Below are 144,179 nucleotides of genomic sequence, written 5' to 3' on the forward strand. Positions count from 1 at the left end.
GGCCTAAAGAATTTAACAACATTTTTACCTATTAGCTTTTATGTTTTTATTGTTACTATTTGTTGTTAAAAACATACTGTCTGCCTTGTAGCATTGCCATGTTACAGCAGCATGGGGCGGTACAAAATTGTTAAAAATCAAAAAAGGTGCAAATAATGACTCTTTATAAAAAATGAACTTTATGTTGATTGAAGTAATTAAAGGCCTGGCGCTAATTTTAAAACATATCTACTTGCTTGGGGGGGTTGGGAGAAACCTCCTGTGGTGCAGCATGGGGGCATATCAGCAGCTGATTGTCAGCTATTGTTTTAAACCGTGGAACAACTGCTGACCCATTTTCTGTCTGTCAGAGAAGAATGCTTATAAATTGTCTCTCCCATAATCCCATTTTTTAGATATTGTGGAAAAAGCTCCTGGAACAACAAAATGCATTAACCATCAAAGAAGTGTATGTCTCATCTATAAAAAAAAAAATCAGTGTGTATAAAGCCCAAACTACATGTGCTCACTACATTTTAGGCCAAGTGAAAACTATATGAGTATGTACTGTATTGAGTCATGATTGATTAACCGAGCCAGGAATAGTGAGAAACATGAACCTTGCATGAACCTTGTATGCATTTAAATATTTATATTTTTTAATATAGATTTTATATTTACTTGTATATCTTATGAATAATTCATTAAAAATAATTACTGTTAATAATTATTAAATATATTAAATGAAGAAAAGGTGAAAATTGACACTGAGAGGATCTGCAGTCTAAACACCAAACACCTCATGCCTGTCAAAACTCAATCACTTTTCTAATTATAAACTTCTGCAGCAACCGTCCTAGAATGGAAGTTTAACCAGACCCATCTGTGTCCTAAAATTAGCCCCTCTTGGTGGCCAGGCCACATGGACTCTCTCTGTCAGACTGTCACCTTTGTCTACTTCACCTTCTGTCCGTTGGAACCAGAGCTGCTCAATTAGCTGTGACTCCACAGTGAATGATGGCAAATGTTACATTTTGAAAACTATTTAGAAACCAAGTCTAAGCTACAGTTAACTCTCCTGGAGGTAAGTAAACTATTTATATTTATATTACTGACATCTCGTATATTCATTATATCAGTGAGCACTTGTAATACGGTATAATTTCTATAGTGACAACAAACTCCTAAGTACTTGTATGGATAATGCTCTATATAATCTAAGACTATTTAAATTAGATTAAAATGTCCTGCTATTTAACATGGTAAACATATATGGTAAATATGGTGAGAACACTTTTAGCCTACCTTTAACTAGTGTCTGTAACAGACAGTGGATTTTTGCATCATTTGGTTTCTGTTATTCAAGTGTTATTCAATAAAGAGCAAAAAAATAGACTGTGAGCAAACAATAGTAATGACATGAGCTTGTTTTGCAGATGGTTCGACACAATTCTACCTATAAACTAAAAATAAACAGATTTTTGTTTAAACTAATCTTAAAACCATGACAAAAATGCATTGCAAAAAAAAATACTTTTATTGTACATTGTACATGCTTAAGCTTTTCAGCATGCAATTCAGTGCAAATTTTATAGCTAAGCAAACTTAGCAAATTTAATAGCTAAGTAATAAACACAAAAAAGGTTAAAAAAAATTATTTTTTCCTCCAAAGGTTTGTGCTGCTAAAAGCTATAATGGAGTCCTGACAGTTTTTCCAAAGCATGACGTTGGAAACTTTAATTAAAATGAGCTTAATGGATATTACCAAGATTTTCTCTCTCCTTCAACCCAAAGTTGAGGAAGAAGATGGTTGTCAGCAGTTAAATAAGGCCATTGCTGAGAATAATCACAAACTTCTGGCTGAACTGCTTTCTCAAGAACACTACAGGAGATGTATCAATAGCAGAAGTGGCTGGGGAATACCAAGTACACCACTAAAAACTGCAGCTGCTCATGGTCACCTCCACTGCCTGGACTGCCTCTTAGCCCATGGTGCGGAGGTGGACAGCTTGGATGTAAAAGCCCAGACTCCTCTTTTTACAGCTGTTAGTGGCAAACACCTTGACTGTGTCTCTGCATTGCTCAAAGCTGGTGCTGACCCGAATGGAAGCGAATATAACAACTGTTCTCCAGTGTTAACTGCAGCCAGAGAGGGATATGTAGACATTTTAAAAGAGCTTCTCTGTTATGGTGCTGAGACAAATGTCCGAGTCAAAGTTCCGGACTGGGCTTCCAATGCCACAACATGCCGAGGGCCTCTCTACATTGCTGCCATTTACGGGCACCTGGAATGCTTCAAGCTACTGCTGCTACATGGGGCAGATCCAGACTACAACTGTAAAGATGAAAAAATAATATCAAGGATCAAACAGTCCAACACAGTGCTGGACACGTGTTTTAAATATGGATGCCAATCTGAATATATTCAACTCCTTATAGACTTTGGAGCCAACGTCTACATCTCAATGGCAGTTATGAATAAAACGAGAGAGAAGGGGGAGGCTATAATGCTTCTGCTTAGAGAAAAAGGTAAGCTTACTTGAACAAGATATTTATTTGTCCTTGTAATTTGATTTGATATACTACAATAATATTACTACTGATATACTACCTCTATTTGCAGTCTTTCCCAAATCACTGATGTCTCAGATTCGGCTTGCAATACGGAAGTACCTTTCTGCTGCACACAAATTGGACTCAATTGATATGCTGGATATTCCACAAATCCTGAAAAATTATTTAAAACATACCACTTGACCTGTATGCTCTGTGTTTAAATACTATTAACATTAGTTAAGTTGTGTCCGATATTGTACCTTTATATTTATGTTTAAAACAGTTCACAAGTAATAAAATTAACATTATAGCTTATAATTTATATATTAAGGTATTTGGAGGTAGTTCAAGGGCTTCAGGTTGTTTTTGTATCAAATTATACTTAAAAAAAAGTAAAAGTGCATACAACTTCTCTATCTCTTACAAACATAGTGGTAAGTATGGTGTGATATATCAAGCCAGATCACTCTAGTACAGAATAGAATTAGCTATAAAAAAAGAATCACTTCAAAGAAAAAAAGATAAATAAAAAGAAATAATATTCCATTCAATTATTACTAGCACACATTGGTCCCCTGGTGGTCTAGTGGTTAAGATGCAGCGCTCTCACCGCTGCAACCCGGGTTCGATCCCCGGTCAGGGAACCATCCCCAGCCACTCTTAGTGCCGGTCCCAAGCCCGGATAAATTGGGGAGGGTTGCGTTAGGAAGGGCATCCAGCGTAAAACATGTGCCAAATCAAACGTGCGGAGGATCCGCTGTGGCGACCCCTAACGGGAGAAGCCGAAAGAAAGTTTATTACTAGCACACATTATGCACAAACTATCTAATTGGTTTTCTTTTCTTTTTTTTTTCAGTGTAACCTTTTAAAATCAGCAATCACAATAATTATGAATTAACATTAAACATTATTAATGTTTGAATTCATTTTCATTTTATTTGTATAGCATTTTTAACAATGAACATTGTCTCAAAGCAGCCTTCATACTGTCAGGTTGCTTATTCAGTATAATAGGCTGTTTGACTTATTTATTTTTACTGTGTTTCTCCCAAATTCCCAAACTAGTGTGTATGTTGCAGGGTGGTTTGCATTTTTTACTTTTATTAAATTAAATTTAAATGAATATACACCAAATAATATCTTGGGTCATAATGTGACAATAACTGTTTATTATATCTGTTAAAGACACACATATACACACAGGCACACACACACATACAAACACAAGGATCCAAGACTTAAGTGTATACAGTTCACTACGCAATCACATGCCAATACATTAACTTCCATGAGATTTCAGCAAAGTGAAGTGGTTGAAAATTAACAGTATATTGGAGAGAGAGAGAGAGAGAGAGAGAGAGAGAGAGAGAGAGAGAGAGAGAGAGAGAGAGAGAGAGAGAGACCGAAGTTCTCCAACAAAAACCTAGGATTTTTGGATAGATTTTCATTAATTGGCAAATCTGGGGTTTGTTTGTTTGTTTTTATATACATTTATGTACTGTACATTTCACTTTTAAGAAAAGTGGAAAAATTGGAGTAAAATATATTTCAATATAATATAGTCAGGTCTGACAACTTTTTATTACTTATTTTATTAAACACTGGCCTGGTAATATCAATGTGAATAATACTAAGTGTAACAAAAACCCCCCCAAAAAAAACAATAAATATAAAAAATAGCTAATAATATCTAAAATAAAGAAAATAAACATTTAGTTCATTAGGAATTCATTTCTTAACAAGATACAAATAGATTACAGTGCAATGGCATAAAATAATATTAGGCATTAAGTCTTGATGCTTATCAAGAGATAATATAAATTCATATATTCAGCGGTGGAGCTACCTCTTAATTGAAATGTGCTGTAAACACAGATATCCTCAGTTGACCTGCTCACTTAAGTCCCTTAAACAGATACTGTCAAAACATTAAATTGAAACTGATTAGGTCCATTACAAATCACAGATCTTGAAGAACACTATGTTAGATTGTAGGCAACAGAACAGTTCCAGGCACTCATTCCATTTATAATATTAAACTAGTTTCTTGAGGAAAATCTTTGCCACAAAGCATTTAAGTGATTAAACGTTTCTGTTCTTAAAAGCAAGCTATACTGAAATTCCTAAACAAAAGACCCCATGGCACTTGAAATGCAGTAGACAGTGTTTGATCTTGTCTATAGTGGAAGATACAGGACACATGCCTATGTGACTGTCAAATCACAATTTTACCAGAGTGGGAGACAGAGACAGTCTTTGCAAAGAAGAAAAGAAAGAAAATAAGATAAAAGGAATCTGTTTAATTCACAACTTTAACTTATGATCAGAACAACAATTGCAAACAAAACAAACAAAAAAGCACTTAATTATATATATATATATATATATATATATATATATATATATATATATATATATATATATATATATATATATATATATATATATATATATATATATATATGTGTTTATATTTAAATAAAAACCATCATGCATCATTGTCCTGATGAATGCCCAAGGTGATAGTTTCCATTAGTTTCCTTTCTTGCTGATGAGACCCACAACAGTCATGTTATCAGTGAACTTCATGATGTGGTTTTGACTGTACATTGCTTCACGATCATGAGTCAGCAAAGTGAACAGGTGCTGTGGAGGCAAGGACTCTCAGTCAAAACATCCAGGATCCAGAATTGCTGAGAAATTATAATGTTGAATGGTGGGTGTTCAGGCCTAACAGACTTAACTTCCCAAACAGGTACTGAGAAATGACAGTGCTGAATGCTAAGATGAAGTCTATGAACAGCATTTAAACGATAAAACATTGCTTTATTGTTGTTCACTTTCAAAAGTTGCTGTTTTAAGCACACTGTTTTTTTTTTTTTGCTACCTCTGGGTAAAATTATTTGTAACTATGGAATTGCCTTTATTGTTAGGCTGATGATACACATTTGTATGTTTTAGCAAAGTCAGATGAAAATAACTAGGGCAAATTAATTAAATTCCTTTTTTTTTTTTTTTTTTTAACACTTTCAGCAAGGAACATTGTCCCAAAACAGTCCCAAAAATGCATATTATTTACATTATATAACAATTCAAGTAATCAACAACAAGTAATCTCATATATCTTTAGGTGGTTCATATGGAGCCGCTATGTGAACGCCATCTTAAAGTAGGCCATCTGGAAGGATCAGGTAGGTACAGAAAGAAGAAGAGAACATGTTAACTTTTATCGCAGGAGCAAGGAGAAAGAGAAACATGGATTATTAGGTTTGCTTATTGTCAGGTAATGACACTGTAAACACTGAATGCTTATTAACATCCAGTAATTCTTTATAACAAGGATACATGATTAATCATACACTAGAATCTGACTTAATAGATCAACATGAACATGAACATGAACTGACTTATCAAGAACTAATCCAATGCTAACCCTCGATATAAATGGAATAACGAAGATTGATGCTTTAAAAATAGCACATTTGGTAGTTAAAAAAATAATTTATACCTACAGATAAACGTAATCAAATGGATCTAAAATACTGAACAATAAATTACCAATGTCGATCCAAATAATTTTTTTGTATTTTTTTTGTATTTGGTTTACTAAATGTGAGATAGGAAAATTTGGTTTTTATATATGTGGCAGTATTTATATTGTCAATAAGTCACATATGGTAGTTGATTTGTGTCTCTATTTAACTCTTAAATTTCCATATTTACTTTATTAGGGTAAACCTTTTTTTTGCAAGTCCCTAGTCTTTGTTTAGTACTTTAGATAACCTTAACCAATACTGCTTGACTATCATCAACACAATCTGTCAATGCATCTTTTTATAATTATGCTGTAGCACATTACAAACCTACTATCAATTACACATGCATTACTGTGCATAGTATCCAGACCTAGACAATAGAATATGTAAAGGTAAACACCAGGAACTAGGAGTGTGTTTGGATGAAATAGACAATGAGTGGTAAGATACAGAAAACTAGAACAGGATCAATATTAATAATTTATTGGCAGTTTAATGCATTACTACAAAATTGATAAGCATGAATGGTGTTACTTTTACATACAGTGTTGTAAAAAAGTGTTCCCCTTCCTAATTTATATATTTTTTTGCATGTTTGTCACACTTTCATGTTTCAGATCATTAAAACTAATTTAAATATTAGTAAGAGATAGCACAAGTAAACACAACATGCAGTTTTTAATTATTGAGGGAAAACAAAATCCAAAACTACATGGCCCTGTGTCAAAAAGTGTTTGCCCCCCCCCCTGTTAAAACTGTGATTCATCACACCTGAGTTACATTTTTCTAGCCACACCCAGGCCTTATTAATGCCACACCTGTTCGCATTCAAGAAATCTTTTAAGGACCTGCCTGACAAAGTGAAGTAGACCAAAAGACTTTCAAAAGCTAGACATCATGCCGAGATCCAAAGAAATTTAGAAACAAATTAGAAAGAAAGTAATTGAGATCTATCAGTCTGGAAAAGGTTATAAAGCCATTTCTGAAGCTTTGGGACTCCAGAGAACCACAGTGAGAGCCATTATTCCCAAATGGCAAAAACATGGAACAGTGAAGACCTTCCTAAGACTGGTAGGCCAACCAAAATTACCCTAAGAGCACAGTGACAACTCATCCAAGAGGTCACAAAAGACCCCGCAACAACATCCAAAGAACTGCAGGCCTCACTTGCCTCAGTTAAAAGTCAGTGTTCATGACTCCACCACCATAAGAAAGAGACTGGGCAAAAATTGTTCCAAGACGAAAACCGCTGCTGAGCATGTTTCTTGCATGCATGTTTCTTTTGTTTATTTGCAAGTAGGTCATGGGTCTTCAATCGGAGGTCCACTTATTAATGTTAATAAATTAATTAATCTTATTAACAAATAAAAATAAAAAATAAACATGGGTAAAACATCAAAGATAAAATACATAATTAAAAAAACATTATATTTATTACAATAAAGTTCTATTAACCCTCATGTAAATGTATAATTTTCCAGCTGACAGTAAAATTTAATTATTGAACGATATTCTGGACAATATTCAAAAGGAATTGGAAATTGTATTTGCAATTGTGTTTTCTGTATGTGGACGCATCAATTGTGACATAATCCAAACGTTCAAAAATTGCAAATCTTGCATTACCGCTTGTGAACGCACAGTTTGGCACAGACTGCCAAATTTCAAATTAAAAAGCAAAGTCTATTTGCAACTGTATTTCCCGGCCTGCCAAAACTCAAAGGTAATTGCAATTCTTTTTGCTTTTGAATTTTCATTGCCTTGCACGGAAAACTGTCAAGTGTCAGGAGTGGGACTATATTATTGGCCCTGTTTGTATTGGCAAGTGACGTGACTCACAGTCGACAGCCAAGAGGGGAAATGTTGGTAATAGACAATTTTGTGGAATGTTTTGAACAATGGCCAGTGAAATTATGATGCAAGTTGATTACAGTTCAGAAAAGAAATCCTGGAATGCAAATCTATTTAAATTTTGGCAGGCTACTGTAACATCTCTGCCTATATTAAAATAACTACACACACCTGTGCGTTCACCAAGCACCTTTACTTTTTTTTTTTACTTGCAACATATCTCTTTTCTCTTACATGTTCCAGCACCCTCTAACGACAGATACTGGTAACAACCACAGTAATCCTAATACATGACATCTCCCCTTTTCTTAGAAACAAAATCACATCACTCAACTGAACATGTTTTCAAAACTACATAATAATCCAGTGAAAATATTCTGAACTTCTCCCAATTGGTATTAACATTGTCCTCTTCTGCCTTTCTTTTTTTTTTTTTTTATATATATACATATATATATATATATTTTAGCATTTTTATAATTTGCTGAAAACATATTCATAGTAGCGACTATAATAGTCAACCACAACAAGTATTGAGTGACCAGTCGGGAAAAACAACATCTACGCTCCAAAGTGTGGTGGCCAGGTATAGATAAAGCAGCAGAAAGGTACTGCAAGTCATGTCATGGCTTCCAGGTGGTATCCAGGCCAGATGCATCTGAACCACTAAGACCCACACCACTGCAAGATAGATAGGGTAGCTCTCTCTTACTATGGCACGGTTGGCCTGCCTCATATCCAGGTACAAGCTTATCTCTGAGTTGGCTTTAGGCACGATAACTACAGGATTCACCGATAGTGTGGGACCGTTGACGGGTTCTTTTCAACACAAGACAGTGTAAGACAAATACACAAAACACAAAATAGCGCTCCCAGTAAACCTGTTGTATATTGCACACTGCATAGTAAAGAGTAAAGTAAACATTGTAATTAAACAAAAATCTAAACATAATGTTGTGCAAAAGAGCAAAAGCAGCAGTCGAAAAATATGTGCAAAAACAGTCTGTAGTAATGAGGTGATGTAATATAAATGGTTCCAAAGACATGGATGTGTGAAATGAGTATGTTTGTGTTTGAGTCCGGATTGTACAGATCAGTCACACAGTTGTATGTGTGTGTGTGTGCTTGAGTTTCAGTTCAGTTCTGTGTTGAGAAGCTTGATGGCTTAAGGAAAAAAACTGTTGCACAGTCTGGATGTGACGGCCTGGGAGGGAGATGAGCTTTCCTCAGCCTGCTCAGGAAGTAAAGACGCTGCTGGGCTTTCTTGCTGATGGAGCTGGTGTTAAGTGACCAGGTAAGGTTATCCACCAAATGAACACCAAGGATTTTGGTGCTCTTGACGGTCTCCACGGAGGATCCATCTATGATGTCTATGTCCACTAGCTCCTTTATTTTCCTCTCCTCCACTTCCCTTAGATTAAACGGAATGCGCCTGAGTGGTTGCGCCACTGGTTTTACACTTGGATCTATGTGTAGGGTAACTTGGTTGGTGTTTAAATTGCCAACCCCACCGAACACTTTTGGTTTCTTTTGTTGCTATGCTTGCTTTGTTTCAATCACGGCAAAAATGTCAGCACCAATTTTTAACACACCCAGTTTAGTAATTCTCGTCCAAAGAGAGTTCTCCTTTCCCTCTTATCACAATGAATTCAGCTTGTTCTGTTCTATTGGATATGTTCAGTTCACATTTAAATGCACCATTGAGATCGCATTCTATTGGACAACAAATGCATAATCAGTTTCCTCCACATTGTTTACGCAATTATTTTTTTGTATTTTTTTGTGCGATACATTTTGGAAAAATGATCTTTTCTGCAACTGCAATGCTGCATTGTCCTGGGGCACAAAATAGAAGTTTAAAGCGATCACTGCAGCGTTATAATCAAAACACTCTACTGAATTTTCCAGGGTTGAAAAGATATCTTGTAAGTCAGGTCCTGCAAAATGTAACAATAAAGCTCTCCTCCTCTCTTTAGTCGCATCCTTCGCATCTCCTGTAATGATGAGTCCTTTTCCATCTGCATACAATTCGAAATATTTCAGCCATTGCGTCCATCTCTGCTCTAGCGTGGCTGTATCCGAAAAACATTCAAAGATCTGGATCTCACTTTTCTCCATCATTATTCCCACCCGTGATGTTAAACTCACTTGATTGATAAATTATCCTCGTCACCAATGTTACTACTTGGCCTATATTAAAATAACTACACACACCTGTACGTTCACCAAGCACCTTTACTTATTTTTTTACTTCTTTTATTATAAAAAGCTACATACAGTAGTGAAAAAAGCAAACGTGGTAATTAATGTTGCTATTTAAATATGACATGGTCATAACTCGTAAGACATGGAAAATACTGTTGCAAATAGACTTTGCTTTTCCATTTGAAATTTGGGTAGTTACTGTGCGTTCGTGAAAGCAAAAATACAAACGGTAATGCAAAATTTGCAATTGAATTTGGATTATGTCACAATGCATGCATCCATATATGGAAAACACAATACAAATACAATTTGCAATTCCTTTTGAATATTGTCCAGAATATCCTTCCATATGTAATGTTAATTCTATTAAAATTAAAGCTGATGTTCAGGTAAATGTATAATAGTCCACCTGATATTAAAAGGAAATGTATAAAACTGCACAAAATAAATTTGGATTTTAATTACAAAATATATGTTTGTTATGATGCATAAATCTTTTTGAAAGATTTGAAAATATGCAGACAATAATGCACGTACAACATCAAAATAGTTCTAATTGTCTTGACTCATTTGTATCAGGGGTCCCTGGCCCATGTGTCTATCACCTAGGGGTCCTTGACCTGAAAAGCATTGAAGACCTCTGAAGTAGGTAATTTAACACTATGAAAATTTATTTTGACCAAACAAATATACAAATGTACAGATGTTTAGATCTTAATTTCCGTTGGTAAAACTCTCCTTTAGCAGCTTTACACACTCTTGGCATACAGAGAGTTCAGCTGAAATACATTGCCATATCTCTTGTGAAACTTGCCAAAGATGTTCTTTGCTGGGTGGATATTTCTTCATAATCTCACATTCCTATTTATCCAGTTCTTTTTTTAGGTCTGTAGACTGAGCAGTCCATTCAATGATAGATAACACAACACATGCTTTGGGCCATCTTATTGTATGGTGAAATTGCTTTCAATCAGCTGTAGTCAAGTTGCAATTGCCTGGTGCTGAAGTTTGGAATGGTAGCATGTTGTTTCATTATTCCTTTCACATGCAACAAGTAGAGTACCCTCTCTGATCCAAAGCAACCTCATAGTTTTTACCTCCATGTTTGACTATGGGTTAGAGGCAGTCTCTCCAATTCTCTGTCTCTGTTCTTCTGTTATAACCGAAAATGTCAAATTTAGACTATCTTTCCACACATTTTTTCAGTCATTCTCCAATTCTAATTTATTGAATATAAACAAAAGTTAACATGCATGTGTCTCAAAAATGACAGGCACTGTATAATTACATAATTACAGCAACTAAAAAGCAAATCTGGCAAATTAATACATAGGATAAAACATGTACCTCATAAGACAATATTGAAATGTAGAAATTGTGTTAAGGCTGTGCATGGATCTAGTGGCAATAGTGGCATCTAGTGGCAATCGAACTACTGTTGTTTTTGCTATACCATGAAAAGATTTAGACAGGAGATCAAACAATAAACAATAAAAAAAATTGAATGAAACAATAGTTTCCAAAAAAAATGTTTAATCAAAAATAATCAAATAAAAACAATTTCTTTATTTTTATTGATCAGAAATACTGGAATAATTGCATTAGAATCTACCTAGAACCTAGATCTTGGTTTTAACTGTAAAGTTAAATTGTAAAGTAGAAGCCAAACTAAGATACAACACAATGGTATATGGGGATCAACAGAGTTATGTACCGTATCTACTATGGTTGTTTGACTAATGACACGTTGTCCCCTTGCTATGTTAATGTGAGAGAAGTTCACTGTATGCAAAATGGATTTGTGCATGTCTTTTTTGATTATTTCCAACTGAACAAGGGGGATTTCTTCAATCCCTGAGGGCTAGTCTTTGCTGCACTTTTTTCCTGAAGCATTGCTAGTTTTTTGGGGAGGGGCTTACTTATAGTTTGATGAACACTTGTTCCCAGGTCCCTGGCTGTGAAAAAAAAAACAACAACTTCCTGCTTTGTCACTGAGGTAGTGTAGATAGAACATGCAGGTGCTGGTGGTGGAATAGAAACATAGAAAAAAAAATAGATGAATGGATGCATAAAGGTTTCATACTGTTTATTATCTTTATCCAGCATTAAAAAAAAACATGCATTGGCTTTTTGTTGAAATCTAATTTATTGTGATTTAATCAAATGGTTTAGACTTTTCTCTGCTTATTAGGATTCCTAAAAAAAAATGCTTCACTTCCTTTGTATCCCAGAAAGAGGATGTATAACCATGTTTATTGTAGCTTGACTTCCTGTTTTCAGATTCTTTCTGATACCATTTGCCTGAAGTCCATTCCTCTCCAAAAATAGTAGAATATTTATATTCCCATCACATTCACATGAACATGAAGTGATTTTAGAATCCTTAATGAAGCCTTATACACATATGTGTCATGTGGGAAAATCTAGATATTTTAGTTTTCTTTTTACCTCAACTGAAATAACTTTCCTTTGGTTCATTTTACAACATTTAACAAGTAACAAGTTTTCCCAAAATGTAAAAAAGGAGAACATTTCAATTAAAAAAATTGTTGGTTCTTGAGTCCTTTACTCCAAATAATTATTAGATTATTTCCGTTGGAAAGGCTTTACAAAGTAAATGTCCTACATATGTAACCTAATCTATTTTATGAAACAATATATTAGTTACACTGAATAAAATTATTGTATGTTTTTAATGGTTGTACAGTTTATGTACAGTGAGGGTAAATGAGTATTTGAACACCTGAACAATCATGTGTGTACATAAAAAAATCCAGATTTTTTTTTCCCTTTGCTGCTCTAAAAGCCTCCTCGCTTCTGGGAAGTCTTTCTATTTTATTTTGGAATGCCTCTATTTAGCCACAAGAGCATTCAGACACTGATGGTGGGTAAGAAGGCATGGTGGGTAGTCTGCTCTGTATATATTGCATATATGGTGTCTCATTTATGGTGTATTACTGCCTTGTATCCAGTGATCCAGGGATAGACTCTAGATCCTCAGTCACTGTGACCAGGATAAAATGGTTACTGAAGATAACTAAATTGATGAATGATTGTAATATGCTAGGGTTAGGCTAAGTAGTGTAGAAGTGGTTGTAGTTTTTACATATTGCTTCAAGCATATTAACTGTATTTACCACCTAATTTGTTGAATTAAATTGGATGCAAATTGCAAGGGAAAACAGAAAAAATACATCAATAAGTACCAATGACAATAAATAACTAAAACAAAAACAAAACCCAAGTATGGAGGATGAAACTATAATAAAATTCCAAATTGTATTTCATATATAGAAAAATGTCATTTAGTGTTAGTGCTGAAGTTGTACTATTTACATATTGCGTAAAAAGTGGATTGATCTCGGAGCAGAAATTATTTGAGAGATACTTTGAAAAACTGGTGGAAATCTTTTATAATAATAGACGCTGGAGTCTGCACTTAGGAATGTAAAAGAGTATGAGAAGTCTGAACTCATTCTGAGAGAATGGCTAGAATGTTAGTGACATTTAGACCCTATACATTGTCACCAGCTTTAACATGAATGTCCTTTACATTTAGATATACAAATTCCATTTTTTGTGAGCTGATTGTTGTTGCAACCAATTTTTGCTTAATCCAAACCATACTTTGTGAAACTGCAACAGGAAGTCAGCCGGACAATGAGTAAGATTGCAGAGTACACACTATGATTTTATCTCAACTAATTTGTGCCTCTCAGACCACATTTCCACACATATATTTGATATAGGTTGTATTATATAGCATTTATAGAGCTACTTTCTGTTTGTGGTCTTTCTTCAGAATTATTAGTAAAACAACTACAGTCATGTTTATACTGAGCTTGTTGTTTTCCCCCCAGGCCTGCTATTGAAGCACACAGTATGGGCCACGTCATCGGAAACAGAGGAAGAAGGCAATTGTTCCAAAATGAAACAAAAAAAGAATGATGACTTCATTTTCGAAGAGGTGTGTTCAACAATATTTTAAAATTAGGACACATTGCAAATTGGAACTAAGTAGAGGTATGTTTGGTCATGAAATAAATAAAAGTTGAGTGTGTGGCCTGTAATCTATACCTTTTTCTTTCTTTCTTTCTTTCTTTCTTTCTTTTCTTTCTTTCTTTCTTTCTTTCTTTATTTATTTATTTATTTATTTATTTTTTTACAAAAATACAATTATTATTCTGTTTTTATTTTTCACATATTTTTATCATACATTATCTCATGGGGAGTACTTTTCTTTGCTGCATTTTGAAATAAATGTGTTTTGTTAATTATGAAGAAAGGAAATAGGCTGAAAATAAGGACAGTTAAGCTGTCCATGATGTGCATTGTGTAGACAGCAGGAAAGCGGCTTTAGGAAGTGGGCTAAATACAATATGCTTGGGAAGTGGGCCTCCCTGTTCTAGACATATATCAAGATGAGAGGACATTTAAACAATTATTACACATTTTATGTATTGACTGCATACACTTTTATTGGGTCATATGTTTTATTCTGCCATCTCTTGTATGTCATTGTAATCACGTCCTACTAATCTCACCAACCACATTAATATATTATTTGTAACTCGATGTGCTATGTAAATTGTGTTTGGTGTCATGAAACATTGGCTATTGTGTCTAATGTGACAAGTGTACGTAGGTAGACAGACAGAAACACAATTGCTGTTTTAGTCACACACAGACAGAGCGGGAAGCATGTATGGCAGAGATATTTACATACAGTCAGCCAGGCTTCCTGCCTTTGTCAAGCAGAGTACATTTTTTAGACCCATTGATGTAAGATCCACTCTTTCCTGTGTATAAGATAGGGGGAGGTGAAGCGTGCGTGAGCGTGTGTGTGTGCGCGTGTGTGTTTAATAGTACCGAGACGGGAGAAAATATTAAAAATATATCAAATATATGGTACATTTATTTAGCCCAAGTGCTTTATAGTTTGTAGAGTGTGACGATAGACAATCCTGGCAAAATGTTTTAAATAAATGGATTGAGTTTTGTTTAAAGGTTATTTATAATAAAAAAAAATAACGTTTACATCTTAATATATTATTTTTTAATATAATGAAGTTTTACGAAATCAAAGAAACGCCAATGATGCTAAAAGAGATCAACAACATGAAGCAACTGATCTGAGAATAAATCTCTGCGCGCGCACGCGTGTGTGTGTGCGCGCGCGCGCTTACCGCATATCTCAGTGTCGGTGTTTGTTCATTGTCTTAAGGGCGAGAGTTCAGAAATTTTACTGCTGACTATTTTTCGGAAAAGCGGACATGTGAAGGACTCAAAGGGGACCGTAAAGATTTAGCCAACCTAGACGCTATATATTGTAAACACAGATAAACACTAAATATGGGCCTTAAGTGCTGCTGACAAAGTGGATCATCTTTCTGCTACTTCTACTAATTCGCAGGTATGATTGACTTCACACATTTGACATCACAATCTTAGGTAAATATTTTCATATATTTGTTTTACTTGGAACTATTACGAGACTCTACTACTAATTAAATGTACAATAGCGACATGCATAATTTCTTTTGAGACCACAAAATATTACACGGATAAATGGCAACCATGGAGTACGATGAGTGTTATTTGTGTGCGTAAAGTTTAGAGAGGCACAAGCCCAAGCCACTATATTTCACTCGGCACCCTGGCAATTAAACAATATAAATGTTAATGTAAAAGAATAAGAATAAGAGAAGACCCGTGAAGACAAACTGTGCTAAAGTATTAGTATTTTAATTTTTATAAGTATTTTGAAATTTACATTTCACTGTCATCACAGCGAGCACATGTAAATTGAATGAAAAGAAATGCTTTAGAAATATAAAAAGCTACAGTGTGTTAATTATATATAAAGCATGCATATGCATACTTATTAACATTCATAAAGAAATCGTTCGAATGTAGAATATGACAACAATATGCGTCCTTGATACCTTCTTGAGAGTGTTATTAGCATGGCTAGAAGTTGTGAGGGGGCTGTATTTTTATTTTTTTATTTTTATTTTTTTATTATTAACAATAACCTCCTTCATTTGAATCTATACCTAGTTGGACCAATGTAAATTCAACACTTGGAATAAACTTCAGACCTCAAATCTTCTTATTTCTTGTAAAAAAAAAAAAAAAAAAAGAGAAAAAAGAACAGCAATAGACTAAGCACCAGAGTAATAGACTGCTTATCAGTCAAGTGTCTAATAATTTTTAAATGTGTAAAAAAGGAGGTTCTATATAAAAATAGCTGTAATTACTGAATGATTATTGCAATTTATTTGTTGAAAACATTTTAGTGGTATACAAAAGCAAAATTCTGACACTGTCCAAATATTTGTGAAATCTTTTTTTTCATACTGCTGAAAAACTGTTGATTTATTGATATGATATGATATTATTTAATATGATAAACTTACTAAAACAACCTTTTTGCAATGATTAGGTGTTAAAGTTTCAGTAATGTTTATTAATGTCTTTTACTCAGATGTATTCTCTAATATCTAATCTTATCTTATATCTTATCTCTTAGATAATCAGGCGGACCAAAGATGACTTGTCTTACAATTGAAAGCTGACATTACACCTTGCAATGTGAGAGGATGGATGACATAGAAAGCTCTGTGCCTGACAGTAATGTTTCCAATGGATATGTCAACAAAGTCTTCACTGTGTCTCTGGACATGGAGAGTGAAACAGGGATTGTGCAAATTCGCAAATCCAAGGATCTTAAGGAGTCATTGGATCTGGCTTCCTTTCAGAATCCAGTCCGAGAGAAACAGGAACTGAACCGGGCATCAAAAACCACAGGCATTTGGAGGATTCTCAACAACCGGAGAACGACATCTTACCATGAGGGACGACCTCACTCTATGATACTTCCAGGAGAAGCATCTCCCTCCAAGCTGCCATTTACTGACAAAGTAAGGGGTTTCAAAAGGTTGAAATCCCCTTCTGTCTTTAGGGGCAAATCTGGCAAGCTTGTGGCAAGTAGCAAGTTACACAGTGCACGTAAGACTGAGACAAATGAAGACACCAGAAATGCTTCTGCTTTGTTAACCTGCCAAAGAAACCTACTCAGGAATAAAGGCAAGAGGCACTCATATGCAGGTTACACTACTGAGTTTGATTGCTCTTTTGAGGATATAGACTTTACTACTACAATTGAGAATGAGCATCACTTACCCAAAAACACATGCACAAAGAAAGCTCAGTCAAACTGCAACTTATTTGTGACAGTCCATGAAGAACACTCTGTGAAAGATAGCCCCAAGGTACCTCTCGGAGGAAGACGGTCAAAAGGAGGTGATGTTTGGAATTACTTAAAAAGAATTTCCTTCATAGGAAAGGGAGGTTCAACTTTGCTGGAGAAGAGCTTTGACTCCATGCAGACTCTGGACAAAACAATTGACTCAGACTATGGATCTGTTGATGTAGAGTGCATTAAAGACTCAATGCCTGTACCTAAACAGACAGGTCCCGATGTCAAAAGTAGCCACTTTAGGGGGCTGTTTAGATTCTTTAACAGCATGGCTGAGACTGCTCGAAAATGGAGGAACTCATCCAGACCCTACTCACCTCCTGATGGTGAATGTCCCAGCAATGGTTCCACAAGAACACAGGAGAATCAAGAATTTCTTTACACTAAGGCTAATGCACTAAAGAGAGAGGATGAGGCTTTAACTAAGCCTGCTATTACCCTCGATGAATGTGAGGTGATCTCACCTACTGAAGATTTAAACAGGTCCCCACATGTGGTTCCGAAATCCTGGAAAGCATGGGCAGATTCATCAAGCATAAATGGATTCTCTGATGGGACAGAATCGCAACACACCTCTGCTCACACCTCTTTAGCCACTATTGAGAACCACCAGAGAAGCGATGGACCAGATGGAAGTTCTCTTTCTGAGCCTGAGCTTCAGTTTGATCTTCATGAACAAAGTGAATCTGAGTCTTCAGGCATTTCAGATAAAACCAAAAAACAGGAAAAAGTTGAAAAAAGTGATATTTGCAATGATATCATTCCACACTGTCCAGATGAAATATTTAAGGTAAGACGTATGGTGGAACGCTTATTTTGGCTTTTGTTTTTCTGTTTCTGCTTTGTTTTCCTGCTTTACATGTTTGTTAGACTGTTGTGTTCTACTAAAATAGTTTCCACAATTATTCATTCAGTCTGTCATGTTATAACTGTGTGCTTTTCATCCCATGACTAACCAGTTTCAAGTTGCATAACAGTTCTTTTTTCCTTTTAAAATAACATAATTTATAAAGAAAATAGTATAGTTATTGCCCATCACATACAGCAGTTTAGTGGAACACAAAAACAGCAGTCAAGAAGCACCATTTAATCTCCCTGGTATATCAAGTTATCCATATGAAATATGCTATTTGCAACATTTGTTTATTAAATAGCATACAAAGTTTATTTACCTTGTATGATCTTAACGAGTGTGCAAAGTTGCCTGAATTATACCTTTGGATCTCAATTTTTTTCTCATAAACTCATATCCTTGAAACTAGGTCTCAGCAGGTGACTGTTGTGTGAGTGAGGGAAGTCCAAGAAGCTTCCAAACCTGTAGAACAATGAGATTGACCCTTATGAAAAAGCCTTGGCACTGGCCTGCTTCAGGCTCTGTGATCAGGCCAAGCTTTCAATGTCCCATCATAAAGGAGGAGGTTGTCAACTCTGGATCGGAGGAGCACTGTGCAACAGTGCTTCGGCCACCAGTTTCATGGATACCTAATCCTCTCAGGAGATTCTGCTCTGTCATAAATGGATATGCACCCATCCAGTTTGACAGAGTGCCAACTCAGCGAGTAAGCCATAGATTTATTCAGATAGTGATTGATTATTTTATAAAAAGCTAATGTTGGCTGGTTAATAAACCATTTACTGCTAGGTAGAATGTCTAAACTAATGTGTAAATTTTTTTTTCTGTTAAAGAAATACCATATCTAAAAAACAAAAACAAAAAAACATCAGATTTCTGTGGAATACTTCAGTTGTTGGTAAAGTAATTCATCTTTAAATTATATAGCTGATTGAAGACAATGAACCTTTTCTATACAATAAATAGAGCAATACAGTAATATATAGTTTGTAATACTGGTGAACAAAAAATGCACATAGAGCACATTAAAACATAGAATTTTATTAAAATATAACACTGCTTTTTATTCGTGTGCTCTTGCTGGACATTTTACTAATTCTCATTTAAGTCATTCTCTCATTTTTCACTTTACTACTTTACCTGAAAATGCATAAGAATCACAGGGTGCTTTCCCATATTTTAGTCTGTTGGTTTATTCTGCAACAGAGTGCATAAAACTATAAAAAAATATAAAAATACATGTAGCCACCCATCATACATTGTATGGAATCAGAGGTGCAGATCATGAAAGTAGAACAAATGCACATCTCTTATAAACAGTGTCAAACTGGCTGTTTAGATTAATACTTGCCTAAGTAGGCTGTTTTAAAAGTTTTAACACAAGTATGTGAAAGCACCTATAATAGATTTTCCAGGTTGACATAGTAAGCCATGCTGAGTAGCTTGATATTCCTGTCTCCAGGTTAGTGTCTAATTAGATTTAGTAAATTTCAGGCCCTTTCTCGCCCTCCTGGCATTTCACCTCAAGACCCTCCTTTTAAAGTGGTCCTGCAGAGGTGCCATTCATTTCCTCTTCCACAGAATGGCATATCTGGATCAAGGGTAGCCAGCTTGCCACTTGACCGATCAGGTACAGTGTTACACTTAATACCAATTGTGCAACAACTGTTTTAACACAAATACAATATACAGGTAATACCCAACTTACAATGGAGATTGCAAGCCTACCAGGTAGCCTAGCCTACCCAGGAGTCATGGTGGTCAGTATGGGGTAATATAATGTTATTTGTTAATGACTGAACAAGTTACAGTGCATAATTTAGCAAAACATTGTCATCGTAAGATCGTAAAACCATCGTAACTCGGGGACTACCTGTATAATTATATATATAGTGTTATGTTTTATATTTTTAATTCTTCAAAATAGCCACCTTCTTTTTTGATGACAGCTTTGCACACTCTTGTCATTCTCCCAGTCAGCCTCACGAGCTGGTCACCTGAAATTGTCTTCCAACAATGTGGTCCAACTTATCCTAAACCAGCTAAGTTGGATTTAGATTGGTGATTGTGTAGGCCAAGTCATCTGATGCAGCACTTAATCACTCAACTTCTTGGACAAATAACTCTTTCTTAACCTAGAGATGTGTTTCAGATTATTGTCCTGTTGGAAAACAAATGATGGTACCACTAAGTACAAACCAGATGGAATGGCATCTCGCTACAAAAAGCTGTGGTAGCCATGCTGGTTAAGTGTTTCCTCACTTTTAACTAAGTGACCAACAATGGTACCAGAAATGTACCACCACACCAACACATTTTATCCTCCATGCTTCACAGGACCCCAAAGTTCACCCTCTCTACGGTTAACAAAGTCACAACAGTTAGAACTAAAAATCTCATATTTAGACTTAGACCACAGGACAGTTTTACACTAATCTGATGTCAGTACCTTGTGTTTCTTGGCCCAGGGAATTCTCTTCTGCTTGTTGTTCTTATGAATGAATGGTTTCTATGCCATAATTCTACAATGAAGCCCTGACTTCTGCCACCTGAACTCAGAGAAGCATTTATGTGGGCTCTAATCTGAGGTTCTACAGAATAATGGTTTCTCAGACTGGTATGAAAAAACTTTCATCACAGTTTTTGATTATTTTGAAGACTGCACTTGGGATACATTTAAAGTTCTTGAGATTGACTGTCATTCATTTACAATGAATTGTCTTTTCTCTTTACTTAACTGACTGTTTCTTGCCACCATATTGGTTTGTACAGTACAGTAGTTGTAGTAGCACTTATAGGGCTATTAACTCTGAACTCACCCTTTACTCTGCACAAGAAAACTGACAGTCTAAAACACATTAAGCGGTAAGAAAATGTCACAAATTAACTCTTAACAATGTCCACCTGTGAATTGAAGCTGGTGAGAGAATGTCATGGGTTTGCCAAGCTGTCATCAAATTTAAATGTAACTAATTTTGACAATCTAAAATATAAAACATATACTGGGTGGTTGTTTAAAAGTTTTTGTTTACTACATAATTTCATGCATTTTTTATATTTTTAAAAAAACACTGAAAAGAAGGGTTGTCCAAACTTTTGACTTGTACTGTATGTATTGTTATTTATTATATGTATTATCTATATTCATGTTTTACAGCAGCACTGAAAGTAAAAAATATACTAAAAGCAATTTAGATTATAGATGAAAGACAACGTATAACTTATATATATATATATATACAGTGAGGAAAATAAGTATTTGAACACCCTGCTATTTCGCAAGTTTTCCCACTTAGAAATCATGGAGGGGTCTGAAATGGTAGGTGCATGTCCACTGTGAGAGACATAATCTAAAAAAAAAAATCCAGAAATCACAATATATGATTTTTAAACTATTTATTTGTATGATACAGCTGCAAATAAGTATTTAAACACCTGTCTATCAGCTAGAATTCTGACCCTCAAAGACCTGTTAGTCTGCCTTTAAAATGTCCACCTCCACTACATTTATTATCCTAAATTAGATGCACCTGTTTGAGGTCGTTAGCTGCATAAAGACACCTGTCCACCCCATACAATCAGTAAGAATCCAACTACTAACATGGCCAAGACCAAAGAGCTGTCCAAAGACACTAGAGACAAAATTGTATACCTCCACAAGGCTGGAAAGGGCTATGAGGAAATTGCCAAGCAGCTTGGTGAAAAAAGGTCCACTGTTGGAGCAATCATTAGAAAATAGAAGAAGCTAAACATGACTGTCAATCGCCCTCGGACTGGGGCTCCATGCAAGATCTCACCTCGTGGGGTCTCAATGATCCTAAGGAAGGTGAGAAATCAGCCCAGAACTACACAGGAGGAGCTGGTCAATGACCTAAAAAGAGCTGGGACCACCGTTTCCAAGGTTACTGTTGGTAATACACTAAGACGTCATGGTTTGAAATCATGCATGGCACGGAAGGTTCCCTGCTTAAACCAGCACATGTCCAGGCACGTCTTAAGTTTGCCAATGACCATTTGGATGATCCAGAGGAGTCATGGGAGAAAGTCATGTGGTCAGATGAGACCAAAATAGAACTTTTGGGTCATAATTCCACTAAACGTGTTTGGAGGAAGAAGAATGATAAGTACCATCCCAAGAACACCATCCCTACTGTGAAGCATGGGGGTGGTAGCATCATGCTTTGGGGGTGTTTTTCTGCACATGGGACAGGGCGACTGCACTGTATTAAGGAGAGGATGACCGGGGCCATGTATTGTGAGATTTTGGGGAACAACCTCCTTCCCTCAGTTAGAGCACTGAATATGGGTCGAGGCTGGGTCTTCCAACATGACAATGACCTGAAGCACACAGCCAGGATAACCAAGGAGTGGCTCTGTAAGAAGTATATCAAGGTTCTGGCGTGGCCTAGCCAGTCTCCAGACATAAACCCAATAGAGAATCTTTGGAGGGAGCTCAAACTCCGTGTTTCTTAGCGACATGCGAGAAACCTGACTGATCTAGAGAAGATCTGTGTGGAGGAGTGGCCCAAAATCCCTCCTGCAGTGTGTGCAAACCTGGTGAAACACTACAGGAAACATTTGACCTCTGTAATTGCAAACAAACGCTACTGTACCAAATATTAACATTGACTTTCTCAGGTGTTCAAATACTTATTTGCAGCTGTATCATACAAATAAATAGTTAAAAAATCATACATTGTGATTTCTGGATTTTTTTTTTTTTTTAGATTATGTCTCTCACAGAGGCCATGCACCTACGATGACAATTTCAGACCCCTCCATGATTTCTAAGTGGGAGAACTTGCAAAATAGCAGGGTGTTCAAATACTTATTTTCCTCACTATATATATATATATATATATATATATATATATATATATATATATATATATATATATATATATATATACACAGTGGTGTGAAAAAGTGTTTGCCCTCTTCCTGATTTCTTATTTTTTTGCATGTTTGTCACACTTTAATGTTTTAGATCATCAAACTAATTTAAATATTAGTAAAAGATAACACAAGTGAACACAACATGCAGTTTTTAAATGAAGGTTTTTATTATTGAGGGAAAACAAAATCCAAAACTACATGGCCCTGTGTGAAAAAATGCTTGCCCCCTGTTAAAACAACAAACCTGAGTTGAATTTCTCTAGCCACACCCAGGCCTGATTATTGCCACACCTGTTCACAATAAAAAAAAAATCCCTTAAATAGGACCTGCCTGACAAAGTGAAGTAGACCAAAATATCCTCAAAAGCTAGACATCATGCTGAGATCCAAAGAAATTCAGAAACAAATGAGAAAGAAAGTAATTGAGATCTATCAGTCTGGAAAAGGTTATAAAGCCATTTCTAAATCTTTGGGACTCCAGTGAACCACAGTGAGAGCCATTATTCACAAATGGCAAAAACATGGAACAGTTAAGAACCTTCCCAGGAGTGGCCGACCAACCAAAATTACCCCAGGAGCACAGCGATAATTCATCCAAGAGGTCACAAAAGACCCCACAACATCAATGATACAAACACATCAGCAAGTTCACCTCTGAATGGCTGAAAAAAAAACAAAATGAAGACTTCAGAGTGGCCTAGTCAAAGTCCTGACCCGAATTTTATTGAGATGCTGTGGCATAACCTTAAAAAGGTGGTTCATGCTCGAAAACCCTCAAATTTGGCTGAATTACAACAATTCTGCATAGATGAGTGGAGCAAAATTTCTCCACAGTGCTGAACCAGACTCACTGCAAGTTATCGCAAACACTTGATTGCAGTTGTTGCTGCTAAGGGTATTAGGTTTAGGGGGCAAACACTTTTTCACACAGGGCCATGTAGTTTTGGATTTAGTTTTCCCTCAATAATAAAAACCTTAATTTAAAAACTGCATGTTGTGTTCACTTGTGTTATCTTTTACTAATATTTAAATTAGTTTGATGATCTGAAACATTAAAGTGTGACAAACATGCAAAAAAATAAGAAATAAAAATGTTTCACACCACTGTGTATGTATGTATATTATGTATATTACACACACACACACACACACACACATATACACATATACACAGTGGTGTGAAACATTTTTATTTCTTATTTTTTTGCATGTTTGTCACACTTTAATGTATATACACACCTGGGCCTTCAGTGGGGGCTTACCAGAGTCCAGACTTAATCCAGCTCTTAATACCACCACTATCATGTCGCAATTATAGAAACCATCAATACTATACAAAAACGCAATATAACAACGTGTGGCATTACAGACAGAGAGGCATTTCGCGTATGGAGGGTGAATACCATTTTACTAAAGCAAGAAACACAGTTAAGACAAACCTCTCCACTACAACCACAACTGTCCCACCTACACCATCTGGAGCAGTTCAGAATCAATATTTGTCTAATAAAATGACAAAAACATAAAAAATGTAAATAAAATACAACCCACTCACTAGAGATGCATACTTCATAATTTCCACCGCTCCTCAGAGGCTGTAAGCTAGTGGTACTCATTACTCAATACGCCAGCAGTACTGACTTTGCAGGCCCTGGGCAAATTAGATTGACATGGCAGCACTTAGAGGCTGAAATCTGATTGGACAGAAAAAATCTAACATTCACATACACGTACTGGAAGCAGTGCAGCCAAAAGAAACGCTACGAAATGAAGAGAATAAACTGTTAGAAATAAATTAATACAATTTCATGGAACAAATACTAGAATTTAGGTTGTAAATGTAGGTCAGTGCTTCTGATAGTGTTTAGGCCAGCAGAGAAGGCTTTGCTGGCCCTGACCACCCGCCACCGATATATACATACATACACACACATACACACACATACACACCCACACACACACACACATGTTATACCCCTCACATTTCAGCAACCATTTCATTATATCTTTTCAAGGGATAATACTATAGAAAAGAAACTTGGATATACTTTAGAGTAGTCAATGGTCACTGTGCAGCTTGAATAGCAGTATTGATTTACTATCCTCTAAACTTTCTTTCGGCTTCTCCCGTTAGGGGTCGCCACAGCGGATTTACTATCCTCTAAAAATAACAATTCACCATGTTGGTGCTTAGAGTACAATTCTAACAGTATTAGTACATTCACTATAATGTATAGTAATGAACAAGTCTGTTCCACAGCTGAGCCTGAAAGACAGTCAACTACTGTACAGAGCAGCAATGGAAACACAGGCCGAAGAAAATTGCTCAGACTTGGTTCTGGACCTCTGCCAGTAAATGTGGTAAGTAATGCATCATAGGAAATCAGAAACTGGATTGTGAAGTTGATTTCATCTTATTCTCAGTTCCCAAAACCAAATAATCAGTTTTTAGTCACACTATCTCTATCTCACTATCTCACACTATCTCATCTGTCTAATAAACTTTAAATGATTTTTAATAGGAATGGAAAAGACAAGTGTTGGTGAGGCAGACATAATCGTCAAACTTTCCATAGATGACATCTGTTTTTCTATTGTATGATTTAAACTGAACTGAATGATCTAGTGTGAAGTCTGGCGAATAAATGCAAAATCTGTGCTGTTAACACAAATTAGACTTTCCAAGAAGCTAAAACTCCTAGAATAGTTCAAATTACAATGATTATGCAGTTTACTGTACATGGCATGTCATTTGCATTCCATTTTGCACTCCTATAACTTAATAATCACTTTTATTTTTTATAGGTTTTTTTTGTGAATCTATTACTTTTCAATGTGCTAATGTAAGGCGTGTGTGTGTGTGTGTGTGTGTGAGTGTGAGTGTGAATGTGAGTGTGAATGTGAGTGTGAGTGTGTGTCATTACATACATTTTCACACTAGCAAACAGCATGTGTTCTCAGATTTTGTTGACATTCATTTGGGACATTTTAGCTTAAGATGCAAAATACTGAGTAGCATTAATATAAATGGTTAAATTTGGCATCAACACAATCAGTACAGCATCAGTGTGCATGCTGTTGGTTCATGGTTATGAGTCAGTGAAAGTGGCTGTGTAACTTATGTGAATGCTCAGGTGTGGTAGGTTCTGTTCCCTATTTTTTCCATGGTGGAGGACATTTGCTATGCTGTTGTTTGTGGATGCTCTTCAATGTTACCCTGCTGGTGTGTTTATGTGTCAAGTGGGTGACAGGGGTAAAAAAAGTTTATCTTAATTTAGAAAAGTGATAAATTGATAAGACCTTTTTAGCAATTACTGATAGTATGAAATCTAATGAAATTGCTTTGTTTATTTCCTAGAAATGTGAAAGTTTGAGCACATTACAGTCTATATTATAACTTTATGATAAAGTTTTTACCCCAGAGTCTGTATTTGTGCATTGTCCTTTTTCTTCCATTCCTAAATGCAAATTTTTCCATCTTTTCCAGTTGATGAAAATCATTTAAAGACAGCAATTTTCAAGTCATGTGACAAATCTAGGGTTAGGGTTAGGGATTTACATTTGGGCTTTGACTTATTTTTTTAAATCATTCAGTTTTATGTTTTGCTTTGTGTTTGGGATCATTGTCCTATTGGGGCATATTCTGGCTGACTGGAACTGGGTCTTCCCAGTTTTGCTTTGGTTTTGTTTTGCTCTATCCTTGTTGTGCTTGAAGGTAACAAGAGTTTCAGTTCACCAGTACTTTCTGTGCTGGAAGGAGTGTTGGGCTATATTTGGTCTATGCCAAAAACAATGTGTTGCTAGCTTAAATGGTTTGAAATTATTTTTAGACTGTCTCTCACCTTATAGCACAGGTGTCCAAAGTCTGGACCCAGGGCCAAAATCAACATTCAAGACCCTTATTGCCATTTTGTCTACACAAAAACAATAGATCTTACTTTTATTTATTTTAATTTTTACTGCTCATTTGAATGGTCGCATCAATTATTATTTCATGTCACACATGTAAGGGGAATCTCCAGTGCAGCTTAAAAGGCTAATTTAAAAGACATATATAATAAGGATATAGATGTTGCAGGAATCTTATGGCTACAGTTAGCCAAGAAGATCTATCGATTTAGGTTCTGAGAGTTGTGACATGTATGACATGTATTTAATTGTGCAATAAATGCATTTAGGTTGATATTTATACATGAAAGTGAGCTCTCAGAAATGTTTTAAAATTTGTGGACTGCTCTGTAAATATTTCTTACTCATCCAGTGATGGTAGCTGAAGCAGAGAGGAGCTTTTCAAAGCTTAAACTAATCAATGGCGGAGACGTTGGGTCATGGCGTGGTTCACCCAGGGCATCATTCAAGCTAAAAGCGCAATTGCTGAAAAAGTTTTGGGCTCATGATAATTAATTGGATATCAATCAGTGTTTGAATTATTAATATAATTGTATTAATAGATTTGTGTGCTAAGAGTAACATTAGAGTCTTTTTATATAAACCGAGTTAATTAGGCAAAGAGTCTTGTGATAATGATAATAGGACATTATACTAATAATAAATCATAGTACTTGGATACTTAAGTACATTTGAAGGCAAATACTTTTGTACTTTTACTCAAGTAAAAGTTTAAAGGGAGCACTTTTACTGGAGTAATATTTTACTTGCTGTATCTTTACTTTTACTCAAGTACATGCTTTGTGTACTTCGTCCACCACTGCTATTCATGTGTAAAATTATAGTAGTTTTTGTGCTAACCTAAATAATTTTTTATTCCACAGACAAAGGGCTCCATTTTGCATTCCAAAACGAAAATACATAATTAAAATTAGAGCTATTATAAGAAGTGCAATGCGCACTCATTTGTGATAATTTTAGTTCTTTCCAGCTTGGTGGCTGACTCCTTTTAGCAGGAAGCAGGAAGTGAGTTTGGCTCACGAAAGGACAGAGGCTGAACAAAAGAAGCAGTTTCTACAGAGGGGAAGTGGGTGAGGTGGTGGTTCCTTGCCATTAGCAAATTATGTAGTACAAATAGTGATTTGCTAATAGGAAGCAGAACTTTTATAATCAGCTCATATGAGAGACCTCAAGAGTAATTAATGGTTGATAAAGAAAGCTTAATGAGTAAAATAAAATAAGAAAATTCATGAAAAAAAATAAGTCAAATGTATGAAGTGATACTTTAGTGATACCTAGTATCACTAGATTTGTTCTATTTTGCCTGGTAGATATAAAGATATACCTTAACCGAGAAAGGACTAGTCACTGTTGGATTTCTGTGGTCTGATCCTTAATAGAGACAAATCAGTGCATAACTTCGGTAATTACTCAAATTAAAGCTAGTGTGTTAAATGTAATAAAACATATATGTTGTTCAGATATGACCAGCAGAATCATGCCACTAAGAGGAGAATAACTGGCCCTGTGGAAGATGCTTTATAATGCCCAGGTAACCGCACATACTTTTTTTAAACAGTACATCTTGAAGTTTGGCTCAAAGGAGGATCTTCTGTAAGTTGTGGGAGCTACCTTTTCAGTCATGTCTCTTTTCAATACAGAATATATGCACTTCTGTAAGTTGTGGGAGCTACCTTTTCAGTCATGTCTCTTTTCAATACAGACCACATTGGATGCAGCTGCCATCAGACCCAGCAGTCTTTAAAACTGCTTCACAGTGAGTAGCTGGCCCTCTCTCACGCTCTTGACAGCGGTGAGGATAGATTCGACTCGTGCAGGAGACCCGCATAATGGTCGAATCCTACCCTACGTCTAGATAGGTGGTTCTTAACCCCAATTCCTTCATATGGGTGAGATTGACATTTTGATGCCAGGATGCCAAGTGCTCTGATACAGCCAATATCAACCAATCATCAATAGAGTTCAATATGCGGATGCCCCAGAGTCTCAGCAGAGCCACACCCTTTGTGAAGTTTGTTGAGAGTGCAAGGCTGAATGGAAGGACCCAATATTGGTAAGCTTCAGCCCCAAAAACAAACTTTAGGAACTTCCTGTGTCAAGAAAGGATGAATACGTGAAAATATGCGTCCTTTAGATTTATTGTCACAAACCAGTCCTTGGACCTGATTTGGAACACAACCTGTTTCAGGGTGAGCATCTTGAACCTGAGTCTCATTAGAGAGCAGTTCAGCTGATGTAGTTCTAAAATGGGACACAGCCCCCATGCTTCTTGGGGGCTATGAATTACCGGCTGTAGAACTGAACTCTCTGTCGAACAGAGGGCCACCTAGATTACTTGCTTGAGCAAGAGAGTTTCTACTTCTTGTTCCATAGCCAGAGCCTTAAGCGCTGAAGCACTACATGTGGCAGGCGATCCCCTTAGGGGACAGAGGAAGGGAGGGCACCATGTACTTAGGTGTACATTGCCCCACCCCGGTGGAGACCCCAAAAACTCCTGGCCTGTTAGGATCTCTTGGTCGAAGCCCTCTTATTAAAGATGATGGTCTTCAGAATTGTCAGTACCTCGGGCCTCGTCCTGGAGCGCAAAGGGTCCCTAGTTTCTGGGAAATGCGATTGGTGACACTCCATCTCTGAATTTCACTATGCCTAGCACTCGTGCTAGGCTGGAGCTGGGGTTGGGGCTCCGCCCGCCGAGCAGCCCCATGAGAGCGGCGAGAGAGGAACCGCTGAAACGCCGCCGACTGTTTCTTGGCCTTTTTTAGACTTTTTAGACAACTGTATTTACGGCTTTACAGGGTACCACAGGGGCATCCAGCAGAAAGGCTCTATCCAGAGGCAAACAAACTTAGCATGTTAGTTGAATATAAAACACTGCAACATTTCAGTGTTTTCAACATATACCCCTTTATAATGTTATTCTTCATTCATTCTAGGTCATCAATATATTAAAACATACCTTAGATTGTACCCATCAACTTTAAATGGGTACATGTTAAATGTAAATTTGTAATGTGGTTTTTATTTTACAAGGGACATTGTGCAGGAGTTGAAAGCATTTCAGTCCATGCCAGAGGTGTCTCTCTGTCTCTGTCACCTTGCCCACCAGAGTCAAGGTAGTCCTCAGAGGCTTGCTGGGTAGGACCGGGGCCTTAAGACACGCACCTGGGAGAGATAGCCAGCCAGCATCTTTTCAACCCAGGGCATCGTTCCATAACTACACTCTTTCAGCCCTACTTCATTATCAAATAAAAAAATTTTGTTCCTGAAGAGGTGGGCCAAATAAGGGCTGTTCCATGACCTCCGTGGGATCACTAGTGTCCATCCCCCTTCCCTTCATCTGAGGAAGAGAGGTGGAGCGGATTGCTCTCACAATACGGCCGAAAGGTGTGCTTCTGAACCTTGAGAGAAAATGCTGGATCTGGCAGGTCTCCTGTCTCCAAACTCTCTACCAGATCCAAATGCGACCCCATGACCTCAGTTGCTGCTTCACCTTTCTCGAAGAGCACAATCTCACACAGTCGCAATATGGGCAGCCAGCTGCCTCGCGAGCCATCCGACCATGTTCCACTCCCAGACAAGCCACACATAAAGAGTCTGAAAGACTGCTTGCCTTTATAATTAATTATTTTTATTTATTCCATACGAAACCGTTCCCAAAGCGTAGTTGACGCAGCTTGAGTTCCTGAAAGGGAAGCACATTTAAGTATAGCACTTTACAATTCCACCCTCTCTTCCATGTTAAAGAGTGATTGTCTTGGCTAGTGTCTGTTAGTGATGAAAAACACAATCCAGGACTGCTATTTAGACATTAATTACACTAGAATTGAGCATATATTTTCAAATATGCTATTCATTTCATTTTTTTCAATTCAGTTCAAGTTAATTTTATTTTTGTAGTAATTTTAACAATATTGCCATCTTCACATAAACAACTAAACAAAAACATATAAACATTTTATATTTATAAACAAGGCCCTGCAGCTTTTAACAGGGGTTAAGGCTCTGGGATACTCATTAGAAGTTTGGGGATTCAAATGCTGCTTTTGTTCTTAGATTTACATACACAAGGGAAAATAAAACCTAAAGGAGAATTACTATTATTTTGACCTAACAAGATGTTTATAGCAACTCAAATAAACACTTTTTACAAGCAGGAAATTATTACAGAAGTCATGACACATCAAAATTAAGGTTTCACAAGCCAGTACACGGATAAATAATAATTGTACTTGTACATGTGTAATGACAATAAAGTTGAATCTAATGAATCTAATCTAATAAATGGGGAGGGTTGAGTTAGGAAGGGCATTCACCATAAAATGTGCCAAATCAATTATGCGGATCACAGAACAGATATCCATAAAGAATTGGTCAAGGCTCGAGTCACCAAACGATTGTTAGCCAACAGGGTACCAGTGGAAATTGGGCTTTTGTTGGCCAGAGGTCATCATAGACAGCAGGGAAAAAAGAAATGTAGGAGAGTGGAGGTTAGGGTGGGCAATTTAAATGTTGCCACAATTCAATTCAATTCATTTTCATTTGTATAGAGCTATAGAGCTCAGAGCTTTTAACAATAGGCATTATCTCAAAGCAGCTTTACAGAGATATTGTGGTAAGAAAGAATTAATAAGATTGTTTTTTATAAGTGTAAGTTTGTCCCTAATGACCAAGCCGGTGACCACTGTGGCAGGGAAAAACTCAGAGATGGCATAAAAAAGAAACCTTGAGAGGAACCAGACTCAAGAGGGAACCCATCTTCATCTGGGTGGCACCGAATATATATTTATTACAGCTAAATAAGGTGTGCAGTAATGGTGATCAAAATGAGCAAACTGTACTCCTGAGTGTAGCAGACTGTTGACATTAAATACAGTCCAAATCCATCCTCAAAGCTCCTGTGTAACTTTGTAATTTCATAGATCCCCAAACAAAATTTTAGAAGGTGAAAGGATGCCTGAGGAATGGAGAAGGAGTGTTCTGGTACCGACTTTTAAGAATAAGGGAGATGTACAGACCTGCAGTAGCTACAGGGGAATACATTTGATCAGTCACACCATGAAGTGATTAGAAAGAGTAGTGGAAGCTAAGCTGAGAGGAGAGTTGACCATCTGTGAGCAACAGTTTAATGCTGAGGAGGAGGAATATGAAAGCAACATTTGCTTTGAGAATGTTGATGAAGAAGTATAGAGAAGGTCAGGAGTTGCATTTTGTTTTTGTGGATCTAGAGAAAGCGTACGACAGGGTGCCAAGAGATGAGTTGTGATATTGCATGAGGAAGTCAGGTGTGTCAGAGAAGTATGTGAGGGTGGTGCAGGACATGTATGAGGACTGTGTGACAGCAATGACATGTGCAGTAGGAACGACAGACTGGTTCAGAGTGGAGGTGGGATTGCATGAAGGATCGGTTTTGAGACTTTTCCTGTTTGCAGTGGAGATGGACAGGTTTACGGACAAGACCAGACAGGAGTCTCCATGGACTATGATGTTTGCAGATGATATTGAGGTTTATGACGAGAGTAGGGAGCAGGTTAAGATGAGTCTGGAGAGGTGGAGGTATGTGCTGGAAAGAAGGGGAATGAAAGTCAGTAGGAATAAGACAGAGTACATGTGTGAATGAGAGGGAGGACACTGGAGTTTGAAACAGGCAGATGTTAAGGACAGGGTGGTATGGAGATGGATGATCCGCTGTGTTGATCCCTAAATGGGGAAGCCATAAGAAGAAGAAGAGGGCTACAGCCAAACAGCACATCAGACTCCACCCCATTTAGCCAAGAAAAAGAATCTGGGCGTATCATGGGAAGAGATTCTAGACAGTTGAAATCTAGAAAAAAGACCAGGAAATCTAGTTTTGGTTATAGCTTTAGATTCATATTCTTGGATCATGGAAGTGGAACCCTTCTTATTTTCTGCTATTGTAGCACATCCACATGACATGTATACTGAGATACTTTGGTTGTAAAGAGTAATCATTTTAGTGGAATCCATTTCTGCCAAATTTTTTCCAATCTTTCTTATCAAGAAGCCATTTCCACCGACTGAATGCTATGTTGTTGTTATTGTTGTTTAGCACCAGTCTGTGCATTAACAGGTCATAGAGGTATTTTTTCTCCAATCTAATGTTTCATGTGAGCATTACCTGAAGATTATTTGCCTGTACGTGACTTGATAGGCTGATTAGATAATTTAATGTGCAAAGTGCATGTATTTATATACGTATGTATGTATGTATGTATGTATGTATGTATGTATGTATGTATGCACATGTACAGTAGGTATTTATAAATGTATGTTTTACAAAAAAAGGTTTATGCTGCAATTAGGTGATAATTGCTGAAGTAGGGAAATTATTCACTTATTTATTTATGTTTGTATTGTTTATATTTATTTAAAAAATAACTTAATACACTAGTTAATTATTTAAATTCCATGACATCAAAATTGCAAACCTCACATGCCTCCCATCATTGCACATAGGGCATAAACAAACTGTGTTAATGATGCCTTATCACTATGGGCGTGCTGAAGAAATCAGCTTTTCAATGCTGAATCTGTTCGTCTCTCACTTGCGTGTTTATAATTTTATCATGCAGAGTGAAGCCACTCTCTCGGTTTCTCCTCGCTGTGCATTCACACCGATGAAGCGCGGCAGTTGTGGGTCTCGTTCAATTTAATGCCATTCTTTTCTAAAGGAGTCAGCGCTCGCCAGAACGACACACACTAACAAGGATGATGACGGTGAGAATGTCTCTTATGCTCGTCCGCCTTTGAGCTAAGGCCGACAGGGCGGCTTTTTTCTAACGCATTTTTACTGCTCTGTGAGCGCAATGATGTATGCATGGACTGTCCGTCGGTCTCTTTGGGGATAATATACCCTCGTGCGTTCCACCGTGACCTTGGAGATGTCTTCTTAATGTTTCTGCCGAGTTCATAATAACGACGTCGTTCCTTTCCTTTTGTTAGACGTTTACCACAAGAGCTTCATCGCAAGAAAAATGTGAAGGGCGCTGGTACATCTATGATGCACCCATTTGGGCCGTTGCTTGGTGTTTTGTCGCTTATGTCGTTTGATCAAAGCATTACAAATGTGTTTATAATATATTGTTTCTGTTTTCCCGTATTTGCTCTCGTGTCGCGGGCATGTGCGCTTTATCTGTGATTATATCCTTTCCATTTACTGCGAATAAACAACGTTTTAACGTTTATGCTATTGTGTAGAATCCGACCAGAGCTGTAAATAGACTGGGAAATAAATTTTAAGCAGATGCTCTAGAAAACATTTGCAGTATTTGCCAAATACGCGGATTATATTTTTTTAGACATCAGTTTTGTCAGAGGAGGTTGTTTGGCTATTCAGAATCATGTTAAAATGGTTTAAAGGTTTAAGTGCTAAAAGAAAAAATCCACAAGACCACATTAACGACAAAATTACATTCAGAAGATACTATCAATTTCCAAAACGTTTCATATATATTTTTGAATATTGCATTTGTATAGTTAACAGAAAATATTTAAATAACCTGATTAAGACAGATCAGACTTGTGATCCATAGGTTTTATAAATAAGATGTTAAGCCTTTTCCTCAACATCAATAGCAAGTTGTTGAAAAGGCATTTTGGTATCCAATAGAATGAGTGCTAACTACAACATATGCAACATATGTGAAAAAACTATGGTATTACATTTAATCTTGTGGTGACATTTAAACATTATGGAATTTTTGAATGTCAAATATTTATTTAGCTTGGACAAACACAAGAAAATGTTATAACCCTGGTGAAGCAATGTGTGATCCACAGGGAGGAGGAATTTTATTTTGTTTTAAATGTAGTGTTTTACTAAAGCTGTGCTTAGAGTATGTTGTGTTGCAAATTACATAGGCTGCTAAATAAAACAAATGTCTTTTTATTCAGGAAAAACGATGAATGCATCATAAATGTCTGAATCTGGAAACTAATACATACTTTTCTGAACATTTGCATATATCAACTATCAACATGCTACGATTTTAAATTCAGTTTTTTCTTGTAATATAAAACCTTCAGGCATTCAATCAAAAATAAAAGTAAGATTTGTGTATAAAAGTTTCATTTACATGGTCTTATAAATATATAAATGGTAACACACACTTAGGCATGGATTGCCCTGCTTATACAATGGATAAATGCCATTACTGACAAGTTAAATATGTGATTAATCTTTGCAGTGCAAAACTGACTGATTAAACAGTTTGCTTTAGTTTGTTTTTTTATATAAGTATCTAGAATTATTTCTGTTGTAAACCATACACAGAAATAAAGTACTGCTATAAAAATGACATTTAAATTTGTTTTAATAAATAATTATAAGAATGACACAGAGTGGATATGTATTAATATCAGTCATCTAAATATATTTTATTTACCATATAAGTTACATGACACTCAAAAATCAGCCATTTATTCTAGTAAAGCTATAAGGAAATGTTTCCAGCAGCTGCCTCACTTTTCAATTCAATGTATGTAATATATATATATATATATATGTGTGTGTGTGTATTTGTGAATGTATTTTAACATTGTTACAGTTGTTTCTAAGGCAGCATATTAGTTTGGAGTGACAGTAAAACTGACATGAACTACCTGTATTTTACACAGTGGTTTTCAGCATAAAGGGATGAGGGGTGTGTGTGTGTGTGTGTGTGTGTGTGTGTGTGTGTGTGTGTGTGTGTGCATGCCTCATCCCTTTATGCTGAAAACCACTGTGTAAAATACAGGTAGTTCATACATTCAATCAGAGTGAGGCAGCTGCTGGAAACGTTTCCTTATAGCTTTACTAGACTAAATGGCTGATTTTTGTGTGTCATGTAACTATATATATATATATATAACAGTGACTCACAAAAGTAGTGCACCCCTCTTGTTTAAGCAATGATTTTAGTTTATCTTCTCAAGGGACAATGCTATGGAAATGAAAAAGATATATTTTAGAGTAGTCAATGTGAAGCTTACATTGCAGAACAGATTACCTGTCCTCTGAAAATAACTCAACATACAGCCATTATGAACACCCAAAGGGAACATGTCAAAACTGTCCAAAGTGTCAATATTTTGTGTAAGCATTATTGTTATCTAGTACAGCCTTAATCCTCCTGGGCATGGAATTCATCAGAGCTGAACAGGTTGTTGCCTCTTCGTGACATACTTGGCCACTCTATCACCTTTACCTTCAGCTTCTTCAGCAAGGCAGTTGTCATTCTGGTGATGTGTTTGGGGTTGTTTTTATGTTGGATACCTGCCATTCGGCCCAGTTTCTAAAAGGAGGTGGTCATGTTCTGCTTTAGAATGTCACAGTGCATGTTGGAATCCAAGTTTCCATTTAGTAAACCATAGCTCCCCATACCAGCAGTACTCATGCAGCCCCAGACCATGATGCTACCACCACCATGCTTGACTGTAGGCAAGGCACAATTTTCTTGGTACTTCTCACCAGGGCATCTGCACACATGCTGGACATAACCTGAGCCAAGATTATCTTATCTTTATCTTAGACCTGGTTCTAGTAATGTATACTCTTAGACAGGTTGTCTATATATATATATATATATATATATATATATATATATATATATATATATATACAGTGAGGAAAATAAGTATTTGAACACCCTGCTATTTTGCAAGTTCTCCCACTAAGAAATCATGGAGGGGTCTGAAATTGTCATCGTAGGTGCATGTCCACTGTGGGAGACATAATATAAAAAAAAAAATCCAGAAATCACAATGTATGATTTTTTTTTACTATTTATTTGTATGATACAGCTGCAAATAAGTATTTGAACACCTGAGAAAGTCAATGTTAATATTTGGTACAGTAGCCTTTGTTTGCAATTACAGAGGTCAAACGTTTCCTGTAGTTTTTCACCAAGTTTGCACACACTGCAGGAGGGATTTTGGCCCACTCCTTCACACAGATCTTCTCTAGTTCAGTCAGGTTTCTGGCCTGTCGCTGAGAAACACAGAGTTTGAGCTCCCTCCAAAGATTCTCAATTGGGTTTAGGTCTGGAGACTGGCTAGGCCATGCCAGAACCTTGATATGCTTCTTACAGAGCCACTCCTTGGTTATACTGGCTGTGTGCTTCGGGTCATTGTCATGTTGGAAGACCCAGCCTCGACCCATCTTCAATGCTCAAACTGAGGGAAGGAGGTTGTTCCCCAAAATCTCGCAATACATGGCCCCGGTCATCCTCTCCTCAATACAGTGCAGTCGCCCTGTTCCATGTGCATAAAAACACCCCCAAAGCATGATGCTACCACCCTCATGCTTCACAGTAGGGATGGTGTTCGTGGGATGGTACTCATCATTCTTCTTCCTCCAAACATGTTTAGTGGCATTATGACCCAAAAGTTCTATTTTGGTCTCATCTGACCACATGACTTTCTCCCATGACTCCTCTGGATCATCCAAATGGTCATTGGCAAACTTAAGACGTGCCTGGACATGTGCTGGTTTAAGCAGGGGAACCTTCCGTGCCATGCATGATTTCAAACCATGACGTCTTAGTGTATTACCAACAGTAACCTTGGAAACGGTGGTCCCAGTTCTTTTCAGGTCATTGACCAGCTCCTCCTGTGTAGTTCTGGGCTGATTTCTCACCATTCTTAGGATCATTGAGACCCCACGAGGTGAGATCTTGCATGGAGCCCCAGTCCGAGGGAGATTGACAGTCATGTTTAGCTTCTTCCATTTTCTAATGATTGCTCCAACAGTGGACCTTTTTTCACCAAGCTGCTTGGCAATTTCCCCGTAGCCCTTTCCAGCCTTGTGGAGGTGTACAATTTTGTCTCTAGTGTCTTTGGACAGCTCCTTGGTCTTGGCCATGTTAGTAGTTGGATTCTTACTGATTTTATGGGGTGGACAGGGGTCTTTATGCAGCTAACGACCTCAAACAGGTGCATCTAATTTAGGATAATAAATGTAGTGGAGGTGGACATTTTAAAGGCAGACTAACAGGTCTTTGAGGGTCAGAATTCTAGCTGATAGACAGGTGTTCAAATACTTATTTGCAGCTGTATCATACAAATAAATTGTTTAAATATCATATATTGTGATTTCTGAATTTTTTTTTTTAGATTATGTCTCTCACAGTGGACATGCACCTACGATGACAATTTCAGACCCCTACATGATTTCTAAGTGGGGGAACTTGCAAAATAGCAGGGTGTTCAAATACTTATTTTCCTCACTGTATATATATATATATATATATATATATATATATATATATATATATATATATATATATATATATATATATATATATATATATATATATAACACAGTGGGATGTTTAACTGGTCTATTAAATTTAATGTGTTTAAATCAACCCTAGTAACTTGAAGACAAGTAGCTCTACATACTTGGAACAAGGAATAAAAAAAAGGGTTGCAATAAATTTACATTATGTTTTTATACACCTTTAAATAACTACACTACAGAAGTATTAGAATACCTGACATTTCCAGCCATTTCTTGTTCTTCTCCAGACTGTTATCACAAAGTTGGTACAGAACTAGGAGGCCCAGATCAGCAAGAAAATTACTCCAACTCATGCATAAAACGACGTTTGCATAAGTTGAAGTGAAAGGTCTTAAGCAGTCTGCTGTAGGGCTTTCTACTCAACCCTATTGAACACTGTTGATAATAATTAGAATGCTAACTGCATCCCAACTTCATTGAATTAATTTTATACATGAGGGGTCCTTGCTTACAAAAAGGTTTGTTCATTTCATATTCATCAAACTTTTCTGTGACCTTTATGGATGTGGGGATTGCCATGCTAGAAATGACCATTCTTATCAAGATTGAAATGTTTATTCATGCAGTGCAACGATGCAGCAGGTTGCCACCCCAGAAACTAACACCTTTATGGTCTCTCTTTTAGTTTACTGTCAGTTCAGTGTTTGTGTGTATGTTCTTTCATGTCAGCCTGGGTTTCCTTTATTTCTTTCTGGTTTTCTACCACCTCACAAAAATATAAGCATTCAAAAGTGTATTGTGTTTGTTGTCATCTCTCTCACATGCACTTGTCAAACATATGCTAAATCATTTTTTATGTAAGTGCCTGGTTTTTGTACCACTGAACTAAGATTTGTGTTTATAAAGATGTCATTTACTACATTTTTAACTATAATATATTTTTCTGTCTATTTGGATGGATTATTTTTACCTGAAGAATGATTCAGGTTAATAGAATTTTAATTTTGTAGCAATTTTAACAATGAGCCCTGTCCCATAGCAGCTTTAAAGAATTTAATAGATTGCAAAAGGTAAATTTCTGTGTCATCTATTTATCCCTATACATTATTATCTCTAACGAACAATCCATTTGCGAAAACAATACATTTGCAGGGAATAATTCCCAGAGATATGAAGTAAAAAACTTAAGAGCTACTTGGTTAGCTACTGATTGTTTAGGTTATCTACTAAAGGACACTTAAATTCAAAACTGTTTAACTGTCACTCTAAGCTATTGTAAGAACTGTTAATTATAGTCCAAATCCATAGTGACCGTGTGGCTCTTGTGATCAATGTGGGACAGAAGATAACACAGACATGAGGGAGGTCTGGGATATTAAGATGGCCTGCCACTCCACTGTCAACAAACCTTAGTGAACACATGAGCACATGATGACAGCATCCAAACATTGCTTTATCTAACACTCTATAACCATGACCCCTCAATATCTGCTCCTTTAACTAAGAAAAAAACTATTCACAAAGGCTAAACAAATATGTTTTTAACCTAGAATTAAACACTGAGACTGTGTCTGAGTCCCAATCCTAAATTGGAAGGTTGCTCTATGACTTGGGGCTTTGTAAGAGAAAGCTCTATCCTTTGCTGTAGTCTTCACTATTCACAGTTACAACAAATAGCCTGCACCTTTTGATTGAAATAGGCATGGTGGATTGTAATAGACAAAAGATTGTTCAGGTACTGTGGTGCAATTTATATGTCAGTAGTAGTTTTATACATTAAATGCAAGATTTGATTTGGGAGTCAGTGTAGAGTGGATAATGATTGCCGATACCCTGTAAATTACACCAATGCATGAACATCATGGTTATTGAATGTGTCCTTTTGAGCACAATCTCATCCTATTTAACAATATAAATCAGTTTAGTCACTGTTCCTATTCATTCTCATTTTTCTCTCTTTTCCTTTAACCTGTCAGATATTTGTATATGGAACATAGAGGTAGCAAAATTCAATTTAATATGTAATATGCAAAATGGCAATGTATATCTGTATTTGAATTGACATTTTCAATGACCATATTTACTGAGTTTGGCATTTCCAACAGTATTTTTAATATTTAAATCAAATAAATTAAAATTAACACTTTATAGGTTGCAAAATTTAAATTAAAATTGTATTACCCAAATTGATTTGATATGTGTAACATGTCCAATCAGAAATGCTAGCAAAATGATCATTTAAAAGTTATTTCACATTAACATACATAAAAACACTCAGGGTTAGGACACTTTGGACTGCATTTACATCATAACACCATGTGATATTTGTAGCACAATTCTGTGTGTATTTTAAAATGCATTCTGAGCCAAAGGTGTAGCAAAATGGTGATTTAAATGTAATTTCTATTGCATATGCTGCATTGACAATTAAGACGTTTGAAAAATGCATTTTCATTTAATACCCAGCAACAAATGTATTTAAGTGTATTTGAAAATGCATTCAGAGCTGACCATGTCCACCCTCCATCATGGCGCAGTCCGTTCCACAGCTTCTCCGAGAAGCTGCCCAACACTGAAGAGGCAAAATGTCCCATTGTATTGTCCACAATAAGCATTTTTCCTAAAGATGATGGTCAACAAATGTGATCCTCAGTAATAGCCCACCTCCCCAGATCCAGATTGAAAGTTAGCAACCGTAGGCCAAACTGACCTATTATGACAGACACTTAGCTCTTTTCTATTAGCTTTGCTTTTTATCTGACAACTTACCTCATGCCCCAGCACTTTGATCCAGAGTCATTACACCAGACAATGGATTTTTCTGAAGGGGCCAGCATTTGCAATTCTCAGAGAAGCTGTGAAACAGACTTCGCTATGATGGAGGGTGGGTGTGGCCAGCTTTGAATGCACCTCCTTGTGCACCAAACTTTACACATTTGGTACTGGTTAATGTAAATTTAAATACAGAAATACATTGCCATTTTTAATATTGCATTGCTATTTTGCATATTAAATATTTCATTTAATTTTGTTACCTCTATGCTTCCATAATTTTTCGTTTTTGCAATGTAACCATTCTAATGGGGATAACTAACAGTTAAGTGCAGTGTGATTTATATAGAATTAGCTAAAGCTTTCATGTTTACTTAGCTTAAAAAAAAAATTAAGGTGAAAGGGCTTGTGTGCTTCACTTATCAAGTTGGATTTGTTGCATATAGTGCCAGCAAGATTTGCAAGGTCATCTCATTGCTTGAATATCTAGGTCAGTGGTTTTTGCACTGGCAAACTTGGATGGTGGTTCATATTTTCTGTATGACTTTTTTTTAACGATTTTTGTGAAGCTTTTTTTTAAGCTATTCTTGTGATTTTAACGTTGTTGTGTACTGAAAGAGTTTCAACAACCTGTCTTCTTATGAATACAGTGTAAAAAAATGCTTGCATTCATGACATTAGTTTGAAACCATTTAAGACACAGCCATAGTTGTAAAGGTGTCAATTTTAAGTATTTTGAGATCCTATTTACAATTGAAGGGGCCTGAGCTTGCATGAAAAAGTGCAACATTTTTAGAATAAGCTTTTTTCTTTATTTTTTCTTTATTCCTGTCCTCAGCAATGGTCATGTAGTGTGTTTAGAATAAGAAGACGGTCGAAGTATAGGATACTAACAGAAATTAGATTAAAAAGGTGGAGCTTCCTCACTGTGATAGGATGAGAAGCTCAGCAATTTAGGAGAGACTTGGAGTAGAGCCACTACTTCTGTGAATTTAGAGTGAAGGCTATAGTACAAACATTATTTAATTAAAAAGGCAGCAGTATTCTCAAATAACATGCTCAGAGGCATATCTCATCAGCCAATCATGTAGCAGCAGCACAATGCATCATTCAGATACCAGTCAAGAGCTTCAGTTAAAGTTCGCAACAAATTTTACAATGAAGAAAAAGTGTTTTCTCTGCGACTGATCATGGTATGGATTCTGGTACCAGATACGCTGGTTTGAGTAAGATCTAATCTATAACAGTTTGTCTAAACTTCAGAAAAAAAAAGCAGAGACAGTCAATATCACAACACTAAGCAGAGTGGTTTTTCACCTGGCAAGGTGCATATGATATTGAAAGTTTTATATATTTCTATTACTACAAGATGACTACTTCAACATGAATAATTTCACATCCTCAACAGGCTTTAAGCATGCTTTGTTCACTACTTAGTACCAAATTGTACTCAAAATCTTTTTTTAGATGTATAAAATAATTTTTAAAAGAGTATTTTATAGGAAATCTTAATGTCACTTGTCAGTAAAGCAGACAATGATTATGAAACAAACACACTAATGTGTGAGTACATGAGTATTGCAATGAGTATTTGATTTGTTTCTTTTTAGCTGATCAGTGGAGGGTCCATCGTCAGCGCTGAAGCAGTATGGGACCATGTGGCTATGGCTGACCGTGAACTGGCTTTTAAGGCAGGAGATGTCATTAAGGTCCTAGATGCCTCCAACAAGGATTGGTGGTGGGGGCAGATAGATGATGAGGAGGGCTGGTTCCCAGCCAGCTTTGTGAGGGTAAGACTGGCATGTAAGAATCAGTTTATTTCTTGAATGTCACTTATAATTCATACTAATCCTTTTGTTGTGTCCTCTGTGACAGTGATGCAATACAATGTTTCTTTATATAAAAAAAAAAATATGTTTTTGTACATGTGTAGGTGATGATAAGAGTGAAAGGCTTTCAGTTTCTCAACCATTTTTGAATGCATCAGTTTGCAAAATATATATATCTGTATACATATATGCAGTTAGGTATTTGGACTGTGGCTCAATTTTAGTACTTTTTCCTTTTTACAGCAACACAATGGCTATGAAATAAAGCAACCAGGAAAAGATTGGTGTACATGAATTTAAGGATTTTACCAAAAATATTGATTTGCCAGTTTAGGAATTAAAGTTTTTTTAGACAGTGTCCACTTTTCACAGCATAAAAAGTAGGTGGGGAAAACTAATTATAAATGTATGGATTGTTTTTAACAAAATATATAATACTTAATCTTATATTTGCAAAATGCTATTGAATTCTTTGTTATTTTTAAAATTTGCACTTAACAAAAGCGCATTTAGCAGGTGCCTTTAAACAGGGGCTCTGTGATGAGATACAGTCTTAGTTAAAAGTTGGATCCTTTGTGTAATGCATGTTGCAGCTGTATCAAATTGCATTTTGTGCCATATCTGTCCTAATATACATTTTTACTTTATCTTTGCAAAGAGATCAAAACTTTTTAATTGACAGTACAGTATTTTCTACCATTAATCATAACCCAGACTCCCAGTACTAGTAAGCTGATGAAAAGTTAAGTTTTGCTTTGAAAGACAATGGAAAAAAGGTGAAGACTGAAGAGGCTCCCAATTCAATTTCATTTCACTTACCCATTTTTATTCTTCGAACAAAATGTATTTTTGTCATTTTTTCCCCAAGGTTGAACCTCACCTTCCTCAACCCCAAACAAAACAGGTTTTCTATATCAACCCAATAGCCACTCGAAGGTTCCAAATCACAACAGCCAAGGTGCGTTTTTATTAAATTTCCTCAAGTGCCAAGAGTTTGTCAAACACGTCATGAGCATCAAACCAAGCCAGATTAGTATCATGCTTTTTAGTGTGCATCATAAGAAAGCTTGTAGGCTTTATTTCAAATAGACTTCACTATTGTTAAACATTTGTAATGTGCCTATTTTGGATGCATCATTTTATATAAGAATGACTTGGAGGCTTTTCCTTTAGTGTTTGTTTGCATTTCCATTTCATTTGTGTGTTTGCATTGTATCTTTGGAATTTGTGGTGCTTTTAGCCAAATTCTGAGCTCTATGTTTAGTGGATGTTTTCTTATTTTATTGAAACAAGTGGGAATGACTTGGTGAATACAAAGTTTCAGCAGTTACTGCTGTGTGTGATTGCTAAATTTCCAAATTCATAAGAAAATACTATATCTCACCCTAATTTTTCAGGTGTTCAAAAATATTGGAACATGTTACTAACAGGTATTTCTTGCTGGCCATTGAAACAATAGCATTTAACAGCAGAAACATTATGAGACCTTAAAAATTTTTTTAAAACAATTATTTGATACATCAACAAGCTCCAGAGGGCAGACATCAATGTATCATAATGCGACACTGTGAAGAAGACTTCAGGAGCAGAGTAGGCCATATTACAATATGCAAATCATTAGTCACAGAAAGAATCACAGGTCCCTTTGGAATTCACAAAGAAATATAGATACAAGCCACAACAGTTCTGGAATTAAGATTGCCTCTACCAAGTGATAGAAAACCAAGATTTAAATCTGCATCTAAATCTCCATAGGATCCAAAATATGCAATTTAATCAGTCTGCAATGGTCTCAATATTCTTTTGTTGACAATATAGCCCATGATGGTAGTAGCAGAATGAATTCAGAAGCATTCAAAGAAATTAATTTAATTAGGAGGCGCAGCAGTACAATAACAAAAAACACACTGGCAATACAAGTAAGGAACTTAACAAGTAAAAAGTGTAACGTTAGGGCTGTTTTAGATCTGTTTACCAACTGAGAATTCCTTTCCTGTCTTGAAGAAGGCTGAAAGTAAAAACCCCTCAACCAACAACAGATAAAAACAGAGAAAAATAAAATTGTATTGATATACAGTAATTGGGTCACTACAAGCAACAGATAGCTAACAAATGTGATTTATTGTAATTAAATTTATTTTCTTACACTTTTGCTTACTTAAAGATTTGGTGGTCTGTTAACAATGGTGGTATGGTCTAAGCTGTTTAACAGATGCAAATGTCAGTTAATATGTGCAAGGAAAGGCACTTTTCTATGAAATGTTTTTGTTTATTCTGAAAACTAATAATTGGATAGTGTTTTTGTGCATCTCCTCCTGACCTAAGGCCAATGGCTATGAGGAGGATTTTACTTGCAGAAGCTGCCCCGGAGGAGGGTCAGGGGCCTGATACTGTCCCTGAGTAACCGATAGGATTATCTTAGTGTTGAAGCACAAGAAAATGAAAGCTGAAGTCATATTCATTCATATTCATCTATTGATCTTAAACCCAAATCTTATTCATTCATATTCATCTATTGATCTCAAACCCCTTTGTCATAATGCTGCATTCACAATTATTAGGCAAGTCACTATGAATTATTATGGGTCTCCAAACACCAGGCCGTGGGTCAGTACCAGGCTGTGGATCATTTGGTATTGGGCCGCACAGGAAGAATAAAAACAATTAAACAATGTTTTTGTTTCATTACCATTTTATTGACTTTTGTGGTCTGCAAAGTGTTTTATTATTCATTTTCATTATGCATAATTTTAAAAATAAGGAATTCATATATGTATATAGTAATATAATATGCACATTATTGCACGTGACAGTATACAAACCGCAACCAACCACCTTTCCGGATTCCTGCTGACCAAGGTACTGCCTCAAAATTTCAGCCGGTCTGGACTTTGACTGAACCATTGCAACACCTTGATTCTGTTCTTATTTAGTCATTCTGGTGTAGATTTGCTGGTGTGCATGGTATCATTGTAATTTTGCATAACCTGTCTGACAGACGGCCTCACATTTAAATTTAGAATACCTTGTTATACAGAGGAGTTATACACAGCCAACTTAATGACTGCAAATTGTACTTGTCCAGTGACTGAAAAACAAGCCCAGTAATGGGCCCTCTACTGGCCTAAACACTATCAGAATTACTGACTTAAGTTTTAATATATTTGTTTTATAAATATGTATTAAGTATTAAATTATTCTCAGTAGTCCATTCTCTACATTTCATAGCTTTTCTTCCAGTAGTTTATGTTAGAATTTCTATCCAATCATATTTTAGGCTTCATGTGTTGCCAGGGTCAAAGAGATCTACCATAAGGCAATAAATCTGCTTCAACTTTTAATTTTAACTGGTCTAAAATTCTTTAACCAATCAGATTTCTAGTCAACACCGGGGCCATCTAACAGGCATACAATAAGGTCGGCCTTTTTATCGGATTGTCAGAGAGTGTACTAGTCAGAGCTAGTAAACTGCATCTGTAGCAAACTTGCCAAGCTAATATATATTTGTGTTAATTTAATAGCTGTTTTTTTTTAAATTCCACAATATATGGCAGAGAAGTGATTTCGTCCCAAATATATTTTCAAGGCCATTTTTAATATGGACTTTTCAAGAAAAGCAGGACATAATAGATAGATAGATAGATAGATAGATAGATAGATAGATAGATAGATAGATAGATAGATAGATAGATAGATAGATAGATAGATAGATAGATAGATAGATAGATAGATAGATAGATAGATAGAACTTTATTGTCATTGCATAGTACAGGTACACAGCAACGAAATGCAGTTTGGCATCTACCAGAAGTGCAAAATGTAGCAGTCGTGCAAAAGTGCAAATAAATATCTAGCATATTTACAGTGCAGATAACTATCTAGCATATTTACAACAAGTGGTATATATGAAAGTATATACAGTGAATAAATATAAAGGCTATTTCAGTGCAGAGATGTGTGGACATTCAGAAGTACAGTAAATAAATATAGAGGCATACAGTAATTAAGAAAATGTGCAGAAATGAAAGGTTACAGATCACAAGATTATGACATTAAGGAGTAGCAAGCTGAATAAACAGTCTACTATATATAAAAAAATATATATATATATAAATATATACTCATACATTATATTTACAAATGAATGTGAAATGTTGGGCAGAATGTACAGTAATGATAAAGATACATACAGATATAAAAAAGTGCAGATGTACTGAGGAGTGAAAAATATATAATATGTAGTATGTACATGTATAGTACAGAGGTTATATACAGTCTTTTGTTTGTGTTTGTTTTGTAGTGATTTGGCGGTGTAGTGTTGAGTTTAGTAATGTGATGGTGGATGGAAAAAAGCTGTCCCTGAACCTGCTGGTTCTGGTGCGCAAGTTTCTGTATCTCCTTCGTGATGGAAGGAGGTTAAACAGTTTATGACTGGGATGTGAAGAGTCCTTGATGATGTTGTGAGCTCTGCGCAGACATCTGCTGTGGTGAAGGTGTTCAATGGCAGGTAGTTGGGTGCCAGTGATGCGTTGGGCGGTTTTGACCACCCTTTGCAGTGCTTTACGTTCGCACACAGTGGAGCCTCCGTACCATACAGTGATGGAGTTGGTCAGGATGCTCTCAATGATGCAGCGGTAGAAACTCGTTAAAATCCCCGGGGACAGATGAGATTTCTTGAGACTTCTCAAGAAGTACAGGCACTGTTGTGCTTTTTTTACCAGAGCTGACGTGTTCTGCTGCCAGGACAGATCCTCAGAGATGTGAACTCCCAGGAACTTAAAGCTGGAGACTCGCTCTACCTCGGTTCCATTGATGTTGACTGGTAGATGTCTCCCGCTGTTGGATTTCCGGAAGTCCACAATGAGCTCTTTGGTCTTTGTGGTGTTGAGAGTCAGGTTGTTGGTGGCACACCATGCTGCCAGATTACGGATCTCTTCCCTGTAGGCCTATTCGTCGTTGTTTTCGATCTGGCCGACCACGGTGGTGTCATCTGCTTACTTGATGAAGATGTTGGAGTTATACAGAGGAGCACAATCGTGGGTGAACAGGGAGTAGAGCAGTGGGCTCAGAACACAGCCCTGCGGTATGCCAGTGTTCAGAATGAGGGTTGAGGATACCTGGTTTCCCAACCTGACAGATTGAGGTCTGTTGGTGAGAAAGTCCAGAATCCATCTGCAAGTGGAGGTGCAGATACCCAGTTCACTGAGCTTAGTGATCAGTACAGTGGGGAGGACTGTATTGAATGCAGAGCTAAAGTGAATGAACAGCATTCTGATGTATGTGTTGCTCTTATCCAGGTGGGTGAGAGCAGAATAAAGAGCTGTGGAAACTGCATCCTCAGTTGACCTGTTCGGGCGATAGGCATACTGGTGTGGGTCCAGTGTAGGTGGTAGGCCCGCAGTGAGGTGATTCAGGACCAGTTCTCAAAGAACTTCATAGCAATGGGGGTGAGTGCAACCGGGCGAAAGTCATTCAGGCATTCAGCAGCTGAGTGCTTAGGCACTGATTTGATAGTAATGGTCTTCAGGCATGTTGGTACCGTGGCTTGGGCCAGTGACAGGTTGAAAATGTCAGTAAAAACCTGTGCCAGTTGTCCAGCGCATGCTCTGAGAACACGTCCTGGTATGCCATCCGGGCCAGCTGCCTTGCGTGCATCCACTCTGCTAAACACTGAATAGAAGTCCGTTGTTGAGAGTGAAAGTGGGCTGTAAGCAGTAGCAGAGTCCGTGGTTGGTGTAAAATGTCCTGTTCGTTGGTCAAAACGAGCAAAAAAGTGATTAAGTTCGTTCGGTTGGAAGGCACTGCTGGTTGGTTGAGCTGTAGGTTTGTAGTCTGTGATTGACTAGATGCCTTTCCACATGCATCTGGGGTCAGAGTTGTGGAAGTGCTCTTCTATGTGGAGTTTGAATGTGAGCTTTGCTTTCCTGATGCCTGATGCTTTCCTGATAATGAGGGAAACAGTTCAAAACAATTGTTAAGCTTTCGCAAGAACCATTTGTACTTTTGCATTTTCATTCCAGTATAATCTGCACAAATTTTATTTTCTTTATTATATTACCGGTTTCTATAGCTGTGACATCATAATAATTGCATTAAGAAGTGGATTGATTCAGGTAGGATAACAATGAAGGCCTATTTGAGAAATTGCATGACTTGCCACTGCTGAATCATGACCCCTCCACCTCCATGCTTGACAGTTGCTACAGTATGAGGTGTTTGTGCTGATATGCTATGTTTGGTTTTTGTGAAACATGGTGTTGTGCATTATGGCCAAATATCTCTACTTTGGACTCATCTGTCCAAAGGACGTTGATCTAGAAGTCTTTTGGTTTGTTCAGCTTCAACTTAGCCACCTTAGGTTTGTCATCCACTTTAACATTTCCACTTGTAATTAATTTTCCTCACTGTAGAAAAAAACTTTAAACTGTTTGAAAATGGCATCATAATTCTTCCCAGGATTATAGCAACAACAATTATTTCTCTTAGATACATACTGATGTTGTTCCTTTTTCACATTGGACGAACCTGAATACACCAAACAAGTACTGCTAAAATTCAGTGGTCACTGTTGCTGATAATCAATGAACCCATATGGAAATCTGATATCTAGCAATATATGCAAAGCACATATATTGCATACATTTTCATGTTTGGATTTCACAGATATAGAAATATATGTCAGATACTTGTGATACATATATTTCAAAATATTACACAAATATATATATATATATATATATATATATATATATATATATATATATATATATATATATACTCACACACACACACACACACACACACAGACACACACACATTTGTCAGGGAACCACCACGACACTCACAGCGCCTCGCCTTAATACTAATCACCTTCACCTGTCTCCAATCTACACCCTCCCTTTTCGCACTCACTCACCCCCCGATCTACGGTTCATTCCGGCGATCATGCCTGGACCTGTGTTTCGGAATATACACGTTTTCCGGTACATGCTGCTTCCTAGCTTCGGTTTGTTTCCCAAGGCTAATAAACGTCCTATTTGTATTCTGGTTTCCGACTCTTGATCAAAGCGTGACAAATTTAGTGATTGTCCCAAACTGGAGCCAAAAAAGCAAAAATGTGGAATGATGTAACACCGATGAGTTCGCTGAAATAGTAAAAATGGATAATAGTTACACTTTTTTTTTTTTTTTTATGAAGTTACAACTCAACATGAAAATGCATGTTTCACTTCATGTACACCATTTGTTTTAACATGAAATCAAACCTTTAAATGTAGATAACATTTATATACAGTTGCCTAAGTGTATTTGTGCAACATTTTGGCATATTTGCAAAGAATATTTCTAACAAAGTAAAATGCTAGATTCTGCTAAATACAAATCATACACATGTAATTTGCTTAAATATGCATAAAGTCGATCTTACAATGATTCAAGTTACAAATATTTGCTAACAGATTTCTTTTAATGAGAAATTCTATAATCGTTTACATTTAAAGAACATTTATGTTTGTTTGAGAGATAGCACATTAGGAAAATGATCATCGAGATGACGAAGCTGGTTAAAAAAAATAAAAACACGTAATCTGTAAAACATGATGCATGTAGTCAGTAGACAGTACATCTTAAAAAGATAAAAGTTACTCTAAAAATATATATATTTAATAAAAGTTAATAGAAATTATAGAAGAAATAGTTAATTTCGCCCATTATTGCAACGACGGCCAAACTAAGATATTTATTAAATGTATGTAATTTGATTAGGTTGGATTTTGATCCATTACATTTATGTTATAAAAGAGTCATTTGGAACAATTATTGTTATTTTATAGCATTTAAAATATATCTTATTTGAATTTTTGTTTTTATAAAAAAAAAAAGCCTGAATAATTTTATTCCCCTATATACATTTATGCATTTCGCAGATCTACATCCAACAGCAGAGATGCGCTAAGATAAGCACAAGACTGACCTATTAAATCACTCTCTAGGAGTTTATTAATATTAAATAGACCCATGAGCAAATTTAACATTCACATAGTAACTAATTCCATAACTCAACATCTTATATATTATGTTGTACTTTAATGTATCATATGTAACACTTTAATGTGTTACACAATATATTAAAGTATATGTATAGAAACTTTAGATAGTAAGTTGAAAAACATGTTTTCTATATGTTTGTACATACACTTTATATTATGTCTTAAGCAACCTATAGAACTACAGATATGTTCACATATATTAACTCATTTTATATATTTATGTTCATATACTATTGCCATATATCAGATTTCCATATAAAAATCAGGAACATTTCATTATGAGTACCTGACTGCTACTTAGCCTCTTTAATCCTATAATGGTGTACTTAATTTATCACCCATAACCTTTTTGTTTTAGCTTTATTTTTGTAAAATATGTAATGGCACAGTGTAATATTTCATTTTTGTTGTTCATTTGAGGTTGTATTTACATAATTTTAAGAACTGCTAAGGACCAGATATCTGTATTATGCCCTGCTATGTAAAACCATATAGTTCCAAGAGGGTATACTTAGATTTTCACATAAATTTAAATTGATTACCTCTTTATATAGAGTGTGCATAATTATAAGGTATGTTCTCTTTATGCATAAAATGGCCCACAAAATAGATTAAAAACAAAAAATGAGTAAAATGTTGCAAGTGTTGAATGTAATGCACGTTTTATAGTTTGCATTACGCTGCATCCCATTTATAGATAAGGGATGCAGCGTAATGCAGACTAAAGAACGTGCCATAAATTAGCCAAGAAGCACGATTAATGATAAACTAGCGCTTTTTCAGGTTGATGAGACTGAGCATTGAACTCCAAAACTAATGTCACTTTCTAGAAGACTTCTTCAAGCAGTGGTATAGAAAATAGCCAGCAACGTCACATACATTAAGGTTATTAATTGTTAAATAGTAAGTCTAAAGAATAAACAAGCAAGTAAAAAAATCTATTTAAAATTAAGTTTTGTATTAGTTTTACACACATCATTGCCTATAATTGTACATAGTAATAGATTCTAATTATTCTATTTCTAATTATTAGCATGTTAAAAATGTTTTTTTTCCTCTGTTAAAATCTCTGTGTTGTGCAATAAACATCTTACCATTATTTTTGTCACAAGTAAATTGTATACAATTTGCCTAATAATTGTACATGTAGTGTTGTGTATAACAAAAACAATATAATTGGGTTTGCCTTTCTACTATTTTCAGATTGGGACTTCTTACTCTTTTAAGCATAATAATAAAGCATTAATAAAGCAATAAAGCATTAATAAAGCAATAAAGCATTGAGGGGTGTCTTATGCAAAACTAATAAAGTAATACTTTAAGCATAATTTATTCCTCTAGCTGTGGGTGAACCAGGAAGATCGAACCATAGAAGCAGCTGAGGGCAGCAGTGATGTCCAGAATGGGCACCTGGATGCAGGCAGTGACTGTCTTTGCCTAGGTCAACCTCTCCAGAACAGAGACCAGATGAGGGCTAACGTCATCAACGAGATTATGAGCACAGAACGACACTACATCAAACACCTGAAAGATATATGTGAGGTACAGCTGATCTTTCATGTGTTCCCTCTTACTTCAAAATGTAATTAATCAGTTATATTATTAATATAGTTATAGGCATACAAATATTTTTGTTAACTGGATAAGCATGACAAAAAGGTTTGAAAGACAGATGTTATTCCGAATGTAGCTCTGTCAAGGATGCTTTTAGAAATTGGAGTTAACTAAACATATTTGCATATATGTTTATACATAGATTTTTTTGTTTGGATATATTTGCCAGGGTGAGACATTGTGTTTTGTTGCAGTGCACAGTCTTGCATGTGACATGAACCTGTCTTCTACAACCTCACCTTAGTAGCAGAGTCAGGCTGTTCCTCACCCAGTTGTATCTCACCCAGCTGTTTCTGTTTCAGTTAATGACTGTGTTTTAACCTACATATGCATTTTTGCTCCTCATCACTTGCATGTTATAATTGATTAATAATACACCTGACTCTGATTGTACAAAATCCAATACTTTGTACAATTCTACAAATTGTGCAAATGTAAGAATTAAAAGCCAAAGGGTGCACACAGCAAATATTGATTAGATCTTTTAAATGTACTTTCCATTTTGTTAATTGATGAAAATAATTTAACATTTACATTTTTAAACCATTCTCACTTTAGAGCATTTTTTCACAACTGCCTAGACAACTTTTACATGTGTGTGTGTGTATATATATATATATATTTTTATTTTATTTTTTTTTTTTCAGGTGTTTAATAGACATGAACAAGTTCTTAGAAAAATGTCTACTATCTTTGAAGCATGTTTATATTCTTTATGCTCTATGTTTAGGGTGGTTTCAGTAATAATAAACATAGGTTTGCAGAAAACCCATATTTGTTCATGGCATATTGATAACATTGTCCATGTTGATCAGAGAAAAGTTTCAAAACTTGAAAAGTATTATTGTAACAGTTAAAACTAAACAGATGGAAAATGTGTGATTAAGCTGAGATAAATCACAAGTTAACTGAAGACAATCGTGATTAATCACAAATAAATGTTTTAATTGGTTGACAGTCCTAATATATATATGTGTGTGTGTGTGTGTGTGTGTGTGTGTGTGTGTGTATATATATATATATATATATATATATATATATATATATATATATATATATATATATATATATATATATTTATATATATATATATATATATATATAGGTCTCTTTTTAAAAGTAATAACATATAACGATTCTCATCTAATCAATCATGCCACTGTTTTACCTAGACAGCTGCAATTTTTCCTTGCACTTCATATAGCCTGACATGTTTATTCAAATGTGAATTTGCTTACATATAAATAACATTATACAGTTAATGCATGTGTCATTTTCTTCTTTTTCTGTAAATGTAAATAGATTTTATTTTATGTAGTCTACATATGACCGACACTAATTGTGTTTTTAGGGTTATCTGCAGCAGTGCAGAAAGAGGATTGACATGTTCAATGATGACCAGGTAAAAGTTATTTTTGGAAACATTGAAGACATCTATAGATTTCAAATGGGATTTGTTCGGGATTTGGAAAAGCAGTATAACACAGAGGAACCCCATCTGAGTGAAATAGGTCCATGCTTCCTGGAACATGTAAGCATTTTAATGCACTCCTTCTCAAATTATTAATTCTATTTCTGTAATTCAGTATAACATTTTTAAAAGTTTTATAATTAGCTTTTAGCCACTGCACATACTGTTCTTTCAAAACAATGTGATGATAGTAGTTAACTACCACAATTTTTTTTTTACTTTTCTAAACCATTAAAAATAAAGACAATAACAAAACAAGTGAATCATATAATGAAAAAGGTTTTATAGATCGTTATCAATATTTATGAATATTGATAACGATCTATAAAACCACTTTTATACAGCAGATAAACAGGTGCATCTAATAAAGTTTATTAGAAAGCACGGAGACTTGACTATACAGATAAGAATTAAAATTATATGGATGGCATGTATGAAGTTCTAATTTTTCTGCACACTTTTGGCTTATAGCAAGATGGGTTCTGGATCTACTCTGAGTACTGTAACAACCATCTGGATGCATGTATGGAGCTATCTAAGCTGATGAAGGATGGACGCTACCAGCATTTCTTTGAAGCATGCCGTCTCCTGCAGCAGATGATTGACATTGCAATCGATGGCTTTCTGCTGACCCCAGTGCAGAAAATCTGTAAATACCCACTACAACTGGCTGAGCTGCTCAAATACACAGCGCAGGAGCACAGGTAACACAAACACAATCATTTAAGGCCACTTTGGATATCAAGATTATATTTCTACACAGAAATATACTAATACACATTTATGACATTTAAAATGAGATCACTCAAACCAGTTCAAGGAAGTTGTAAAGTGTAAAGTTAACTATCTCTCAACATTTGACCAAATTTTACTTAGCCGTCAATAGCTACAAATCACAGAAATCACAGACACTCTCACAATAATGTTCACCTTACTACCGATTGCACTCACCTGGACACTATAAGTCATGCAGTTTTGATAACTTACACTGGACATTAATCTCACACAGCATATGCTTCTGTGTTCCTTTGATTCAGTTATCACCAAACAAAGATATTCTGATATTCAATTTCAATTCAATTCAATTCATTTTTATTTGTATAGCGCTTTTAACAATGAACATTGTCTCAAAGCAGCTTTACACAAATAATGCGGTGATTAAAAATGAATATGTTCTTAATGAGTAAGTTTGTCCCTGATGAGCAAGCCGGTGGCGACTGGCGACTGTGGCAAGGAAAAACTCCCCGAGATGGCATAAGGAAGAAACCTTGAGAGGAACCAGACTCAAGAGGGAACCCATCCTCATCTGGGTTACACCGAATGTCCATTTGTGGCGGGTATACAATGTTGCGGGGTGCAGTGATGATGATCAAAAGCGAAGTGTATTTCTGAGTCAGTGTAGGAGACTGTTGACATCAACTACAGTCCAATCCAGGCAGGCCTGGATGAAGTGGGAAGATCCACGGGGGGGAGAGGGGCAGGAACAGTGGTCACTGGAGCCTTAGGAGCATGTTTAACTCGACCGAGAGAGAGAGAGAGAGAGAGAGAGAGAGAGAGAGAGAAGAGGGTGACAGGAAGAGAAGGATATGGATTATTAAGTGTACCTATTGTTGCATGAGAGTTAAAGTCACTGTGCATTTTGGACTCCGGCAAGTCTCGCTATGGCAGCATAACTAAAAGGGAGAACCAGAAGGCAACACAGACATGAGGGATCTCTGGGATAAGAGACGGCCCACCACACCACCATCAACAAACCTGAGTGAACACGTGAATGTGAGGGGACGACAGCGTACAAATATCCCAGTTCACCAAACACTCTATATCAATGTTTCCTCCAGATCTGAGCCTTTACCTGAGAAAAAATCTACTGATTAAAGGCTTGACTGAATAAATATGTTTTCAACCTCGACTTGAACACTGAGACTGTGTCTGAGTCCCGAACACTGGTTGGAAGGCTGTTCCATAACTGCGGGGCTTTATTAGAGAAAGATCTGCCCCCTGCTGTAATCTTCATTATTGGAGGAACCAACAGATAGCCAGCACCTTTTGATCTAAGTAGGCGTGGAGGATCATACTGGTACAGAAGTTCACTCAGATACGGTGGTGTGAGACCATTAAGTGCTTTATATGTCAGTAGTAGAATTTTATAATCAATGCGAGATTTGATTGGGAGCCAGTGTAGACTGATTAATACAGGGGTGATGTGGTCATATTTCCTAGATCTAGTGAGGACTCTTGCTGCTGCATTCTGAACTAACTGAAGCTTATTTATGCACCTACTCGCACACCCAGACAGTAAAGCGTTACAGTAGTCTAATCTAGAAGTAACAAAAGCATGAACTAGTTTTTCTGCATCCTGTAACGACATCATATTTCTAATTTTAGCAATATTTCTAAGGTGAAAGAAGGCGATCCTGGTAATATTATTCATGTGAGCCTCAAAGGAAAGACTCGAGTCAATAATCACACCAAGGTCTTTGACAGCCGTACACGCTGAAACAGAAACACCATCCAGAGATGTTAGGTAATCGGAAAGTTTGCTTCTAGCTGCATGTGGTCCTAGTAAAAGTACTTCCGTCTTATCTGAGTTTAGCAGAAGAAAGTTATCGAGCATCCACTGTCTAATGTCCTTTACACATTTTTCAACATTGTTAAGCTGATCTCTCTCATCTGGCTTTGCTGAAATATATAGCTGTGTATCATCAGCATAGCAATGGAATCTAATACCATGTTTATGAATAATTTCTCCAAGAGGCAGCATATATAAAGAGAAAAACTTTACCTCAGAGAGTGTGGAGAACTCACCATTAACATCAACAAACTGATAGCGATCAGTCAAATAAGACCTGAGCCAAGAGAGAGCCGTTCCCTTTATTCCAACAACGTTCTCAAGTCTAGCAAGTAGTATAGTGTGATCAATGGTGTCAAAAGCTGCACTAAGGTCGAGCAAAACAAGTAAGGAGACAAAACCCTGATCAGAGGCCAATAACAGGTCATTTACCACCTTAACTAGCGCCGTCTCTGTGCTATGATGAGGCCGAAATCCTGACTGATACATTTCAAAAATATTATTCATAAGTAGGTGTGAGCATAACTGCTGTGCTACAACCTTTTCCAAAATTTTGGCTATGAAGGGGAGATTTGATATTGGTCTGTAGTTGGACAGCTGACATGGGTCAAGGACAGGTTTCTTAATTAGGGGGTGGATAACTGCCAGTTTGAAGGATTTTGGTACAAAACCAGTGCTAATGAAAATACATTGATAAAACATGATATCTATTACGGTTCATGGTATGAGGTTTAATACCTGCCAGCTGACAGAATACTGTGCCACACCAAGGCTAATTTGGCATCCCTGCTTAGCTAAAGGCTAACCCTAGCTGTCTGGCTGTACCATCTCTTCTCCTCCAGTGCTAGTAGTTGCTACAGTGACACTAAATTGTATTTCCTCAGCTTACTACTAAAGTTTACTACCCAGCATAAATCAAGGACTTCTGTGTATTCATTTTTTATTAAAACATGGCCCATCTTCAGCATTTCGAATAGCTAGGCTAACTCAATTCAAGTCAAGAGGCTTTAATTGTCATTTCTACTACACAGTACACAGTAAAAATGAGACAACGTAAACAGACACAATGCAGTGCAAAAAACAGCAGCAGTCAAGAGGTGCAAAAGATAGCATGTAAACAGTATAGTATAATACAGTCAAAGGTGCAAAAAACAGCAGGTAAACAGTGTAATGCGGTCAAGTAAAAATAATAAAAAATAAATGATGGTGGAATGGATTGAGATTAAGATGAGTAATGAGTGTGTAACTTTTGCACAGTCTTGATGTGGCGGCCCGAATGCTTCTGAATCATTTTCCTGATGGCAGGAGACTGAAAAGTGTGTGTGACGGGTGTGTGTGGTTGTCCACAATGCTGTTTGCTTTGCGGATGCAGCGTGTGGTGTAAATGTGCATAATAGAGGGGAGAGAGACTCAGATGATCTTCTCAGCTGTCCTCACTATCCTCTGTAGGGTCTTGCGATCCGAGACGGTGCAGTTCCCAAACCAGGCAGTGATGCAGCTGCTCAAGATGCTCTCAATGGTCCCTCTGGAGAACATGGTCAGGATAGGGGGAAATGGGCTTTCCTCAGCCTTTTCAGGAAGTAGAGACGCTGCTGGGCTTTCTTGGTGATAGAGCTGGTGTTGAGTGACCAGGTGAGGTTGTCCGCCAGATGAACACCAAGGAATTTGGTGCTCTTGACGATCTCCACTGAGGATCTATCGATAATCTGTGGAAAATGGTCGCTCTGTGCTCTCCTGAAGTCCACAACCATCTCTTGGGTTTTGTCAATGTTCAGAGACAGGTTGTTTGCTCCACACCAGGCTGTTAACCGTTGCATCTCCTCTCTGTATGCTGGCTCGTCGTTCTTGCTGATTAGACCCACCACGGTTGTGTCATCGGCAAACTTGACGATGTGGCTCGAGCTGTGCATTGCTACACAGTCGTGAGTTAGCAGAGTGAACAGCAGTGGGCTGAGCACACAGCCCTGAGGGGCCCCAGTGCTTGTGTGGTGGTGCTGGAGATGCTGTTCCCAAACCAGACTGACTGAGGTCTCCAGGATCCAGTTACAGAGGGGGGTGTCCAGGCCCAGTAGGCTCAACTTCTCAATCAGGGATGATTGTGTTGAATGCTGAGCTGAAGTCAATGAACAGCATTTGTGCATATGAGTCCTTGTTGTCCAGGTGGGTGGGGGTCAAATGGAGGGTTGTGGAGATGGCATCGTCCGTGGAACGGTTTGGACGATATGCAAACTGCATGGGGAACTCTGCATGGGGAACTCCAGCAAGACTAGCTGCTTAGACTTGAACACTGAGACTGTGTCTGAGTCTCGAACAGTAATTAGAAGGCTGTAGGGCTTTGTAAGAGAAAAAAAAAAGCTCTGCCCCTTGTTTTAGTCTTGAGAATTTTGAGGTACCAAAAAATAGCCTGCAACTTTTAATCAAAGTGGGCATGGTGAATCATAATGGAAAATAAATTCACTCAGATACTGCACTGTGAGACTATTTAGTGCTTTATATGTCAGTAATATTTTATAATCAATGCAAGATTTAATTGGGAGTCAGTTAAAATGTGATCATATTTTCTGGTTCTCTAAGGACTCTTGCTGCTGTAGTTTAACTGTCTAATGTCCTTTACAAATTCCTCAACATTGTTAATCTGATGTCTCTCATCTGATTTTGCTGAAACGTATCACCAGCATAGCAATGGAAGCTAAAACCATGTTTCCAAATAATTTCACCCAGAGGCAGTGGGTATATATAAAGCAGGGGGGGAAATAGGCAGATGGAGAACTTACCATTTAAATCTACAAACTGATAATGATCAGTCAAATAAGATCTAAGCTAGAAGAAAGCTGTTACCATTATTCCAACAACATTTTCTAGCCGAGCAAGAAGGATATTATGTTCAAAGGTGTTAAAAGCTGCATTAAGATCAGAAGCCAGTAGAAGGTAATTTACCACTTGAACCAGTGCTGACTCTGTGCTATGATGAGGCCTAAATCCTGATTAATACATTTCATGGATGAATTCTAATGTAGGTCTGACCATCACTGCTGTGCTGCAACCTTTTCTAGAATCTTGAAAATAAAGTGGGCTTTTGATAAGGGTCAAGGTCAGGTTTTTTAATTAGGGGGTTGATAACCACCAGAAATATTTAGGTACATAGCCAGTGCTAATGGACAAATTATAATTTTTTAAACAGGTTTAATACTTATGTATGATGGTCGAGATTGTTGTGTTCTAGAGCCTTTATCTGCATGTTTCATAATTTCATAAGTATGGTGGCTGAAAAGTGCAAAACACATTTACAAATCCGAAAACAAAATAACAAATCCGCAAACACATGAACAAATCGGAAAACAAATTAACAAATTAGAAAACACTAACAAATCCAAAAACAAAATAACATGCAAAAACAAATTAACAAATCCAAAAACAAATTAACAAATCCCAAAACAAAATAACAAATCTGAAAACACATTAACAAATACAAAAACCCAAAGACAATTCAGACAAACTGGAAAAGGTAGGTATAGTTTGTGAATGGAACACTTACCGATTATTGGACGAGACACCTGTCATTCAAGATACAACAGTCTTTTTTTTTATAACAAGTACAATAACAAGTACAATTTACATTACAATAAACAGAACAGGTGCATGAAAATACAAATATATACACATATTTAGGGGGAAGAGGGAAAAAATTTATAAATAAATAAAATTTATAATAATAATAAAATTTAATTAAGAAAAAGGATAAACAGGGCTATGGTTTATTCTGTAAATCATATTTTTCTATAAAGGACAAAATATTCATTACATTTTTCTTTTTAATCACTTTAAGGGCTTTTGTGAAAGAAATAAAAAAAAACTCATTATAAAATGTTGGTTTCACTTTCAAGCATTACGATTTTGTGTATAAAAGTTTTCCCATCAGAAGTATTGAATTAACAAGAAAGTCATTTTTGTTATTGTTCATTACAAGTCCAAAGATAATATCCTTCACAGTGAAATTTCTTAGAAGGAAACATTTGGGTACAGCCAGTTATGGATATCAGAATTAAGTACAACAGTCTGCGGCAGGAGAAAGTTGGAACGTATGTGTAAAAGTGTACAAACTAATCTTTATGTCATGATATAGTGCAGCATCTCCAAAATCACTGCATATGAATGTCCTTCCTCAAAGTAGCTTTGAATTAATTCCATTTTCTCCTTGCCTGCTTATGTTTACTTCGGTTATTTTCATATATTTAAAGGTGCACTAATCAAAAAAAAAAAATTAAGTTTAAAGTAAACTGAGAACTTTACACATGTACAAGAAACAAGGTTATAAGATTTCTTGCCTGTATATCTTGAATGACAGGTGTCTCGTCCAATGATACGTACCTTTTCTGGTTTGTCTGACTTGTCGTTGTGTTTTTGGATTTGTTGATTTGTTTTTGGATTTGTTATTTTGTTTTTTAAATTGTTAAATTGTTTCTTCATTTGTTATTTTGTTTTCGGATTTGTTAGTGTTTTCTAATTTGTAAATTTGTTTTCAGATTTGTTAATGTGTTTGCGGATTTGTTATTTTGTTTTCGGATTTGTTAATGTGTTTTGCACTTTTCAGCCACCATACTTATGAAATTATGAAACATGCAGATAAAGGCTCTAGAACACAAGTTGATGATTTTGATGTGGAAATAAATTAAATGATTTATTTTTCTTAAATAGGAGTAAAATTCTTTAACTGATCTGTTATAATTATAGTGCCATCTACAGGGTTATCTATAAAAATAGTTAGATTTTAAATTAATAGCCTAGATGGTCTGTTTTTAGGTGCGCGTATGATATTATACCACAATGCAAATTTTTTATTCTCTAATACTTTTATTTTTATTTAATGGGGAGCTACATAATCTAGAGTGTAGATTGAAGCGTTCATTCTATACATTTAGTGGCCCTCTCGAGCTCTGTGGGGTAGATGGTGATCCAATCAACGTTGATTTTCCAGTAAATTATTGAGAAATATCGCTGCAGAAGCTGACATGAATGTACATTTAACACAGTCACATGTTGAGGCACATATGCTATGACTTAGGCAGATTTTAATGAAGACCATCCATGTACTATGGTTTTTTATGGCTATAATGCCTTATTATAATTTTTATATAGTTGTTTAATCAACTCAGTTTATGTGCAAAGTCTCTAATGTCACTCTTATGTTACTCTTCAGCCTGGGTGAACCACACCATGACCACACCAAGTCTCCCTCATTTATTAGTTTCAGCTTTAAGAAGCTCCTGTCTGCTTCAGCTACCGTCACTGGAAGATTAAGTAATATTTTCAGAGGAGTCCACAATACATTTCTGAAAGCTCCATTTCATATATAAATATCACCTTAAATGCATTTATTGCACAATTGAATACAGGTCATTGTGCACAATTGATCAAACTCTTAGAACCAAGAGCCATACAACTCCTTGGCTAATTGTAACCATAAGATGCATACAACATCTATAGCCTTATAGTATATGTCTTTTGAATTAGCCATTTAAGCTGCACTGGAGATTCCCCTTACTGAACTAAGTTCAGGATCTATTCAGTACAATCACAGAAGACCTTTATGACATCACCTTAATTAAAGGTAACCAAATTTAAAAGTGCTAGTTTAACTACAATCCAATTAGACTAGTTAGGTTGTAATTGTTTTGTTGCTATATACATTATTATGAACTACATACTATAAATTAGCAGGAAACACAGCATATGTGATATACAGTTATTAGCCTATTTCATTAAATGCATTAGTCTATACTATCCTCATTCTCTTTTTTCTGAATTGTACTTCTGAGGCTTTAGACCTTTTTATCCCTAATTTTAATTTGGGTTCAGCTCTCCTTACTGATGTGACATCACTCCAGGTCTTGTCAAATCTCCCACTGAAAACCCTGAAGGCTGTGGTGACATCACAACACTCCCGCCTCTGTTTTTTGAGTGTGTGAGAGTGGGAACTTCTCCAGGCAGTGGGTGCACACTCCAAATACTGACCAGGACATAATATAATAACTGACGCAACCATGCAAATGAGCGATTAAAAAAGTGATAGATTTATTTATTTATTTATTTTTTTTTGTGGCCTTAAGTTTTCAAGGTCCTAAGTTTTTATCCACTCATGAATAAAAAGGAACGACTGATTTCGCAAAATGTAGTTGAGTAAAAAGTAAAATATTTTACCTTAAAATGTAGTGAAGTTAAAATTGAAAGTCTCCCCAAACAGAAATACTTAAGTAAAGTACAGATACGTGAAAAAGCTAATTCATTACAGTAACAAATTAAGGGCTGTTCCAGGGGGAACTTTCGGGACTGTAACCTTCATGGCTGAACGAAGTGGTTTCTTGGTTTACCGCATGGACAGAACGGGGAAGAGTCAGCGAAGTCAAGGGGAGGTGGAGTGTGTCTAAGGTAAACAACCGCTGATTCGACAGCATAAGGATTGTATCTCTCACGCTCTTGCACAACAAATCTGAACTCCTAACCATCAAATGTCACCCCTTACTACCTCAGCACAATCATGCCCACCATTTGGGAAATCAGACCATGCCACCATCTTCCTTATGCCTGTATACAAACAAAGGCTGGAGCAGGAAGCTCCATTTCAGATCGAGGTTGCACACTGGACAAACCAATTGGTGGCCGCTCTGCAGGATGGTTTAGATGACGTAGACTGGCATTTGTTAAGGCACAGCTCTGATGACGTCAACATGTTTACGAAAGTGGTTGTGGGATTTATCGGAAAACTAGTGGATGACACGGTGCAGAAAACCATCATCAGAGCGTTTTTACAACCAAAAGCTGTGGGTGGATAAACTATCTGCAATGCTTTGATATCCCATTCTGCTGCCTACAACATGGGGCTCATCAGCAGGAACATGGATGAGTACAGTGTGCGCAGAGTGGTGAAGAAAGCAAAGCGGGGCTACGGGAGGAAACTAGAGTCACAGTTTCAACATCGTACCTCTGGGAGCCTGTGGCATGGACTGAGAACCATCACAGACTAAAAAGCACCATCCTCCAGAAACGGGAATGCAGACGCTTCTCTGGCAGAGGAGCTAAATACTTTTCCTGTCCTAAAGAAACCCCAGCCCGTTTGCCTCAACGACTACCGTCTTGTAGCCCTGACCTCAGTAGTGATGAAGTTTTTTTTCTGGTCAGAGGCTTCATCACTGCCTCACTACCAGACACAATGAACCCACTATAGTTTGCTTACTGCCAAAACCGCTCTATTAAGGATGCCAATACACATCTTCTCCACACAGCAATGAGTCACCTGGACTACAGTTAAGGGAACTATGTGAAAATGCTGTTTGTCGACTACAGTTCAGTGTTTAACACCATAATTCCCTTCACACACCTCTATGTTGGAAGTCCTGGGACCACAAGCTGTACGAGTGGGCAAACACACCTCATCCCTCCTCACCCTTAGCATTGGAGGTACTCATTGCCACCCAAAACTCCTTTAACGACTCATTGCAGCATAATTATTTCAAACGTCTCTATAGTAGATTTGCCCAACTTGCTGTAACTTCATAACTTGCTTCCATGATGAAATTGCAGACATGACGCACTTGTTCAGTATAGCATCAGTTGAACAGCTACCAATGTACACAGAATGATGTCTTTTGCACACTGACTCATGAAGGTTAGTGCTCCCTGTGACTGTGTGTGCAGCCTTGTGCTGCTATTGGTTGGTGTGTTACAAAACTAGTCTTGAAACTTTTTGATAACACCTCATAACATACAGCAGGTCTAGCTTCATTTAATGAACAGACTGACAAACTTAGCCACTGTGCCGATCTCCCTTATTAACTTGAGTAAGCAGGAGTTCAGCCCACAAAACAAAATCACATGGTGCTTTTATGGCAAGTAAGCTGCTTTGTGGCGGCTAGCACTATGTGCAGACATGTGCTGTGCTCTGCTGCAAATAGAGCAAGGGGGGATTGTTGACAGCTTTTAACCCATTCATCTCACAATACAAAATAGAACAAAGAAAGTATAGGTATAATGGGGGATTTTCTGTACGTTTGTAAAGTATTAGGTTAGAAGCATTATCTGAAGAACACATTATTAGAACCAACTATTGTAATAGTCTAGAAACTTTAAAGTTTCAGTATACAATACGTATCTTTCTTTCAGATTTTTAGATCACAAAACTGGTCTTTTCTGTTTTATATTTTAGTTTAATGCAAGCTTTCCTAGTCAAGACAGGAAGCATAAAGATAAATACTTAAACATTATTATTATTTCTAAATAAAATGATTTCTAATTATTTATTATGTGCTCAATTAGAAATTAAGTTGTCTTTTCATTTAAATGTGTACATTGTTTTGACATCCCTGAATACAATTGTAATCAGAAGCATAACATTGGTTGATCATGTATTAAATTACTTAATTACTCATTTAAAAAGGAAAATGTTCTCAAAATTACACTTTCTTACATAGTGCAGTCAGCCAAGCTCTAGCAGTGCTTGGGTTTGAATTCATAATCACTGGTATTACTTGTTACTTGTTCCAGGTCAAGACTTTTTTGTCAAAGTCAACAGGGTACAGCCAAATCTAAAAATACATAAATGTTGGTTATTTACCAAAATCAGTCAGGCACAAATATCTAGTATCACAAAGACAGTAAATCAGATCACCAAGGCTGATGTGACTGTCTGCTGTTTAACCACTCTTGTGGAAAAGAACAAGCCACAGGGAAAGCCTTGGTCTGGCACACTGGAAAACCTGAAATTGACTAAATGCAACTATGCAATATACAAAAAGAGAATTAAACACACACAAACACAAGAAGCAAAGATGGAGCCATAACATTAAACCATGCATATTAGTTTCTTATAAATCTGATTACCATAATTTCCGGACAATTAAGCACACCCAAATACAAGCCGCACCCACTGAATTTGACAAAGATTTTTATTTTGAACATAAATAAGCCGCACCTGTCTATAAGCCGCAAATCAAATCAAATTTGCAAAATCAAATGAACTTTACACAGGCTTTAATGAAAGACAGTGTTTGTTACACGGCTTGTATCTAAACAGTAGCCTACCAAGAAAGTCATTGTTCACTGTTTTCCTCCTTCCTTTCACAACAATTTCTCTCGAGAGTTTAAGAGATCAAAAAGATCTTTTGGCATCCTCGTGCGTCTAAAAATCACCATCGATTAAGCTTTTCTCCGGATGCCGTGCAGCTCAGAACACAGGTAAAGTGTGTTTTTTCATACCCTGATTTTTTCAGCGTGACGAATGATTCACATTTCCTGTTGACAGTCCGAGTGAGCGGCAGGTCAAACGTCAGAGGAACCTCATCCATATTTATGATGTGGTGCGGCCCGATTCAGTGGGAGCGCATCTGATTTAATTTAAAGAGTTTCATCGGTTCACCTGAACCCGTTCGGCAATTTCATTGGTCTAATGTTATGGGGCTCAGTTTTTTGGCTTGAAGTTTGTGAAACCGGGAAAAACACAGGAAAAATCCATAAATTAGTCGCTTCGTTGTTTAAGCCACGGGGTTCAAAGCGTTGGAAAAAGTAGCGTCTTATAGTCCGGAAAATACGGTAATTGTAATTAATCATTGCTCATGCAATTATAAATTTAATTGAGCTATATCATTTTTTTTTACAGATATGTTTAGTATGCATTTATTGTTTGCTTTAAGTGCAAACATTTGCATTTCTTCAGCTGTTTTATGTATCACATACAAACATAGCTCTAATATATTCATGATGATTATGAATAAAACATTTTTGTCTGGTTTTATTTTCAGTGACTACCGATATGTGGCTGCAGCATTAGCTGTCATGAGAAATGTGACCCAGCAGATCAATGAGCGCAAGAGGAGACTGGAGAACATTGACAAGATTGCACAGTGGCAGGCCTCTGTTCTGGACTGGGAGGTTAGTTTGGACAGTCCGGATTATGTTCAGATTTGTACATTTAGAGGTCTTTTAAAGTCTCTGTAGTCATCAAGATCCCAGATGAAGTCTAACTTGCATATGTGGTGACAAACTGTCTGTTCAATTAAAAGTTGTTTTGAATGCAATTCATTTGATTGATAAAGAACATGGAAATTGAATTTTGAATCGAATTTGAAAATTAATTTAATATATTTCCATTACATTCACATCGCAAAATGTCAATGAAATGAATTAAGGAGCTTTTAAAATGTATATCTTTTAATTAGTTTTAGATATTCACAGCTGAAACATGACATTCACATGTAATTGCGCAGTGCAAAGATTACACGTCTGCTCAGTAGGTGTCTTAATGTGTTAATTGTGTTTATTGAAGATGAGGAGCATAAGGCAGTTCTGCTGTACCATGTTTTGTAACACAGCACATGTTGTGACAATCTGGCACAAATGTTTCTTGTTGGTATAGCAGCTCTCACCTGATGAATCCATGATTTTGCACATTAGTCGTTTTTAACCTAGGGCCAATTAACTACATAGTTACAAGGAAACGGCAGTGGTGACTGGCAATTCAATTCTGCTCATTAGCCAGACAAATGGGAGGGAACTCTTTCTTCTGTCCAAAACACAATTTCACCTTATTGTTTGGGTCGAATGATCTTCTAAAAATGCCATTGTGACACAAATAATAATTCACTAGCCTTATAATATACAAAATAAAATAGACAGACTAGAGAGAGGATAAAATAAAAGTATCTAATAAGAAACAGTCAATGTTTTATTGATGTAAAAAATGTACATACACTAGCAGCTGAAAAAATTGTATGGCCCCACTTCTCTAGCTTTAACACATGGTTAGAAAAAGTGAACTAATGCCAGAACTGAGCAATTTCAGATACCCAATCAGTTTCTTCCATATTAAAACAATCACAAACCTTAAAAGCCAGGATGTTGTTTTTGTCATCCAATGAAACATTTGTGTATTTCATAGATACTAAATTAAGTCAAGCCATTTAGATTCAATAGCTTTTAGAATATCATTGGTTAAATTCAGTGTTGTGCTAGTTACTAAGAAATAGTAACTAGTTACAGTTACTAGTTACTTCATTTAAAAAGTAACTGAATATATCACAAGGATTTCTGAAATAAATAACAAAACAAGCTGAATAATATATTCAGAATCAAAAACTAAAGTGGCTTCTGCATCATAAAAGCTGTTGTGTTGAGCTCTTAAAAATGTTCCTTTCACAGCTTAAGTATGAAAACTATCAACAATGTACAACATAACACCGGGTTAGCTTCTAGCTTCATTGAGGCATGTAGTTTCTGGAGGAGCTTCGACAGATTGGAGTTGCTGCTATCGCAGTAGATACGACCTTCGGCCCGAAAGACACAGCTTACATTTGACTAAAAATTTTTGTCTTTATGCTCAACTAAAGTGAAATAATGAGCAAATTTTTACTTTGTGAAACTCTTCTAGTGCGTCTTCTTCGTGTTTACAGTGGTTGGCATCCACCAATCCTACAATGCGTCTCTGCTGTAAACAGGTTAGGCTGTGGGCTACACTTCAGCCAAAATTAATGAATTTTAAAAAGTAACGGACAACGCACCATACGGTAACGGTAACGGAGTTAATTTATAAAAAAAAATAATAATGCTTTACAGTATTAGTTACTGTCAAAAGTAACTGCATTACAGTGATGCGTTACTAGTAACGCGTTATTGCCCAACACTGGTTGAATTAGTTGTTACCTAGGGTAATTTATAAGGCATTATTAAATGTAATAATGTAGCCAGGAAAGTGCATTTAAAAATTTGGTAGTGAAAACTAAGCTTTGATCGTTCAAAGTAATTAATTACTTTTAAGTGATTATAGATAGATTGCTATCGATAATGTTGATAAATTGATTATCAGCATTTTATAATGTAACTTTTATTCTTTACAAATTATTTAGTAATGGTTATCATAAGGAGATTAGAAAATACAGTTACACATTGTAATCTGGAAAATTTGAATATAATATTTAAGGTTGTAGTATTTTTTTTTTTTTGGGGAAACCATAGAGAAATGTTCAAAGTAATATAAAAATATAATGGTTTAAGTCATTATTCTCAGAACAGGTGTTTTATATTGGAAAAAAAATGAATTCACTCATAAACATCCTAATGATTGTAACAGAGGTTTATGTTTATGGAATTGTAACTGGCCTTTCAAGAAGAATACAATAGTCATCACTATTATATATCATATTTAAGTTTAATAAAGTTTTTCTCAGAAATATCAGCAGTTTGCTTGATACAGAATGTAATATAAAGCTTGGATACAGTCATACTTCCAGACAAAATAGAGTCCTTTAATTTAAAACTTCTATTTAAGAGCATGTGCAATACATGTACAAGTTAACATTTTATCATTAATTTTTAATAATTTTAACTATTTGTTTGGAAATCCTAACAGAAATATTATGTTTTTGCTCTTTGCACATCCTGTATGGAGCACATAAAAAATGTGCACACACCACTATGAACTTGTGAAAGATGCACTCCTTATGAAAAAACAATTCTTAAAACAGTAATTATAACTGATTTAATTTTACGAGATCCTAATTCAGATACATGTTGCTATTTCTTCTGACAAGCTTAAAGCAAAAAACTGCATACGGTATATTATAAAAATACAGTGTAGATATTTGTGTTTATGAGCACTTGAAAAAAAATGTTTCTTCTTTAAATATAAAAAAAAAAATAATTAAAATTTTTTCTTCTTTATTTTCTTCTGATAATTTAGCATTTCCAAATTCTCCATATTTGAAGAACAAAATAAATTTTAGTTATAAATTTGATTCTCTGTACAGGGTGATGACATATTGGACAGAAGCTCTGAACTGATCTACACAGGTGAGCTGTCCTGGATCTTCCAGCCTTATGGAAGGAGTCAGCACCGAGTCTTCTTTCTTTTTGATCACCAGCTGGTGTTGTGTAAAAAGGTACATGATGTATTTTCCTATTTATTATTTAAGAATAAATGGTGGTAAGATGGATTTTTGTATTTAACTAGTCTGAATATATAATCAACACCTTGTGTTTTTACAGTTAATTACTTTATTAGAAGTACCATACTAATTCTGCATAGGAATCTTATGTGGCATGAAGCCAAGTTCCAAGTTAACAAGATTACCTCAAATAATTGCAGCAGATTTGTACCTGCACAGTCATGTTGCAAATATCCAGGTTTAATACCACATCCCAGTGGTAGAGTTATTATCAAGCTGTAAGTGGCCATAATAAAATATAATGGGCAATATAGGCAATTGTGACCATTTATTAGTGCATGTGGTCAGCAATAATATTCATTTGCCCTACGGAACTGTAACATCACTCAAGTTGATGCACTAATAAGGGGCCCCATGAGTGACAGAAAACATTCCCCAAACACCACCCCCAGCCTCAACTGTTCACATAAGGGAAAATTCATGATGATGACGATGGTAATGCCAGATTCTGACCTGCATAATCCAATAAATCTGCATAATCAAGCATAACCAGACTATGTGATTGGCTGACAAAAGGACACTAACTGACAGATGTGGTCTGTTTTTGTAGTCCATCCACTTCAAGGCTTAACACATTTTTACTTCAATTAAATTAAATTCAAGTCATTTTTATTTGTATATCGCTGTTAACAATGGACATTGTCTCAAAGCAACTTTACCCAAATAATGCAGTAATAAAGAATAAATAAGAATGTTCTTCATAATTGTAAGTTTGTCCCTAATGAGCAAACTGGTGGTGACTGTGGGAAGGAAAAACTCCCTGAGATGGCATGAGGAACAAACCTTGAAAGGAACCAGACTCAAGAGGGAACCTTTTGGGTGGCACCAAATTTCCATTTCTTACAGTTAAACTGCTGAGATTCTATTTTATATCTTCTTCACCACAGTAAAACTGAATTAAACACTTCATATCTAACCTTAACCTATATTCATAAATTGTAAGAGAACTGCATAAGCAAAGCTTTTTTTGACTAATTCCACCTTGACATTCTCACAATGTACAGGATCTTATTCGACGTGACATCCTTTACTACAAAGGACGCATAAACATGGACAGGTATGAAGTAAAAGATGCAGTTGATGGACGGGATGATGACTTCAATGTTAGCGTAAAAAATGCATTTAAACTGCACAACAAGGACACAGAGGAGGTCCACATCTTCTTGGCTAAAAAACTGGAGGAAAAGATTCGCTGGCTTAGGGCATTTCATGAAGAGCGGAAAATGGTGTTGGAGGATGAAAAAATAGGTAAATCTGTATTTAATTAAACACTGGCTTCCAGAAAATGGAACTAATGCTTCTGGATTTAGAATACCGTATTTTTCAGACTATAAGCCGCTACTTTTTTCCCACGTTTTGAACCCTGCGGCTTAAACACAGAAGCGGCTTATTTATGAATTTTTCCTGGGTTTTTCCCGGTTTTACAAACTTCAAGCCAAAAAACTGAGCGGCATAACATAAGACCAATGAAATTACCGAATGGACAATTTTTGTATCATTTTGGTGCAGATCATATGTATATCATAATCATATGTAGATCATATATATATATATATATATATATATATATATATATATATATATAAGAATGCTCATTGTTGTGTGTTATTATTGAATTATTGAATTGTCTTCTGCAAAGATTGAAATTTAAGAGAAACCTTTTTTGCACTTATGTTATTTTAGGCTTTGAAATTTCTGAATATCAGAAACGACAAGCTGCCATGACAGTGCGTAAGGTGACCAAACAGAAAGGTGAGGCACCAAAGCGTTACCAGGTGAATTAAATTCTTCCACTTTTTATTGCATGCTATCTTTTTATTGTTGTTTTTTGAACTTGCAGTTGCAAAGGCATGCAAATTTGCTAACATTTCTAACAAAGTCTAAGTACACTAAAATTATCGTGTAACTGCTACTAACAAGAATGTTAAAGAATATAACTGTAGTATTGTCTGTAAATTTATTGTTGTTACAAGTGCTGTAGTTTTCATTATTATTTTGTATTCACTAATGCAGGGGTCTCCAAACTTTTGTACACCACAGACCAGTTGTGTTTTAAAAATGTGTTCCTGAAGGGGTTGTTTTTTTGTTCATATATATATACAGTGAAGAAAATAAGTATTTGAACACCCTCCTATTTTGCAAGTTCTCCCACTTAGAAATCATTGAGGTGTCTGAAATTGTCATCGTAGGTGCATGTCCACTGTGAGAGACATAATCTAAAAAAAAAATTCAGAAATCACAATATATGATTTTTAAACTATTTATTTGCATGATACAGCTTCAAATAAGTATTTGAACACCTGTCTATCAGCTAGAATTCTGACCCTTAAAGACCTGTTAGTCTGCCTTTAAAATGTCCACCTCCACTACATTTATTATCCTAAATTAGATGCACCTGTTTGAGGTTGTAAGCTGCATAAAGACACCTGTCCACCCCATACAATCAGTAAGAATCCAACTACTAACATGGCCAAGACCAAAGAGCTGTCCAAAGACACTAGAGACAAAATTGTACACCTCCACAAGGCTGGAAAGGGCTACGGGGAAATTGCCAAGCAGCTTGGTGAAAAAAGGTCCACTGTTGGAGCAATCATTAGAAAATGGAAGAAGCTAAACATGACTGTCAATCTCCCTCGGACTGGGGCTCCATGCAAGATCTCACCGCGTGGGGTCTCAATGATCTTAAGGAAGGTGAGAAATCAGCCTAGAACTACACAGGAAGAGCTGGTCAATGACCTGAAAAGAGCTGGGACCACCGTTTCCAAGGTTACTGTTGGTAATACACTAAGACGTCATGGTTTGAAATCATGCATGGCACGGAAGGTTCCCCTGCTTAAACCAGCACATGTCCAGGCACGTCTTAAGTTTGCCAATGACCATTTGGATGATCCAGAGGAGTCATGGGAGAAAGTCATGTGGTCAGATGAGACCAAAATAGAACTTTTGGGTCATAATTCCACTAAACGTGTTTGGAGGAAGAAGAATGATGAGTACCATCCCAAGAACACCATCCCTACTGTGAAGCATGGGGGTGGTAGCATCATGCTTTGGGGGTGTTTTTCTGCACATGGGACAGGGCGACTGCACTGTATTAAGGAGAGGATGACCGGAGCCATGTATTGCGAGATTTTGGGGAACAACCTCCTTCCCTCAGTTAGAGCATTGAAGATGGGTCGAGGCTGGGTATTCCAACAAGACAATGACCCGAAGCACACAGCCAGGATAACCAAGGAGTTACTCTGTAAGAAGCATATCAAGGTTCTGGCGTGGCCTAGCCAGTCTCCAGACCTAAACCCAATAGAGAATCTTTGGAGGGAGCTCAAACTCTGTGTTTCTCAGCGACAGGCCAGAAAACTGACTGATCTAGAGAAGATCTGTGTGAAGGAGTGGGCCAAAATCCCTCCTGCAGTGTGTGCAAACCTGGTGAAAAACTACAGGAAACGTTTGACCTCTGTAATTGCAAACAAAGGCTACTGTACCAAATATTAACATTGACTTTCTCAGGTGTTCAAATACTTATTTGCAGCTGTATCATACAAATAAATAGTTAAAAAATCATACATTGTGATTTCTGGATTTTTTTTTTTAGATTATGTCTCTCACAGTGGACATGCACCTACGATGACAATTTCAGACCCCTCCATGATTTCTAAGTGGGAGAACTTGCAAAATAGCAGGGTGTTTAAATACTTATTTTCCTCACTGTATATATATATATATATATATATATATATATATATATATATATATATATATATATATATATATATATATATATATAAATATATATATATATATATACTGTATATACACACACACTGGCGATCAAAATTACAGAACAATTTATAAACAATTGAACAATTCTGAAATAATGTCATCTTCACTGCTCAACAGTTGAAGGAGTTTTTGTCCTGTCTATACCATGCTACCAGAACACCTTTTCCACAAAATAACTAAGGCATTTAAAAAAAAAAAACATTATTTTGCAGAAAACACACTGATCGAAATTAGAGAACAACAATGACTGTAGCATGGAAAAAGATGGGCAGGCCATGTCATTATTTCAATGTTTTCAGTTTCAAGGAACTGCTTTACCCGTTTTGCTGTGTGACATGGAGCGTTGTCCTGCATGAACACTGCGGGCTGATTGGGTGATGAATGCAGGGAAGGAACCATATGTTGTTGAAGAAGGTTCTGATAAACATTTGCATTCACTCTGCCATGTAGCTGTATAAGAGGCCCAACTCCTGCTGCAGAAAACATGCCCCAAACCATGACACTTCCTCCTCCACTTTTCACTGACTTCTTTACACACTTTGGGTTCAGTCTTTCTCCAGTTTGTCGCCGAACATAATGTTTCCCATTGGACCCAAATAAATTAAACTTGCTTTCATCACTGAAGTGAACTTTGGACCAGTTCTCCTCTGTCTACACAACATGCTCCTCAGCAAAGCTTAGTCTAGCTTTTTGATTCTTTCTGCTCATGAGAGGTTTGGTCACTGCAGAGTGGGCTTTCAGTCCAAATGCTCTTAAACGTCGAGACACTGTATGACGAGACAGATCCTTACCCTGTTCTGTGCTGAACTGGTGAGCAATTCCAGCTGCAGTGTGGAAACGATTGCCCATTGAGATCCTCCACAGTATCCTGTCCTCTCTTATATTTGTCTTCCGTGGACGACCAGCCTTCTTGGCGGACTTGAATGAGTTTGTGATGTTGTTAAGATTCAATATTATTGAATTCACAGATTTGGAACGACCAACTTGTCTTGCTATGGCTGATAGGGTCATCCCTTTGGCCTTCATCTGGACAACCTGCTGCCGGAGGCTTTCAGTCACTTTAGAACGGCCCACCATATTGCAGAGTCAGTAAAACTGGAAGTTATATATATATATATATATATATATATATATATATATATATATATATATATATATATATATATATATATATATGAACAAAAAACAACCCCTTCACGAACGATATATATATATATATATATATATATATATATATATATATATATATATATATATATATATATATATATATAAACACAGTTAATTTACTGAATTAACATTCAATTAACATAAAGTCATCGAATCAAAAAAAAATATTACTCTACTTATACCATAACATCTAACATTTAGTCCCAATGAGGAGGGCTGGCTGTATTACACACATTGGGTTTGGAGCATGTAAACTGTAAAAAGTACAGACAAAACCATATTTATGATATGATTAATATTTCGGTTTTTTGGTTAAAGGCTGCTTTTCCCGTTTTCTTGTCATTATCTGTCTCTCCATTAACAACATAATTTTTTTGTTGTTTTTTTAACTGCCTCCATTAAAGACACATTTGACCAATATTCTTTTAACACTCGTTAACAATTAGCTGAATTTTTTGCAAGTATAAAATAATGTTTTCTGAAATTCCCGCATATGTCAATTCGGATCGGGGCTCTTAAAGGGCAAAACACACAATGCATAATACAGTGTAATATCCATAAGTTTTCACCACATTCTTGCAACTCGGTAGCGATTCTCGCATGGCCTGTTACAGAGTTGTGACCTGGTGGATGGGGATCTCTGTACTAATGAATATATATGATGCTGGTCCTGCTGTAATGGTATTAAATATTTCAAGTAAACATCAATAAAAAGACAGATAGATTTTTTTATATACATACATTCTTATTGTCATATTTGCAATTGTTTTTGAAATCCATTGTACTTCACTGACATACGGTGAAGTATTTTCTTGAATTTGCAGATTCATTTATAGATATCATCTTGAGAAAGAGGGCCATATTATATGGACATGGTATGAAAATGATAAAGGTATATTTAAAAGCGTTTTCTGTAGCGTTAACTTTTCTCCAAGATGCCATGGCAACTGTTTTGAATACAGTTCTTAAATTTATAGAGCAAAAATGCTCACCAACACCAAAGCTCTTGTTGATTTAGCAAATGGCAGCAAAACCTTAATACCAGTAAACCTATTATAATGTGTTTATGAAATGATGACTTGACTGAAATTTAAGATCAATCCCTGGAATGCACACATAATTGAGTACAAGGTCTTTTACCATCCTACAAAATTTTTTTTTTAAGATGCCATGGCAACTTCTTACAAAAGTAGCCATATATATCAAATGTACAAATTAGTATTTATTTCAGAAGCAGCATAATTTGGAATATGTAGTATATATGTTTAGCTTTGCATTAAAACTTAAGAGTTATGGAATTTTCTTTAGATCTATCACTAGTTTCGCCACATGTATGTATACATGTATTGTATGTTAAGAAAAACAGTGTGTATTAGTGGGACTGTAGCATTGGTGGTTTGATAGTGTAAGTAATGTAAGTAATTGTTGTCCCCTTTTTTTTATCTGCTCCTTCACTCTTCATCTTTGCTGGTCAGCTCTGAATCTGAACAGGTATGTTTCCCCTTCATCACCTTGCCTCCAGGAACCCATAGCCAAAGGACAGTTTGCATCTACCGATGACTTGGCACAGTCCAACCTATTTGAGATTCACCAACTTAGACAAACTCAATTACCATTCTGGCAAAATTTTGGAAGGTTAGCATTGTTGAAAAAATAGCAGAAATGTTAAAAAAAAGTGACATTTAAAAAAAACAGATGTTGCACTGGATGGTCTCATCTGCTTTGACTGCAGCACAACAGTGAAAAATGATGCAAGCATTTTTAACCTTTTAAGATTGACTGACCCAGTCATTCAATAGTAGCATAGTAGAACCTGTCTGTTTAATTAGTCATATATTATTATTACTTTTTGCAGAAACTTGAGGCAACATTACCTGACTACCTTGTGCAAAATAACCAAAAATAAAAATAAAGAATCATTTAGCAATATACAGCAAAACACAAATTTCAATTTACTCTCAGTACTTTTAACATTTCTGGTTAAAGGTATGCAATTTAATGTGTTGTTGAGAAGAAATTAGGATGCATATATAAAAATGCAGATATTTGATACATATTGACCTACGAGAGATTTGTGCATCAAATGATTGCATGAACTGATGTTTTTTAAAGGTAATTTCTCACCAGATAGAAATGGAATAAGTCATTTGTGAATTTCTTTTGTAATTTATAATCTCAAAACAGGTTGAGGTCTTTGTGCAAAGACATATGTTCATACAGTACATGCTTGCAGTAAGGTAAATCTTTAGCCAAATCTTTAAACTAACCTCGCACAACATTTATGAGAAATTTAACCAGCAAAAGCAGTTCCATTGATTTAGTATAAATTAAGTCATACTGTGTTTTCTAAACAGGGTATTTATTTGCTGTAAATGAGGCTGATTGTTGTATCAGTTGAAAGCTGTAGTTATTAAAAGGGTTCCTTTGCAAAATATTGTAGTTTGTGTGAAAGTCATGTTAAACAACACTGTAAATTTACCGATCAAAAATGCTTTTATACATGTTATCTGAAGCACTTTACCTGAGGTTCGGTTATGGTGTCTTGGTAGCATTGTCACAGATCAATTATATAATTTATATGTTTTTTTCTAAATTATAGTAACACATATAACTGTGGGTGTATAAACCTGAATAACTGTGAGGGACAGTAAAAGCCTGGATACTTTCTTGTGTATGTGCACATACATGCTGAAACATTTCACCAAACTCATGAAATGGTTTATGATGTAGTATTTGCAATAAATAATGCTGTCCTGCAACTCTACATCTTATTCTTCAGCTTACTTTACAGGTTCTCCTGTCTCATTGCATGGTAGTTATCAGGGATAACTGGTAGTTGGCCAGTGGCAATGGAAATTATCTGAAGAATTAGAATCTATTTATTTACAAAATATACAAATAGATGGAATTCTCCATGGCAGGTCTGCACAAGAACACTTAATGGTTAAGCTGGCTAGTAGACAGACGCACAGTGATTGCAAACTACAGTAACACCATAAACTAAAAAAACACTACATGAAACCACATCTATGACATGAAAGTAGTATTTTTATTAATAGGGACCAAACCAACAGGTAGAGGCTGGAACTAATTTGTTTTTATTGCCACCCCTTCACACTTAATTCCGCCTCTTTCACCTCTCATTGCCCATGGTTTGCTAGTCTGCTAGTAAAATGGAGTCTCTATTCGACTATACTGGCTTTGTGATCCTTAAAACTGCACTCTCCTTTGGTGGCACAACCTATAACCCTGGTACATGGGATAGATTATATTGATTTGCATACCTACAGGAGATTGATTTGTACTAAGACAATGCTTAAACCAAGCTAGTAAAGAGTTATGTTCTTGGAATGTATCTTATCCTTGGTGTTCCACCACTAGAAACAAGTATCAATCAGCTCACAGATGGATCTGTTGTTTAAAGGAATTGCTCTACTGCTAATTGTAAGACAGGTAAAAATTTACTAATGTTTGACACACCCAGTAGAAGTCAGTTGATGTTTCGCTAGATGTCATCAGTTCATATTTATTCAGCACTTGGAAACTGTGGCATCAGGAAGTAATGCTTTATTTGGTGAATCTATCAGCAATACCATACCTCTGCTCCTTCATACAAGTACAGTAATCCCCCGCTTTACCGCGGTTCTAATCTCGCACCCCAATTTTATCACAGAATTACATTTGCCACATAACTAATTTGTTGCTCTGATTTTCCCAGTATCTCGTGGATAGCATGATTGACTAAAAAACTTATAGGGAATTGTTTTTATGAAGTCTTATGTTAAAATAATAAAATGTATTAATAAAAATATAATTATTATTTATAAAATGAAGTAAATTGTTGATACAGTACAGTGCTGTATACATAAAATAGCATTTTTGGGGTGGCGTCCGTATGTGCACTACAGTAATCCCCCTTTTATCGTGGTGGTTACGTTCCATAACCACCTGCGGAAAACGAAAACCGCGATAAAAGCGGGATTACTGTAGTGCACTATGGAGTACAAGGGGACCTTTGTCCAAATACCGTAACATTGTTTAGTTGAACTTGGGCTGTAGCCAACCTGATTTTGGACCTATCAAAATCACCTTTAAGCTCAGGTTCAGGAATTGACCCATACTCAATTAGAATTGCTGATGAGGATGTCTTGGGCTAAATAAGGTGGTTTAACATCTATTATTAATAACATAGAAAAATAACTTTAAGTAGCTGTAAACACAAATTATATTTGCTGCTTTAGCAAGCAACAAAGAACACAACAAACATAATTGAACTATGAGTAGGACTTAGCTGAAGAACATTAGTTTCAGAGTTGCATCCATTTCAGCTGGGCAACGTTGTTAAACTATATGGAATGCAGTACAGACTATATTCTGGGCTTCTTCAGATTATCAGTGAATGCTTGACAGTTGATGATTAGCAAGCTTTTGTTTACTTCAGGGCTTAAATCTGCTAGACTCAGATTCAAGGTCTAAATCTGTTAGCACCTTATTGGTATTGCTGCAAAGGTCTTACAGGGTATGTCCATCTGGGACATTTTATCCTTGTGGCAAGGTGATGAGCACCTAGCTTTCAAAGTCCAAAGAATTTGCGGCACCTCTCTTTAAGGTGGAAAAAAGACAATATTAGATGGTGGGAGACAACCTAACTTTTTGGGACTACATAACAACCTAACAGGCACAGCTATAAACAGAGGAAAAATATTTGACTTGACATAACTACTAGCCTCTAGCCAGATAGCTCCCTATTATGCTATTTTTCTAGGAAAATGGAAACAAAGAAGGATGCATAATACATCACTTTTTGACTTTGCTGATTTAAAAGTTTCTGCTGGTACATGCACATGCACAAGTGATGATTTTTACTGCCACTCTTTATGTTCTGAGATGGTGGCACAAATGAAAATTGTAAATTTCATATATTTTCATACGTCTCAATATAGACTGAAGAATTGCCCCTCTCTAAAAACTCAGTTTGTGGGGTATTTTTTGGTTATTTATTGTATATTATTTTGTTTCAGAATGGAATAAAGTATGTTCCATATGTTTCATTTTGGTTAGGTTCAATGTGTATGTAAAAGTTTTATGGGTTTTTCCTTTTTTACTATGTGTAATACATGAACTAACGGAACTCTTCCCTTTCATTGTAAATATTAATTAAAATTGCAATATAATGTACAGATGCAAAATGTATTGAATTAAGTATAGGCAGGTTAAGGATAATTTGATCATCAATCATTATAAATGTTTCTATACATATTTGCCAAGAATATTTTGTGACCCTATGTAATTATGAACATGAACTGAAATATGAATTATGACCACAATTATGACTATGAACATGGACTGAATCTGTCACCTAATGTGTTTTGTGGGCAGTGTTGAAGCCCAAAGAAGTTGCTAGAATATCCCTAGAATCTTATTCTATTACCTTTAGTTTTTTAGAGTTAAATGAAATGCACAATGTAGAAACGTATTCTTTTTGAAGTGATCATTTATTATTTTGTACAACACTGACAAGCATAGATACAAAGTGATAACCTAAAATATAACATAGAAATAATTTTGATGTCTATAGAGCACTATTTTGTTTTATCTTATTTTTCATATTGATAATTATATTGAAATGGTCTGGGTTGTATAGTGTGTCACAATTTATTGTTTGTCCCTTTTGCTGGATATTTGCCTTTCTGTTCTTATTGATTAGTAACATTTTGAAAAAAATAAATCCATAAATTCTAAGAATTCAGACTTGTTTTATTTCATGAGCCAATAAACCTCTATATTTTTGTCACCACATTGTTGAATCATAAGCACTAGTTTTTAGTTCCACCCTGCTTTTCAGTCATTGTCTTGGATTTATTGTTTATGGCTATGTATTTCTCTTGCACCAGCTTCTTTGTTTTTATGTTGATATTTCATGTTTTGCTTTAAGGTTTTTTTTTTTGTGTATTATTCTTCATCAGAATAAAAGCCTGCACCTGCCATCTGTCCTTCTTTTACATGACATAATGGAAAAACTTAGCACAGATACAGCAAACATTGTTTGGTGCATGTGAAATGTTGCAACCTTTTTTTCCAGCGAAGATCAGGAGACTTGGATATCTAAAGCAGATAAAGCAGTAGTCTTTATTGCAGACGAGCCTACACATCAGAGCATACTTACTTCGGCAATGCAATCATCAACTCCAACTTTAAGAACTAAGCATTTGTTTTTATACACTTTTTGGGGGGGTCCCACCGAAGGAAAACAAAGCACTCATGTGATAAGTAAAAACAAAACATGCAAGGGAAGTAGCTGTCCTGGCTCAGATAATGGTCACCAACACAGCAGAAGACAGAGACAAGGCGTTACCTTGTTCCTTAGTTTCGTACAAAGGAGCATTAGGATCTTGCAAACCTCCATCACGCACTTTGTTTTTACATCATCATGGAATTTATGCTGTTACTTCATTTGTCTCCTAAAGATGTATGTATGTATAGTTCACAATACAGAAGAATAAAATAAAACAACTATTTAAAAATTACATTCCTACAGAACCCAAGCAGAAAAGATCCGGGATGCTTGATAGTCCCTGTGACATGACTGGCTGTGCCTATGTTAGTCTTTTTGTTTGGAGCGTTCATCCAGCCTGGAGCCATCTCTTACCCTTCCAAACCCACTTTGGATGCCATTCTATTTACTTGCTCAGCTGAGGGCATCACTCAGTATCCCTACTTCATTAAGGATGGCTCAGTGGTGATTTGCTTCATTACTATCTATGAGCAAAAACTCTGAATGCTATACAGATATTGCTCTGCCTCCCTGCTCCAGTAAGCATTAACTGGCCTATGAATTGTGGCTATACCTTGCTAGTAGAATGGTGTTTTACAAAATAACCAAGGCACTTAAACAAAAACCCTTTATTTTGTGGAAAACATAGTGATGAAAATTAGAAAACATCAATGAACATAGTACAAAGAAATATTACAAATACAATTTCTGAAGGTTACAGCAGTCAAAAATGATTAGGAAGTGCACAGGCCCTTGCTTTGAAAGATTTCAGCACATATGCAGCCACAGGACATCACTAGTCTCTCGCCCTGCTCTAGTGTGATCTTGGTCCACTCTTTTTTCAGTCTCTTCCACAGTTCAGTGACTATAGTGGGTTTCTTAGCCATAAATTTGATATTATAAATGTTCTAAAGATAGTCTGGATTGTATCAGGGCTCAGCTTCAAGGACCTGCTTTAGCCATTTGCTGTGTGACAGGGGTCATTGTTCTGCATGAAAATTGCTGGCTGATTGGACAGTGATCGCAGGGAAAGAACTGCATTTTGCTGCAGGAGGTTCTGATAAATATTTGCTTTCACTCCACCATATAGCTGTATAAGAGGCCTAACTCCTGCTGCTCTTTGGGGTCACTCTTTCTTTCACTGTGTCATCATCAGGCCCAAATAAATTTAACAACTCCTCTCTCCACACAAAATGCTCATCAGCAACGGTTAGTCTAGCCTTTTGATTCTTTCTGCCAATGAGAGGTTTGGTCACTGCAGACTGGGCCTTTAGTCCAAATTCTCTTAAAGATTCTAGACACGGTATGCTGAGACAAACCCTTAGCCTGTTCACTATTATACTGGCAAGAAATTCCAGCTGCATTGTTGAACCGATTGTGTATTGAGATTCTTTGCATTATCCTGTCCTCTTGTGCATTTGTTTGTTAAGGAAAACCATTTTTTTTTGTGGGACTTGAATAAGTTAGACATTTTTAAAGATGTATTATACCAGAAATAATAGATTAGGAACAACCAACCTCTCTTGCTATGTCTGAAAGGGTCATCCCCCTTTGGCCTTCATCTGGACAAACTACATTAAAGCGTTTACCTGGCAACATTTTTATTTTGTTCAGTTTATAGAAAGTTTTTTCCCACCAATCTCAAATCGATTACAATTTCATTCAGTTTGGGCATTTTTATTCCGATTGAGGTGTTAATATGGAGCATTTTCATTCGGATTGGACTTTTAAACCGATTACGATGCTCCATGTAAACAAAAAAAAATTATGTTGTATTTACATAAAAAAAAAGTGTACATCGGAAGTCATGTTTGCCCAAAACAATTAATTTATGTTAATTTAAGGCTTCTAATTTATAACAATTATATTCAATTACTCCATGTTAAAATACCATGACTACTTTGTTAATTAAAAATTATTTATATCACAAATATTCAATTAAACTGTGTTAAACAAACATGACTTTTGTTTGTCAATTTAATTCCATATTTAAGTGTTATACATTTATTTACCCTATGTTGAAACATTAGTATGTTATGCCAAGTACACCAACATTGCCAGCTTAATTAAGTCTCTATTCATTTACAAAGCTTCAGTATACTTTGTAACTGTTACTTACTTTGACCAACCTAAAATGTGAACTCTTGAACCCTCAGTGCAATAACAAGGCATTTTAGTTTTCCATAGCAAAGTGTCAAAGTTTTGGCTTTCCCACACCTACAATGTTTAATACAGTCTTCAAGGCTTTAAAAAAAAAATAATAAATAAAATTACACCTGAAGAATGAGTCCGGGTTCATCTTCTATTAGTAAGAGAAAATCAACAAACCACAAAAACCTTGTCTGAAAACAACAAATACATGAACTATAAAAGCTCACTAAACAAAAAGGGCGTCATTACATATGTGCTGTATATCAAGTAATACTATACATTTTAATGTTAGGTAGTATACAAAATGCAGTGCAAACTGAGTTCATTGAATGTCCAAAAACATTGAAACTCATACATTGAATCCACCAATAGCTCAATGAAAAAGCAACCATGGTCAATAAAGTAAAGGCTTTTAATACTTACACTAAAGGTCAAATCTGAAAATATAACGGAAATTGCATTGTAAATACTGTGTGAAAAAAAAAAAGAAAAATACAAAACTTTGGCTTAGAATGGGTAGTCCTAAAGCATAGCTACCCACTATACAAAGCTTTACTCCATATATGGGATATATCAAAGATAATCACATAGCATGCACAATGTAGTGCAATGGAGTTGTTTTCCAAAGGCTTTTTAATCTATCCAAACACTGAATCCACAACATTTGCAATGAAACGGCAACAAGAGACAAATGTATGAAACTAATTATGTCTGCTTTGCCACAATCTGCCAACAGATGATTGAAGTAGTCTGTTTTTGAGAGTTTGTGCTTTGTTGGACACTGCATTTCTCTCAAGCTCTATGACAACTTTCTGCAATACTTCAAATATATACTTCAGCTCAAATTGGTTTAAGTTCAAAGCATACATTAAAACCGAACGAGATTGCAGCAGCTAATGCAACATTAACAAAGTAACACCATCTGGCCTTCACGGTCAATGCCAATGTCCTCTGGGATATCACAGGCATGCTGTTCGATGACGTAGATTCCAACAGTAGTCTCCTCGATAGACTCTTGAATGACATATTTGTCTTCTGCCTGCACAGTGCAGCCACAAAATTAGATACAATAAAACACACTAAATATATAAATATAGTGATGTCTTTCTGCAGAGACTGTGGAGGAAAGGGCCTACAAACATAAACAGTAAATCCAGACAGACACTCTTAACTCACACTACATTTGTATGTTAAATAATATTATATACTGTATATTTCGGAACCTCTGATTGCTCATTGGTCAGCTGCGATGTGGAGCAAAGAATGAATGGGTCTGGGACAATTCACAATTCACACAAAATGGCTAATTTCTCAATATTGACCAAGGAAGACAAATATTTCATTTCATTGCATTTCATTTCATCTTCTCCCGCTTATCCGTAAATCTTGAAATTAAGTAACATGAGCAAACTGCTGTAGTGATATCTGCAAAAACATTACTTATAAACCCATTACATAATGTAATTGATGCAGAGATTATGAAGTAGTTAAATTCTTGTTAGAATTTGTCGATAGCCAGGCACATGGACTAAATATTCCAACTTCAATTTAGCTGCTGCAAGCTGTTGCTCAATTACACCTGGGAGCTCTTTGGGCTGTCCTTGCTGATCTAGGGATGTACTGAAAAATTCCTCTGCTTCACATTCGCCACCCACGGCTTCAGCAACGGAATGATCTGACGGTGGTAATGCTACTGTAGTTGTTCTCACAATCCCTGGGTTAAAGTCTGTTAATCTGTTAAGGTGTGTTGGCAAGTCTTTTGAGATTTAAAGGTTCCATAAATACAGGTTAAAAAAATTACAATAAACAAACATGCAAGAAACATTTTATATTTCTCTTCAGATGTACATTGAACAAACTAATCTCTTTTATTCAGAGGTGGGAAGTAACGAAGTACAAATACTTCGTTACTGTATTTAAGTAGATTTTTCTGGTATCAGTACTTTACTTCACTATTTATTTTTCGGACAACTTTTTACTTTCACTCATTAAATTTTTACACAAATATCTGTACTCTCTACTTCTTACATATTCAAACCAGTCTCGTTACTTTTAGTATTATTTATTTTCATTGAGCGCTGTTTCCAGCCTGTCATCCCTTCATTGTGCAGCTTTTTCACTATATTACTGGTGTATTATTTCCTGGCTATCAGAAGTAGACGTAGATAAGTGGAGCAAACAATGAGCAAGGCAACAAGAGGAATGGTTAATGTGAATTTAAAGGGGGTCGCCGATGTAAAAATAAATAAAAACAAAGACATTCCTCAACATCCATGGCCATATATAAGGGAGATGTTTGAAATTATCGGTGTAAAAAAGTGCTGGCTTTCAAGAATTTGCATATACAGGTAATCTAACGTTTTATTGTTATATCTTTCTTTTCATAAGCCATTTTAATGGTTAAAATTGTTTTCCCTTTAATTTTGTTCGGCTTTTATATAAGGGATGCTGCCACATGTTGATTTTTTTTTTTAAATAAGGATGTTCTTAAAGTTCGTAATTTCTGTAGTATGTAGCTGTCATTTCAAACCTGAGGTTTAGTCAGATTGTTTCTATGTTGTAGAACTGCTATACAGGTGAAGTATACAGTGAGGAAAATAAGTATTTGAACACCCTGCTATTTTGCAAGTTCTCCCACTTAGAAATCATGGAGGGGTCTGAAATTGTCATCGTAGGTGCATGTCCACTGTGAGAGACATAATCTAAAAAAAAAAATCCAGAAATCACAATATATGATTTTTTAACTATTTATTTGTATGATACAGCTGCAAATAAGTATTTGAACACCTGTCTATCAGCTAGAATTCTGACCCTCAAACACCTGTTAGTCTGCCTTTAAGATGTCCACCTCCACTACATTTATTATCCTAAATTAGATGCACCTGTTTGAGGTCATTAGCTGCATAAAGACACCTGTCCACCCCATACAATCAGTAAGAATCCAACTACTAACATCGCCAAGACCAAAGAGCTGTCCAAAGACACTAGAGACAAAATTGTACACCTCCACAAGGCTGGAAAGGGCTACGGGGAAATTGCCAAGCAGCTTGGTGAAAAAAGGTCCACTGTTGAAGCAATCATTAGAAAATGGAAGAAGCTAAACATGACTGTCAATCTCCCTCGGACTGGGGCTCCATGCAAGAGCTCACCTCGTGGGGTCTCAATGATCCTGAGGAAGGTGAGAAATCAGCCCAGAACTACACGGGAGGAGCTGGTCAATGACCTGAAAAGAGCTGGGACCACCGTTTCCAAGGTTACTGTTGGTAATACACTAAGATGTCATGGTTTGAAATCATGCATGGCACGGAAGGTTCCCCTGCTTAAACCAGCACATGTCCAGGCACGTCTTAAGTTTGCCAATGACCATTTGGATGATCCAGAGGAGTCATGGGAGAAAGTCATGTGGTCAGATGAGACCAAATAGAACTTTTGGGTCATAATTCCACTAAACGTGTTTGGAGGAAGAAAAATTATGAGTACCATCCCAAGAACACCATCCCTACTGTGAAGCATGGGGGTGGTAGCATCATGCTTTGGGGGTGTTTTTCTGCACATGGGACAGGGCGACTGCACTGTATTAAGGAGAGGATGACCGGGGCCATGTATTGCGAGATTTTAGGGAACAACCTCCTTCCCTCAGTTAGAGCATTGAAGGTGGGTCGAGGCTGGGTCTTCCAACATGACAATGACCCGAAGCACACAGCCAGGATAACCAAGGAGTGGCTCTGTAAGAAGCATATCAAGGTTCTGGCATGGCCTAGCCAGTCTCCAGACCTAAACCCAATAGAGAATCTTTGGAGGGAGCTCAAACTCCGTGTTTCTCAGCGACAGGCCAGAAACCTGACTGATCTGGAGAAGATCTGTGTGGAGGAGTGGGCCAAAATCCCTCCTGCAGTGTGTGCAAACCTGGTGAAAAACTACAGGAAACGTTTGACCTCTGTAATTGCAAACAAAGGCTCCTGTACCAAATATTAACATTGACTTTCTCAGGTGTTCATATACTTATTTGAAGCTGTATCATACAAATAAATAGTTAAAAAATCATACATTGTGATTTCTGGATTTTTTTTTTTTAGATTATGTCTCTCACAGTGGACATGCACCTGCGATGACAATTTCAGACCCCTCCATGATTTCTAAGTGGGAGAACTTGCAAAATAGCAGTGTGTAAAAATACTTATTTTCCTCACTGTAAATGATAAACATCCTGTTTGAACTTCAATAAAATGCACAGGATAACTCACCTTGAATTTGTCATTTGTCATAAAACATCATAATTACTTTGAGTTGTTTTCAATGACAGCTGGAATAACCCTACAATCTGGGACATGGCCTGGTAATGGCAAATAAACTTGCCTCCTCTCCTTGAAGATGTGGTTTACATGCTTTGGAGAGGAAGATCTTGAGTGGCCTGCTTTAGAGCTCTGATCTCAACCCCTGCTGAACACCTTTGGGATGAATTGGAACACTGACTGCACCCCAGGCTTCCTCACCTGCCTTTTATAACACCCTTGTGGCCGATGAACACAAATATCCATAAGCACACTCCAAAACACTTTTGTGGTTTGTTGATTTTCTCTTACTAATAGAAGATGAACCCGGACTAAATGTTGAATTCAATGCTCAAAAATTACATACCGTACCTATCACCAGGTGAACCAATACTTTAAAAAATATTATATATATATATATATATATATATATATATATATATATATATATATATATATATATATATATATATATATATAACCCAGCCATTAGGGGGGCACAAGCCAGTGTACTCTTAGTGCCGGTCCCAAGCCCGGGTAAATGGGGAGGGTTGCGTTAGGAAGGGCATCCAGCGTAAAACATGTGCCAAATCAAATATGCGGATCACAAATGAGAATTTCATACCGGATCGGTCGAGGCCCGGGTTAACAACGACCGCCACAGGTATCGTTAGCCGACAGGGTACCGGTGGAAATTGGGCTACTGTTGGCCGAAGGAGGAGAAGGAGTGGAGGAAGGCGTCTACAGAGACGGCAGGAAAAGGAGCAGTGTAGGAGAGTAGAGGTTCGGGTTGGTACTTTAAATGTTGGTACTATGACGGGTAAAGGGAGAGAGATAGCTGATGTGATGGAAAGGAGAAAGGTAGATGTGTTGTGTGTTCAGGAGACCAAGTGGAAAGGGAGTAAGGCCAGGAACATTGGAGGTGGGTTTAAACTGTTTTATCATGGTGTGGATAAGAAGAGAAATGGTGTAGGGGTGATTCTGAAGGAAGAGTACAGTAAGAGTGTAGTGGAGGTGAAGAGAGTTTCTGATAGGGTGATGATCGTGAAGGTGGAAGTTGAAGGGATGATGATAAATGTCATCAGTGCCTATGCTCCACAAGTTGGCTGTGAGATGGAGGAGAAAGAAAGATTCTGGAGTGAATTAGATGAAGTGGTAGATGGTGTACCTAGGAAAGAACGATTGGTGATTGGGGCAGACTTTAATGGGCATGTAGGTGAAGGGAACAGAGGTGATAAGGAGGTGATGGGTAGGTATGGTTTTAAGGAGAGGAATGTGGAAGGGCAGATGGTGGTAGATTTTGCTAAAAGGATGGAAATGGCAGTGGTGAACACGTATTTTAAGAAGAAGGAGGATCATAGGGTGACGTATAAGAGTGGAGGAAGGTGCACACAGGTGGATTATCTTCTGTGTAGGAGATGCAACCTGAAGGAGATTGGAGACTGTAAGATGTTGGCGGGGAACAGTGTAGCTAGACAGCATCGGATGGTGGTCTGTAGGATGGTTTTGGAGGCGAAGAAGAAGAGGAGGAAAGTAAGGTTTGAAAGAACAATAAGATGGTGGAAACTGAAGGAGGAAGAGTGTAGTGTGAGGTTCAGGGAAGAGGTCAGACAGGGGCTTGGTGGTGGTGAAGAGGTGCCGGATGATTGGGCAACTACTGCAGGAGTGATGAGGGAGGCAGCTAGAAAAGTACTTGGTGTGACATCTGGAAATAGAAAGCAAGACAAGGAGACGTGGTGGTGGAATGAGGAAGTGCAGGAAAGCATTAGGGGAAAGAGGTTGGCAAAACAGAAGTGGGATCGACAGAGTGATGAGAAAAGTAGGCAGGAGTACAAGGAGATGCGGCAGCAGGTTAAAAGGGATGTGGCGAAAGCCAAGGAAAAGGCATATGAGGAACTGTATAAGAAGTTGGACACTAAGGAAGGAGAAAAGGATTTATACCAATTGGCCAAGCAGAGGGACCGAGCTGGGAAGGATGTACTGCAAGTTAGAGCAATAAAGGATGGAGAGGGAAATGTGTTGACTAGTGAGGAGAGTGTGTTGAGAAGATGGAGGGAGTATTTTGAGCAGCTGATGAATAAGGAAAATCAGAGAGAGAGAAGGTTGGAGGATGTGGAGTTGGTGAAGCAGGATGTAGATAGGATTAGTAAGGAGGAAGTGAGAGCAGCGATTAAGAGGATGAAGAATGGAAAGTCGGTTGGACCAGATGACATACCGGTAGAAGCGTGGAGATGTTTAGGAGAGATGGCAGTGGAGTTTTTAACCAGATTGTTTAACAGGATTCTGGAAGGGGAGAGGATGCCTGAGGAATGGAGAAGGAGTGTGCTGGTACCGATCTTTAAGCATAAGGGAGATGTGCAGACCTGCAGTAACTACAGGGGAATTAAGTTGATCAGTCACACCATGAAGTTATGGGAAAGAGTAGTGGAAGCCAGGCTGAGAGAAGAGGTGACCATCTGTGAGCAACAGTATGGTTTCATGCCGAGGAAGAGCACCACAGATGCCTTATTTGCTTTGAGGATGTTGATGGAGAAGTATAGAGAAGGACAGAAGGAGCTGCATTGTGTATTTGTGTATTTAGAGAAAGCGTACAACAGGGTGCCGAGGGAGGAGTTGTGGTATTGTATGAGGAAGTCAGGTGTGTCAGAGAAGTATGTGAGGGTGGTGCAGGACATGTATGAGGACAGTGTGATGGCAGTAAAGTGTGCAGTAGGTACGACAGACTGGTTCAGGGTGAAGGTTGGACTGCATCAAGGATCGGCCCTGAGCCCTTTCCTGTTTGCAGTGGTGATGGACAGGTTGACGGACGAGGTCAGACAGGAGTCTCCCTGGACTATGATGTTTGCAGATGATATTGTGATTTGTGGTGAGAGTAGAGAGCAGGTTGAGAAGAGCCTGGAGAGGTGGCGATATGCGCTGGAGAGAAGGCCAATGAAAGTCAGTAGGAGTAAGACAGAGTACATGTGTGTGAATGAGAGGGAGGGCAATGGAGTGATGCGGTTGCAGGGAGAAGAGGTGGAGAAGGTGGAGGAGTTTAGGTACCTGGGGTCAACAGTGCAAAGTAATGGAGAGTGTGTTAGGGAAGTAAAGAAAAGAGTGCAGGCAGGGTGGAGTGGGTGGAGAAGAGTGACAGGAGTGATTTGTGATAGAAGAGTATCTGCAAGAATGAAAGGGAAAGTTTATAGGACTGTGGTGAGACCTGCGATGTTGTATGGATTAGAGACAGTGGCATTGAGTAAAAGACAGGAGGCGGAGCTGGAGGTAGCAGAGCTGAAGATGTTGAGGTTTTCGTTGGGAGTGACGAGGATGGACAAGATTAGAAATGAGTTTATTAGAGGGACAGCCCATGTAGGATGTTTTGGTGACAAGGTGAGGGAGGCGAGATTGAGATGGTTTGGACATGTGCAGAGGAGGGACATGAATTATATTGGTAGAAAAATGCTGAAGATGGAGCCACCAGGTAGGAGGAAAAGAGGAAGGCCAAGGAGGAGGTTCATGGATGTGGTGAGGGAAGACATGCAGGTAGTTGGTGTAAAAGAGGCAGATATAGAGGACAGGGTGGTATGGAGACGGATGATCCGCTGTGGCGACCCCTAATGGGAGCAGCCGAAAGAAGAAGAAGAAGAAGAATATATATATATATATATATATATATATATATATATATATATATATATATATATATATATATATATATATATATTTCTTTCTTTCTTTCTTTCTTTCTTTCTTTCTTTCTTTTTATTTTTGGTCATTTTAGTCTTTTCTCTGCTTGTATTCTATATGGTGGCCAGGATACAATCAGTTTTTTTAGTAATACATTGATATAATATGATGTTCAGTTACCAGCATGACACTAAAACAGGTAGAAGTAATGGCTACTTTTTACTTAAGTACATGTCAAAGCCCAAACTTCTTTACTTTAACTTGAGTAAAAAAGTGTAGTCAGTACTTCAAAAGTCTTTTAAAACGTGAGTATCTGCACTTCTACTTAAGTAAACGATGTGTATACTTTTGCCCCCTCTGCTTTTATTGGCTTTATTCTTACAAGGATATAAGTGGCATCTGAATTTTGCTTACTCCTTCTGTTTTAGTAATCATACCGAAAAAATAGTTTGATTCAAGTATATGATTCTTCTGTTTTCTCACTTTACAGTACAGATTTATTGTCCTCTAGAAATAATATAACATACAGCCATTATTGTCAAAATAGCTTGTAACAAATGTTAGTACATTCTAAGTGATAACAGTTTTACGTTGTGCAACCATGCAATGCCACATTTAATATTCATGTTCATGTTTTTGTCTGCTTGACAGGACCATACAAATTTGTGTATCTTGTATTAGCAGTTACAATTTGGTGCTTTAAGTACAATTATTTTATCTGACCACTGGATGTTCAACACATGCACCTCATGGCAAATAACTCTCTGAAGATTTGAGAATTAGAGTTGTTGCTCTCCATAAAGATGGCCTAGGCTATAAGAAGATCGATAACTAAAACTGAGTTACAGTACAGCGGCCAGGGTTACACATAGGTTAACCAAGATGGTTTCCACTTTGGAACAGGCCTCGCTAAGGACTGATCAAAGAAGTTGAGTCCTCATGCTATGTCTCAGGTACAGAAGCTGGTTTTGAAATAACAGATGCATAAATGCTGCCAGCATTGCTTTAGAGGTTTCAGAAGCAGAAGGTTTATTTGTCAGTGCTCAGACCAAACGCTGCATACTGCAACAAGTGGGTTTGCATGGCAGTCATCCCAGAAGGGAGCCTCTTCTGAAGCTGTCTCACAAGAAAACCTGTTGATAACCATGTTGGTAGCATGTCCAAGAGCATAAATTACTGGAATGTCCTGTTGTCTGATGAGACTAAGATAAACTTGTTTGGCTCAGATGGTGTCTAGCATGTGTGCTTATTCCCTGGTGAGGAGTACCAAGAAAATTGCATACAGTAAAGCATGGTGGTGGTTGCATCATGGTCTGGGGCTGCATGAGTGCTGCTGGTACTAACCCTAGTCAGAACTCTTTATAACTCAAAATAACAGAGACACAGTGGCACAGTGGCAGGGGTGTCATTCATGCTCATGTCAAGGGCAAGTGGCATAGCCTGCTTCCACCACCTGTTCACAACAGAGGCCTGCTCATGCCAATGGGCAATGGCACAGCCTTCTTCCTTGACCTATTCCTGATGATTGTCCATGCTCCTGCTGCTACAGGTTGCAAAAGACATCACATTATGCACTATGTTGGCTGTGCAAAGTGCAAGATGGAATTCTTTCCAGTAGAACATTGTTTTGATATGTCACAGGGCTATGCTCCCTTTTATTTTGTGAGTGGGCAGCACCATCGACTTTGTGATGTTACTACATTACCCAGTGTCTCCACCCATGACATATCCCCCTCTGTGAATTTAAGATAACCTCTTGTGTCTCAGTTCAGTCTTTGACTTTGTTTAGCCCACATGTGTATACATACGGTACATATCTTTGGGGTTTGAACCAGAGTTGACAGCATGAGAGATAATACATTTAACAAAGTGCAAATTAAAAGCCAATAATGAGGTTACATTCTTCAAAAGTCCAGGAACACAAAAAACAAGAATACAAAAACACTTAAAAGAATAAATTAATGCTCTCTGGAAATCTATGTCAAGCTGAACTGTTGGCTATTGGTTTACAGTACATTTATATTATTCTTCTTGGATATTCACATTCACCGTCATGGTTATTGATTACATCCAACTGGCAGCTAACATGGAAGTGGCATGTGACATCATACACTTGATTATTGAGAAATAGAAAACTTGGCATTAAATCTAAATTACACAGACACAAGCTGCCACTCTTGGGCCCTTGAGCAAGGCCCTTAACCCTCTATGCTCCGGGGGTCCCTTACGAGGGAAATATCAAGGTCCGTGACGTCGGAGTGACGTGGGGCCGCCTTCCCGTGGGCTCACCACCTGCAGGAGGGACCGTAAGGGACGGTGCTGTGAGGATTGGGCAGCAGTCGAAGGCGGGGGCCTGCTTAGACTGCTGCCCCCACGACCCGAATTACGGATAAGCGGAAGAAAATGAATGAATGGATGAATGAATGAATACACAGACACATACTGTCAGTTTGTCAACTGTCTTAGTAGAGAGAACTCTGCATGTTTTGTACACATATGGGAAGAGTGTATACACCATTCAGGATCTGCTTTCCTACCACTGGGAAGGTCTAACCACAACCTGCTTCTACTGTCACCCATATACCAGCCTGTTGTCCTACAGCAGTCTGTGACAAAAAAAAGACCATAATAAGATGGTCACATGAAGCAAAGGAAGCTCTGCAGATCTGCTGTAAGACCAGAGACTTTGATGTGTTATGTGGATCAGCTGGGGAAAGCAGTGATATTAACAACATGACTAACTGCATTATGGTCTATGTCAACTTCAGAATGGAGCGTTGTTTCCCTTACAAATGATCTGAAGTACTTCTGAACAAAAATATCAGACTTTTAGACAAAACAAAGAAGAGAACAAATAAGCTTTCTGAAGGAATCTTGAGAGTTGGCTTCAGCAGTGCTAAGGAGGTGTGGGGTGGCATAAAGCAGATAACCGGCTTTGAAGGGAAAAAAAAGCCTGTGGTGGGCAATCTAACAATTGTTAACAAGCTGAATTTGTTCTTCAATAGGTTATAATAGACCCTCACAAACTCCCTCATCAATCACTATTGTTCTCCAACTCCCCAAAAGATGAAAATCCAAACCATATTTCACACCTGAATATCTGCACCAATTCTCACCATTCTACAAGCTTGGAAGTGCTAATTTAAGTATTTCAGGAAGAGGTAGGTGTTCAGTCGTCGCTTGAAGATAGTCAGGGACTCTGCTGTACGGACATTTAGGGGAAGTTCATTCCACCACCTCGGTGCCAGAACAGAGAAGAGCCTTGAAGTGTACTTACCTCTCATTCTGAGAGAAGGAGGTACCAGTCGAGCAGTGCTGGAGGATCTCAGACAGCGTGGTGTAGTGTGATGAGGTCACTGAGATAAGATGGTGCTGGTCCATTTTTGCCCTTGTAGGCAAGCATCAGTGTTTTGAATCTGATACATGCAGCTACTGGAAGCCAGTGAAGGAAGAGCAGCAGTGGGGTGGTGTGGGATAATAAACAGAGCCCCATCCATGAACTACTCATGAAACATTGTAGCTCCTTTAGCAGAAGACTCATTCTGCTTAACTGTAAAATTAGTGCTAAAGGAGGTTGTTTTTTCCAACAGTGATCAAACTGTAGAAACTGTATTGAGCCATTCTTAGGATTTGCTTATTGAACAACATTTGAACTTGACCAGTATCTACTGTTTACAACCATACGCAGTGCCACTTTAATACCATTACACTGCTTACAATGTTGACTTTAATAATGTTTACACTGTCACTTCAATTCACCTCAAGTCTGCTAGTGTATCAGCAAAGTTTACAATGGGTTTACAAACACAACTGTACACACAGTATCGGTACACAACATATCTGTCTTTGCAAAATACTTATATACCTTTATATACTGTATATCCATATACTTATTATCTTATATTTCCTCTACAGTGGCAGGCTGTGCCTTTTACACCTAGGCCTTCAATGGTGTCCTACCTAAATCATTTTTCATCTTAATACCATAAACACTAGACAGGTATCTAATGCAGTGGGAATGAATGCCATTACTAAAGCAAGAAACCCAATTAATACAATTCAACAAGCCTCCTTTCACAGCGACAGCTGCACCATATACATCATCTCTAGCAAAAACATCAATATTAACCTCATGAAATTGTGTGGGTTAGCTAATTCTACAGGAAAGAAAACACAGTACACACAGAAGAATCAAGGTACAGGAATGTACCTAAAAGAGTTCAATTGCTTTGTTGCTCCAGCTGTACCATAGCTGGGTATAGCAATGTACTTCTGAGCATTGGTGTATTTTTGTACCTAATTGTTTGAAGCTCTAAAATAATTTTATGCACCCCTAGAAAAGTGTTCCTTTGTTTCCTTGATATTTTCCATAGCATTTCACTGCGGTTTTGTTGAACTGATTTGTCAAAAAAAAAAAAAAAAACATAATACTTCTGAGTAAAAAAAAATAAAAAGAACACTTGCACGAGTACACTTGCATAAATGTTCTTTTAGAGGCGCAAACAAGAAGATACAAAATTGTACCAATGCTCAGAGGTAAATTGCTGTACCTATCTAGGGTAAAACGCATTTGTACTCTTCTAGGCACATTGCTGTACCTTGATTTTTTCTGTGTATAAATAGTTCAGTATGAAAAAAATATAAATTGTTCATTAAAGTCTTGTAAATGTCCTTGTAATTATACCTGCGACTATATATATATATATATATATATATATATATATAATGTGCAAATATATATGAGCTTGTGCAGTTTGCTATAGATGCGTTTTGCAAGTTCGGACTAGCAGGTGCTCTGACCATCCAATCAAAGGACGTGGAAATGCTGAGGTATTTCTAAGCCTTCTAGCAGGTATCGGAGTAAGTCTGATTGCAATCGCAATCTGATTGGTTAAAATCTTAAAGCAACATGGATTTAAAGCTACCAAGAACCCATGCTGTTAATTTTGGCTGACTTTAGAGCACTACGTGGCTGAAATCTGTATGGACTCCAACATAAAATTACGCTCGGTGACACTGGTGGCAGTGATTCTGATGAGTTTAGGCCAGCAGAGAATGGCCTGTCACTTTTCATCCATAATGTAAAAAAGTAAGTGTTTTAGCATATTTAATACATGAATTTCCCACTAGAATCTCTCTCTCTATCTCTCTCTCTCTCAAGTGGAGACAATGGGCCATCAGGAAAAGACAGAATACAATGGTGACATCTAGTGGGCAAAAGAAAGAAAGACAATGGCAAAAACTAACAAAAACAAATTAGACCATACACACCACAGTCCCCCAAAAAAGTATAATTATTAGAATTTTCCTCCACTTCTCCCAATTTATCCATTATTCAGAGACTTAATGTGCACAATGGAATGGGGCCTACATTGCCATAATTTTCTTTGTTGCTTTTGTTGTTCACAGTCACTAATTCAATCCATACCTTCAGAGAGGGAAGATTTTGAACTTAGTGCTGATGATAATGTGGACGGTCCCGCTTCTGTTTAGTCCAGAGGATGTAAGAAAAAAATTTCACATTTCGATTTGTCTGACAACAGAACAGTTTTCCACTTTGCCACAGTCTATTTTAAATTAACCTTGGCCTAGAGGTCTAGAGTATTTTTGAATAATATTCACATATGGCTTCTTTGCATGATAGAGGTTTAGCCTGCATTTTCTGGATGGCATGGGGACTTGTGGTCATATACAATGATTTCTGGAGAAGTTTCTGAGCCCATGCAGTGATTTCCATTATAAAATCATGTAGGATTTGAATGCTTTGATGACTGAGGGCCTGAAGATCATAGGCATCCAATATTGGCTTTTGGCCTGGCCCCTTCAAAATTATTTCTCCAGATGTTTTGATATAATGTAGATGTAGATTCGAAATCTGAGCAAATTAATGTTAAGGAACATTTATTTAAAATTGTTCCACTATTTGTAAGTGCAGTTTTTTGCTCTATTGTGAATATAATATTGGTGTATTTGTGATTTGCCAATTACATTGTTTTATTTCTATTTTACACAGCATCCCAACATTCTTGAAACTGGTGTTGTAAAATAATAATATAATAGAATTGCTGCTTGAGTGCTACAAGATCTGAAAACAAGTTTTGTGCCACAAGCACTAAATCCCGATAAACCTGAGGAAACCAGTCAAAAAGAAAAAAAAACATAATTGCATGACATTTTATTGAATAGCCTATTTTTGTCAATTAAAATGCACAGTACACCATCTGACAAATATTAAAAATGGAAATATAAAAAACATTAAATGTTTAACACATTTCTGTAACAGTTACTATGTATTTAATCAGGTTTTGTTCATTAAATGAACAAACTATTCACAAATTAATTACTTTAATTTTTTAAAACACTGAACATGCAAGACTAGAACTTTGGCATTATGTATGACTACTACAACTACTCTTTTATCCTAATTTGATCCATTTCAAGTTGTATGTTTCTGCTACCAGAACAAGACAAATACCATTTATGTTTAATAACAACCTACACTATCTATTACTTTTACGTGGTAACACATCTATTACTGAATAGATAAAAATGTAAAAAAAATGAATGAATGCCAGTAGAAACAATAGAGCAGTAGAAATCGTTACACATGGTTTTTAAAGTAATGCTAACAAAATTATTGCATGGATGATTCCAACAAAATCTTATAAAGTTTAATATATTTAAATCAAGTACACAACACAAAAGGTACTACAGGAGGGTTTACAGTAAACAAGGCTCTATAGGGAAACTCTTACATGTAAAAATTAATTCCATTTTATTTACTCATCAGGCTTCCGCTTGGGTTTCTTGGGGTTCCTAGAACGACTCTTTGCTTTACACAGTGGACAAATAGGTGCATTGCGGTGAATTTGCTGGTGACAAGAGAGGCATGCCTGCGTGCACAAGGGTAATAAAAATTAATGATATATTGAATTCTCCCAGTAGCGTGTCCATTCAAATGCCACAGTGTATTATGATTTTTATACAATAAATATTGTACATTATTTCAACATTGCTCATCACAGTGCTGATGCTTCCATATTTTTTACGTAAAAAGGGACACCCATTAGATGGCATGTCAGGAAAAAAAACATCTCAGTTCATTCGGTTTCCAAGTCAAGGTTTACTGTTCAGCAATTTCATAAACAGCAGCATTAAACAAACCAATGAGCTCCATTTCACATCAAAACTTCCTGCCATGGACATGATTGCTGTCAAGATCTGCCCAAATCATACTAGAAGGAAATCCAGATGACTGGTAGTCAAAACAAAACTTCTTAATAGGTTTAAGAGGTTTTTAAAAGTAGCATTTAGTACTTAATAACAATCTAATATAGCAAGTCTAATACATAATCCTAACCCTTAACCCATGTGATGCAAGTCCTCAGAAAGTACAAATCAGTCTTTATTCACAACAAATTGCAACAGAAAGTATACCTGGTGTGCTGAAAGTAGCTTCTGGTGACAAATAATGCAATTTAATTGTCTGTACAGTCAACACAATGACAGCATTTAATAGTGTGGATAAAATTTTAAAGGCATTTTTAGGATTCAAAGATCTTAATTGCTTTTTTTTTTATTAATATTCTACAATAGTCTATACCCACCTTAACTTACTGACTCATTAATGTCCATTAATTCAAAATCAATTACATTCAAAACCCCTTCTTCTCCTGATATTAGCATATCACCTTTTTCAAGTGTTGCTTTAAGTGTTATTTCAAACAAAATGATAAATTTAATTCATTTCCTTAATACACCTTTGAGGTAAATCTACAGAATGGCTGTATTTTGGAACTTGAAGCAAAGTTGCATTTGTAAGATCTGTCAACACATTTAATACAAAGCCAAGTCAAAAAACAATGCACTTGTAAGCAGTGGATTTTTTATTTATTCAAATATCTGTTAAAATAGATTTTATTTATTTGTTATATATAATGTAATATTTCTGCATATTTTTTTAATCACAAGTACATTTAGACTAGTTAGACAAGACTAAGAGGTAACACAGAAAGAATCAGATTTTCAGTTTAGGTTGTTGCATATCAGTGATTTGACCTGAAGTATCTCATCACGGAATAACATACCATACCCTGTAATTCAGTGGTCCCAAACCCCCGGGCCATGGACTGGCACCAGTCTGTGAGCTAATTGGTACCGGGCCGCACAGAAAGAATACATAACTTACATTATTTCTGTTTTATTTATCGGATTCTGAACAATGTTTTATTTTGGAAAATTATATAATTCCAGTCTATGTCACCACAAGAAATTTGCTGATTCATTAAGGAAGGAGAAGATATACAGGAGGTGGAGAGCTTTGTTGGCTAGTTTAAAGAAAAGCAACTTCAGTTAATGGTGTTACTACCTATTTCCATCCTTAGAATGACAAAATGTAAACTCCTGTTAGTTCCTTGGTATGCATGTTCTACAGAGCACAATTTTTCAAGATCAATAAGCGGCATTTTATTTTATATTTGAGTCTGTGCACTGAACTCCTACAGAGGCTCACATAATGCAGAATGGTTGATTGGATGGATTCAATCCACTACACAGTTCAGCGGAACAGTTCAGAAGCACTACAGTCCATAGTGCAATAATTAACCGTTCTGTAACAAGATCCATTTGAATTCACAATGCGAATGTGTAATATACAGTGCATTGCAATAGTATTCATACCCCTTAAATATTTCCACATTTTGTCACGATATAACCACAAACTTAAATGTATTTCATTGGGATTTTGTGTGATAGACAAACACAAAGTATTGCATAATTGTGACATGAAAGAAAAATAAATCATGGTGTTTAAGATTTTTTACAAATAAAGTGTGGCGTGCATATGTATTTAGCACCCCTGAGGCAAATTACAGCTGCAAGACTTTTTGGGTATGTCTCTACCAGCTTCGCACATCTAGTGACAGTAATTTTTGCCCATTCTTCTTTGCAAAACAGCTCCAGATGAATCTGATTGAATAGAGAAAGTCTGTGAACGGCCACTTTTAAGTCTTGCCAAAGATTCTCAAAAGGGTTTAGATCTGGACTTTTACTGGGCCATTCTAACACATGCATATGCCGTGTATTTAGTTCTATCCATTTTCCCCATCAACTCTGACTAGCTTCCCTGTCCCTGCTGAAGAAAAGCATCCCCACAGCATGATGCTGCTACCACCATGTTCGACACAGGGATAGTGTGTTGAGGCTGATGTGCAGTGTTGGTTTCCACCACACATAGTGTTTTGCATGTAGGCCAAAAGTTTACATTTTGGTCTCATCTGACCACAGCACCTTCTCCCACGTTTGCTGTGTCCTGTACATGGCTTGTGTGCAAACGAGACATTGTTTTTTGTCAACAATAGCTTTCTTTTTGCCACTCTTCCATAATAGCCAGTTTGGTGGAGTGCATGACTAATACTTGTCCTGTGGACAGGCTTTCCCACCTGAGCTGTCCCACCTGAGCTCTGCAGCTCCTCCAGAGTTACTTGGATTCCTGGATCAATGATCTTCTTTCTTCGGCCTGTCAGTATAGGTGGAAAGCCATGTCTTGGTAGGTTAGCAGTTGTGCCATACTCTGTCCATTTTCAGATAATGAATTGAACAGTGTTTTGTGAGATGTTTAAAGCTTGGGATATTTATTTATAACCTAACCCTGCTTTAGACTTCTCAATTTCATCCCTGACCTGTCTGGTGTGTTCTTTAGTCTTCATCATGCAGTTTGCTCACTAATGTTCACAAACAAACCTCTGAGGCTTTCACAGAACAGCTATAATTATACTGGGATTTAAGTATAAAAAGGTACAAACCCGATTCCAAAAAAGTTGGGACACTGTACAAATTGTAAATAAAAAAGGAATGCAAGGATTTTATTCAGAATTCAACATAGATGACATATCAAATGTTTAAACTAAGAAAAAATTTATCATTTTAAGGGAAAAATAAGTTGATTTTCAATTTCATGGCATCAACTTTTTATAACAGTCTGAAAACGTCTAGGGACCGAGGAGACAAGTTGCTCAAGTTTAGGAATAGGAATGTTGTCCCATTCTTGTCTAATACAGGCTTCCAGTTGCTCAACTGTCTTAGGTCTTCTTTGTCGCATCTTCCTCTTTATGATGCGCCACATGTTTTCTATAGGTGAAAGTTCTGGACTGCAGGCTGGTCATTTCAGTACACGGATATTTCTTCTACGCAGCCATGATGTTGTAATTTATGCAGTTTGTGGTCTGGCATTGTCATGTTTGAAAATGCAAGGTCTTCCCTGAAAGAGACGACGTCTGGATGGGAGCATATGTTGTTCTAGAACTTGGATATACCTTTCAGCATTGATGGTGCCTTTCCAGATGTGTAAGCTTCCCATGCCACACGCACTCATGCAACCCCATACCATCAGAGATTGGGCTGTCCTTATCCACTTTAGTCCGGATGACATGGCGTCCCAGTTTTCCAACAAGAACTTAAAATTTTGATTCGTCTGACCACAGAACAGTTTTCCACTTTGCCACATTAATTTCCATTACAGTAGCATTCCTGTATGTGATGCAGTGCCGTCTAAGGGCCCAAAGATCACGGGCATCCAGTATGGTTTACCAGCCTTGACCCTTACGCACAGATTGTTCCAGATTCTCTGAATCTTTGGATGATATTATGCACTATAGATGATGATAACTTCAAACTCTTTGCAATTTTTCTCTAAGAAACTCCTTCCTGATATTGCTCCACTATTCTATGCCGCAGCATTGGGGGAATTGGTGATCCTCTGACCATCTTGACTTCTGAGAGACACTGCCACTCTGAGAGGCTCTTTTTATTCCCAATCATGTTGCCAATTGACCTAATAAGTTGCAAATTGGTCCTCCAGCTGTTGCTCACATGTACATTTAACTTTTCCGGCCTCTTATTGCTACCTGTTCCAACTTTTTTGGAATGTGTAGCTCTCATGAAATCCAAAAGGAGCCAATATTTGGCATGACATTTTAAAATGTCTCACTTTCAACATTTGATATGTTATCTATATTCTATTGTGAATAAAATATAAGTTTATGAGATTTGTAAATTATTGCATTCCTGTTATATTTACAATTTGTACAGTGTCCGAACTTTTTTTGGAATCGCGTTTGTAGACTCTAATTACTAAATAGGTGACTTCTGAAGGCAGTTGATCACACTGGATTTTATTTGCGGGGCATCAGAGTAAAGGTGGCTGAATACATATGCATGCCACAATTTTCAGTTTTTTATTTTAACACCATGTATCATTTTCATTCCACTTCACAATTATTTGATACTTTGTGTTGGTCCATCACATAAAATCCCAATAAAATACAATTAAGTTTGTGGTTATAACGTGACAAAATGTGGAAATATTTAAGGGGTATACTTTTGAATACTTTTGCAATGCACTGTAACTGTTATTCCAGATAGCAAATACACATATCAACTGAAGTAGTTAAAATACTGTAAAATGGGTATTGTTAATTTTTTTAATCTGATAAGTGCAATACTCATTCATCATTTAATAATCAATACCAGTATTCCATGTATTTTATGCTGCACTAAGTGCAATTATATTCTGATTCAATAAGCAATCAATGCCATACTTTCTACAATAATACCTAATAGATAGAATTACCTTCTATTTTATTGACTTTATTTTTTGTTCTTTTTACTTTCTCACTGTGCTGCATAAAAAGTTTACCTTACCTAGTATGTATTTACAGCATATTAATTACACTAACTATTTGTATACCAACCAGGATTGTGATTTAATTCTTACCTTCATGGGTGGAGGCTGCTGTCTGAAAGTGGCAGGCTGCCGTGGATCTTGTTTTCTTGAGACCTGAAGCTGTTGAGCTGCGGCAGCGGCTGCTGCTAGAGATTCAGGAATGATGGGTTCATGTGGCTCTTTCTGCCATTCAGCCTTCTGCTTCTCAAAGTAACTACATGGGGGAAAGAGAGCAAAACTCTATCATTTATACTCTTTATAGATCAACTACTGCAGATGGTATTTTTGATTGAGCTTAAAAATTACTCACTCTAGTGAAAGCCTCTCTTCTTCTTCGTTAAGGTTGGGCAGCCGGTTCAGGCCAAGAGTCATTCTCAGAGCATCAACATGCTCTTTCAGGGGCTTGTATTCATCATGGAGGCGTCTTGTTGTTTCTAAAAGTTTGTTTAGATCATTTTCTGACTGCTTGATGGTGCTCTCCATCTGCAGAAATCAAGGATACAAAAGATACTTTAGCTGCCCCACAGGGTAGCAATACATATGAAATGTTGGAAAAGAAAATTCTTAAAAATTCCTAATCATAAAAATGGACTCATGACTCAGAGTAAACCATTTACCTTCATGTCAACATGGCTGCTTACAACATTAACAAGAAGTTAGAAGTAGATTTTTTAATTAAAATCTATTACACCATGCATGCAGTTTGCTGTTTGATAATGTAAATGTATACAATACAAAAAAACAATATAAGTAACTGTTTGGAATTTTGTATAATTTAGTATAGGCACAACCTTTTTTTATTATTTACTTAATGTTACTGGAATTTATTTATTAAACAGTCTTTCCATTTTTATCTGTCAGGTAGATATTTGCACAATGCTCTGCCTTTGTGCCATTCACCATCATTACCACAGGCCAAAAGAATTGCTCTACCATGCACACTAGTTTTTTGTAATTAAATGACAGTGATATGTATTGTGACATAAGATGTCTGCTTTCAGTAAGGAACAATTTGTTGATATTTTGTGATCAATTAAGGGGTAGAAAAATCATAGATACAATACCACAAACACTTTAATATGCCACCAAGTTCCATTACTGTGTTGCCCGGATATCAAACAGAAAGATAAAAAGTGCTCACTTACTTAATGTAATGTATGGTAAACTGGTTAGTTAAGTTTATTCATACCGAATTCTGAGAAATTGAGGGCTGTAGGCCAGTCATATGGAAAATTATTTCAGTCTGTCTTGCATCTTTATATGGTCCTAGAATGCAGAACATTCTAAAATTCATCCGAACAAGCAAATTAATCTTCTTAAAAATTAGTACCAACAGCCACAGCAGGTGTTACACTATAGTTTCAGCACTAAGGTATTTGACCTCATCCTGCATTATAAAGGCAATAAATTAAATTAAATAGTCTGACAAATAATACAGTTGTTTTTTTTCCCTCTGGTTATGGAATAAAACAAGATAAGCTTCTGACTGTCATCAGCAGTCTACTGAAGCTGAACCTACTTGTCAGCCTGGCAACTATGAATAAAAACAATAACCTAGACCCAGAGATGGCAAAAGTACACACATCCTTTACTTAAGTAGAAGTACAGATACTCATGTTTTTAAAGACTGGTAAACATTGCATACTGACTACACTTCTTCACTGAAGTTAAAGTAAAGATGTTTGGGTTCTGACATGTACTTAAGTAAAAAGTAGCCATTACTACTACCTGTTTTAGTGTCACACTGGTAACTGGACCTCACATCATATTAATATATTGAAATAAAAGAATTTCAAATTTTGTTATCTAATGAATGTATTCAGGTTGTACCATCATATAGAACTCAAGCAGAGCAAAGATGATGATCAGAATGTCTCAGTTTTTAGTCATGTTTACATCTCTGACTCCCTCTGTCTCCTCCACATTAGCCCCATACTTCTTATTGCCTTCTGCCTTGCTTGTTGTTAGCCTCACAGGCTAGCCTACGTATGTGGTTTGTGATAGCCAGGAAATTATATACCAATGGTATTTTGAAAAAGCCACACAATGACAAGAAACAGCTTGATGGGCTGAAAACGGCATGCAATCAGAAGAAAATATATTGAAAATATTGATCATGTCACTGAATAGATTAAAACTAAAGTAACAATCTTGGTTTGAAAATGTAAGTACTAGAAAGTACAGATATTTGTCTAAGAATGAGTGAAAGTAAAAAATAAATAGTTGATACCAGAAAGAAAATCTACATGTACTTGTACTTCATTACTTTCCATCTCTGGCTAGACCCATATCATGTTTGCCCTGGGCTACTAAATATTTACCATTGTATTAGGTGGCTACACTCATACTTGATTACTGGAGCACTCATGCTCAAGACAAATCACACTTTTACGAGTACTGTGATGGGAACTGGTAAAGATAATTTGGTTGTATTTAATAAACATTTCATACATTCTAATGAGGAAAACAGGTGAAATAAAATAAGCACTCTGATTTGGATACACACCACATTGATATCAGCATGGATCAGGCGCAGTTCCTCAACATGGGCCATCTTCTCCTGAAGGAGCAGGTCCATCTCCTGCTTGTATTCTCTCAAGTGTTTCTCTTCGGCTTCAAGCGCTTCAAACTCGCTTTTTAGCCTAGATTTGATCTTCTGCAGCTGGAGAGTTTTATTCCTAAAGTACATGTCGAAACAACGGCAAAAAAATGGTCATCAAACCGAAGGGAAATAAATACTCAAGTCTGAATTATTTGCGCTGTCTCTATACATTGCAAATAGTTTTATATAAGCGTTGTTCTTGCAATAACTCCAAAACACAAAACATATGTTGCTAACGTTAGGTTTTTATCTAGGCTTGCTCCTTTGTTCGCCAAACAATTATACGCCGTCTTGCCATCTACCACAACATCCACAAAAAAAACTCGAAACGGGCTACATGAAATCAATGCGGGCAAAACACGTTATGCATTAATATAAAACGTATATACACAACAGCTATTAGTTGTACGAGTAACGTTTGCAAACCCAACCCAGAATCTAAATAAGCAAAGCAGATACACTAGCCCAACACTAAGGAGCTAGCTCGCTAGCCCACTGGCTACAACAGAGGAAAGGCGAGTGCATTTTTTGTTTTACCTTATTTCCAATATATTTTCTAATTTGCACATTATTTCTTGCTCATCTGTCATGGTTTCAGTGTCAACAATTATGTGCTAATATAAACAAATACTAGCTAACTATTCAAAAACCCGCCTTTAAATAAATACAACGCAGTTATAAGTAGCAGCTAACTGTACACGGTAGCGCATGCGCAGATCTGTTTATTGCTGCCGACTAGATACGGTTGTCTACGTGTGCTGATGTTGAAATACCTCTGTCACTGTAAATGATCTGTAATACAATAATTGTGCATACTGATAACAAGGACGCGGAAATTAGCAGTACCCCTGACTTGAGTTTCTTTAACTGCAGCTGCTAAAACAGCAAAAAACACTAATGATAATAATAATAATAATATAAATAATAATAATAATAATAATAATTAGTATCAAGTCTTCAAGACAGAGGAGTCTGTGCTTTCCAGGTTATTACTTTTTACAATACATCATAGCTTCTATGAGAAATGTGCCACAAGTACTAACTCTTGTTTAAAAAGCATGCTTACATTTACAAAGACACTGACACTCCTAACATAAAAGTCTCCTAACAAAAAATTCACTATATATACAGTGGGTACGGAAAGTATTCAGACCCCCTTACATTTTTCACTCTTTGTTATATTGCAGCCATTTGCTAAAATCATTTAGGTTCATTCTTCTTCCTCGTGAATGTACACATAGCACCCCATACTGACAGAAAAACACAGAATTGTTGACATTGTTGCAGATTTATTAAAAAAGAAAAACTGAAATATCACATGGTCCTAAGTATTCAGACCCTTTGCTCAGTATTTAGTAGAAGCCCCCTTTTGATTTAATACAGCCAGGAGTCTTTTTGGGAAAGATGCAACAAGTCTTTCACACCTGGATTTGGGGATCCTCTGCCATTCCTCCTTGCAGATCCTCTCCAGTTCTGTCAGGTTGGATGGTAAACGTTGGTGGACAGCTATTTTTAGGTCTCTCCAGAGATGCTCAATTGGGTTTAAGTCAGGGCTCTGGCTGGGCCATTCAAGAACAGTCACGGAGTTGTTGTGAAGCCACTCCTTCGTTATTTTAGCTGTGTGCTTAGGGTCATTGTCTTGTTGGAAGGTAAACCTTCGGCCCAGTCTGAGGTCCAGAGCACTCTGGAGAAGGTTTTTGTCCAGGATATCCCTGTACTTGGCCGCATTCATCTTTCCCTCGATTGCAACCAGTCATCCTGTCCCTGCAGCTGAAAAACACCCCCACAGCATGATGCTGCCACCACCATGCTTCACTGTTGGGACTGTATTGGACAGGTGATGAGCAGTGACTGGTTTTCTTCACACATACCGCTTAGAATTAAGGCCAAAAAGTTCTATTTTGGTCTCATCAGACCAGAGAATCTTATTTCTCACCATCTTGGAGTCCTTCAGGTGTTTTTTTAGCAAACTCCATGCGGGCTTTCATGTGTCTTACACTGAGGAGAGGCTTCCGTCGTGCCACTCTGCCATAAAGCCCCGACTGGTGGAGGGCTGCAGTGATGGTTGACCTTCTACAACTTTCTCCCATCTCCTGACTGCATCTCTTGAGCTCAGCCACAGTGATCTTTGGGTTCTTCTTTACCTCTCTCACCAAGGCTCTTCTCCCCCGATAGCTCAGTTTGGCTGGACGGCCAGCTCTAGGAAGGGTTCTGGTCGTCCCAAACGTCTTCCATTTGAGGATTATGGAGGCCACTGTGCTCTTAGGAACCTTAAGTGCAGCAGAAATCTTTTTGTAACCTTGGCCAGATCTGTGCCTTGCCACAATTCTGTCTCTGAGCTCTTCAGGCAGTTCCTTTGACCTCATGATTCTCATTTGCTCTGACATGCATTGTGATCTGGAAGGTCTTATATAGACAGGTGTGTGGCTTTCCTAATCAAGTCCAATCAGTATAATCAAACACAACTGGACTCAAATGAAGGTGTAGAACCATCTCAAGGATGATCAGAAGAAATGGAAAGCACCTGAGTTAAATATATGAGTGTCCGGCAAAGGGTCTGAATACTTAGGACCATGTGATATTTCAGTTATTCTTTTTTAATAAATCTGCAACAATGTCAACAATTCTGTGTTTTTCTGTCAATATGGGGAGCTGTGTGTACATTTATGAGGAAGAAGAATGAACTTAAATGATTTTAGCAAATGGCTGCAATATAACAAAGAGTGAAAAATTTAAGGGGGTCTGAATACTTTCCGTACCCACTGTATATATATATATATATATTGCCTTCAATGCCTTCCAAATGCCTTCAATGTAAACACAGTACCTTCACTATATATATATATATATATATATATATATATATATATATATATATATATATATATATATATATATATATATATATATCAAAGCAGCTTTGCATGTTAAAAGCGGTATACAAATAAAAATGAATTTAATTGAATTGATTTAAAAGTCTTCCTGTGGGCTCACCACCTGCAGGAGGGACCGTAAGGGACGGTGCTATGAGGATTGGGCAGCAGTCGAAGGCGGGGGCCTGCTTAGACTGCTGCCCCCGCGACCCGGATTACGGATAAGCGGGAGAAAATGACTGAATGAATGAATGATTTAAAAGTGTGCTGGTCCATTTTTGGCTTTGTAGGCAAGCATCAGTGTTTTGAATATGATGCGTGCAACTACCGGACACCAGTGGATGGAGTGAAGCAGTGGGCTGGTGTGCGAGAACTTGGGCAAGTTGAACACAAATGGCACAACTGAAAGTTTGTGTATTATGCTGAACATTGGTTGGACCATCTCTCTTATAATAATATTTAGGGTAGCACAATTTTCCAGTGGAACAGAAGGTTAATATTCTCATTGCAGATGCATTTAAGTTTTGCTGGTTGTGAATAACATATTTCTTTCCCTCAACATAAGCAACCTCACTTATGCAGCTGAATCATATTAAATCAATGCAGTCATGTTCTAAAATCTATTCTTTAGTCTCTAGGGCAATTGACTTATTTATAACAGTAAAGCAGCACATTAATGCTTTTGGTTGGAGATATTCACTAAGCATAAACGAGTGTTTACCATGTGTACACATACTTATGGCCACATACTTTAAAGAAGAAAAAGTGTGGACACATGCCCAGTAAATTGTTCTAAAAGTAGCTTGCTCTGATCAAATACACTGAAAAGGTTTGCAATGGAGGGTCCCTTTTTAGTGTGCCTACTATTATCTCTTGGCAGTAAAACATTGGATTGATGCTGAACCAGGTAATGAATAAAACAAGCTCTGATAACTGTTTTTAACAGAGGTGGCAAAAGTACACACATGCTTCACTTAAGTACTGTAGATGTACACATACTTCTTTCAGCTGCTTTCAGCTGCTGAAAGAAGATCATCCTTCTCTATACTACCCTGTCATTTACATCTGCCTCTTTTAAATTAACCACCTGCATGTCTTCCCTCACCACATCCATAAACCTCCTCCTTTGCCTTCAATTTTTTCCAATTCATTCCAATGTCCCTCCTCTGCACATGACCAAACCATCTCAATTGAGCCTCCCTCACCTTGTATCCAAAATGCCCTACATATGTGGTCCCTCTAATGAACTAATTTTTAATCCTGTCCATTCTAGTCACTACTAATGAAAATCTCAGCCTCTGTAACTCTGCCACCTACAGTATCACATCCTGGCTTTTAGTTAATGTCTCTAAACCATACAACATCGCAGGTCTTACCACAGTCCTATAAACTTTCCCTTCCCTTACAGATACTCTTCTATTACAAATCACTCCTGCCACTCTTCTCCACCAACTCCACCCTGCCTGCACTCTTTCTTCACACTCTCCATTAATTTGCACTGTTAACCCCAGGTACCTGAACTACCCCACCTTCTCCACCTCTTCTCCCTGCAACTGCACCAATCCACTGCTCTCCCTCTCATTCACACACATGTACTCTGTCTTACTCCTACTGACTTTCATTCCCCTTCTCTCCAGCACATACCTCTACCTCTCTAGGCTCTTCTTAACCAAATATCATAGTCCACAGAGACTCCTGTCTGACTTTGTCCGTCAACCTGTCCATCACCACTGCAAACAGAAAAGGGCTCAGAGACAATCCTTGATGCATTCCCACCTCCACCTTGAACCAGTCTGTCTTTCCCACTGCACACTTCACTGCTGTCACACTGCCCTCATACACGTCCAGCACCACCCTCAAATACGTCTCTGCCACACTTGACTTCCTAAAACAATACCACAACCCCTCTCTCACGCACCCTGTCGTATGCTTTCTCTAAATCCACAAACATACAATAAAACTCCTTCTGAGCTTCTCTACTATACTTCTCCATCAATTTTCTCAAAGCAAATATTGCATCTGTAGTGCTCTTCCTCGGCATAAAACCATTTTATAGCTCACCTCTTCGCTTTCACTACTATTTCCAATAACTTCATGGTGGGACTGATCAGCTTTATTCCCCTGTAGTTACTGCACTTACTCCATTATTCTTAAAAACCGGTACCAGCACACTCCTTTTCCATTCCTCAGGCATCCTCTATCCTCTCACCTTCCAGAATTTTGTTAAACAATCTTGTTAAAAACGCCACTGCCATCTCTCCTAAACCTCCACCCTTCTACTTTTATCATCTGGGCCAACTGACTTTTCACTCATTCTTTTTCATTCTCTTAATAGCTGCTCTCACTTCCTCATTACTAATCCTATCCACTTCCTGCTTTACCATCTCCACATCATCCTCTCTCTCTCTCTCTCTCTCTCTCTCTCTCTCTCTCTCTCTCTCTCTCTCTCTCTCTCTCTCATTTTCTTCATTCCTCAGCTGCTCAAAATACTCCCTCCACACCTTCTCACCACACTCCGCTCACTAGTCAACAAATTTCCTCATAGAAGTACAGATACTCATTTAAAATACTCTGGTAAATGTTGATGTCCTGACTACACTATTTTTACTCAAGTTGAAGTAAAGAAGTTTAGGCTCTGACATGTACATTAGTAAAAAATAGCCATTACTACTACCTGTCATTAATATTAGGGATGTCAATCGATTTAAATATTTGATGGTGATTAATCGCATGATTGTCATGAGTTAACTCACAATTAATCGCAATAAATACCTAATGAATGTATCCAGGCTGAACATCCACCATGTAGAACACAAGCAGAGAAAAGATGATGATGATCAGGTGATCAGGAATGTCTCTGTTCTCAGTCGTGTTTAAATCACTGACTCCCTCTGTCTCATCCACGTTAGCTATACTTGTTGTTGCCTCCTGCCTTGCTCATTGTTAGCTTTTTAAAAGCCTGTGGTTCAGAGAGCCAGGAAATGATACACCAGTGGTAGATTGAAAAAGCCACAAAATGACAGGAAGGTTGATATAAACATAAAAGCATAAAAGTTTTCCTAAAAAAAAAAAATAGTGAAGTAAATAACTGATACCAGAAAAATCTACTTAAATACAGCAACAAAGTATTTGTACTTTCGTTACTTCACACCTCTGGTTTGTAAGAATATGAGAATTTTAATGGCAGGCTAATTTTTCAGTTGCACATAACTGTAAATAAAAATAGTTTTAATTTATTTAATATATTTGAGGGAAATAATAGCAAAACAATGACAAAGAGTTATTTTAATACAAAAGGTTTTGTAAGATTATTTCTCTCTCATTTTGAGAAAATTTATTTCAGCATGGGATAGAAGTATGAAAAATGTAAATCTAATAATCTAGTAAGTCTAATAATCTCTCAGCCCTAGCACAGTAGAGAAGTAATAAGACAACAATAACAATTTTTTTTTTTATAAATTGTTCAAATGTATTCCTTTATTCTATGCTATATACTACCAATGAAATAGTACAGGGTGCTAGAGGTAATGCATTGGGAGTGATAAAACACAAAAAAGCTTCTTATTTAAAAAATTTTTTTTTAAATCTGATGACAAGAGACTTTGGATGATCAATTATCATAGTAATAAGAGATACTATTTTAGTAATAACACATTTAAAATCCATAAGCCTCGGAACATGGAAAACAGGTTTTTATTGAGAATATCTCTGTGCTCCACTCATCTTTCCCTCAACCCTGACCAGTTGCCTAGTTAGTGCTGCAATAAAAAACACCCCAATGGCATGATGCTGCTACCATCATACTTCACTTTTGGGTTGGTTTTGGGCAAGTGATGAGCAGTGCCTGATTTCCTTCACACATAATGCTTAGAATTGAAACCAAACACTTGGTTTCATCAGACCAGAGAATCTTATTCCACACAGTCCGAGTCCTTCAGGTGTCTGTTTTGTGGACTCCAAGTGGGCTTCCATGGGTTTTGCACTGAGGAGAGGCTTCCGTCTAGCCGCTCTGCCACAAAGCTCAGATCAGTAGAGGGCTGCAGTGATGGTTGTTCTTTCTGAAACTTTGTCTTATCTAATCACAGGATCTCCGGACCTCAGTCAGAGTTTCTGCACTTCATTTCTCTCCCGACTGTTCAGTTTGTTGGGGCAAACAGCTCTTGAAAGAGTCCTGGTTGTGCTGTACTTCTTCCATTTGAGAATTATGGCGGCCACTATGCTCTTGTGAATCTTCAGTGCAGCAACACTACATATCAAGTATTCACAAATTATTAGTGATTATAATATAGCATTAGTGTAGTAATTTCTTTCGAATTTGGAATTTCTTTATAAATTATGTAATGTGTTATTGTGAAAAAAAAGAAAAAAAAAAAAGAAAAAAAAAACATTATTCTTTTTCTCTGGCTCCACCCTTTATTCACAAATTAGTCCTAGCTGCTAGGTGAACTGGTAAAAGCTCTAGATAACTTACAGCAGACTCTGTACAGCCCTCCTCCTGGCATGCACAGAGCAGGATCAGCACTTTTAGGCTCTGCTCCGGGCCCAGGCGGAGGACTGGAAGGTAATTCAGAGTGTGCTGGAAAAAATATTACTCCAGCTGCAGCCCATGTCATGCTTAAAAAAAGGCAGGGCAACATGAGGACACTTAGACATTCCTCAAGCTCTATAATTGTGCAGTGGAGGTGTGGGACTGGAAACAGGGAAGCCAAATTTGAGATCAAACAGCTCCCAGTTAAAACATGCTGGAGTATGCTGACTTGAATTGGGTGATTTTGCAGTGGGTTGGCCTTACCCCTGAACAGCACTATTAGTGGATTTGCTCACTGACACTTTGAGAGATCAGCTGCCCATTTCCACTTGCCTGACAGAAGTGGCTACTGACACAGAGCCCTACAATTTCACTGTCTGACTTCAAAGGGCTCTTGCTACTTCATGAGTAATGGTGTCACTTCCCATAGCCACATGTCTATTGAGTTCCAGCTATTATATAGCTGGGACTGTTGATCTTCTGCCTGTAGCTAATGCTCCATTGTTAATTGGCCCAGTGAGTCAGATTTTGCTCTCAGAACCATTAGGGCGGAGCCATGCTGACACAGAGCTGGTGTTGATGTCCCAGACAATGCATCCCCAGCCAAGGCTGCACACATCCCACACCACTTCATGTTAAATCAGTACCAATCTACATGCAGTTTCCTCAATAAATGCTGAAATCCCGGCAAATTTGTTCCCAGAATTAGTGGATAAGTAAGCTGGGGTCTAACCAAGACTCAGCAGTATTCTTTTGTTTTCCATCGATGGTTGCTACTGGATATTCATGCATGTTCCTCAATACATATCTTATTCCTCCCATGTGCTATGTCCAAAGTGTACCCCCTTGGATACTCACTGCTATGCAGTACCCTTATAAGTAGATCCCTTATCTCTTTCGCTGCCTGTAATCGCTCCAACTTACGCCTTTGTGCCTCTAGAGCCTTGCGTTGTTGTTCCTCTAGCTCTCTTATAGATTCCTTTTGCTTTTCTTCTTCCAGCAGCATCTGATAATTTGCTTCCTTTACTGCTAGTTCAGCTGCTGCGTCCACGTGTTTTACTATCATGGATGAAGTTATGGAGTAGTGATCGGACTGGCTGTGACTTGTCCAAGAAGCTACGGATCCATAGACAGACTTTGCATAGTCGGGGCGGAGCAGTTCGTGAAGGCGGTGTCTTTCCTGCGGCTCATCAAACCCGCTTTCCTCATTTATAGCTCTGCTGTATGCAATGTTGATGATTTCTGTGGTCACAGCTTCACACGTATCAACTCTTCTTCTTATGACGGTGGAGGGTGAGGTGAGATTTCGAATTTCATAATAAATGTTCATCATGTCTTTTTTACTTTTCTTAAGCTTGTCAATGAGAGGCCAGAGCTGACTCTCTGACATATAAGTCTTTAGCTGATCTCTTGCCTTCCTTGCGTGGAGCTTCCACTGTTCGTACATGGCAAACAGCCTTTTCTCTTTTTTCTTGGCTTCTTCATATTGATGCGCGAGCATCTTCTCTGTAGGATGGCGTGTGCGTTCAGAGCGTCTTGGACCTTCAAGAGCATTATCATCCTTATTAAATTTGCCTTGGGGATCAGTTAGAGTTAGACTAGTTAGTGTGACGCACACATGGAAAAGGAAAGTCATGTAGCTAACCCTTACTTTCCTTAAGAACCTTGTACGATTTCAGAGCATTTTAGCGACATGACTTTCCTTTTCCATGTGTGCGTCACACTAACTAGTGGGGGCAGAGTTAAAGGACTATACCGTATGGGGGCGGGGTTAAAGGACTATACCGTATGGGGGCGAAGTTAAAGGATTATACAATATGGGGGCGGAAGAGACCAAACAAAATGGAGCTCAAAAGGATTATCTTATTTACTCTTTTCTTAGAGTTAGTTACAGAACCTACTTCCTTATTCACTTCTGTAGATGCAATTTACTTAAAAAAATAAAAGTTACATAGAATAAAACTGATAAAAAAAGGCATTCCTCAAAGAACACATCTGATTTACGATACTTGTTCTTGTATTACATACACTGCCAAGTCCAAATTGGATTCTGCAAGTAACTGTGAAACACTTCAAAGAATCCTACTCTTCCATCTTAATTTTGAACAAACAAATCAGATATTAGAAACATTTTAATTTGGCCTACATGCACTTAATGGAGAATGTCTCAAAGCAAAATTACATCTATAGATGTATTTCAGCCTTGATGTTTTGACTTTGACACTACTATAGCGTCTGCCTGATGGTAGAAGTGTGAAAAGACTGTGGTGGGGTGACAGTTGTCCTTGATGATGTTTAAGGCTCTAATGATTTCTTTGTTGTTGGTTGGCTGTTCTAGCACTGGTTTGGTCAGCTCTCAATATCTGCTGTAAAGACAATCCTGGGCTAGGAAAAGGGAAAGAGTGCTATCCTAGTACCACTTCACTAGGTTAGCAACTTTCCTCCTACAGTATATGCTGACTCATCACCTCTTGTTATGAGTCCAATAACTGTCATGTTATCAGTTATTTTTGTAGATGCTGATATTGTTCAGAGTTGTGAGTGAAAAGTATATAGAGCCTTGTGGTTCCTGCCTGTATTGTTATTGTTTTGAATTTGTGGTTTCCAATTCTAATCATAATATATTAGAAACATTGTTAACATTTGTCCTAACTGCATTTAATGGAGTCTCAAATAAAAATAAAAATTCTAAAACATGCTTCACTTTCTCCTGTAAATAAGCAATTAACTCTTGCCTAACAGACAGGCCTAGGGCTTAATAGATGTGCACTTAGTCTTCAACCTCAATCAGAAAATGTATATATACTTGTGATGGCTATAACCTTTATAGTATTTATCTTATTGCTTTTTTGGGGAATGACTGTGCCAGTGTTGGAAAACGGTTGTTGTAGCTATTGCTTGGAGCTGGCCTTTGTCACTGTTTTGAATGATTATTTAGTTCATATGTAAAATATTGCACGTTTGCACATGATATATTTGGGGGTGCTAAATTCCTCAAAGTATCAACTTGCTACTAGCTGAATGTATTTATTTTGTTGATTTGTTAATAAATGATGATCATAAGGACAATTGAGGAGAAAAAAGTTTTGCTTCTCATAGATGGGCTTCACATAAGGAGCAAAAAGAACTCCACATTTGTTTTTATTAACAACAATAATGTATAATTAATTAGCCAATTGTTACAACTTTTGCCATACAATGTTTCAAATAATTTGAGACGTTATTAGTAATGGGAAGATATATTCACAAACGGTCACTAGGCGGAGCTCGTAGTTTAGCAATAGTAATAGAGTACTTTGGAGTACCAGAGTTCTTTCCAGCAAATTACTAGTTTTAAACAATAATGTCGACATGTGGACATTCAAGAGCTTTTTGTCTGTCAGAAGTTAACCACCTTACGCTGAGCACACATGCAGGCTCGCAGCATTATCATACTTCTTCATTCTTTCTATGCTGTTATGCACCACGTGTATTTGTTTTCATTCATGACTTGTCCCCAAACCTGTCTTAGTAACCAGTATGTCAGCCACTTTCCTCCTATATGCTAACTCATTACCTCCTGTTATGAGATCAATGACTATCATGTCATCATTTTTTGTTTCTTATATTGTTTAAAGTTGTGAGTGAAAAGTATATAGAGCATAAGGCATCCTTGTGGTTCCTGCATGTATAGTTATTGTCCTGAATGTGTGGTTTCCAAATCTAAGAGATTAGGATTTGCCTGTTAGAAAGTCTGAACCAAGATGCAGAGGGTGGGTGGCACACCAAGGGTGTAAAGCTTGTTGTTTCTGATAATATCAATGTTTTAAATAGAAAAGAGAAATTAATTAAAAGAAAAAATTAAGTAATTTTTTATTTGTTGGCTGTAACACATCTAAAATAAAATTGGGACAGGGCAACAAAATGCTGGAAAAAATAAGTGTTACTAAAAAGAATTAGCTGGAGGAACATTTGCAACTAACCAGGTTAATTTCCAATAGGCCAGTCAGGTCAGGATTGGATATAAAAAAAAAAAGGGATCTTAGAGAGACATAGTCTCTCAGAAGTAAAGATGGGCAAAGGTTCGCAAAAATCTTTATCTACAAAGTGTGAAACAAATTTCAAAATAATGTTCCTCAACAAAAAATTTTAAAGACTTTCTTCATGCACAAGGGAAAAGGGTGAAAATCAATATTGGATGTTTGTGATCTTTAGGCCTGCAGGCAGCACTGCATTAAAACCAGGAATAAACGTATCTCTCAGAAGTAAAAATGGGCAAAGGTTCACCAATCTGCAAAAAAGCAGTGTGGTAAAATGTCAGAATAATGTTCAACATAAAATTGTGAAAATTTTGAATATCTCATCATCTACAGTGCATAAAATCTTTGCACATAAGGAAAGGGTGGGAGCAACAAAAAAGCAACGGGAGCAAAATGTGTTCAACGGGAGCATTTTGTATTTTAAAATGCTGTAAGACTGTAAAACCTGCAAATTATGCAAAGCGGAGCTTGTGTGGGATGGAAGTACCACAGGATGCACGAGCACATGAAAATAAAACACACTGGTGTCACGGATGAAGGTGAAACATTAGCAAGGTGAGCAAAAACTGTAAAATCCTCATCATGTGAAAATGGTATAGTTTAATGAAGTGCTATTGTGTAAACTGTTTGCTAACTTCAGGACAGTCACACTTTTCTGTTGTGACTCGAGAGTATCAGGTTGCGCAATCACCTCGCTCAAGACGTAGTGATGGATTCATTTTAAAATGTTGCGAACAAACACTACATTTAAAATCAGCAAATAACAGCAGCAGTAAACAAGTGAAATTTTGTTTGACACTGTCAGGGTTTTCAGCAATTGCTTATGCATTTGTAAACCAAATGCATCTTTTTTCCTTTTTTTAAATCAAGCCTGCTTGCTGCGTTTCTCCGATCCATTCTTTTTTAAAGCATTTGTCTACACAACAGTTAACAGTTGAATTACACAAATTGCTTCACCTTTCATACTTAAATGCTTTTTTTCTTTGTTGTTGTTGTTGTTGTTGTTGTTGTTGTTGTTGTTACTGCACTGGCATATTGCAATTCTGTGTCTTGCAATACATGGCTCCTGCTCAATTGCTCTGGTTGGCCTCAAAACTGGAAGACTGACTATCACCACTAAACATAACATACATAAGAGAGAAAAAAATTTAACAGAAAAAACTTTGCCATGCTTCTGTGAGATGACTCGGAGTGTATCTATTATTGAGGAAAAATGTAGAACTAATTATGTCTGCATGCTGTTGGCATTGCGTGTGCACCACACAAGAGTTAAAAAATGGAGGATGAATAAATCATGATTGAGGTAAATAAATGTACTGCCAGTGCTGTTATTCCCAGTCTTGATTGTTTCATTTTACATTTATTTTGTGTGCTAGTACCAGCTAGTACCATGAGAAATATAATGTGATCTTTACCTAAATTTTATCCAATTCAGTTAATTTGTATTTGTATAATGCTTTTTTACAATAGACATTGTCTCAAAAAAGCTTTACACAGATAACAGTTTGCTTACCTGTTTCCTTGTGTTTTACACTCCACAGTCATGATTAGTTTGATTTTGTGTACTTTGAACTGGGCCTGTAGGATGGTGTGAAATCTCTTTTTGGTCCATGGTTACTCCTTCAGGGACTATGATGTATTCAAGTATTCAAATCAAGGCAGGCAGTGCTCCTTGCAGTGGAAATACATTATGGCACAAAAATGAGTACACCGCCTTACATTTCAGCAACCATTTTAGTATATTTTTTTCAGGGGACAATATTATAGAAATAAAACTTCATATTTTGTACATATTTTATAGAGTATTCAATGTGCAGCTTGTATAGTAGTACAGAAGTTTACGGTTGTGAGATGTAGACCTTTTTATTTACTCCGGGAATTTACCACCGCTATTGTGCTCAGAGTGTAATTACCACCTAGCGCTAATGCTAAGGAATCGCTCAGCGTACCTTATGGGACCATTACACACACCCTGACGGATTGTTTATTGTCGCCGGAGACTTCAACCATGCAAATCTCAGGACTGTGCTCCCAAAATTTCACCAGAATCTGGCCTTTGCAATCAGAGGAGAAAACACGCTGAATGTTGTTTACACAAACATCCCGGGCGCATACCGGGTGAAGCCCCGCCCCCACCTCGGCTACTCAGACCACAAATCTGTTATGCTGATCCCAGCATGCGTTCAAGACCAGCTCGAAAGCAGGTGAGAACCTGGCCAGCAGGATCAACGGCGATTTCATTAACTTGGAGGAGTACACGTCAACAGTGACCAGCTACATAGGCTAGTGCATTGATGACGTGACCAAGACCATCTCCAAGACCATCACCACATGCTCCAAATCAGAAGTGAATGACCACTATGGTGCATGCGCTGCTAATATCCAGAGACTTCACCTTCAGAGCAGGGGACAAGACGGCCTTAAAGACAGCGACGCACGCATTAGAGAGGCGAAGCACGCACACAGCAAGAGAATCCATGGCCACTTCCTGGACAGCGGAGACAGGGCATGTGGCAGGGCATTCAGGCGATCACAAACTACAAGACAACTTCACCTGCTTGTGACCGTGACGCCTCCCTCCCAGATGCGCTGAACGACATTCCTATGCCTGGTTTGAGATGCATAACAACATGTCGGTGAGTAAGAACACCTCTCCTTGCAGTGACTTGGTGCTCTGTCTAACCACAGCTGAAGTATGGAAAACTCTATACAGAGTTAACCCACGGAAGTGGGTATTTCTGGCAGAGTGCTCAGGGAATGTGCAGAACAGATAGTGGATGTCTTCACTGACATCTTTAACATCTTCCTGAACAGCGCTATTGTTCCTACGTGCCTCAAAATGACGACCATTGTTCCCTTGCCAAAGCAGTCTACAGTCTCCTACCTCAATGACTATCGTCACACCCATCGTAATGAAGTGCTTCAAGAAGCTCGTCATGAGGCACATCAAGACCCAGCTTCCACCCTCACTGGACCCCATGCAGTTTGCGTATCCTCCAAACCGCTTCACAGACGATGCCATCTCCATGACCCTTCATCTGGTCCTCACACACCTGGACAACAAGGACTCATATGTAAGAATGCTGTTCATAGACTTCAGCTCAGCATTCAACACAATTATCCCTCAGCACCTGATTAAGAAGCTGAGCCTACTGTACCTGAACACTTCCCTCTGCAACTGGATCCTGGACTTTCTGATGGGGGGACCTCTTTTTTTCTTTTACGGTGGATGAGTTTTGGTGCCTGGGGTCAACAGTGCAAATTAATGGAAAATGTGTTAGAGAAGTAAAGAAAAGAGTGCAGGCATGGTGGAGTGGGTGTAGAAGAGTGGCAGGAATGATTTATGATAGAAGGGTATCTGCAAGAGTTAAAGGGAAAGTGTATAGGACTGTGGTGAGGCCTGCTATGTTGTATTTTTTAGAGACAGTGGCATTGAGTAAAAGACAGGAGGTGGAGCTGGAGATGGCAAAACTGAAGATGTTGAAATTTTCATTGGGAGTGATAAAGATGGACAGGATTAGAACGAGTTTATTAGAGGGACAGCGCATGTAGAACAATTTGGAGACAAGGTGAGGGAGGCACGATTAAGATGTTTTGGACATGTGCAATGGAGGGACATGGGGTATATCTGTAGGAGAATGCTGAGGATGGAGCCACCAGGAAGGAGGAAAAAAGGAAGGCCAAGGAGAAGGTTTATGGATGTGGTGAGGGAAGAATGCAGGTAGTTAGTTTGAAAGAGGCAGATTTTAAGGACCGGGGGTATGGAGACAGATGATCCGCTGTTGTGATCCCTAATGGGAGAAGCCGAAAAAAGAAGATTGGTATGGTGTACATGATTAGAACTTGTGTGAACATGATGGTGGACTGCTGTGGTAAAGGTTGTAATCTGTGGCATCTATATTTATAAGCAGAAAAAGTGCATGAACCACTTAATGGGAACAAGTAAAACATTTCAGCAGTGGCAGGCAAGCGAAGCCTTCTCTGCGGGCCAAAAACTATCAGAATAACTGACTTTTTCATCAGTGTGCTGCTTCTGTTGTGTACATTTCGGTTTGAGTTTCTATCCAATTAGATTTCAGCTGCCACATAACGTTTGCTGTAAGACCAGCAGAAATGAACAGCACAAACTATTGTTAGATTCAAGGTAAAATTATTCATATGGATTTAATAGCTGTTTTTGATTTGGAGAAATTTATTTGGTCACATATAATTAAAGAACATTTACAAGACGGACTTTTAAAAAAAAAGTTGGACATCGTGAAAAAAAGGTCAGCCAAAAGGGTTAAAATACAGATCTCAACCATTTGCACTTTTGCGTTTTCTTTCCCGTAAACACACAATTAGCCTTAATATTAAATCCTCAGGAAAACTGTAATGAAAACCCAGGGTCATTTGATGAGGTTAATATTGATGCTTCTGCTAGAGATGTATGCAGGCAGCACAGCTGTGACTATCATCTGTGGCTAAAAGGAGACTTGTTAAATTGTGTTCATCTGGTTTTTTGTAATACTAATGGAGTTCGTTGTCAGTGCATGAGATACCATTCTGTGATGCAGCACTGTGTTATACTGCATTTCTGTATAATTTTGATGGTTTCTATAGCTGTGGCATCATAATGATTGTATTAAGAGATGTATTGATTCACATAGGACACCTAAAAACACCTTAGAAATCCAAAATTAAAAAATTGAATAAATAAAGGAATTTTAAAATAAAAATAATTTGGATGTTTTACTTTTTTCTTTTAATTACATCAACTTTTATTGCAATGAGTTTGAATGTATCAATCTGACATACAAAATTGTCCACTTATGCACAAATAAACCTGATATCGGACGAGCTTCTCTGCATCAGATATAGAAAACATTTTTCTTAACTTAGAAATATTTCTAAGGTGAAAGAAGGCTGTTTTTGTAACTTGGTTGATATGATATTTGAAAGACAAGTTGCTGTCTAAAATAACTCCCAGGTTTTTTACCGTTGAACTAGTGGTTACAGAACATCCGTCTAAATGCAGGTTGAGATGCTGGAGCTTCTGTATACTAGTTTTTGGGCCGATGAGCAAAATCTCCATCTTATCAGAATTTAGTAGTAGAAAGTTATGGGTCATCCAATCTCTTATTTCCTTAACACACTCAGTTATGCGAGCTAATTGAGCTATATCGCCTGGTTTAGATGAGATATATAGAGTGAGGAAAATAACTATTTGAACACCCTGCTATTTTGCAAGTTCTCCCACTTAGAAATCATGGAGGGGTCTGAAATTGTCATCGTAGGTGCATGTCCACTGTGAGAGACATAATCTAAAAAGAAAAATCCAGAAATCACAATATATGATATATTTTTAACTATTTATTTGTATGATACAGCTGCAAATAAGTATATGAACACCTGAGAAAGTCAATGTTAATATTTGGTACAGAAGCCTTTGTTTGCATTTACAGAAGTCAAACGTTTCCTGTAGTTTTTCACCAGGTTTGCACACACTGCAGGAGGGATTTTGGCCCACTCCTCCACACAGATCTTCTCTAGATCAGTCAGGTTTCTGGCCTAAATTTAGAACTAAATTTACAATATATAATTTAACTAGCTAGGAACAATGGCAATTGTTACACCGTTCTCTAACACTACCATAAAATAGAATAATTAAATGACAGAAATCTATATTGTAGGAATCAATAAATAAATAATTTTTTTATAAGAAATCCATATTATTTAAAATATTTTAGTTAAACACATTTAAACATAATATCCATAAGGTTTTGGTCAATCATTCAAATGGAAGCTGCATTGTCTGGACCTTCTGAAGCCATGTCCATGGTAAGGCCAAAGATAAGACTTGTTTGTTTGTTTTACATTTCTGTACATTTGGTTATATTGTAACAGTGATGCAGTAAACCTCAATATATTGTTCTGTTACATAAATATTTTTTTTTAAGTTTTGTTTATTTTAAATTACAAATTTTAGTGTCATTAAAAGTTGCTCAGTGTCCTCTGCTTTTACTAGGTGCTATATTTAATATATTTGCAGTCCTGATAACTTTCAGCCATGTTAATCATTTTAGTGTTGACTAATATATATATATATATATATATATATATATATATATATATATATATATATATATATATATATATATATATATATATATATAGCCACATTCATCATGTCCATGTTTTTGTTTTTTTGCTGTTTGACAGGGCCGTACAAATTTGTCTATTTTGTATTAGCAGTTTTAAGTTTTACTCTGTATTAGCAGAATGAAATGCTTCTTACGACTGTCCATGTAAATATAAATATAAATAGAATATAATAATATAAAAAAATTTATAAATAAATATAAATAAATAAAAAATAAATAAAATGTTCAAAGTATATCAAAAGTAAAGTATAAGTATATAAAGTATGAACAAAATAAGGTTATAAATAAAACTAATATGGTTAAAATTAATAGATTTAATAGATACTATTAAAAAAATCTAAAAATATGTGTATTATATTTATTTCCTGTTTTAAACTCCGAATGGCCTGCATTCTCTCTGTGCTTGCTTTCAAGGAGCAGAAGCGCTTCCCTGAACACAACAGAGAAAAGAGTCCATTATTGGGATGGCTTAGGCCCTTCACTATCTTCCTAGCTCTGGTCTGGCATTGTTTGCTGTAGATGTTCTGCAGGTCAGAGAGCTTGGTGCTTCTTCTGCATGATGCTGTTTCTGAACCAAGAAGTGATGCTACCTGTCAAGACGCTTTTAAAAGGGCAGGTGTAGAAAGTCCCTAGAGAGAGGGTAGTTTAAAGTCCTTTAAGCATCTCAGATGGTACAGATGCTGCCAGGCCTTCTTTAGCATTGTGTTGATGTGGCAGGACCAAGACAGATCCTGCGTGATGTGAACACCTAGCTACCAGGAACTGTCCACTCTCTACACTGGGGTCACATTGAACTTTAGCAGTTGGTATTACCGCACCTGCAATTCGTTATGTCAATTATGAAGAAGTGGAAGAGGATCCCAGTAACAACCTGTGCAATGGTGATGAATTCCATCCCCAGGACACTTTGGACACAGTTTTGACATGTTCACTTAGGGTGTACTCACGTTTGTTGCCAGCTATTTGGACAATAATGGCTGTCTGTTAATTTTAGAAGACAGTAAAACTGTTATAAAAGCAGCACATTGACTACCGTAATTTCCGGACTATAAAGTGCACCCTTATATAAGCACTGAATTTGACAAAGATTTTTATTTTTAACATAAATAAGCCGCACCTGTCTATAAGCCGCACTGTCTACACTGAAACTAATGAACTTTACACAGGCTTTAACGAAAGACACTAAATGCAATATGTTGCGCTTTTAGTAGGAGCATAGCGGTATTTTGGGAATAGCCTGCCACTGCATTCTTCCGGTATTACTGCGTGTGTTCAAGACTGAGGATTATGTCCTTATTATTTTCTGATGCTCATTTCTAAGTTTCTTTGACTAACCCATAACGCTGTTGCCAAGAAAAATAAAAAAGCACGAGTTTTGGAAACCTGTCTGTGCTTATATGATTTCTGTTGGAACTGAAGTTAGCGATCTCTCCCTTCACCCAGACTCAACGCGTTACAACGGCTGGTATCTAAACAGTAGCCGACCAAGTAAGTCATTGTTTACTGTCTTCCTCCTTCCTTTCACAACTACAGTGGTACATTGACCTACGAGTGCATTAATGTACGAGTTTTCCGAGGTACGAGCGGTCACTCGGTCGATTTTTTTGCTTTGTACGAGCTCGAGACGCCGCTGCTAGATGGCGAAGCGAAGCCAGAAAGCGAAGATTGTGACAAAAATTAAGATAAGCAAAGAAGAAAAAGTTTAAATTTTAGAGTATAGGGATACGTAGTGTACAGGAGTGATAGTAAAAAGCGAGTTTTCACTCCGCCTCCGCTTATCGCCTCTACCCCCCCTCCACACACACACACACACACACACACACACACACACACACACACACACACACACACACACACACACACACACAGTGTGGAACAGATTAATGCCATTTTAAGTATTTTCAATATGAAAAACTGATTTGATGTGCGAGCAAATTGAGATACGAGCTCGTCCACGGAACGAATTAAACTCGTAGGTCAAGGGGAGTTTATCTCCCCTTGCTGTGCAGCTCAGAACATAGGTGAGGTGCGTTTTTTCGTTTCCGTTCGGAAATTTCATTGGTCTAATGTTATGTCGCTCAGTTTTTAAAATCGGGAAAACCCCAGGAAATACCATAAATAAGCCGCTTCGTTGTTTAAGCTGCGGGGTTCAAAACGTGGGAAAAAAGTAGAGGTTTCTTCTTCTTCTTCTTTTGGCTGCTCCCATTAGGGGTCGCCACAGCGGATCATCCGTCTCCATACCACCCTGTCCTCTATATCTGCCTCTTTTACACCAACTACCTGCATGTCTTCCCTCACCACATCCATTAACCTCCTCCTTGGCCTTCCTCTTTTCCTCCTACCTGGTGGCTCCATCTTCAGCATTTTTCTACCAATATAATTCATGTCCCTTCTCTGCACATGTCCAAACCATCTCAATCTCGCCTCCCTCACCTTGTTACCAAAACATCCTACATGTGCTGTCCCTCTGATAAACTCATTTCTAATCTTGTCCATCCTCGTCACTCCCAACGAAAACCTCAACATCTTCAGCTCTGCTACCTCCAGCTCCACCACCTGTCTTTTACTCAATGCCACTGTCTCTAATCCATACAACATCGCAGGTCTCACCACAGTCCTATAAACTTTCCCTTTCATTCTTGCAGATACTCTTCTATCACAAATCACTCCTGTCACTCTTCTCCACCCACTCCACCCTGCCTGCACTCTTTTCTTTACTTCCCTAACACACTCTCCATTACTTTGCACTGTTGACCCCAGGTACCTGAACTCCTCCACCTTCTCCACCTCTTCTCCCTGCAACCGCATCACTCCACTGCCCTCCCTCTCATTCACACACATGTACTCTGTCTTACTCCTACTGACTTTCATTCCCCTTCTCTCCAGCGCATATCTCCACCTCTCCAGGCTCACCTCAACCTGCTCTCTACTCTCACCACAAATCACAATATCATCTGCAAACATCATAGTCCAGGGAGACTCCTGTCTGACCTCGTCCGTCAACCTGTCCATCACCACTGCAAACAGGAAAGGGCTCAGGGCCGATCCTTGATGCAGTCCAACCTTCACCCTGAACCAGTCTGTCGTACCTACTGCACACTTTACTGCCGTCACACTGTCCTCATACATGTCCTGCACCACCCTCACATACTTCTCTGACACACAGGTTTATAGTCCGAAAAATACGGTACTCTAAAATATACATGTGTTATTTCTATAGTATTGTCCATTAAGAAGATATAATAAAATGGTTGCTGAAATGTGAGCGGTGTACTCATCACCACAAGCTGTTCCATGCACGCACTGTTCAATTCAATTCAATTCAATTCATTTTTATTTGTATAGCGCTTTTAACAATGAACATTGTCTCAAAGCAGCTTTACACAGATAATGTGGTAATTATTCGTAAACATGTTCTTTGTAAGTATGTTTGTCCCTGATGAGCAGGAAACAAGGAAAAACTCCCCGAGATGGCATAAGGAAGAAACCTTGAGAGGAACCAGACTCAAGAGGGAACCCATCCTCATCTGGGTTGCACCAAATGTCCATTTGAAGCAGATATACAATGCTGCGGGGTACAGTGATGATGATCAGAAGCAAACTGCACTCCCGAGTCAGTGCAGCAGACTGCCGACACCAACTACAGTCCAATCCATCCTCAAAGCACCTGTTCTACTCCGAAATTACATGGAACCACCCAAGGTGTTGATGAGAGACCGTCCCAAGCTGCACAGAAGTGTGAAGATCCACGGAGGGGAGAGGGGCAGGAACAGTGGTCACTGGAGCCTCAGGAGCATGTTTAACTCGACCGAGAGAGAGAGAGAGAGAGAGAGAGAGAGAGAGAGAGAGAGAGAGACGGGAAGAGAAGGATATGGATTATTAAGTGTCCCTATTGGTGTATGAAAGTTAATGTCACTGTGCAGTTTGGACTCCGGCAAGACTCGCTATGGCAGCATAACTAAAAGGGAGAACCAGAAGGTAACACAGACATGAGGGATCTCGGGATAAGAGACGACCCACCACACCACTGTCAACAAACCCGAGTGAACGTGTGAATGTGAGGGGACGACAGCATACAAATATACCAGTTAACCAAACACTCTATATCCATGTTCCCTCCAGATCTGAGCCTTTACCTAAGAAAAATCTACTGATAAAAGGCTTGACTAAATAAATAAGTTTTCAACCTCGACTTGAACACTGAGACTGTGTCTGAGTCCCGAACACTGGTTGGAAGACTGTTCCATAACTGTGGGGGTTTATAAGAGAAAGATCTGCCCCCTGCTGTAGTCTTCATTATTTGAGGAACCAACAGATAGCCAGCACCTTTTGATCTAAGTAGGTGTGGAGGATCATACTGGTACAGAAGTTCACTCAGATACTGCGGTGCGAGACCGTTAAGTGCTTTATACGTCAGTAGTAGTATTTTATGATCAATGCGAGATTTAATTGGGAGCCAGTGTAGACTGATTAAAACAGGGGTGATGTGGTCATATTTCCTAGATCTAGTGAGGACTAGAGCATTCTGAACTAACTGAAGCTTATTTATGCACTTACTCGCACACCCAGACAGTAAAGCGTTACAGTAGTCTAATCTAGAAGTAACAAAAGCATGAACTAGTTTTTCTGCATCCTGTAACGACATCATATTTCTAATTTTAGCAATATTTCTAAGGTGAAAGAAGGCGATCCTGGTAATATTATTCATGTGAGACTCAAAGGAAAGACTCGGGTCAATAATCACACCAAGGTCTTTGACAGCCGTACACGCTGAAACAGAAACACCATCCAGAGATGCTACGTAATCGGAAAGTTTACTTCTAGCTGCATGTGGTCCTAGTAAAATTACTACCGTCTTATCTGAGTTGAGCAGAAGAAAGTTATTAAGCATCCACTGTCTAATGTCCTTTACACACTTCTCAACATTGTTAAGCTGATCTCGCTCATCTGGCTTTGCTGAAATATACAGCTGTGTGTCATCAGCATAGCAATGGAAGCAAATCCCATGTTTATAAATGATTTCACCAAGAGGCAGCATATATAAAGAGAAAAGCAGTGGGCCTAAGACAGATCCTTGAGGAACACCAAACTTTACCTCATAGAGTGTGGAGAACTCACCATTTACATCAACAAACTGATAGCGATCAGTCAAATAAGACCTGAGAGAGCCAAGAGAGAGCTGTTCCCTTTATTCCAACAACGTTCTCAAGTCTAGCAAGCAGTATAGTGTGATCAATGGTGTCAAAAGCTGCACTAAGGTCGAGCAAAACAAGTAAGGAGACAAAACCCTGATCAGAGGCCAATAACAGGTCATTTACCACCTTAACTAGCGCCGTCTCTGTGCTATGATGAGGTCGAAATCCTGACTGATACATTTCAAAAATGTTATTCATAATTAGGTGTGAGCAGAGCTGCTGTGCTACAACCTTTTCTAAAATTTTGGATATAAAGGGGAGATTTGATATTGGTCTGTAGTTGGACAACTGACATGGGTCAAGGTCAGGTTTCTTAATAAGGGGTGGATAACTGCCAGTTTGAAGGATTTAGGTACATAACCAGTGCTAATGGAAAAGTTAATTATTTTTAAAACAGGTTCAATTACCTCTGGAGCTATCTGTTTAAAAAAACTTGTAGGCAAGGGATCGAGAATACAGGTTGATGATTTTGATGAGGAGATTAATAAAATTAAGTCATTCTCATGAATAGGAGTGAAGCTTTGTAGTTGATTGTCTGCTATAATTACACTGCTGTCTACAGGGTTACTTGTAAAATAATTTGGATTTATATTAACCGTCTGGATTTCTTGCCTGATGTTTTCAATTTTATTATTAAAAAAGTTCATGAAATCATTACTACCTAATGATGGTGTGCATGTTAGTGCAGTGCTTTTATTCCCTGTTAATTTTGCTACCGTGCTGAATAAAAATCTAGGATTATGCTTGTTATTTTCTATGAGGGTGGAGAAATATGCTGATCTAGCAGCACTAAGAGATTTTCTATAATTTAGGAGGCTCTCCTTCCATGCTATTTGAAATACTGTTAATTTTGTTTGACGCCATTTACGTTCTAATTTTCGAGTGGTCTGTTTTAAGGTGCGCATATGATCATTATACCACTGTGCTAATTTTTTTTTCCTGATCATTTTGGTCTTAAGGGGAGCTACATCATCTAGAGTGTAACATAACGTTGTTTCTAGATGTTCAGTGGCCCAGTCAAGCTCTGCGGGGTCTGACGGAGATCTACCTAATATCGTAATTTCGGGAAGATTATTAATAAAACGCGCTGCTGTAGCTGACGTGAAAGTACGCTTAACACGGTAACGTGGTGAGGTAGAAATGCAATGACTGAGGCAAATTTTAAACGAGATTAGATAATGGTCTGAAATAGCTTCAGACTGTGGAATTATGACTACGTTTTTTATTTTTAATCCAAATGTTAACAACAAATCGAGAGTGTGTCCACCACTATGAGTGGGTCCTATAACATTCTGATTAAATCCAACTGAATCTAGAATGGACACAACTGCTGCTCTTAAGGAGTCTTCCTGATTATCAAAATGAATATTAAGGTCACCAACAATTAATGCTTTGTCTAAAGAAGTAGCTAAATTTGTAATGAAATCTGCAAATTCTATCAATAAATCAGAGTAGGGCCCTGGGGGTCTATAAATAATAATTAGTGGAATTAACTGACTTGACCTGCTTTCGGACACTGAATATTTTATGTTGGTGCAAAGAACTTCAAATGTTTTACATTTTTGTTTAGTCTTTTGTGTGACGTTTAGATTATTATTATAGATAGCTGCTACTCCACCTCCTCTGCCATTTAGACGGGGTTGGTGTATGTAACTATACCCAGGAGGACTCGCCTCATTTAATGATACATATTCATTCGATTTAATCCATGTTTCTGTCAAACACATTATATTAAACTCCTGGTCGGTAATAATTTAGTTTATAGTGGCGTGCGAGATCTAATATTCAACAATCCAATTTTTAGATCAGAGGTGCTGGCCTATTTCAGTCCTATTTAATTTAATGTTAATGAGGTTACTTAAACAGACTTTCTGATAATTCCTATATTTTGGTTTTGCTCGGGGGACAGACTGTTGTCTGCCATCTTAATTAACGGACTGGTCTGTGATGTGTGCTGCATCAGTAATAGGACAAACTATTACACACTAATGTAAGGAAAGTTTTTACAGTAAGGACAGCTGGCAATCTTCCCAAGAGTTGAAAATTCAGCTCTAGGTCAGACCCTACAGATCTAAACACCATAAGGCTTCTGGAATAGTGTTCTTTACACAGATGAGACCAAAATAGAGATGTTTAGCTATAATGTCAGTGCCACTTTTGGTAAAAACTAAACAGAGCATATCAGCACATACTAATTGTCATCTGTCAAGCACAGTGGTAGAGGGGTGATGATTTGGAATTGGTTTGCATCCAAAGGATCTGGGCACCTTGAAGTCATTGAGTTGGATATGAACTCCACTGTATACCAAATTATTTAAGAGTCAAATTAGGCCATCTGTCAGCTGGGCCTGACAGTCTATGCAAAAATTATGTCAGGCAACAGGACAATGTTCAAAAGTACGCCAGCAAATCTACAACAGAATAACTGGAAAAGAAATGAATCAAGGTGTTGCAATAGTCCAAACTTCTTCAATAACAATCTGAGACTGATTAAGTCATACAGAACACGATTACTACTAAGTTATTGCTGCTAAAAGTGGTCTTAAAAGATGCTGAATCACAAGGTCTACTTCGTTTTTCACACATGGCTTCTCCATTTTGACTTAATTTTTGTAAAATAAATTGACACAGTGTAACACATCAGCAGAAAACCAAATGAAATTATTCTCTTATTAAGATTAAAATTTAAGGCTATCGAGCAAAGACTCACTAAAACTAAGTTTGGGAAAAAAAAGGCCATGTGAAACTTATAAGGAACAAACTTATTGGCACTACTTTAATACATTCCAACTTCCTAATTGCTTTAGCTCTGTAAAACTACTTTGGGGCAAAAAAAATAATAATTTCTTTATTTCTATGCTGGATGTGAATATGAATTAATCTATGGACCTTCATATGCATTTTGCTGCTGCCACATGATTCACTGATTGGGAAACTACATTAATATTCAGTTGTAAAGGTATTAAAGTAGACCAAAAGTGTATATGTTATTTTTTTCGACAAACAACAAATAGACAGTAAGAGAGAACAAACTCTGAAGAGAAAGAAATGTGGAAGGGTAGAGGCTTCAAGATGGATCACAAAGAAAGAGTATTGAGTGTACACCTGAAAGAATGCAGTGTGGGGAAAATATTGAAGTAAGGCTCAGCAATAAGTCGTTTAAGCATTTAATTATGGGGAGGAAACAAAAAAGAGAATGAAGAGCCTTGGTGACATTTAATTGGGTGTCTAATGGCAGAGAACTTGTAGCCACCGCATTCCACGGCTTTCTGTCAGTGTTCATGGCCCAGTGGTGCTGATGACAAAGAAGTATGGTTTTTGGCTTTTTATGGTGCCTCAGTGGCTAGTGCAGCCAATACCAGCTACTGTATGTCTTAGCTAATTGCACAACTCTATCCATTGAAGTCATTCTCAGTGGGCAAACAAAAGTCAACAAGAAGGAAAATGCTACAGTTCGCCTTTTGAAGAATAGAATAAAGAATAGACAAGCTGGCAAACAAGAGAGAGAACTGGAGTGGAGATCAAAATATGAGAAAGGTGGTAAAGCCCATAAAAACCTCAGCTGGCCTATAATTCAGTATGGACGGAGATGCTCAATTAAATGCTAAAAGGTGTCTTATCTGAAAGAAGTGCCAAATATAATCTGTGATTCGATGGAACACCAAAAAAAAAATAATAATATTTTTTATTTTTATTTAGGCCCATGACTGGTTTTGTGTTTAGACCAAGCCACAGGACTGTTTGGAGATATAATTTACATAATTAGTTGACTCATTTTGCCTCATGAGTTATTTATACGACCCAAATTAATAATAAGAAACTTTATAGGATTAAAGTTAATAAGGTAAATAAATATGAGCCAAATTAAAGAAACACATATGGGTTTATTGCTAAAATTGACAGTAAATATATCTAATATTACTTAGCTTGTTGATAGATGATTGTTCTTACTGCTTTATATCAGTACACATAAAATAGAAGAAAAACAAATAAGAGTTTTTTTCTGTGGGTTTAGCTCTTATAGGTGTATATACCTGTGACTATTCCACTATGGCACATTCATTATAATGTCACCAAAACATTCTATGGTGCATGCATGTTACAGCATCCAATAAAAAGGCTCTAATCTAATCTAATATGTGCTACAGGGTGCTGTGAGGACATTTTCCATTAGTGTGCCACTTGTTATTGCTTCTAATTTGCTCCTGTTTTAATACTTGTTACACTGTCACATACCGGCTATTTATGATTTTGCAGCATTAATTGATTCACTCTGTGAAACCTCCATTCTCAGTCAGACAACCCTGCATTAAAAAACAACAACTTTGCAACAAGATGGTTGTGCTACATAAAAATGTCATGAAGGATTTACCAACTCATAAATATTCCTAAAAGCACCATAAGGCCCTTATCTGCACGTGAAAGGAATATCACTTTACCATCAACCAGCTACACACCTTATCTGCAAGATTTTTTATTCTTTAACCATTGACTAAACTGACCATCTGCTAAATGCATCAGCATGGTAAGCAAAAACTGTATAATCCTCATCATGTGAAAATGGTATAGTTTATTGAAGTGCTTTTGTGCAAACTGTTTGTTTTCTAATTTTGGGACAGTCGCACTGGGATCTGTTCTGTCATGACTTGCGAGCATCAGGTTGCGCAATCAGCTCACTTGCAACATAGTGATGAATTCAATTAAACCGGTTTAATCAAACACTAACAGCAAACCAGCAACTATTAGCAGCAGTAAACCATCAAATTTTTTAGTCACTGTTGTGGTTTTCAGCGAATGCTTATGCATTTGTAAAACAATGCCTGAGTTTTTCCATTCAATTCTCTTTTTATAGAATTTGTCTCCTGCAACAGTTATTTTTTCAAACGTGATTTACTGCAGCTTTACTGTTCGAAGGCTTATTTTCTATGTTTGTATATTTAATTTATGCATATATCATTTAAATTTTATACAAAATTAAATTAATTATATATCTTACATGCTTATACACTCACCGGCCATTTTATTAGGTACACCTGTCCAACTGCTTGTTAACGCAAATTTCTAATTAGCCAATCACATGGCAGCAACTCAATGCATTTAGGCATGTAGACATGGTCAAGACGATCTGCTGCAGTTCAAACCGAGCATCAGAATAGGGAAGAAAGGTGATTTAAGTGACTTTGAACATGGCATGGTTGTTGGTGCCAGACGGGCGCTCTGAGTATTTCGGAAACTGCTGATCTACTGGGATTTTCACGCACAACCATCTCTAGGGTTTACAGAGAATGGTCCGAAAAAGAGAAAATATCCAGTGAGCGGCAGTTCTGTGGGCGCAAATGCCTTGTTGATGCCAGAGGTCAGAGGAGAATGGCCAGACTGGTTCGAGCTAAAAGAAAGGCAACAGTAAATCAAATAACCACTCGTTACAACCGAGGTATGCAGAAAAGCATCTCTGAATGCACAACACGTCGAACCTTGAGTCAGATGGGCTACAGCAGCAGAAGACCACACCGGGTGCCACTCCTGACAGCTAAGAACAGGAAACTGAGGCTACAATTCGCACCGGCTCACCAAAATTGGACAATAGAAGATTGAAAAAATGTTGCCTGGTCTGATGAGTCTCGATTTCTGCTGCCACATTCAGATGGTAGGGTCAGAATTTGGCGTCAACAACATAAAAGCATGGATCCATCCTGCCTTGTATCAACGGTTCAGGCTGGTGGTGGTGGTGTAATGGTGTGGGGGATATTTTCTTGGCACCCATTAGTACCAATTGAGCCACAGTCTACCTGAGTACTGTTGCTGACCATGTCCATCCTTTTATGACCACAGTGTACCTATCTTCTGATGGCTACTTCCAGCAGGATAACGCGCCATGTCATAAAGCACGAAACATCTCAGACTGGTTTCTTGAACATGACAATGAGTTCACTGTATTTAAATGGCCTCCACAGTCACCAGATCTCAATCCAATAGAGCACCTTTGGGATGTGGTGGAACGGGAGATTCGCATCATGGATGTGCAGCCGACAAATCTGCAGCAACTGCATCATGCTATCATGTCAATATGGACTAAAATCTCTGAGGAATGTTTCCAGTACCTTATATAATCTATGCCACGAAGGATTAAGGCAGTTCTGAAGGCAAAAGGGGGTCCAACCCGGTACTAGTAAGGTGTACCTAATAAAGTGGTGAGTTAGTGTATCTTCACAACTGACCACAATGTCTGTGTATTCTTTAAAACAAAAAAATAATGTTGTATTATATTTTATATACAGTGAGGAAAATAAGTATTTGAACACCCTGCTATTTTGCAAGTTCTCCCACTTAGAAATCATGGAGGGGTCTGAAATTGTCATCGTAGGTGCATGTCCAGAGAGAGACATAATCTAAAAAAAAAAAAAATCCAGAAATCACAATATATGATTTTTAAACTATTTATTTTTATGATACAGCTGCAAATAAGTATTTGAACACCTGCCTATCAGCTAGAATTCTGACCCTCAAAGACCTGTCTTTAAAATGTCCACCTCCACTACATTTATTATCCTAAATTAGATGCACCTGTTTGAGGTCATTAGCTGCATAAAGACACCTGTCCACCCCATACAATCAGTAAGAATCCAACTACTAACATGACCAAGACCAAAGAGCTGTCCAAAGACACTAGAGACAAAATTGTACACCTCCACAAGGCTGGAAAGGGCTACGGGGAAATTGCCAAGCAGCTTTACTGTTGGAGCAATCATTAGAAAATGGAAGAAGCTAAACATGACTGTCAATCTCCCTCGGACTGGGGCTCCATGCAAGATCTCACCTCGTGGGGTCTCAATGATCCTAAGGAAGGTAAGAAATCAGCCCAGAACTACACGGGAGGAGCTGGTTAATGACCTGAAAAGAGCTGGGACCCCCGTTTCCAAGGTTACTGTTGGTAATACACTAAGACGTCATGGTTTGAAATCATGCATGGCACGGAAGGTTCCCCTGCTTAAACCAGCACATGTCCAGGCACGTCTTACGTTTGCCAATGATCATTTGGATGATCCAGAGGAGTCATGGGAGAAAGTAATGTGGTCAGATGAGACCAAAATAGAACTTTTGGGTCATAATTCCACTAAACGTGTTTAGAGGAAGAAGAATGATGAGTACCATCTCAAGAACACCATCCCTACTGTGAAGCATGGGGGTGGTAGCATCATGCTTTGGGTGTGTTTTTCTGCACATGAGACAGGGCGACTGCACTGTATTAAGGAGAGGATGACCAGGTCCATGTATTGAGAGATTTTGGGAAACAACCTCCTTCCCTCAGTTAGAGCATTGAAGATGGGTCGAGGCTGGGTCTTCCAACATGACAATGACCCGAAGCACACAGCCAGGATAACCAAGGAGTGGCTCTGTAAGAAGCATATCAAGGTTCTGGCATGGCCTAGCCAGTCTCCAGACCTAAACCCAATAGAGAATCTTTGGAGGGAGCTCAAACTCAGCGACAGGCCAGAAACCTGACTGATCTAGAGAAGATCTGTGTGGAAGAGTGGGCCAAAATCCCTCCTGCAGTGTGTGCAAACCTGGTGAAAAACTACAGGAAAAGTTTAACCTTTGTAATTGCAAACAAAGGCTACTGTACCAAATATTAACATTGACTTTCTCAGGTGTTCAAATACTTATTTGCAGCTGTATCATACAAATAAATAGTTTAAAAATCATACATTGTGATTTCTGGATTTTTTATTTTAGATTATGTCTCTCACAGTGGACATGCACCTACGATGACAATTTCAGACCCCTCCATGATTTCTAAGTGGGAGAACTTGCAAAATAGCAGGGTGTTCAAATACTTATTTTCTTCACTGTAGTTTTTTTTTAACATGGTTGTCAACCATCTGCAAAATACAATACAAATGTTGATTTAAACAAATTGCTCCACCTTTTACACTCAAATGTTGACTTTTATAAATTGTTTTCTTTTTACAGGAAGTAACAACCCAGCATGGGTGAATTTGTTCAAGGCAGAAATCCCGCATGCACTTCTCAACAAGCAGCCACTATAAGCTTTAACATTTTTAAATTAAGGATAGTTAAACTCAATATGTTTCTTATGCATTTTTTTTATATTTTTATACATAAATACCCTGAATTAGGGTTTTATATAGTTATAATAAGCAAAACATTTTTTTTTTTTATTAACTGCTTTAACTTATAATATTTATTTTAATAATCAGAACTCTTTATAAGAACAGCAGTTGTGTCCATTCTAGATTTAGCAGGAATAAACCAGAATGTCAAAGGACACACTCATAGTGGAGGACACTATTAAATATAAAAAATATAGTATAATTCCACAGTCTGAAGTTATTTAAAATAATTAACTAATCTTCGATACAATCCGCCTTATTCATAGCTGACATACATTCACGTTAGGCTACTGAATGTCTAGAATCAATGTTTTGCTACACTCTAGATCAGGGGTGGCCAACCCGCGGCTCGCGAGCCGCATGCGACTCTCTGGTTGGTTTCATGCGGCTCTTACGTTCATATCGAATTTGTGTTTGTTTGTTTTTTAATGTGCGTGTTTGCTTCGCTTGAGTGTTCGCTTCACTTTTTTTAAGACTTAAATGAGCTTGCCCCTACTGGGAAACTTTGTGGTATATCAGACCTGGGTAAACTACGGCCCGTAGTATGATTATGACGTGAGGCCAATCATAAATTACAGGGATGCACCAAATATTTTCGCCCGAAATACCTAAAGCACCAAAACAACACGGCAGAAACAAAATTGTAATGACGCAATAAAAAAGCGCAGCCAGCACACGGTTATCTGGATAAGAGCCAACATGTCTGCGGTGTGCGGATAGCGATTTGCAAAACATGCAATGCTGAAATATCAAGAGGGGGTGTATCTGCAAAGATTTTCTCTAAGTCGGGTTTAATTTATCACCTGAAATCCAAACATCCCGATTGCCATTCTAAATATGAGAAGAACGCGGCGCAGAAAAGTAAAGTCAATCCGAGCATGCGCACTCCATCTGTAGCGGACGTTTTTGAAAAGGCAAGTTTTCCAGTGATGGTGCCAAGGCAAAAGGCATAACACAAAAAAAATATGGAATTCATTGCCGTTTGAATTTAATTTTTATTTCGGTGCATCCCTTAAATATTATCGTCGGTGTGGCCCTCTGACACAATTCAGGTTTCTCATGTGGCCCCTTGTAAAAAAATTAATTGCCCACCCCTGCGGTATATTCATCTCACGCACATGCGCATTTGACGAAATTACCGTATTAAACTCAAGCGAAGTGAACACGCACATAAAAAAAAAAAAAAAACACAAACAAAGTCTGTGTTTTCTACCCTGAAACACGTGAAATCAAAGCATCGATCTGTTCTGACTGACACCCATGTGAAAGAATTGCTTCGAGTGGCAACAACGGAATACGAACCAGATTTAAAGGGGATTGTTCAAGGCAAGGAATGGCAAAAGTCCCACTAAGTAACATGCATAGTAAAAGAAAAACGCTATTGTAAATTATTATATTTTTGTTTGTGGACTTGGTTAAACTGAGAGTTTGTGTGTGTGAGACAGTGCACACAATGTTCATTGTTGAAAATGACTGTCCTGTGGTCTTAGTACTGTAGGAGTCAATTTCTGTCATTATGTTGGTGTGTGACATTTACAATAAATCTGGCTGAGCAGAGGTGTGTGTGTGTGTGTGTAAGAGAAAGGGATGTGTGATGTTCATGTGTGCCCATGTGTATGATGTGGCTCTTTGCGGTAACACAGTAAAAAATGTGGCTCTCGGTCTCTGACTGGTTGGCCACCCCTGCTCTAGATGATGTATCTTCCCTTAAAATGTTAAGAGAGAAAAAATTGCATGATGGTATAACAATCATACGTGCACCTTAAACCAGACCACATAGAATCTAGAATGTAAATGGCATCAAACTAAGTTGATAGCATTTTAAATAGCATAGAAAAAGAGCCTTTGGGTTGAAGAAAAGCTCTTAGTATAATAGTGTCAGGGAACCTCCAGCCACGCCTCAAGCCTACACTCAGCACACTCGCACAGCCCCGCCTTCCTACTAATCACCTTCACCTGTCTCCAGTCTACTCTCCCCTTCTTAAGGCCCCATTTCCACTCGCTCACCGTCTGATCTACGGTTCACACTGGCAATCATCCCAGGATTTCCCACGTTAGAGATTATACCTGGTTTCCGGTTTGTGCTTATACTTAAGCTTCTGTCTTGTGTACTAAGACTAATAAAGCGTTTGATCGTACTCTGGTTTATGACTCTTGATCCATGCATGACAAATAGCTAGTTTAGAATATATTTTTTCCCTCATTGAATATACCAAGCATAAATCTATAAAATATTTTAATTTGAAACTGCGGCAAAATTGTCTAGGATTAGAAGCACCGCACCATCATGCACACCAATTAAATGGCAGTGATGATTTCATTAACTTTTTTAAATAATTAAATGAAAAATATTTAAGATCAGCAATTACAAAGTTTTAATCAAACAATTAAAGAGAACGAATTAATATATTTTCACATCAAAATAAAAAATTCTAATTTGATCTGATCTGATCCTTTACCTACATTTTTCTTTAAATTAATAATTGCATAAGTATTTTAACCTGTTCTTAAAATAATAAATGATTCTATAAGCAGTGGTTTTATACCTAAAGCTTTTAAGATGGCATTATCAAATCCATTAAAAAAACCTGACCCTGTCAGCTGTTCAAATATAAGCCCGTATCAAACCTCCCCTTTATCTCCATAATCCTAAAAATGTAGCACAGGAATTATGCCCATACCTACATAGGAATAACATTCGTAAAATGAGTCAGTCAGAATTTAGGCCTTATAATAGTACAGAGACAGGGCTCGTTAAAGTGGTAAATTAGATTAGATTAGATTAGATTTAACTTTATTGTCATTACACATGTACAAGTACAAGGCAATGAAATGCAGTTTGGGTCTAAACAGAGTGCAATAACAGCATGTATTGTGAACATAATATACAGATGCGTATTACTATACACAGAGATTTACAGAAGGATGAGAATGGTGAACATAATATATTGCTATTACTATAAACAGAGAACGGGTATATATACAATGGTAATAAGTAATAACAAAGAAGAGCAGTGTGCAAATGAGCAAAGGTTTGTGTAAACAGTCCGTGCAATAACAAAGTGTGGGGTGAGAAATGATCAGTGTCCCGGTGAGCACAAGCTTTTGAGTAGACAGTCCATTAGCGAAATAACGAAGTGTGAGGTGTGAGGGAAATGTGGTAGTGTGTCAGTAAGTGGCAGAGTTCACTAAAGAGACAGCTCTAGAAAAAAAGCTGTTCTTTAGTCAGCTGGTCCTGAGGCACCTGAAACGCCTGCCGGAGGGGAGAAAAGTAAACAGTCTATGGGCAGGATGAGAGGAGTCCTTAAGATTGCTGCGAGCTCGACACAGACAGCGTTTCTTTTGAATGTCCTCCATGTCTGGGAGTGGAGTCCCTGTAATGCGCTGGGCGGTTTTTACCACCTGCTGCAGTGCCTTACGCTCTGCAACAGAGCAGCTCTCATACCAGACTGTTACACAGCTGGTCAGGATGCTTTCTATTGCGCAGTGGTAGAAGTTCACCAGGATATCCAAGGAGAGCTGATTTTTCTTAAGTGTCCTCAGGAAAAAGAGGCGCTGGTGGGCCTTCTTGACTAGGCTGGAGGTGTTGATAGCCCAGGACAGGTCCGCCGAGATGTGGATCCCCAGGAACTTGAAACTGGAGACGCGCTCAACAGCCATCCCATTGATGTGGGTGGTGTCATGTGTGCCTCTTGTCTCCTTCCTGAAGTCCACAATAAGCTCCTTTGTCTTGGAGGTGTTAAGGAGCAGGTTATTGTTATTGCACCATGTGGCTAGGTGCTGGATCTCCTCCCTGTAGGCAGTCTCATCATTGTTGGTGATGAGACCGATCACGGTAGTGTCATCTGCAAACTTGATGATAGAGTTAGATCCATTCACAAGCCTGCAGTCGGAGATGAAGAGTGAGTAGAGGAAGGGGCTCAGCACACAGCCCTGTGGTACACCAGTGTTGAGTGTGATGGTGTTGGAGCAGATGGAGCCAGATCGAACCTGCTGGGGTCTGTTGGTCAAAAAGTCCATGATCCAGTTGCAGGTGGAGATGTTAATGCCCAGATCTACAAGTTTGGCTATTAACTTGGATGGAATGATGGTATTGAATGCTGAGCTGAAGTCAACAAACAGCATACGTGCATAAGTGTTCTTATTCTTCAAGTGTGTGAGCACAGAGTGCAGTGCCATGGAAACTGCATCTTCTGTGCTCCTATTGCTGTGGTAGGCAAACTGGTGAGAGTCTAATGTGGATGGCAGAGAGTCCTTCAGGTGTGCCAGGACCAGCCGCTCAAAGCACTTCATGACAATGGGTGTCAGTGCTACATGGCGGTAGTCATTCAGGCACGTTGGGTTGGAGTGTTTTGCCACTGGCACAATGGAAGTGCATTTAAAGCAAGTGGGAACAGCTGCTTGGGCAAGAGACAGGTTGAAGATGTCAGTAAAGACCCCAGCGAGCTGCTCAGCACACGCCCTGAGTACGCGTTCAGGGATGTTGTTTGGTCCAGCGGTTTTGTGTGCGCTGATCCGGCTCAGTGCATTGCAGACATCTGTGGAGGAGAGTTTGATTGGAGAGTGATCAGCCGAGAGTTTGAGCTTTGTGGCAGTTTCTTTGTTGTCTCTCTCAAAGCGAGCATAAAAGTCATTAAGCTCATTCAAAAAGAGGACATTAGTGGCAGCGGGGGTGGGGTGTGAGAATTTGTAATCACTGATGGCCTGGATGCCTTGCCACATGCGTCGAGGGTCAGAGTTGGAAAAATGTTCCTCTATCTTTTGCTTGTAGCAGTGCTTGGCCTCTTTGATGCCCCTCTTCAGGTTAGCTCTGGATGTGCTGTAGGCCTGAGCGATCACCTGCAACCTGCAGAATGGGACCATTTAATAGAAGTCTTAAGATGAATTAGTTGAAAAATGACAATATGATATACTGTATGTTATTATGATTCACAACAAATTCCATCCAGGTTTTGAGATGAAACATATAAAAAATATTAACATTAAAATTTGTACATTGTTAAAATTTCATTCAAAGTCAATAACTCTTCCTGTGCTAAAGAGATCCAGCTTAGCTTGGATTGCTGCCACCCAGGATGCATGATTGTAACATCATCAATATGTGGACTTGTAGGAGATTTGTGATCATACAAATAGCATTATGGCCTCACCATTATGTGCTGCATTGTTGCGTGGACTGCATATATTTTGCATATATAGACAAATACAGTGGCTTATGAAATTCTGCTATACAACTTTTAATTTGTACTCGATGAGAAGCCACTCAAACAAATAGATTTTCTACTCAAACAGCAATTATTTTCACATGATGTGAAAATGCAATTTTAAACAGAGCTGCATTACTGATTCTGTGGAACGAAACCCTCTAAAGTAAGAGAAGAAATTTAGAAAAACATGACAGCTCAATACACTTAACTTTAATTGTTTCAAATTTGATTAACCTGTTTATTAGATTCTCAGCATTATGCTAGTTCATCCTAATCATTCAGCGGGTTAAAATCTGGGCAGTACTGGATGCTTGTTATATAAAATGTGTCTGTAATTCCTCCAGTCTGCAGTACATCAGCATTGTGTTGTACTGACTTTTAAGTGATTAAATGTGAAGCCCTGGAGAAAGGCAGGTGAAGATTTTAATAAATGCACACTGGCTTCACTGATTGCAGTATTTTATGAAAACGAAAAACAGATGCGCATACCTGTGGGCATTTACAATGTAAAACATTATTTTCAGAGTCGCATTTTCATTTTAATGCTTTTGCCACATAGCATCTCGTCCCTTTCAATTTTAGTTTAAAATATTACATTTTTACAATAAAGGAAAATATTTGTTGCTGAACAACTAACTCTCTATGAAGTTTAAAAATTACTTGGACACACAAAACTTAAAAGTATACAAGAAATTATTCTCATGGCCGTGTGTGTGTGTGTGTAAGTAAAAATAGTTTCTGGCGAGGAAAATGGTATCTAAACAATTCTGACCATCAACAAGATCACTGGTAACTGGAGTAACTGCCAGAGACAATTTGACATAGTGGAAGCAAGGTCATGGGTTAACATATGGTACCGAGCATCAAGAGCCCACATGTGCATCCGCCTACGTCATAGTCTTACTTTGTAGTCATTCTTGTCAATCTGAGTGAACAGAGACATTGTCAGTCTTCCCCAATTCAATGGACCATGTTTATACCAGTAACCAGCATTCTATTTTGTTGTTCAGATCGGCAGAAAGCAGATAAGACATTCAGTCTGTAGAACTTCACCAATGTAGAGGTAACACACATGTTGCTGCTGCATATTTTGTTGTTCAGATCGGCAGAAAGCAGATAAGACATTCAGTCTGTAGAACTTCACCAATGTAGAGGTAACACACATGTTGCTGCTGCATATATGTCTGAGAATGGCATGCCCCTCTAATTGTTTTTGCACTGCATTGTGTTTGTTTACATATACTCTGGTTATAGTCTTTATAGTTCTCTTTGCACAGTACTGTATATTCAGAGTATACAGTAGGTTTACTGGTCGGCGCTATCTTGTGTTATGTGTATTGTTCTACACTGTCTTGTGTTGTCTTCTGTTGTCTGTCTGTACTGTCTGTCTTTCGTCTGCACTGTTTGCACTAGATTGTCCTCGATGCACTTTATGTAGCTTTATGTTATGTAGCTTTATGTTGTGTGTTGTAGCTCTATGTTGTTTAGTGTAGCACCAGGGTTCTGGAGGAACGTTGTCTCGTTTTTACTGTGTACTGTGTACCACTGTGTACCACTGTTTATAGTAGAAATTACAATAAAAGCCTCTTGACTTGACTTGATTTGACCACGATGTGGCAACCGCACAAATAGAGTGTTACATGCCGCAGAATCATGTATATGTTTTTATAGTTTTGCTTCTCTTTCTGCCCTCTGTCTCCCTGTTGTATTGCCTTTCCTCAGATGCTGGTGCCGGTTCCTTTAATTGAGGCATTATAAGGGATCTATCACACCCCTTGTGGAAGCAGACTTCACTAAAGAGGAAGGGCTTCTAAGATTAAAGTATAATATAGGAACAGGTGATGATTCTTTCTTATTTTTTCTTGGTGAGTTTTGTGCATAATAGGGGTTTCGCGTTAAAATATGGTAGCGATTGATTTAAAATTTTTTCTGAATAATCCTAGTTATGAGGGTCTTGGAGCATGTTGAGTCGATGGTGGATGCTGCAGAAACTGGTGAGCCAGGTGCTTCTATGAGTGAAGGCTTGGAGGTAAAAGCTATGTTGCCTCAGTATGAACCTCTTTCTCCAATACTGGAAGAATCCACTGGGATTTTAAAGATATATTGCCACAATTGTTACAATGCAAGTTGGTCTGCAAAGAACAAGAAGTATGTTCCACTTTATCACCAGGAAGGCAGCAGGACCAGATGGCATAACAGGTCGGGTTATGAAAGCTTGTGCTGACCAGCTAGCACCGGTGTTCACTGAGATATTCAAACTCTCACTGGAACAGTCTGTTGTCCCCTCATGCTTCAAACAGTCCACTATTGTTCCTGTCCCGAAGAAACCCCAGCCCGCCTGCCTCAACGATTTCTGCCCTGTAGCCCTGACCTCAGTGGTGATGAAGTGCTTTGAAAGACTGGTCAGAGACTTCATCACTACGACACTACCAGACAAACTGGCCCTCTACAGTTCACATACCGCCAGCACTGTTCTACTGAGGACGCCATCGCAAATCTTCGACACACAACAATTAGCCACCAGGACTACAGAAAAGGGAATTATGCAAAAATGCTGTTTGTGGACTACAGTTCAGCGTTCAACACCTGATCTCCAACAACAACAGAAAGGCCTACCTACAGGAGGTTAAAAACCTGGAGAGATTGTGCCAGGAGAACAATCTTCTCCTGAACGTCAGAAAGACTAAGGAGTTGATAGTGGACTTCAGCACGAAGCAGGAGCGGTCATACCAACTGCTAAACATCAACAGGACCCCAGTGGAGAGAGTGGACAGTTTCCAGTACTTAGGTCTTCACATCACACAGGACCTGTCTTGGTCCTGTCACATCAACACCCTGGTGAAGAAGGCCCGGCAGCGTCTGTACCATCTGAGAT

General features: G+C 37.4%; 3 protein-coding genes across 23 annotated transcripts; 2 read left to right on the plus strand and 1 right to left on the minus strand.

Annotated features, from left to right (window-relative positions):
* The first annotated feature begins 897 nt into the window (after nucleotides 1-897).
* On the plus strand, nucleotides 898-3,090 carry asb12b (ankyrin repeat and SOCS box-containing 12b). The gene is made up of 3 exons (XM_083561346.1): nucleotides 898-1,063; nucleotides 1,652-2,508; nucleotides 2,603-3,090. The coding sequence occupies exons 2-3, from the start codon at nucleotides 1,701-1,703 to the stop codon at nucleotides 2,734-2,736; spliced, it is 942 nt and encodes a 313-aa protein (XP_083417472.1). The 5' UTR covers nucleotides 898-1,063; nucleotides 1,652-1,700; the 3' UTR covers nucleotides 2,737-3,090.
* A 10,922-nt stretch (nucleotides 3,091-14,012) lies between these two features.
* arhgef9b (Cdc42 guanine nucleotide exchange factor (GEF) 9b) lies at nucleotides 14,013-80,266 on the plus strand. 21 transcript variants are annotated; one of them, XM_083560204.1, is made up of 16 exons: nucleotides 14,013-14,150; nucleotides 15,541-15,578; nucleotides 16,660-18,178; nucleotides 18,651-18,947; nucleotides 19,736-19,871; nucleotides 25,398-25,498; nucleotides 42,665-42,844; nucleotides 43,752-43,841; nucleotides 52,273-52,473; nucleotides 53,897-54,076; nucleotides 54,488-54,720; nucleotides 66,377-66,506; nucleotides 69,377-69,508; nucleotides 70,579-70,822; nucleotides 71,258-71,326; nucleotides 75,997-80,266. In XM_083560204.1, the coding sequence occupies exons 3-16, from the start codon at nucleotides 16,730-16,732 to the stop codon at nucleotides 76,176-76,178; spliced, it is 3,624 nt and encodes a 1,207-aa protein (XP_083416330.1). In that variant the 5' UTR covers nucleotides 14,013-14,150; nucleotides 15,541-15,578; nucleotides 16,660-16,729; the 3' UTR covers nucleotides 76,179-80,266. The 21 variants fall into 21 exon arrangements, 17 of the variants coding, with proteins under 17 accessions (XP_083416330.1, XP_083416331.1, XP_083416334.1 ...); XM_083560205.1 differs by having other exon boundaries at nucleotides 14,041-14,094; XM_083560208.1 differs by lacking the exon at nucleotides 14,013-14,150 and adding an exon at nucleotides 75,346-75,413 and having other exon boundaries at nucleotides 15,283-15,578.
* A 16,779-nt stretch (nucleotides 80,267-97,045) lies between these two features.
* On the minus strand, nucleotides 97,046-105,939 carry LOC310736702 (zinc finger C4H2 domain-containing protein). The gene is made up of 5 exons (XM_083560469.1): nucleotides 105,745-105,939; nucleotides 105,112-105,283; nucleotides 102,916-103,088; nucleotides 102,657-102,819; nucleotides 97,046-97,776 (listed from the first exon to the last, which is right to left on the minus strand). Exons 1-5 carry the CDS (start codon nucleotides 105,795-105,797, stop codon nucleotides 97,663-97,665), a joined length of 675 nt encoding a protein of 224 aa, XP_083416595.1. The 5' UTR covers nucleotides 105,798-105,939; the 3' UTR covers nucleotides 97,046-97,662.
* Nucleotides 105,940-144,179: the final 38,240 nt, after the last annotated feature.

Source organism: Silurus aristotelis, assembly GCF_946808225.1.
Source record: "Silurus aristotelis genome assembly, chromosome: 14".
In the NCBI taxonomy this organism is placed as follows: domain Eukaryota; kingdom Metazoa; phylum Chordata; class Actinopteri; order Siluriformes; family Siluridae; genus Silurus; species Silurus aristotelis.

Coding starts and splice junctions, on each gene's coding strand:
- asb12b (XM_083561346.1), top strand. CDS start 1,701: ATGACGTTGGAAACTTTAATTAAAATGAGCTTAATGGATATTACCAAG. Junction 2,509..2,602: donor GCTTCTGCTTAGAGAAAAAG/GTAAGCTTACTT, acceptor CTCTATTTGCAG/TCTTTCCCAAATCACTGATG.
- LOC310736702 (XM_083560469.1), bottom strand. CDS start 105,797: ATGACAGATGAGCAAGAAATAATGTGCAAATTAGAAAATATATTGGAA. Junction 103,089..105,111: donor TCCATGCTGATATCAATGTG/GTGTGTATCCAA, acceptor TGATTTCTGCAG/ATGGAGAGCACCATCAAGCA. Junction 97,777..102,656: donor AGCAGCCTCCACCCATGAAG/GTAAGAATTAAA, acceptor TTGTGCACGCAG/GCATGCCTCTCTTGTCACCA.
- arhgef9b (XM_083560204.1), top strand. CDS start 16,730: ATGGATGACATAGAAAGCTCTGTGCCTGACAGTAATGTTTCCAATGGA. Junction 52,474..53,896: donor ACCTGAAAGATATATGTGAG/GTACAGCTGATC, acceptor TTGTGTTTTTAG/GGTTATCTGCAGCAGTGCAG. Junction 66,507..69,376: donor CCTCTGTTCTGGACTGGGAG/GTTAGTTTGGAC, acceptor TTCTCTGTACAG/GGTGATGACATATTGGACAG.